Source organism: Caenorhabditis remanei, chromosome X, assembly GCF_010183535.1.
Source record: "Caenorhabditis remanei strain PX506 chromosome X, whole genome shotgun sequence".
Classification (NCBI taxonomy): domain Eukaryota; kingdom Metazoa; phylum Nematoda; class Chromadorea; order Rhabditida; family Rhabditidae; genus Caenorhabditis; species Caenorhabditis remanei.
Genome location: NC_071333.1, coordinates 14841565 through 14954824, shown reverse-complemented (window position 1 = coordinate 14954824; position 113260 = coordinate 14841565). Strand labels below are relative to the sequence as shown.

The 113260-nt window shown below is 37.9% G+C and overlaps 19 protein-coding genes across 19 annotated transcripts; 13 read left to right on the top strand and 6 right to left on the bottom strand.

Moving 5' to 3' along the window:
- Window positions 1–6995: 6995 nt before the first annotated feature.
- On the top strand, window positions 6996–14595 carry GCK72_024964 (uncharacterized protein; the record flags this gene model as incomplete). The annotated part of the gene is made up of 26 exons (XM_053736142.1): window positions 6996–7055; window positions 7255–7320; window positions 7394–7528; window positions 7840–7917; window positions 7983–8111; window positions 8317–8458; window positions 8574–8715; window positions 8761–8905; window positions 8956–9236; window positions 9281–9418; window positions 9471–9732; window positions 9782–9951; window positions 9998–10173; window positions 10220–10433; window positions 10479–10749; window positions 10795–10871; window positions 10920–11118; window positions 11442–11718; window positions 11763–11872; window positions 11915–12190; window positions 12240–12482; window positions 12678–12955; window positions 13039–13133; window positions 13295–13468; window positions 13561–13636; window positions 14424–14595. 26 exons carry the CDS (start codon window positions 6996–6998, stop codon window positions 14593–14595), a joined length of 4386 nt encoding a protein of 1461 aa, XP_053579708.1.
- A 2275-nt stretch (window positions 14596–16870) lies between these two features.
- On the top strand, window positions 16871–19788 carry GCK72_024963 (uncharacterized protein; the record flags this gene model as incomplete). The annotated part of the gene is made up of 11 exons (XM_053736141.1): window positions 16871–17035; window positions 17329–17527; window positions 17627–17726; window positions 17785–17855; window positions 17908–18053; window positions 18669–18839; window positions 18884–19043; window positions 19095–19175; window positions 19220–19368; window positions 19418–19488; window positions 19545–19788. The coding sequence occupies 11 exons, from the start codon at window positions 16871–16873 to the stop codon at window positions 19786–19788; spliced, it is 1557 nt and encodes a 518-aa protein (XP_053579707.1).
- A 126-nt stretch (window positions 19789–19914) lies between these two features.
- Window positions 19915–21007, bottom strand: GCK72_024962 (uncharacterized protein; the record flags this gene model as incomplete). The annotated part of the gene is made up of 3 exons (XM_053736140.1): window positions 19915–20174; window positions 20217–20901; window positions 20945–21007. The coding sequence occupies 3 exons, from the start codon at window positions 21005–21007 to the stop codon at window positions 19915–19917; spliced, it is 1008 nt and encodes a 335-aa protein (XP_053579706.1).
- A 686-nt stretch (window positions 21008–21693) lies between these two features.
- GCK72_024961 (uncharacterized protein) lies at window positions 21694–22486 on the bottom strand (the record flags this gene model as incomplete). The annotated part of the gene is made up of 3 exons (XM_053736139.1): window positions 21694–21996; window positions 22229–22372; window positions 22421–22486. 3 exons carry the CDS (start codon window positions 22484–22486, stop codon window positions 21694–21696), a joined length of 513 nt encoding a protein of 170 aa, XP_053579705.1.
- An 8698-nt stretch (window positions 22487–31184) lies between these two features.
- Window positions 31185–31460, top strand: GCK72_024960 (uncharacterized protein; the record flags this gene model as incomplete). Its single annotated transcript, XM_053736138.1, has 1 exon — window positions 31185–31460. One exon carries the CDS (start codon window positions 31185–31187, stop codon window positions 31458–31460), a length of 276 nt encoding a protein of 91 aa, XP_053579704.1.
- Window positions 31461–32445: 985 nt separating this feature from the next.
- Window positions 32446–39538, top strand: GCK72_024959 (uncharacterized protein; the record flags this gene model as incomplete). Its single annotated transcript, XM_053736137.1, has 5 exons — window positions 32446–32561; window positions 37769–37813; window positions 38821–38882; window positions 38940–39058; window positions 39302–39538. 5 exons carry the CDS (start codon window positions 32446–32448, stop codon window positions 39536–39538), a joined length of 579 nt encoding a protein of 192 aa, XP_053579703.1.
- Window positions 39539–41883: 2345 nt separating this feature from the next.
- Window positions 41884–46617, top strand: GCK72_024958 (uncharacterized protein; the record flags this gene model as incomplete). Its single annotated transcript, XM_053736136.1, has 15 exons — window positions 41884–41961; window positions 42009–42173; window positions 42216–42313; window positions 42357–42483; window positions 42531–42664; window positions 42715–42886; window positions 42935–43059; window positions 43108–43396; window positions 43454–44292; window positions 44343–44769; window positions 44824–45186; window positions 45236–45477; window positions 45620–46097; window positions 46147–46365; window positions 46417–46617. The coding sequence occupies 15 exons, from the start codon at window positions 41884–41886 to the stop codon at window positions 46615–46617; spliced, it is 3957 nt and encodes a 1318-aa protein (XP_053579702.1).
- A 1567-nt stretch (window positions 46618–48184) lies between these two features.
- Window positions 48185–50364, top strand: GCK72_024957 (uncharacterized protein; the record flags this gene model as incomplete). Its single annotated transcript, XM_003099728.2, has 8 exons — window positions 48185–48241; window positions 48501–48631; window positions 48719–48773; window positions 48820–48917; window positions 48965–49091; window positions 49143–49276; window positions 49325–49496; window positions 49558–50364. The coding sequence occupies 8 exons, from the start codon at window positions 48185–48187 to the stop codon at window positions 50362–50364; spliced, it is 1581 nt and encodes a 526-aa protein (XP_003099776.2).
- A 3428-nt stretch (window positions 50365–53792) lies between these two features.
- Window positions 53793–58373, bottom strand: GCK72_024956 (uncharacterized protein; the record flags this gene model as incomplete). Its single annotated transcript, XM_003099727.2, has 8 exons — window positions 53793–53993; window positions 54046–55347; window positions 55401–55824; window positions 55878–57124; window positions 57172–57343; window positions 57397–57755; window positions 58049–58258; window positions 58305–58373. The coding sequence occupies 8 exons, from the start codon at window positions 58371–58373 to the stop codon at window positions 53793–53795; spliced, it is 3984 nt and encodes a 1327-aa protein (XP_003099775.2).
- A 1583-nt stretch (window positions 58374–59956) lies between these two features.
- On the bottom strand, window positions 59957–64447 carry GCK72_024955 (uncharacterized protein; the record flags this gene model as incomplete). Its single annotated transcript, XM_053736135.1, has 11 exons — window positions 59957–60157; window positions 60208–60426; window positions 60480–60957; window positions 61001–61605; window positions 61651–62095; window positions 62158–63410; window positions 63456–63627; window positions 63678–63811; window positions 63868–63994; window positions 64044–64196; window positions 64242–64447. 11 exons carry the CDS (start codon window positions 64445–64447, stop codon window positions 59957–59959), a joined length of 3993 nt encoding a protein of 1330 aa, XP_053579701.1.
- A 4089-nt stretch (window positions 64448–68536) lies between these two features.
- GCK72_024954 (uncharacterized protein) lies at window positions 68537–70597 on the top strand (the record flags this gene model as incomplete). Its single annotated transcript, XM_003099722.1, has 9 exons — window positions 68537–68590; window positions 68640–68737; window positions 69054–69183; window positions 69233–69380; window positions 69428–69657; window positions 69710–69835; window positions 69883–70015; window positions 70285–70436; window positions 70484–70597. 9 exons carry the CDS (start codon window positions 68537–68539, stop codon window positions 70595–70597), a joined length of 1185 nt encoding a protein of 394 aa, XP_003099770.1.
- Window positions 70598–71995: 1398 nt separating this feature from the next.
- On the bottom strand, window positions 71996–74386 carry GCK72_024953 (uncharacterized protein; the record flags this gene model as incomplete). The annotated part of the gene is made up of 6 exons (XM_003099743.1): window positions 71996–72061; window positions 72108–72194; window positions 72243–72344; window positions 72398–72541; window positions 73250–73445; window positions 74304–74386. The coding sequence occupies 6 exons, from the start codon at window positions 74384–74386 to the stop codon at window positions 71996–71998; spliced, it is 678 nt and encodes a 225-aa protein (XP_003099791.1).
- An 8469-nt stretch (window positions 74387–82855) lies between these two features.
- Window positions 82856–86957, top strand: GCK72_024952 (uncharacterized protein; the record flags this gene model as incomplete). Its single annotated transcript, XM_053736134.1, has 10 exons — window positions 82856–82867; window positions 82936–83022; window positions 83074–83180; window positions 83495–83645; window positions 84292–84413; window positions 84693–84945; window positions 85085–85460; window positions 85510–86057; window positions 86104–86566; window positions 86647–86957. 10 exons carry the CDS (start codon window positions 82856–82858, stop codon window positions 86955–86957), a joined length of 2430 nt encoding a protein of 809 aa, XP_053579700.1.
- An 843-nt stretch (window positions 86958–87800) lies between these two features.
- On the top strand, window positions 87801–88946 carry GCK72_024951 (uncharacterized protein; the record flags this gene model as incomplete). Its single annotated transcript, XM_053736133.1, has 5 exons — window positions 87801–87845; window positions 87894–87978; window positions 88026–88104; window positions 88152–88290; window positions 88689–88946. 5 exons carry the CDS (start codon window positions 87801–87803, stop codon window positions 88944–88946), a joined length of 606 nt encoding a protein of 201 aa, XP_053579699.1.
- A 466-nt stretch (window positions 88947–89412) lies between these two features.
- On the top strand, window positions 89413–91209 carry GCK72_024950 (uncharacterized protein; the record flags this gene model as incomplete). Its single annotated transcript, XM_003099750.2, has 7 exons — window positions 89413–89541; window positions 90147–90231; window positions 90274–90352; window positions 90397–90531; window positions 90577–90643; window positions 90686–90892; window positions 90946–91209. The coding sequence occupies 7 exons, from the start codon at window positions 89413–89415 to the stop codon at window positions 91207–91209; spliced, it is 966 nt and encodes a 321-aa protein (XP_003099798.2).
- A 561-nt stretch (window positions 91210–91770) lies between these two features.
- Window positions 91771–92239, top strand: GCK72_024949 (uncharacterized protein; the record flags this gene model as incomplete). Its single annotated transcript, XM_003099757.2, has 2 exons — window positions 91771–91920; window positions 91991–92239. The coding sequence occupies 2 exons, from the start codon at window positions 91771–91773 to the stop codon at window positions 92237–92239; spliced, it is 399 nt and encodes a 132-aa protein (XP_003099805.2).
- A 1000-nt stretch (window positions 92240–93239) lies between these two features.
- GCK72_024948 (uncharacterized protein) lies at window positions 93240–93913 on the top strand (the record flags this gene model as incomplete). The annotated part of the gene is made up of 2 exons (XM_003099792.2): window positions 93240–93374; window positions 93428–93913. 2 exons carry the CDS (start codon window positions 93240–93242, stop codon window positions 93911–93913), a joined length of 621 nt encoding a protein of 206 aa, XP_003099840.2.
- An 828-nt stretch (window positions 93914–94741) lies between these two features.
- GCK72_024947 (uncharacterized protein) lies at window positions 94742–95647 on the top strand (the record flags this gene model as incomplete). The annotated part of the gene is made up of 2 exons (XM_053736132.1): window positions 94742–94892; window positions 95451–95647. The coding sequence occupies 2 exons, from the start codon at window positions 94742–94744 to the stop codon at window positions 95645–95647; spliced, it is 348 nt and encodes a 115-aa protein (XP_053579698.1).
- On the bottom strand, window positions 95028–111180 carry GCK72_024946 (uncharacterized protein; the record flags this gene model as incomplete). Its single annotated transcript, XM_003099733.2, has 30 exons — window positions 95028–95134; window positions 95187–95327; window positions 95373–95649; window positions 95827–95887; window positions 95936–96020; window positions 96172–96382; window positions 97313–97408; window positions 97618–97752; window positions 97969–98280; window positions 98389–98685; window positions 98922–99034; window positions 99124–99175; window positions 99443–99513; window positions 100891–100995; window positions 101249–101365; window positions 101426–101726; window positions 102014–102088; window positions 103047–103204; window positions 106336–106438; window positions 107310–107414; window positions 107554–107727; window positions 108237–108393; window positions 108637–108786; window positions 108872–108981; window positions 109029–109145; window positions 109209–109301; window positions 109346–109623; window positions 109674–109778; window positions 110201–110315; window positions 111148–111180. 30 exons carry the CDS (start codon window positions 111178–111180, stop codon window positions 95028–95030), a joined length of 4254 nt encoding a protein of 1417 aa, XP_003099781.2.
- Window positions 111181–113260: the final 2080 nt, after the last annotated feature.

The following is a 113260-nucleotide window of genomic DNA, read 5'->3' as shown; positions in this document are numbered from 1 at the left end:
TGTGGTTATTAGGGGTAAGATTAGTTCATTTTTCGATCTACTGAACCACGAAATGAGACTCTACTTAGAAACCTACGGGAAAAATGAAAAAAGGAAAAAAAAAGAAGATGGACGAAGTAAAAATGGTGAACATGGTGAAAAGAGGAAAAGAGAGAGTAGAGGAAAGAGAGATAGTCACCACACCAATATTACATTCGGACCGCACAGAGGCAAGGGGAACATAACGAGAAAAGACAGTGAAAGGTGGAAGAGACGGCAGAGAACCAACTCGCTTTGAAGAAGATGGTGCTGAGACGCAGCGACCGAAAGACGAAAACGAGGGTGCACGTCGGGAACGGATAGAAATGACGATCAATGCGTAAATAGTGTGGAAAACGAAAGAGCGAGGGTGAGTACTTGTCAAAAGGAGAAAAAGTTTTGCTACATCCTGCCAATGAGCAAAAAGGATGGCTCTTTCTATGGTTAGTTATGCTTCCGACATGAATATGTTGCCGTTTTAATGAACTACTAGTGTATACACTTCTTATACTTTTTAATAGTATACTAATTTTCATTTTGTTTCGTATATTATTGTTTACCCTCCCAATCTAAGTTTCAAAAAAACAACTATTGTAGTTTAGACAATTCTTTTGACACAAATAATTATTCTTTCTACGCTATTAGTAAGAAAAAGAAAAAATAGATAAAATAAGAACATCTGCTACAAAATATAGATGTCCTTGTCAATTTGATTCCGTCAATGAATCAAAAGACTATTGCTATCAATTTTTAACCTTGAGGTCCTGATCATCACAAAACATTTCGAAGCTGACCATAGTTCAAGTAATAATGCTTTCACACTATGTACAATTGAAATGTCAGAATTCAGAATTCAGAAAGACGGAAGTTGACGTTGCTCAAGTGTCTGCCGACAAATCTCAATGATCACTCGGTGAGTTGAAGCAAAATTTGAGTTCATCGAAAATGGGTAAACTATTAGACTTCGAATATCAGATATTGACCTTACTAGTAGTTTTGTTAGTTGTGTGAGTGTGTTGTTGACGTCACACAATAGAGGGCCGTAGAAATACGAATCGAATGAATGAATGCATGAATACAACGTTAGTTGTGTACGTTCGGCCTTTTTTCTTGTCTTGTTGCTTGTATCCGGCAATTTGTTAAGTTTAAAGAACAATAAATTATTTTCTCTGAAAAGTAACAGATGAGATTGTAAATTACTGCTTAAAAGCTTAGTAGAACGCAACTATTAAGTATTTATAAAAACGACATCTCATTATCTAATTTTTCAAATCCAGAGTCATCAAACATCAAAACAAAAAAGGAAAAGAAACCCAAGTCGGAGTAAGGGGTAAAACGGCCGCTGCTTATCTTATCGTATGAATCTGAGAAAAGGAGATACTGTGGGTTTAGGTGTCCTCGATCAGATCAAATCTATAGCCTTCAATTAAGTCTTAGGATAGTTACTGAGATAGAATTGTTATCTCAAACTTAATGTTTCAAATGTAAGCTTAGGTTCATTTCCCAGAGTGACTTGAAAGAAACTGTGAATTTTTTTCCAACCTTAGAAGAACAAGAAAGCCAGAAGAAAGCAAACTCAATAAAACCTCTGGGACTTTCCCCGACTAGGAAAAGAGGTCAAAGTGAAGAAGACTCTGAGACGTGACGTCAAAACAAGCGAACAAATGTGTTGTGCTCCACTCACACCAACTGTCGGGTTTGATCATCAGTGGTGCACTTTCTGGAAGGCTCAGAAGATCAGACAACAGGAGAAGGGAAACATTGCGTAGAAAGAGATAATATGGTGTTTTTGTTTTGGTGGTGGTGATGGGTTGGTAATTTGTTCGTCTTTGCTAAAAACACAGGAGAGACTTTGAAAAGAAAAACTGAGGCAAAAAATTATCTGAAAATATTCGGTTAGTTGATAAATGGGAACAAAATAGCGGTTGAACGAGGAATTGGTAACTCAACAGAAAATAAGAGGAAGACTTTGTGAAAACGGAAAACAAGGAAAATGTTCAAATTTATATACTATGTCTATTACTCTTCTCTTCACTAAATATGAATAACAACATCTTCCATGTGCAGACAGAGTATACGTGTGAAACAAAATCTACATGCGATTCCAGAATGCTCTGTACCACAAGGGGGTGTCTGTAGATGAATGTTTTTATGTTTTCGTTCATTCACGTGAACACGAAATGAATCGAATTGCTTGCGGAATTGAAGATTAAGAGCCTGAGCGTTGAATATGAGTAAGATTAATCGAAATATCGCAGAATGGATTATGATGATGAATATATGTGTACGCTGGCAATGGAATAGGGAAGTAAACAAAAATATGGAACCTAACTGAGAATTGCAACAAAACTATATGAAGGAATTAGTTGTGTAGACGTAGCTGCAGGAAAGTCGGAATAATTAATTGAGTGCAAAGCATGAAAAGAAAGAGAAGACGAGAAAATAAATGAGAAAGTAAAAGGCTTAGCAAGAGGAAGAGCAATGAAAAAACTCGAGCATAATGAGTGCAGAGTTGAACTGACAGATGTTGTGAATGATCATTGAGGAACAGGTGCACTCACTAATCCAGATGAATTTGTGGAGCCTATTGACTTGCTTGGAATCAAGTTCTGATTACCTCTGTATGGTGTCACCTGGCCACTTACATCAGAATTGATATCAAAGCGGGGAAAAAGCAGAATTAATAAACAATTCGAAGACTCACGAGTCAGGACTTTCTTTGTATTGAAAAATGTGGAAATGTACTTTTGACGGCATAAAATTGAATGTATCCAATGAGATTGTTTATTTTATGCTTCCATACAAAGCAGAGCACAAATACATAGTGATTCGAGCACAATATATGCTTCTGACTTTTGAATAGAATGGAAATCTAATGCACCAATCAAAATTATATTCTTCTCGCTTTTCACTCCTGACGGAATGAAATCAACAAAAAAAACAATGTTGTGATGTTAGAAAACAACCACTTACTCAAATTCAAAGACAGAACAGAATATGAAAATTCATAGAGCAAAAACAACATTGTAAAGTAGACTTGAGTTGACAGCTTTCAGCGCAAATTGCATTTCCGGGCATAATACGTTAAGTCGTCTATTTACAAGAACTTTGGTCTATGATTCGTGCGACTTCATTACGAAAAAGCGAACTAAAAAACTAAATGAGTCGCTTGGATTTAGTTCAGACAGATAGAAGTTTCAGTAATTGAGAATATAGTGTTTGAGAGAAATGAAGAGAATCGGAAAACAACAGTAAAACTAAATTTGTTAGATAAAATGCACTACATATCGAGTCTAAAAAATAATCGCATTCCAGAAAACCAGGGTTGGGAAATCCCGGCCCGGCCTGGATTCAAAAAATTTGCACAAAAATTTTAAAATTTTATAAAAAGTAGGTAAAATTTTATTGTACGCTTCAATTCTTATCGATATTCAAAAACATTTTTTCAAATATCTACAGGAGTCGGGTCGGCGAGCTGATCGGACCGAGCCAGACCGAGCTGAGTAAATTTTGTTAGTCGGTTCGGCCCGGAATTTCCCAACCCTGCTAAAAACACAAGAGTGCTTGGTTCCTCTTTCCAGGTGTAATTGTGACAACTATTGGAATCCAAACAAAGAACTACAGTCCCTGCTTTTCACTTTCCATGTTTACGATACCTCTCCCGGACGAGAATTGGACAACGGTTACAATTTCCAACAATAAAACGGAAAAAATACAACTCTTGCTTTTCCTTTCAATGCATTCTTCTACTTTTTTATTCCTTCACATCGTTTACGTGTAGACGTAGTAGTTTTGCGTCAACTGAACAAACTGTTCATCTCACGAAACATCCTTCTTTACTTTCCATGCTTTTTCTTCCTTCTTTCTGACCATTTCCTTCTAAATTTCTTTTCACATTGACTGTTCACGTCATCGGAATATCATTTGGTTATTTACATAAAGTACATTCTGTTGCTGGTATAAAATGTTTCTAACGAACAGGTTTTTGTTGGAAGCGGCAATATCAGCTAAGTTTTTCTTACTGATCATATTTGAAATTTGTTTTTGTTAGCTTTAAAGTTCTAACTAACAATTTCAAAACTCATAATCAAAATTACCATTATTTTTATGCTTTCCAGCTACATAACTTCTGGTTTTTTTTCTAAATAGATTGTACAACAACATAATCTGAACCGCAACACCATATCCTTTGATACACTGTTTTTCCCGCATTCACTATTCTAATCCACTTGTCTGTATCAAGTGAATTTTCGGCAACTAGTGAAGCCAAGCCAATAGCCATCGACATTATTCAAAAAAACTAGTAACCACGAAAGGCTCCTCGAATTGGCAGCTAGCCGGACTGGTCACCGTGTCGATCTTTTCATTGTCCAGACGGACTGTCCGGCCGGTTGAAGCAGCCAGTATTCTTTTTTCTCTCTTTTCAACCTAATCTCTTCTGCCGGCACTAGTAGACTAATACCCCATCTGACACCACATTGACACAACGAATTCAGAGAGTCAGAAAGTTGACATACAGATTGATTGAAGCTTGTTGGTTTAGTTTTTTTAATGTTAAAAAAAACCTTTTTACTATTCTTAGGCTGAAATCTCTAAAAATATGTTTCACTTTCTTGTCAACGTCCCAATTAGTGATCATTCATCTTCATTTCTTCGATGGTTTTTTTCCTGCAATGCTTTCCTTTCTATGTTCCTTTCTCCTCATATCCAAATCTACCACGCCTATCTTTTGCTAATAAACTAATCAGAATATGTTCAGTCAGATATCATTACAATTGTTACAATGTAAAAGGAAACAGAAACAGAAACAGCTAAACGTGTTCAAGTTTCAGTATAATGATCTGGCATATCGATAATATATGCCAATTCAGTCAATGTTTTCCTTTTCTCTTTTCCAATTGTGAATCATGGTTTAGAAGTGTAGAAGAGGAGAAATGAGGATTGAAAAACCGGTCGAAGGGTTTCAATTAGCAACCTAGTCTGATTTTTCACAACTAGCCAGCGATAATAATGATGTTGATATCCTATATTCAGATTGACTCGTTTTCTAAGAAGCGTTAGTTGATAGCAGAATTTTTTTTTTAAAATCATGATATTAATAATACATTTTCCTTCGAAAATAAAGATGGAGCTTTTACAATCTTTTTTCAAAAATATTTTAGTTTCACCGTATATTAGTTTTAATTCTACAAAATAGACTTTCAAAACAATTTCAAACAATTTATTGTATCCTATCTACTGAAGCTTTTCGAAAAAAAACTGTTATGTATTCTATACTGTGACGTTTTCCCTATAACCTTTGAATTCTTGATTACTCATCGCATCAGCTTCTGTCTAGAACAAGATTCTTCTAGAAACTGTCATTGTTACAACACCAAACAAAGACCTCTAGAACGGATATAATACCTTAACCCCTCTTTTCTAGCTTTCACTGTATCTCCAACTATCATTTTTTTTCCATTTGGGCTTCTCACTTTTTCCGCTCTTTTATCATATCCATATGATGATAGGGATAAAGTTGCAACTTTCTCCTTTCACCTGATTAGCAACCACCGATTATCGACCTTTTTTTGTCATTTTCCATGTCTGTGGATCCGTCCAAAAAACCAGAAAATTGTAACATTAGACACCCAGGCCGCATCTCCAACTGACCATCCAATTTATGAATGCAATCACGGGCTTGCGCAACGCTCACCGCTTCATCGCCCGGTGTTCGCTTTTCGATTTCTTTCCACACATTTTTTTGAGAAAATTCTAGGAAGCGTTCATTTTTAGATAGACAAAATAAAAGATCTTCGAGTGAATTGTTTCTGGATAATGAAAACCAGAAATTTCGTTTTTTGTTTGTTTTTGAAAAACAATTGTATTACTGTACGTGAACTGACCATACTGGTACATGAAGTTTATTACTGTATATACCAGAGAAAGACATCATGTCTTGATTCAACCAATTAGTGAGCCAATTTCATCTCACCGCTGAAAAATTGGCAATTTCGATGTTTCGATATAGTGTTGAATCTAAAAACAGTATGAAACACCAAACAAATTGTTTTTTTTGAGCTCTCACCTTATTTGCTCAATTTCTAGAATGCGTGCTCAAATCTGAATCGAACACAACGTCTCATCTTCCCCTTTTATTCATTGGTCACTTCAACGATTTCAAGAGTCAAATGTATAATAGACGAAATATAAACGGAGGGGAAAGTGAGGGCTGAATAGTGAGGGATAGAGAGAGTCGAACCGGTTAGGATGTTCGTGAGTAGTAGAGTGTATGTGTTGCTTCTTCAACTTTTTCGTTGATGATGCTGGCCGATGCCGAATTCGAGAGGCACCATGCCGTTCTGAAATCACTTTTTCATTTTTAAATCCTAAAAGATTTTGGAAAATGTTTCAGGTTACTGTAAATTTTGTGTCATGTGTATTATTTTCTTAATTACTGTATTTCTGCTTTCTCATATTTTTGTTTGTTTTTTGTTTCTCCCTGGGACATGCAATTCAGTCCCTTAGATAGGGAGGATAGGATTTTCTAATTCCTTGTTCTTTGCTTTAGAATAGAACGTCCTTCTTCTTCTCCTCATTTTTCACTTTCCTTTTTATTCATTTTCGATTATTCAACTTCCTCTCTAAATCTTTCTCAATCACACTAACAAAATCTTTTGTACAGTGTAGAAAGACGGAAAAAGGCCAAACGATTCGCGTGAAGACGGCTGACACGCGATTTGCCATTGGTTAGAAAACGAACTGGCTACGGCAAAAAGTGACCAAAGAAGAAGAGAAGAAGCTGACAAAAGAGTGGTAGAAAAGGGCATACACACAGGCAGTTAAAGACGAAGAAGCTACAAAATAGGGGATATAGAAGAAGTTGAAGAGAAGAAGAGACAGTCACTGAGGACGGAAATCGCAGCGCGGGCGGACGAATAAAAAAAGACGAAAGAAGATCACACCGCATATGAAAAGCGATTCGCGTCGAACGGCACATGCCACCGTTATTCATAGTTATCACCTTTCTCCTTTCCACTGTTTTTCGGATATCAGAGGTCAGTCGTTTTCCTTTTCCTTGCTTTTTTTCACATGTTTTGATTCTAAGACCATAAAAATCGTTTAGTTTCGAGAAATACCAAATTTGAGTCTGTTGGAACGCATTGGGTTATAAAAACTATAAAACTTATGGTAAACTTCAAAAACATTCCTTGGTTTAGTCAGCATATTGTAATTTTTTTAATTTTTTTATTTCAGAGTATACATCATCATTTGAACGAAGAAGAGCTCAAACAAGTCTTCGGAGTTTCCAACAAACATGATGTGAGTTTTATCTAATTCTCATCGTTTTTCATTTCTTCAAACTTTCTTATTTACTCATATTTTTAATTTCTAGGTTCCTGAATACAGTCTCATTGAAACAACGAGGCATCCTCTCAAAAATGGCGACATGAAAATGAAATTCGTCGCTTTCAACGACACGTACCATCTGAATCTCCGCAAAAATTCACGAATTGTCAGTCCACACATCGTAAGTGTTTGATAGTTGAATTGCAATGACCTTCAGAATAAGAGAAAGCTTATCATTTGGGAAAGGCGAAAGGGGGGGGGGATAATGCTGAACAGGCAACTTTCACTTCCATGCTATTCTTACGCAATATATCCTTCATATCACTTTTCCTTTCACTTCTCACTTTTAAAAAGAATTCGTCAGATTTGGAGAAGTCTGGTTGACTCAACTTTTGTGACGAAGAAAACAGAAGCTTTTTTGTTGTGTCTTTTACACTTTTACAACTACCATCACTTATGAGTCATATGGACGAGTTACCTCATTTCTTGTAGATCTCCGTGATTCGACATGCCGATGATTCCGTCACTACTTACAATGGTTTACGGAATTATGAACATTGTCACTACCAGGTAAATTGTTGAAAACAGGCAAAATTTGAAAACCTCTTCAAGAATGCACTTTTACAACGTTCTAGGGAGAAGTCAAGTCACATGGTAACATGAAAGCCGCAATATCCGATTGTGGCGCTCTGATGGGTTCGATTGTAATGGAGGATCATTTTCTGGTACTACAGACGCTGCCCAAACGAGTTCACCATCTTCAGGTAGGTGTCTTTCTCTTTTTCTTGCTTTTTAAGCAGCTTAGTCAGATTTTCGTTTGATTCTTCGTTTCTTTGATGTGTGGATTTGAATTGGTGAAGAAAAGAAACTTTGAGGACAGACACCTCAACGGTGAACTATAGAATGCAATTATGTTATAAAGAGGGAACTTTTGACCATGTCCTTTGATCCCAATCAAATTATTTACAGAAAGAGCGTCATCTGGTGTACAAAAGATCCGCAGGACTATTGACCGATGCAGAAAGTAAAATCCGTGAAGAAATCACCAAACTCCAGGAGGAACAAGAATCATTCTGTGATACCAGCGAACAATTGGATGACCCAGCAATGAGTAGGTTATAACTAAGTTTGTAATAAAATTAACCGTTATAATATTGAAATAACTATGTTGCAACGCTCTTCATATTTTGCTTCTGCTTAACATCTTGATTCTCTTTGCTATTCAGCAATTCCAGCCCATCTGCATTTCAACTACACAATTCCAACTTCTGCACAACTTGACTCTCCATTCATATTCCCAAATATGGACCCAATTACTCTAGAAATCGGGTTATTTCTTGATTCTAAGCTTTTTGAGCACTTTGAAAGGTTTGTGACAATGTTCAAATTCTGAAAACTCAATGAGATTTTCAGAGAATACATCCAAGACGCTGAGCAACATCTCCTAGAGTTTTCATTGGCATTGATTAATAACGTGCATGTGCTTTATCAACAAGATACACTTACACCAAATTTGGATATTGTGATTGTCCGTTACGAAATGTGGAAAACTCAACCAGTAAGTTTCCCCCTTAAAACGTTCCTATTTATTTTTATGTTTCTTTTCAGAGCGCTTTGAGCACCGGAGTTCATAAAAATGGTCAGGCTCAAAGTCTCCTAGACTCTTTCTGCCGTTATCAAGCCCATATGAACCCCGGCACGGATCTTACTGATATGAACCATTGGGATCATGGAGTTTTGTTGACTGGTTACGATATCTACCATACAACAACGTCCGTAGCAGGAGTCGCACCTGTAGCAAGAATGTGTGACCCTCTTTTTGCTTGCTCTCTCGTAGAAGGTCTCCATCTTGGACGATCTTTTGTTCTGGCCCACGAAATGGGACATAAGTGAGTTTTTGATGTTTATGCTACCAGAAAACGTTTTGTTACAGCATGGGAATGGTCCATGATGGTGTTCAAAACCAATGTAACAAAGGATGTTGTTTGATGTCTGCAGTAAACGGTGCTGGTAAAACAACATGGTCGGATTGTTCGGTTAGAGAGTTCAATGCATTCTTATTGCAACTTGAGTATGTTTTCTGTTAGAAAAATATTCAGCAGGTATTAAATTTTATATTTCAGTGAATCCGGAAGAGGAAACTGTCTGCGTGACGCTTCACCTGGTCTGATTTCCACAAATCATTTGAGTGATGTTCGTCTGCCTGGACAAAGATTCACTGCAGACCAACAATGCTCATATTTTTGGGGTCGAGACTACAAAGTTGAAATACCAAATGGAAAATCGATGGATGATATTTGTCGTATTCTTTGGTGTGGTAATAGTGGTTCAACTATATCTACTGCTCACCCGGCATTAGAAGGGAGTTGGTGTGGAGTCAATAAAGTGAGTTTTCTTTTCGAATGCTGATTTCTTTTAAAATAGAAGTTTTCAGTGGTGTCACAAAGGACACTGCACCCCTTGGCTATTTGGTCTCCCACCAGTTGCAATTGATGGTCAATGGAGTGAATGGGGAGGTGCAGAGAAGGGATGCCCTATTCAACAATGTGCGGTGTCTGGAAGTATCACAATCCAAGCTCAACACAGAGACTGCGTGGATCCAGCGTTCGTTTTATGACCGTTGGGTTATTCAATCTAATCATTATTTCAGACCAAACAACGGTGGTAAAACTTGTAGCGGCGCAAATATTCGTGGAATCGTTTGTGGTGCCACTAGCAGTAACTGCTTAGGGTTCACAAGAGAGGAGTTTGGAAATAAAATCTGCTCGTCTATAAAGTACGACCCTCATAAGCCTGATCAACAATTAACAGGAGAAGGATTTGAACGTAAGATTATTCATGTTTGTCAAATCTTCCACGATGTTACTTCCAGATTCCACTCAACCTTGTCGTGTATGGTGTCATCTTATTGGTTCAGAGCTTATCAGAAACAAGGGCCAATTTCCTGATGGAACACCTTGTGGATATGATGCTTACTGTGTTGGAGGACAGTGTTTAGCTCTGTCTTGTGACAACAAAGCACTCGTGGAGCAACCTGAAGATTGTCCAAGACTTGAAGGAAGAAGTGTACACCAGTGGGAAGATTGGTATAAAAGAATCATTCAAAAGTTCATAAACCGATAGCATTACAGGTCATCGTGGTCAGAATGTAGTGTCTCATGTGGTCCTGGTGGCAGACAAGTTCGTGAGAGAAAGTGCTCATCTGGTAGAAAATGTCAAGGAGTTTCGGAAGAAAGTCGAGCATGTGAAGGTGTACTTCGTGACTGTGAAGAGTTTGGAGAGTGGAAAGAATGGGGATCGTGTAGTGAAAAATGCGCGCTTGGAATTCAAAAACGGTTCCGCTCATGCCTAACCGATCAGTGCTCCGGAGAACACTTGCAACAACAAAGACCATGTGATAATGTAGGATTTTTTCGAGAACTGAAAATTGTGAGATTATTATTTTAGGAAGGGTGTTGGACTAATTGGGATGAGTGGTCGTCTTGTTCACAAACTTGTGGTGGTGGGAGAAGATACAGGATACGGTATGACTGCATTCCATATCAGAGCTTACAAAAATGATCCTTTTCTAGAAAATGTCTTGACGACAAATGTGACGGTGATGATTTGGAAAAAGAGTCCTGTAACACTCAAAAGTGTGTGTCTCAAACTTGGGGAGACTGGCTACCATGTTCTGTTTCCTGCGGAATCGGTTTCCAAATCCGAGAAAGATTGTGTGATGGAGAACTTTGTGCAACTGCGAACAAACAAGCCAGGACATGTAATCAACAGGTTGGTAACTGACAAAGTCGTCGTTTCGTGAAAAACTTGTCAAAATTCGGCCCGGTCCAATCGGTCCGGCATCTAGAAAAAGAACCTTTTTTATCAATTTTTTAAAATTTCTCGAAATTTTACATTAAAAAATAAAGCATTTCTAGTTTTTGACCGAATTCTGAAGTATAGTCGAAAATTCGACATTTTCGGAAAAAAAATCGAAAAATTAAAAAACTTCAAATTTCGTTCAAAATGTAGTTCAAAAACTTTTGAATCTTAAATCCCGTTCCGTGACAAGTTTGGTTTGGTGAAAAAAGTCTAACCAAAAGTAAAATTTTCAGCAATGCCCATCCACTTTTTCATTAGCTGTCTGGAGTGAATGGGGTGAATGGACCACTTGCTCTGCAACATGTGGAGAAGGACAACAGTCCCGAGAGAGGACATGTAGACGTGGGTCTTGCACTGAAACCGATTCTTCTCAAACCCGACGATGTGTCAACGGACCATGTGATCATTCTTATCTTCCATGGTCTGACTGGACTGCTTGTGAGACTTGTTCATCATTTGATAGCAGGAAGCGTATTGCGAAATGTGATGGTACTACTGAGAACTGTCAAGGTATGGGTTAGTGGGTACTGTTGATCATAAATATTTGTTTTCAGATAAAATTGACGAAGAAACATGTGATAATGCTTGCCTTCGAGAGCAACATTCCTTTGGACCAATTTCTCCAAAACGACCGAAGATTATCACAAGTAATGATTTGAGAAAGGTTTGCCAGAAATTAAAAAAACCTTGGAAAAACTAAATTTAGGCATTTGGTCGACCACTACTCCCAATTGAATCCATCACGGGCGAGAAATGGAGTGAATGGGGACCATGCAGTGTTACGTGTGGATCTGGAAGACGTATCAGAACCAGAGACTGCCAAGAAGAAAACTGTGAGGAGAGAAACATACAGAGTGAAGAATGCAGTTTAAACAGCTGTCTCGAACTGTTTATTTGGAGTGACTGGTCTTCCTGCTCGAAGTCTTGTGGGCGTGATGCAACTCAAACAAGGCAAAAACTGTGCTTGTTCAATAATGCAGAGGTTTGATTTATACTCCTTCCTACTCTAAATCATATTTCTATCTTTCCAGTGCTCAAGCTACGCAGAAAGCAGAAGGTGTAAAGATCTGCCATCTTGCTCTTCAATTTCAAGTGGCAACACCATCTCAGAAAATTCTTTTGACGCACCGCGATGGTCGGAGTGGTCCTCATGGAGCGCTTGCTCTTGCTTCTCATTAACCTCCACTCGTCGAAGATTCTGTCAAGTGGCTGATCCAACCGTTCAAGGTTTCTGCGCCGGGTCGATCCTAGAGCAGATCCCTTGCGCTCCTGGTGTAAGTCATTCAAAATATAATCTGAGAAAATGATGGGTGTTTGTGGTGATGGCGAATTGTGTGACAGGTGTGGGATACGTAATAGTGTGTGAGTGTGACATGTGGTGGCTTATCTCCGCGGTGTACATCAACAACCTTTGAAAAAAGTCTAATTGTTTCTTAATTGTTCAACGGCAGCTGCAAGATCTTTTTCAGAATTGTTCACCGTCAGCAGGTGGTTGGTCATTATGGTCGGAATGGTCATCTTGCTCGAAAGATTGCGGAGACACCGGCCATCAAATTAGAAATCGAATGTGTAGTGAACCGATACCATCGAATCGGGGTTCCTATTGTTCGGGTTACTCATTTGACCAACGACCATGCGTAATGGATAATGTGTGTGGAGATGGAAAAGTGGACGGTGGATGGACTGACTGGACATCATGGAGTGAATGTACCGATTATTGCAGAAACGGGCATAGAAGCAGAACGAGGTAGAGATGAAATGAGAAACTTTGTGAAAAGATCAAAAGATTATATTTGAAAATGACTAGATATAACAATATAAATTTTTCAGATTCTGTGCAAACCCTAAACCATCTCAAGGAGGTTCTCAATGTTCAGGTTCCGATTTTGAACTCAATCCATGTTTTGATCCTGCTAGATGTCACTGTAAGTTGGAAACAATTTGGTTTAGAATTTCATTTTGTAGCTTTCGTTTTACAACATTCCCCGTTTATCCCAAGTTGATTTTTTTTTTCTGCTTCTATTATTTTTGATCACTGCACTTTTCTCATTTCCTTAAACTCATTTCCCTTGCATGCATTTTTTAGTGAGAGATGGCGGTTGGTCCAGTTGGTCAGACTGGTCAGCTTGTTCGGCTTCCTGCGGATTTGGCGTCCAGACACGAGATCGAACGTGCAGTTCGCCGGAGCCAAGAGGCGGACAATCATGCACTGGACTAGCACACCAAACATCGCTATGTGATCTACCCGCATGTGACCACGGTATACTTTTGGTTTTGCATGATATTTCTAGTTTAAAAATTGATTTTGTTGACACCGGTTAGGAATAGTGTGAAATGTTTTTCTAATTTCAGAGAGTGACGGTGAGTGGTCAGCATGGAACGAATGGTCGGGTTGTATGGGTAACTGTGGTATTGGTACGAAAACGAGGTGAGTTAATACAAAATTGGTTTTCATCCCCTAGTTTTCAAATCCCTAGTTTTGAATTCAGCAGCCATGAGAAGTACTTTGTTACCAAATCGCAGTCCAATTACCTAAATTGAAAATGTTTTATTGTTCAAGAAAGTACTAATTTCAACTGATCTTGTTGAACTCAAGTAAATTAGACTCAGGAACAAACTCCTTTCCAATTTTCGAAAGTGCGTCTTCTTTTCTCAATTCCCTAGGTTGCAATACTCTTTCGCGTCTTTCCCCCATCTAGATAAAGATCTTGCTTTTATTATTCATTTCTTCTCCTATTCCTCTGCCTTTTCATTTATTCCACCCCGTTTCTCCTACCATTTTTGGCAGTATACTTGGCTCAATGTATTCATAAAGCTGTTCGGAAGCCCTAGGAAACGGAGGAGGCAAAAGAAAAAGTGAATTAAGTGCATTTATACACCCCTCATCAGAAATTCAATACATCCATTGGGACCAAGAGAGCCATCTCTGCTTCATTATCCGATTTTGTCGTGGACGCCTTTTTTCCGATGGAAAACAATAATGGCAATTGGACACACGTAAACACACGCATTAGGGGGAACAAAGAGCTCTTAAGTGAATGTTTTGATAATTGGAGTTGGCTGTTTAAGGGACAGACGGACCACCCCGCGAATTAACATAGCAAGCGTTTTCCAATTTTACCCAACTGGCAATTAACCATCCTCACAAACGATTCTGTGCAAAATCTAAAATTGGTGATTGAATGGCCCATGAATAAGAAAGAGTCTAATTACAGAGTACGAGCATGTGTCAGTCCACCAGCAAGTGACGGGGGCCAACCGTGTTTTGGAAGATCCTCCGAAATCACAGAGTGCCGTCAATCACCGTCAACTGCTCTGTGCTCCTCGTTCATTACTTCGTCACACTTAGCAGACGGTTATTTTATCGAATCCGACCAACGGCAGTAATCTTCGACAGCTTTCAAATGTTATGAAATCATATCCAGGCGGGCTACCTTTTTTTCAAATTTTTGTCATAACTTGTCAGTACTTTGTATACTTTTTTATGATTTAGGTTTTGTATTTATTTATTTATTATTTCTTACTCACCCTCTAATATGGAATGGGAATTTGAGATCCTTAGAAAATACTAGCTCCCCGTGTTTATATATCCATGACCGTTCAAATTTGAATCTTAATGTAGTCATTCTCTGTTGTGTATATTCAGTTGACATCCACACATCTGCTAGAAGATTGACTAAGTGACAGACTTTCACGACAGGGGGCCCCTGGGCAACATCTGCCCCATTTATTTCTTTCTTCCATTTTTCGTGACTCGTCCCGTTTTGGCGGCACTCTTATTCCAAGAATGATGATGACAACTGCTCGTTTCTCAGGCTTTGGAAGGGAAACGAAGAAAACTGGGAGACGAAAAAAATGAATAGAATACGGCAATTGGCCCATTTTTCCCAAACACTTTTTCTCAGACTATTCACATAGAAAAAGAAAAGAAGAAGAGACTCACATAAAATTGGATAGTGAATTGGATGGGAAAAAGGATTGATTGAGAAAAGTTGAGCAGTAAATTGAAGGGAAGCTTTCAACAACTTGAAATTCAATTTTCTCCGGTTTTTTTTTCTAAGCTTCATGGGAATGCATTTTTTGAGAAAAAAATATAAAAAAACTAATGTGAAAAATTCTCATGAACCATTATCCCTTCATGTCAAAGATCTGAGAAAAAAAACCTTATTATAAAAACCGAAAATTGTGTGTGTATAGGAAGAAAAATAATTACAGCAGATCCTTTAACTAATCTAATCCAATTCTCGTTCCCACTCATCCTTATCCTTTTCTATGTTGAAGATCTTCCTGCAATTTCCGGTCATCTCGTCTAATTTCCAATTTTGCACACAGGAAATTAGATGGATAATAGACGTAGCACATGAATCACGTTAGCATTGTGAAATGGATTTTCAGTTTTCCTTAGTCTGGTCCCTTGTTACTACAATAGGCTTAACTAGTTGGGCTGGGTTGGGTTTGGTGCCATATCAAATTTCTCTCATCTATCTTCCTGCTGGCTTACACAAACAGGAGAAATAGAACTCTTTAGTCATAATTTCTAATCCCCAGAGGATCGGTTTCGCTTCTCCAAGAATGACATAAAATTGGAAAGAAAGAAAGAAAGGACCTAATTTCAAATTCAAACCCATAATTCTTATGCAATGTTGCCACTACCAAAAAAGACAGTTAGTGGAGAAAAGTGAATTAGAAAACAGAAAAAGTCAGAATCTTCCGAGCAGATGTGTGTCTAATTTATTGTGTTGTCCTCCTGTGTCGTCGTTTTGTTCTTCCCTATCTCTTTCTTTTCTTTCTTTTCTTACCAACAAAGTTTCTGCCCCGTGTCTCTAGTTATTTCTTTTTCTTCTTCTCTCCCAATTCTATCAATTCCTCCAGTTGTAAACTAGCTTCTTCTTTTCTTTCATATCTAATTTATTTCCCTCCCATCTAACTCCCATGTATCATTTCGTTCTTTCTATTCAAGTCTAGCTCAAAACTTCATTTGATGTCTTTCAAGTATTCCACCAACTCCATTCTGACCCTGTTCACACAGATCTCATGCATATCAAAATATAATTTGTACCATGTAAAAACTTTTGAAGATAAAAATAAATTCCTATGTTTGAAAAAATTAAAAAAAAGTAATTATATAGGCAATTAAAGAATGTAATGCGCTGTAAATGGATAATAGCAGAAACTAGAAGAAACTAATCTAAGTTCCAATCTTCTTTGGAAAAAAGGGAAAAAGGGCAGTTTCACTTTCAAACCCTCATTACGTCTGCCCTCGAAAGTTTGTAGATAAGAGAATTTAAACTTTCAAGTTTCTTTCTTTCCTAGAACAAAAATAACGTGATGTAATCAGACAAGGCGACAGCTGTTCTATAGAAACTTAAAAATTTTTTGAATGATGCAAAAACAAAAAACGTACGGCAAGAACAAATGACCTTTGTTATCAGAATTGACCACTGATACACACAAACAGATTGTTGTAGCCCCCTACCACCATAAACTCCACTGTTTGCATCATGTTATCAGCGATATCGACCGGTCGATATGGTTTGGTCGGTCTCCACTTATTTGCATTCATTTATACTTATTCCATCGAGTGCATACGTGGTTGTGAAAAAGTAAAGTACAGAAGCCTTGGTCACCTGGAAACTCGTAATTCCCTATTCACTACTTCAATATGAGACGGGCGACCGGTGTCTTCTATTGTTTAGCATTACTTCTACATGGCTGCCTTATTGTGGATGCTGCCAAAATTCTGGTCTATTGTCCGTCTATTAGCAAGAGCCACATCCTTTTGTGTGCTAAGTATGCCGACCTTCTACACAATGCAGCACATGACACGGTTTGAATACACGCCTTCTTTTCTTTCCTTTAGTTTTACTCCCCCCACTCCTTTCATTTCACATTTTATTTCTCAATCCCATTCGACAGATGGCTGGAAAAGGCCACGCCTACTTTTTGAGAAAGGGGAGGAGTCCTCGCGTCCCCAAGCGAGAGGATCCCCAATTCGGCTCAGTCTTGTCGTCCATCCACCCCACTGGACGGCTGCCTTCTCTTCATCTCCTTCTCCCTTCCCCTTCCTCCTCCTGACACCCCTCTCTTTTCGTGTGTCAACTAGTCATCCTACAATTGTAGGTGCTATTTATCCCTTCCTACTCAACTCCATTGGACAATTTTGACGGTGCGAAACACGCGAAAGTATGGAGACTTCACAACGTCACCGATGCGTACGACCAAAAGTTCGATTCGCTGGCTAGTGTGATGGAAGACTCTCACATCGGATTCATCGACCGTTTGAGATATGATGTGGATTTCTGGATGGAAATGTGTGAAGGTTAGTTGAGGATTAGGTCAACTAATAAGAGGGACTAGACTCAGTATCTTAAAGCTTTGGTTCTTGTGTAACACCCTCTAATTCTGCTCTACATTGCAGATTATGTCAAGCAAATCCATCGGTTGCAACATTTGGCCGACTACAACTTTGATCTAGCCATGTTCAACGATATCGACCCTTGCACCCCGGCTATAGTTAGGTGGGTTAGATCCCATATCCTTCCGCGTAATGGAAATGATATGTAATCTAGCTTACAGGTACCTCAACATCTCGAAGACAGTGCTGCTTTCAAGTGAGGCCATCATGGACAAGATTGCGTGGGATCTAGGCAAGCAGTTGACGGTGTTGGCAGAAAGTTGATACAACGGATCGAATTTCAGGCCTGCCGCTACTCCCGTCGTATGTGCCCAGCATGGAGGAAAATCCGAACCACGATCGGATGAGCTTTTTTGAACGAATGTCAAATGCATATAAATATTTCCAATCCATTGTTGTCCATTATCTTCAAGAGAGACGTGTCCTTCATGTCAGTTCTAATAATCACATATACCCATTTTCCCTCTGTCAAAACACAAGCACAAGTACACCAACACATGGGGCTATGGGGATACGGGGGGTCGTAGGCTTGGGCTTGGGTTCAGGTGTCTACAATCTGGATTCCTCTTCTTGGGTTCCGGAACAGTTCCCAAATCTTGGTCCTCCGTTCCGTCTGTTGTCCTCTGTCTTGTTCGGGTCCTCCTCTACAGTCTCTCCAACAAGTTTACCCCTGCCAAGATTCCCAAGCATGAATTCAAAAGGATCATCCCAATGGCCACCTATAAATAGACGCGTGCTGGATTAGACTTGTGCGTCAAAGAAGAACTTTGAAGAAGAAAAATAGATATTCCGTAGATAATCCCACCAACGCGTTTCTGAAGTCCAAGTAGGTCACATTGACTTTAATCTCCACTTACTGGAGAAGTGCATGTGAGGGGACAAGTTAGTGTAAACTATTTGCACTTTTTTTTCCCGTATTCTTATCAGAAATTGCAGTTGGGTTGCTCTTTGCTCTAAAGTTGAGCACTCATTCTCTGCATCGGAAAATTGCTTTTACCCTCTGTTGACTCCTACGAAATCATCGAATGAAAACTTCCCTTTTCAGATTTTCCAAGAACACATTTCTCCAGATTTTCCAGCTATCAGAGAAATAATCAGAAATGTCTCGTTGGTTCTTGTCAATACAGATGAAATATTTGATATCTCAAGAGCGTTTTCTCCAAAATTTGTGTACGTGGGAATGATTGGAGCGGATAACAACGTCGCTCTACCTAAGGTAAATGTTTTACATTTTGAGTGTATCATTGTTTTTCATTTCAGCACCTCGATGAATATTTCAGCAAAGGAAAGCTAGGATCCGTATTTGTCTCTTTTGGAACAGTAACCCCATTTCAAGTGCTTCCTCACAGAATCCAGTTATCCATTTTCAACGCCATACAGAAACATCCCGACTATCATTTTGTCCTTAAAACATCATCTGGTGGGTCTTTTGGAAAAAATCTAGAGTCTATTTCATATTTGAATATCACAGATGACAACACGACTGCACAGCTTTTTTGCGATGTTCCAAATGTTGATTTCGTCAATTGGGTACCGCAGAATGCGATTTTAAGTACGTTTCTTTCTAACCTCCTCATTAGACCAGAAAACTTTCAGATCACAAGAACTTAAAATTATTTGTATCACATGGCGGGATGAACAGTGTCTTGGAAACTATGTACTATGGAGTGCCGATGGTAATCATGCCAGTGTTTACTGATCAATTCAGAAATGGGAAGAATGTTGAGAGACGAGGCGCTGGAAGGGTAAGAGATCTCATCAGTTAGTTACTAATTACATCCTTTGCTGTTTCAGATGGTTCTCAGAGAAACAGTTGGAAATGAAACGTTCTTTGATGCCATTGATGAGGTTTTGAGCGACAAACGGTAAATATTTGGAAACTATGAATGTACTTGTCCTCACTGAAATTATATCTTTTCAGATACGAAGCAAGTGCCAAACGTATATCTCAGCTCATGAAAAACCGCCCATTCACACCAGAAGAAAGGGTTGCAAAGTGGATCAATTTTGTGTTAGAACATGACACGGCCGAGCATTTCCATCTTGAGAGCAATAGTTTATCGTTTATCGAGCATAATCATTTTGATATCCTCTTCATGTTTCTCGTGCTCCCAGTAATCACTATTTTTGTTTATAGACGTTTCACATCAAAATCAAATCAATAAATGAAGGCATAATGTAAATTATCCAATGTTTTATTTGTAAACAGTGTAAGAAATATGGGAAATGTTATTTTTTCTTTTTAAATAAAAATCTAGTTACAATTTGGATTAAACTTAATTTCTGATCGATCACATCGACAAATATTCAATAACATCCTGATGAAGCTGGACTGGTTGAGCTTCTGGCTGATACACTTGGAATAGAAGAAAAAACTTCTTTATATCTTCGTGGGTTTTTGCAACTGCATGACAGACAGACAACAGCTCCGAAAACCGCAACGGTCCATTTTTTTGATTTGTCTCCTCGCAATATTGGAACAACAAAGAACCATATACTTTTTGATAAGAGTTGATGAGTGTTCTTCCATTTTCCGATAAGTCAGTAGACACTGAAAAAGAGTTCACAAGAAATGATAATAATAAGATCTAACCTGAGTTGCAAAAGATAATGGCACTGAGTAGAAGGTATTCGCTCGTCGTTATATTCAATTCAATCATTCTTGCCATCAGCTTGCATCGAATTCTATTGAGAAAATGTGGATTATAACAAGTGACGTTAGCAATGCTCTCTGGAAAAACATCAGTTCCGTCTGGGAATGACATAAAGTCTTGTTTGCATGAAAATGATGCCATCGCAGTGGAAAATAGAACATGATTGAAATGTGTTCTCTTTAAGAATATTTTGAGATCCTGCATTGAAAGGAATTTGATAAATTGGAAAGTCTTAATGAACTCCATTGAAGTGAGTTGATGCATACATCCCCAGTCGTGAGACGATAAATGAAGGTTTGGTGATTTTTTCGCAAACTTGATAGAAGTGTAGTTGAAAATTGAACTGAGATCAAAACATTCCGGTATAGTCATATTCACAGTCTTCTTTTTCCTCTCTTCATCCAAATGAGATAGTTCATGCATCAGTTTAGGCAGATCTGAATACTTTTGGGTGTTTAACATTCCAACTTGGACACATTTGTGAAATCGACAAAACTTGCACTCCGCATAAACAGCTCTATTGTATTGTTTGAAACATAACTCAGAGTTTTGACATGATCGTAATGGAGTTTTGACGGAAAGCGATCTCCGAAAAAATGAACTGCAAGCACTACAACACATTGCCTGCAAATAATATGTTTAAATAGAATATACAAATACCACAAACCCCATAATTAAATAAACTTGTGGATTGTCCGCATACCGTGCAGAATTGATTAGTAGAGTGCATAAAAATATGTTTATGGCGGGCAGATCAAAATCTAGAAGCAGAAATGAACATTTGATAGACAGGATTCCCTAAAGCTCGCGATGTGTCTCTATTTCTTCACAAATCTCTTTAGCTTTAAATCAAAAGAAGATGATTTTGGGATAAGTTTGTGATATTTTGTTCGAAATTATGTGTCACGGCTTAGTTAAAGGCTACGTCATTTATAAAAACGAAATTAGTAAATTTATTACATGGAAGCTGAAATTATTATCAGAAAGAATAATATAGTGGTCACTTTTAATGATGTTTCTTATTTGTTACATGTTCCGGAAACATATACCAAAAAAACCAAATGAGTCAGTCGAGTATATTTTGAATTGTTTGAACACCAACATAATTCGTTTTCTCCCAGTCAACATTTTAAAAGAAGATATCGTAATGGCACAATCATCATGACATAAAGTATGTTGGTAGTATTGGAACAAAATGAGATACTTTTTGACGTCCTCATAAGTTTTTGAGACTACATGGAATACAGACAGAAGTGCGTGGAAACGTGTGTGTCCGTTTGTTGGTGTGCAGTGGAGCAGTAATGGAATAGTGAGCCGTTGTAGACATTTTGATAAGAGCCAACAAGTTTCCTGCCAGTATCCGACAATTCGGGAAACGCTGAAACTCAAAGCAAAGTTATTTCAATTTGAATACTGCTAAGTCATACCAGGATTCGAAAACACAATCGCACTGAGCAACAAGTATTCTTCTTGTGTGATTTTCAATTCTTTAAACCGGTTGATCAACAGACACCGGATTTTATTCAATAGGTTAGAACTGATACATGACACGTCTTTGACACATTCCGGAAAGATATCAAGACCGTCTGGGAATGACATGAATTCTTGTTTCAGAGGATACGATCTCCAAGCAGATGATAGTATTGCGTGGGTGAAATGAACGGTTTTGAGGAACGACTTCAAATCTTGAGATGATAGAAACTTTGTAAAATCGAGTTTCTTCAAATACTCAATTATAGTCAATTGATTCATGAAGCCCCAGTCGTGGCAGTCGAAAACTATGTTTTTTGGTTTTGCAAGCATTTTCACTGAAGACTGTTTTAGAAGATCTTCTGATCGGAAACTGGTAGGTATCATCAGGTTAAGATATACGAATTCCCGCTTTGAATCTAGCAGTGTTAGTCACTGACAAGTTTGGATAGATTTGTGAATCTCGATATATTCAGCATACCCACTTCAACACATTTGTGAAATCGGTATGAATAGCTCTTTGGAAGTCTTGGAAGCAACATTCATTGTTTTCACAATCTTCAAAATATTTTGGAGTTGTCAGGGACCTTTGGAAAAACGATCCACACGCACTGCATGAATGAGCCTAGAGAATATACAATAATCAACTACGAAAATATGAAAAAAAACCTACCCCATAGTTAAATAAACTGGTTAGACGTCCACAAACTGCACATTTTTGAGAAGAGGTGCTGCTCATTGGAATTGGTGAAGAATGAATTTCTGATCTCGAAGCAAAATGAATCAAGAAGCAGTTGATTCACTAATAAGGGCAATGAAATAACCTAACTCGTGCAAATTAAATTTATAGCTTTATATATGTGAAAGATTAAAAACTTCCTCGGTATAATAGCGATGTGTCGAGAAAGAATTCTATTTGGAAAAATTTGTTTTTGCTCAGAAAATTTAGTATATGGGTGGAGATTAGAAGCAAAAATTGCCAAAGTTCATGCATTGCAAAAATATGTGATTTGTGAATCATTCGGGGAAATGAACAACTCAATTTTCTTTTCACTTTTAGAGAAAAAAACTTGAATCTTGTTAAAGCCAATATTATGATTTGATGTTTTTCAGGTTGAGTTTTATGAGACATTTTCACAACTTTCAAATATGTTTTATAAATCAGCCGGTATTCCGGCTCCGAATTTGTGTTTAGCAAGTCTATCAAATTTTCGTATCCTGATTTTAGTTCTTCCCAACAGAAAAATTATTCACTTTAGTTATAGTTCTTGAAAAAATAATGGTTATACTTGTTCTGTCAGTGTTTATGACACATTTTTGTAACATGACCAATTTTTCATTTTTGAACTACCAATGTCTCTTTAAGATTATAAACCATTCCATTTGAAACTTTGAGCCAGACATTTAGTCTGATAGAATGCCTGAATAGAATTGAAGAAAATTAGATTTTGCACTTTTGCACCTGAACACATTTCCAGATTTATTCAAATCTCATTTGTTTCTATTCTTTGTAGAATCAAAACATATCTATGGAAGAGTTCGAGTTTGGGGACATTGAAGCAAAAACGATGATGGATTACTTGAAAGGATGGAGTAAGTAACAGTTCGTAGTTCAACTCGATTTATTTGCCAGATTCAAAGAATATTTACAACAGTTTAAATCTATTTTGTTCCATTTCTTGTTGGAGTTGTTAGGGTGGCAATTATGGTAATAACCACGAAAAAGAATACATAGAATTTGGTAGTTTTCTTTAAAGATCCCGTAGTATAAATTCATATAAAAAGGATGGTGGAGAAGAAAAATGATGTGATGTGTTTGAGTCAATTATTTCTAGAGTGCCAATTTTAATTACTCACCATCTCATCTAATGCTTAAAGCAATTACATCAGCAGGTCAAGACCTAAACCTTTAAGCCTATTCAAGTTTTTTCAGTGTTTCAATAAAGCAGGAAGTGCATTTTCTGTTTTAACCGGAGATGTGAGTATTCATCACTTTTCCGACCACAGTTTTGTATAGAATATCGTAAAAGCTACATAGACTTCTAATATTAAGTCTGTTTTTCGGCTTGGCACATTCAGAAAATCTGACAATTATAATCCATTTCTTTGATGAAACAACGGAAACCATCCGATGGCTGTTATTTTCAGTTGGATATGTTTCTTTCGTTTCTCTGAGTATATGGCTCCCTCATTTTCTGTATGTGCCATCTAATCGACGTAACGGAAATTAGCTAATATTATATAAAAGCCTTCTTAACATACACATGATTTCAAATTACTGCTCTGCTATTGTAATCTGTTCAAGCTGTAAAATCATGATTGATCCAAGGCAAGTAGTCCATACAATCAGAGTGCCAACAGATGAAGAGTTGGAACAAAGAGGCAAGTCGATAATTTTTGTTACTGTTAACTTTCCCTACTACCGTTTTTTAGAATCTCTGTTGTATTTTGGCAGTTATTCGATTTCACATTGTTTTGAACAACAACTTTATCCTTTCTAAACGGTTATCATGTGTTGATCAGCTCTACTCCAATTAACTTCCCTAGAGATTCTATAATCCATTCATTCTGACCCCTTTTTTTCAATACTCGAAATCCTTCTATTCATACTTGCCCAACATTAGCTAACAATGACGCAACACTTTGCACTTTCATTTTGGTTTTCAAATTTTCAAATCAGTAAAATTGCCAATGTCACATAGCGCTTCTTTTGCTCTGCGGGAAGTCAAACACCATTCCGATGAAAATGTTGTTTGCCACGATGTACGGATGCTCGAAAATCGAGAATCCAGCTAAAAAGTTAATTTCCCATTGTCTTTTTGCAAATGAAATCAACCGAAAGTCACAAGATATTGTATAATGAAATCAAGCTGGAAAATGGAATCTCGTTAATTTTTCAATTTGAGCAGAAACCGAATGAATGAGACTTAAATGTAGGAGTGCTTTTTCTCATCTCATCTTCTTTTCCTCTTTCGTTATCCGAAGCTGCCTCTTGCAACGCAAAATTGTTGTTTTCACGTAGGGAAAATGGGAAAAAGCAGATGACGAGGGCCTTTGAAGGGAGAAAAAAAAGAGAGAGAGAAGAGGAAAAACAGGAAAGGTCCAAGGCTAATAAGCAGGAATTTATGTGGTTCTTGTTTTGTCTCAATTTATGGCTAGCTGTCTAGTCTGGTATTGGTAGAAAACAGTTTTAAAGTTTGCCACTTTTCCGACATGTCCCTTCCTTTCAATGTTTTTGGAATATGAAAAAGTTTCAATCTAGAATCTTTGCTCTCTGAACAATGAATCCAATTAGTCATGAAGTTTGATGAGAACCTAATGTTAGTACCTTTAGCACCTCCAGCAGAGAAATTTGTATCCCACTTCGCAAGTTTCATATTTCCGTGTTGCGCGAAACTTGAGATGTTTTCTCTCGTGGTACCCTCTAACAAATGTCCAAAAATGAGTCATGGGCACCGTTGGGGTTTGCATTTTAAATTAGCATATTTCTTTTCCTCCGACACCTAAGATTCTCGTGAATCCTGCAAAACATAAGACTATGTTTGTGTAAGTGAAGTTTGGTTTGCTGAAAAGAAAATGAGAGAAATAGAAAGAATGACACGTGACAACACGTGACAGATTTATACCTCATGTTTGGGATGGCATAACAATCAATGGAATCTTTAGAGTACAGAAATATAAGGATTTTATTGCTTGTATGAACAGAATATCGATGTATGTAAATCATACTAAATATCAGTTAAAAAATTCTAACAGTATTCTCCATATAGGTTCTTAGTTCTTGCTCAAATTACATGCCAAAGGAACATTTGTTCAGTTGACTCTACATTATAAGCCAAACATGATCCTTTAATGTTCACCACAGTGCTCCAGACAGTATTATCCAATAAAAACACCACTATGATCGCTTAGAAGTTCATCCGTAGGTACATACCATTCTCATATCCAATTTCATCAATGGATCACCGATCAAATTTATCCACTATTGCTATTGTCCATCAAATGTCAACACTGTCCCCCGTTTTTCATGTAATTGAAAAATCAAAACAACCGATTTTGACAATTCAAACTAACTCATTGTTTGAACTGTGAACATCCCTTCATTAGATGAATTAGTAGTTCGATTAGGTGATTTTTTTCTTCTTTTCAGCTTTAGACATTCTAAAAAGTGCAGTAGGCACTTTTGTAAATGTCGACAAAATGAATCAACCGCGTGAGCACAAGTGCATGTAAAAAGAGTGAATAGATGTTCGTAAAACGAATGTGATGGGATTGGCTTTGACAGCTCAGTTGCGATAAATTTTTATTTCATTTGGTCGAGCCATTAAGCTTTTTTTGAAGAGCGTGCTAAGCAGTCATTTGGCTTCAGTTCTTGACTTTCTATCTTTAGATAAGCTGTAGCTTTATTATCCTGTCAAGAAACAGATTTTATTCCAAATAATGTTTTGTGTGTTTTTTTCATTGAAATGTTACCAAAAGTTCAACTTCACCCTCATCATGTATTAAGAACTAATTCAAAAATGTTCTATTTTCGGGGGGTCTCATCTTTTCTTGTTGTGGAGGCCAGTACATCCATCCGTTTTGTTTCAAGTGCCCACACATGTCGGTTTTCCCACTTCGGTACTTGAAAGGTCAAAATAGTACACATATACGTGCCAGTTGGGTTACTGAGAAAGTACTTCAAACTTCAACAAATATATTAGTTTTTTTCCCGGAGAGTTTTTCCTGGGATAACGTGTTCCGTATTTTCTTGTTTCATCGGGACTCTGTGATGATTTTTGCTTTTAAAAACAACACAGTGGTTGTTTTATGCATGTCGAAGCAATATTAGTATTCCATCCAACACATTGAAACAATCGCCTTAAACGGTTTCACACATGTGATTGTGTTTTTGTGTAGACAGCAAAACCTGCTTATAGCAACAAAAAAATCTGCAAACTGAAATAGGATTATTTGGGTTTTTTCCGGTTTCCAGTTCCATGTTTCCGATTTTTGATGATTATTATGTGCCAAGATAGGATTTTATATCTTTGAAATCCAAAATCCATTTTTACTTAACACCCGAATTTCCATCAAATATATTGCAAAAACGAGAAAAGAAGAAGAAAAAAGAAGTGGTTCTAGTATTATGTATGCGTGTGTCCACTAGGCATCATCGTGGATGGATGCCGCCGTAGCCACAAGTGTCCCATCCTCTTCTTCTCTTCAAGGCTTTCTTTCAATGAGGTTCACATGCTTATTGATTTTTTTTTCTCAAAATTTTAAAACATATCCTTGTCAGATAATGGAAAAATATTTTTCAAGCTCAAGATCAATTATTCTCGGAAATTTAATGTTATCTTCAAATTATTTTTTACAGAACAAGAAAGCATGGCATGTGTGGCGAGATGTTTCGGCAGAGTCATCGTATGCGTAACACAAAATCAAACACAGAATGGAAAAACTTATACCAGGTCAGTTCAACCAGTATACCGTCTGAATATGGAAGGAAACGATTGAGAGTTCACTAAACTTCTTAGTGCTGACAGTTTATTTATAGTCCTGAATATTCCGTTTGCTTATGTCACAAAGCTTGTAAGTCCCAAATAGTAGTTTTCCTTCTAATACTCGTTTTCGCTACGTGAACTTGATGAAAAAAGTTTAGACCTTTTTTATGCTTGCTTTCCTCTCCATTCTCTGATGGTTTTTCTTCCATTGGTAATCATGCAGTTCTCATTAAATCTGATTCACTGCAAAAAAAGTGCGTATGCTCAGGCACACTTAGTAGCTCACTTGCTTTGGTCAAATACGGAAATAATGAAGTAAAGAAGAGAGAAATGGATGCAAAAAGAAAGCAGAAGTGTTGAAGAATAAAAATTAAGGGACTCAATGTTACATGGGTAACATAGAGATCTGTTGTAAAAGAATAAAAAAAGAGATACTTGGATAAGTTCTTAAGTTCGGGTTTCCTTGAATTTGATTTCTGAAAATCGGTGATCGCAAGAAAGTAAACTCAGAACAGTGTTGGTATTAAAATGATAATCGACCTCCAAAATTTGAATTATTCAATTCCTCGTTAACTGATGCACTTTGTCTTTTGACTTCCGCCTTCTGGATTACTGTAGCTCTCATTCTTATAGTATGATACCAGATCTGTTATCAAGTTCTTCTAATGTTTATCATATTTTACAACTCTGGGCGTGGGCGCTCTGGCTCCCAATTTCACAAACCGCGCCAACCTGTGATTAGGCGCCAAAAAAATTCGGTAGCGGTTGAAGTGAATTCGAGCTCTCATTCTTCATAATTGTAAGTTGAGAACTCGCAAATCGATTTCACTCACTTTTTCAATGGGTTTTTTTGCTTCTCTCTGCTGCATTCCAAAGAAGATGGACCGTTCCTCGGAAGAGCTGCTTTTCAACGCTTCCTACGAACCCACTCGTATTTCATTCTGTCATGATCTCATTTCATTTGGAATTCTCGCAATGTCTGACGAAGATTCTGAATATGAATATGAAGAAAACGAAGAGGAAGACGAAGGGTTATTTAATCTGCTCTGTGGCTGCAATCCATTGTAAGTTACTATCATCGGAAAATTTGTCACTTTTGTTCATATTGTATCCCGTGTTACACTGCAGGTCCATTTAATTTTTTCCGAACTTTACCTATTTTCGTTTTCTCCTAAAGTACTTTTATCATGGTCCAATAGAATTCCGCTCTCCTCAAAGCAAAATATGATCTCACTGGGTGTGAACTTTCCTGTTCGTTCGAATATTTTCATTTATATTATGAAGGGCTCAACAAACTGAATCGATTGTATTCACGAGCACCTGCGTCAGAGCAGTACAAATTTTTTGGAGATGTCATTTCATATAAGATGTGTAAACATCAATTATTGTATTCTGAGAATCAGAAAACATTCTTACTCAAACTTTCGAAGTCAGCGAAATTTGAGTTGTCTAATTGAGGGGTTTGGTTGGGAATTTGCCAAACATAGTTGACGTGGACTAGAAAAACTGATCGATACACTAGAATCGGATTCACGATCCCCCCACTGAATGGCATCAGGGGTCATTTCATCTTGAAACCCTCGATCTGTTGTTGATGAGACTGACCACTTGGTCATTCAAGCTCATCATTTGTTGGTCTGCAATCTTTGACAATGTTATCATTGAGAGCACTTCAAAACCTATCTAAGACAACAAACAGCACTTGCAAATAGTCAAATTTTCATCTGGAAGTGACCGACGTCAGCAAGTGAAGTACTAATGGAAAATATCTCAAATTTAGGGAGCATTGAGACAGGTGCATCTGGTCAATATAGAATACACTTATCCAAAAACTGCTGCTCGAGACATCACGCTGGCTGTTTCTGCTTTGAAAGTCATTAAAATAGATTGCTCTATTTGTTTTGTTTGATATTCATATAATTGGCTGGAATTAATAATTTTGGTTGCAATTCACGGATGATTTCAATGATCGATTCTTTGATTGACTTCTGGTAAAGTTAATTTGTTTTTTAACATGATACAATTAAAAGTTAGTTTGGTTTATTCCTTACTTATTAATTTGTGTAGTTCTTTGTTTTTTACTCAAATACTACAGCTAATTAATTGCACCATATCCAACTTCCTGAATACCGGTCCAGTTTCAATTCCAATCATCAAAAAGCTCAATCAATATAAAAACCACCCACTGAGTAATTATCAAACCATGTGATTACGAAGACTTCTGAAAAAACAAAAGGAAATTTTTCATCTGTCCGAGTAGTGTTCTTTGGCTGGTTTGTTTATCACGCCACGGCGAGCCGTTCTTGGGGCGCAATAATCTTATGACAAGAAAAAATACTTGTTATCAGAATCTCACCACGTCTGACTTCACGCTGTCTCGGTTCTGGGCTTTTCACTCTTTGTCAGACACGACACCCTTCACCCGCTGAATCCTGAATTTTGCGTATTTCTGACTTTTCTGACTCCCTCCGCCGGAAAACAGATTCACTAACTGTGTGAGCTGATTTTTTTCATTCTTTTTTCATTCCACTGTGACGCATTCTGTTCGATCATTTACTATGAGCTTCATCTCTGACGACGGTGTCTGCCAAAAATCTTCTCGCAAAGTCAATCGTCGAAGATTCAACATTTTTGAGTTGCACATCAGCATAAAGCACTTTTTCGAGGATTGCTGGTAAGCGATTATTGGTTTCCTTCATATGAATCTCTGTCTCTTAGAATCATGTAAGCATATTACATTCGTTCCAGTTTTCAAATTCTAAGATCATGTTTTTAGTTTTATGTTTATTGCTTAACACAGCGACAAAATTTCGGTTTTATCATAACTTTTGAATCAGTACCTCCTCTCATCCAAAAGTTGCTTCCGAGTTTTGAAAATTCTTTTTGTTTTGTATTCTCTCAACATGGACTTTTGTTATTGGGACGCATGTACTTTGATAAAAAGAGAAACAAAACATCTGATATTCTAGTCTACTTGACAAAGTAAAGATAGGTGATGTACATATGGAATTACTCAATTTATGATGACGCATAATTGTCAAGAGTGAATGGTCAATAAAACCACAAAGTGGACACTAAGTGATCCAACTGTCCTAAAAACTAACTAGGGAAGGCCCTCGAGTCAGTGTGGAGTTATGGGTCGTGGCCTATATCGTTGGAAAGCTGAGAAAACGCTGATTCCAAATATATTTTCAGTTTTTGCCCTCGAGGCCTGGTATTCGAGAAAAATTAGGTCAAAGTTTGAACCCTCTGACAAGTCATTCGTTTTTCTCGTTTTTCTCGAACACTCGAAATTCTCGAAATTCTCGAACAAGGCCTCGAGGGCAAAAACTGAATATATATTTGGAATCAGCCTTTTCTCAGCTTTCCAACGATATAGGTCATGACCAATAACTCCACACTGACTCGAGGGCCTTCCCTAGTAAGTATGCGTTTCATAAGGTCGCTTACATAGTAAAAACCCCAAGCATTCCATATTACATATTTCCCAAACACTTTTCGATATCCAATTATTGTGATCATCTGAAAGCACACTAGTGATTACATTTTCTTATCAGATTTGATGAAAGCCAACTGATCTCCTGTTGTCTGCTATCAGTCATACGGAACGGATTCATTCAACCGTGTTTATTTTAGAAAAACCTTCACCGTTTTTCTAACATTTTCTAGCATGAAAATTTTCTCGAATCATAGGTTCTCTCTTCTTTTTCTTTCATTGTGCATTCGGATGCACCATGCCCCGCCCCATCATCCCATTTGTGTTTGTCAACCTGACTTAAACAAGAGGAGAGAAGCGCGAGAAACGTTAGGAATTTATCTCCCGCCCTCCTGGTCATCCAAAGAATCCGTTGATTTGCAGTAAGGTGTTGTGGCGTAACTTTCACAACCTAGTATCCCCTTGAGCTGGAGGGCTCAACTTTTCTTTTCTTTTTTATTCTTTTTGTTCCAATAATGACTGCAGTGGGTCCCACAATCAATACCAACGGGTTATTTGTTCGAAATCCAAATCTACCGGAAATCGAACCCCAGGCCGCACATACTTCAATTAACCCATCTACTAGCGCATCGACTAGCACAACGGTTACCCCTGTTATCCCAATTGGTAACAATAATCCTAACAATAATAATGGTGAGAAGTCATGGCTCCGTCGATTTGTCACATTGCCCTTAAACCTGATGAAAGTCTGTGTCGGCACTAAAAAAGAAGAACCAGTGCCAGAAGAGTAAGTTTTTTTCTTCACTCGGTGGTCTTTGTCTTGACCATTGTAGTACTTTTTCCGGTTTTCCTCTACTTTCCGCTATGTTTGATGTTACCACGTTGTTATCAATGCGAAATTTTTCGAAGACAATCTTCGAAAGTCCGAAAAGCAAAAACTCGAAATCTTGTTTATCACTTTCATAGTACCGAATCACATATCCTTCTAATCTGAATACAATTTCTACACTCATTGAACCACTCACCTCATAAGATTCGTATAGTTGCATCTCGCGATCTTCATTAGCTTTATTGAATAGGGACCTTGATTAGTCGTGTTATTTCTAATTCACCAAATTCCCAGTTTTGTTTGTAATGGTGTACTTTAGTGAGGGAGCAACATACGCTCACAATAATTGTACAGTTCTTTTTGATACCAGCTGAGAGCAGAAATACTTGGTGATACATATTTCTATTCAACCATTCGTTTTCTCCAATTTTTCATACTGATTTATAAAAGCGGTCCAGTGAAACACGGAGGGGTTTTTAGTAAAGATTCAGTAAACATCTATTACTTATAGTTGCGATAACCGACAAGAATATGAAACAGGAAAGGATCACAGCTCGATTGTTACAACTATACTTATTGTGAGAACAGAAGCTCTTCTGGATTCACCTCTCTGTAGAAACTGATTATCAAAATATTGGTTGTTCTACCCAGCGGCTGAAATCTCCACGTCCATGAACCACTACATACGGTTACTCAACTCACACTCCGCTCTCGCTCTTAGTCTGATGTTTTCTTCATACTGCAAGGAGAAAATTGCCGTGATTATTCGAAAACTCCACAATCGACTTCTCGCAAATTTTCAGCTGCACCCTCCGCGCCATACGAATGCTTAATTTTTCTTCTATGTGAGAAAAAGAGAAAGTTCAGCGGAATCCACCTTCAAATTGACTTTAAAAACTTTTGTCAATTATTCCCGTCTCTTAACTTGTATTCTTCACGCGGATCCTATGAATCTGCCGTCTCTCTCCAATAGATTTGCTTGTAATCCAACGACGTTCGCAGACCTACGGGAGCCCCTCCCACCACCACCAACTCCATCGTCAAGACTGTGCGGATCTTTAATGTAAGAAAATAGAAAATCAGAAAACATGGTGCCGCGACAAACACGATTAAGCCAAAAGCAATTTCTCGTTGATTGTGACTCATTGAATTTGTTCGACTAAGAACTTGGACTAGCCTTGGCAACCGAAAAGTTCTTTCTTTGTGATATTCACTTTGATCACCTGAACAACTGGAATGAACCAACTTTCATCAAATTAGTTTTTTTTCCTGACTTCTTAGAAATACAGAAAACAACACCACCTTCTAAAAAGTTTTTCAATCTAGCTTTCCGGACCGATTTTTTTTTATTCTGAACATTTTTCTCGTATAACTTAGTACTGAGAATAGTTTTCTGTGCAGCCAACATAATAAAAACTGCTTCAACTGTTTTTTTTTCATACGAGTTGCTGTTTTTAGGCTAAAAGTTGAAACCGTTTCCGATACTATTAGGAAAATGTCTCTTTTGCCTTTCGTTTGATGTTTGCTCTAAGCTCGCGCTCAATTTCCAATACTATTGAACTGTCTGTCTCTTTATTTTCTTTTTTCTCACTTTCAATTCTCGCGCGGTTATCGAAACATTTTGGGGTCATAAGCACTTTTAAATTTTTCTGAAAATGTTACAAGGTACAGAGCGGACTACGGTACTCAGATTTCTGAATTTCAGTAAAATTTAATGGTCCTGCATTACGTGTTGTGTTGAGTAGTTTTTTGTGCAACTTCTCGGAGATAAGTTTCTGGATGTATGTCTCATGCCCGTGCCAAAGCTCCTCGGTATCGTTGGATGATATGTAATGTGATAGTCACTGAGACCTTTCTGTTGTTAGCATAGCTCTCTTGCGGTGTGCTCCCATATAACTATCCAAATACTGTGCTCAAAGCTCTCTTTTCCCTCTCTATTCAATTCAATCCACCTCTCCTCTCCACAGTTGCATATCCCCCCGCGCCACAGTCGTCGCGCCGTTTTTCGATTCCTGACTCGAAAAAAGAAAACAGTTCTTTTTTTTCGTATGACTGCCTGTGGGCTCTCTTCCTGATCCTTTTCATGTTTGCTCCAGAGAGGTGAGGAGCTTAACGAACGCAGGAAACACTGGGAGAGACGCGGAGAAAATGGTCTCGCGGAAAGGGGAATCAAAAGGGAAAGGCGGGTCTCGGGGATGGGGCGGTGTGGGAAGGAAAGGAAAGGGAGAACTAGGGAGGAAAGAAAGAGGAAAAAACGAGAGAGTCCGTCACATACTCTAGTCTCTCCCTCCTCTACACACCACAGCCATCACCACGACGTCCCTCTATTTCTTATATATTTTGCATTGATTCCAAAAGCCCTGCCCCCTTTTTTTCTTCTACTTCATCATCGTCACCAACACATACGCCATCAGCTTCTAGAGACACAAGAAAACCATTCGACTATCGGAGATAGATTCAAATCTTAAATCAGTGGTTGTTGGTGTGGGGCCAACCCTTATGCGGTTACTAGCGTGTGACTGTACCTTTATGGGCCAAAAACACAGGTGAGCCCTTCTTCTATCACATCTCGGATCGGACTATTCGAAAACAAAACTAATGCATGTATTGGCCTTCCCCGTTACTTTACTTTGCTTCCACTTCGGCAGACTCCTATTCTCAACGAACGGTTCGGTGGCTAATTAGGCTCTCTTACTTGCCTCGTGCCTCAAAACTTTGTGACGACTTTCTCACAACATTATCAAATATCTTTTTTATCCGAAAGTTCTATAACTTGGCTGATTGCTCTCGTCTGATGGGTGCTCGTACGTCTTCTATAAAGTAGGTGTTCAGAAACTGTTTTTGGTCTTGCATGGCTTTTTAAATATTGTGGTGTCCGAATATGATCTTCTGTTAAGTAGCTCGTTTAGTTAAAACCTATGCAATTGAAAATTCAAATTAACACCTGCTTGTAGTGACGCTCAGAGTCAGGTAATCTTGAAATGTCTGAAGTTTATTTTCTGACTAGTTTAGATTGTTTTGTACCTTGAAACATGTTGTCTTGGTCAATCTGAAGAACCTGCTTCAAAAAGCAGGTAGAACGGAAAAGCCAAGATAATCCTTCAAAACGTTATCCATTCTCAAAAAGAGGAGAATAAAACATTAGAAATTCATAACCCAATGTGGGGCCCCCGTTGTTTGTGAGCTATTTTTGTTCCGCCCCAACATGTTTTTGGGGATCCGCTTCCCCTATTACTCCTGAATATACTACTCAATTCGAGGAGTAGATATTCTTTAGTTTATATTTAGATTCCTTATGTCTATTTCAAGCACTCAGAGATTTAAGGTTCTTCTCCTCTTGAATCGTTGCTATTTTTGTGGGGGTTGCGTGAGAAAAAAGTTGCGGAGAGGCGTTTTATTGCTCTTTGCGACATCCCTCGTTTTGACGGATAATGACGTAGCAGAACTCGGGCGCCGGAAGACAGTTCGCGTGTGGTAAATCTCCCATTTCTGGACATGTTCCATTTTTAGAAGGGATTTCGGTTTATAAGACGTTTTACCCCTCTCTTAAACTTTCGAAAATCGAGAAAGTTGAGTAGTTGTATGAATTTTTGATAAAGTTCAAAGAAGTCCAATGTTCTCTGCTTCAATTGTTTCCGCCTCTCTAATTTAACTTCAACTTTTCCTTTTTATCCAGTTTCCAGGAATAGGGTACAGAATTGATAGTCAATGGAAAAGAAGAACAATCAATGGTGTCCGGATCTATGGTATGAGTTGGCAATAAGATTATCCTGATTATTTCTCCCATTTTGCCATTTTCTCTGAATGGATTAGATGACAATTACTTGTTTCCATTGTTAAAACCTAGAATCTCTCAAAAAAAGATAAAAAGATTAGCTTGATACTTATCGATATTCTAATATATTTCCTCTTGAAGAGAGTGTTAATTGTGAGCCGCGCCATTTCTGCGAGTGGCATTCAGTGTGTTGTCTCCTCTCGAATATCTTCGTATTCTCTCCCATCAAATATCCTTCATTTCTCGAGAAAAATAGCTAGCAAATTGCTAGGTGGGAATTTATGCTCAGGCAGTATCCCACGAGCCGCTCGTGATATATAAGACGAGCCGTCGTCCCACACTTTCTGCTTTTTTATCAGAACGAGCTTACTAGTCAGCACCTTCTGATTCTTATTCCCATTCTTATTCTCATTCCGCTCTCATTTTATTCTATTCTGTTCTACCAACTCGTTGAACGATGCCTACGCACCCTCCGAAGACTATCTGTAACTACTTGAGAACAGCACGTCTCTCACTATGCGGATGTTTCTCAAGTCGTCGAAAGTAGGTTTTCATTATTAATTATTGGTCTTGGTAACAATGTTTTTCTGACAATGATAACATATCTTCTCCTCTTGTTTTTCATTTTGTCTATGTTCCTCTCAATGTTCCCGATGGAGCCTAGTGTATCTATGTCTAATTTCCGTTAGACAGGTAGATAGGACCTCAGAAAAATATCTAACTGCTCACAATCTATCTTTTTTCTCATTCTACCCTTATCATTATGCCTCGTCGCCATAAACTCGTCTTGTGGTTGACAGCGTATACCAGATTCAGAAGGTATAGAATTTCATTCGAGTTTCCGTTAAATTCAAAACTGAAATCTCGAATAATCTCGAATCAAGCGCGCCAAGTTATAAGGGCCGCAGACTTCACCCCGCTTTCCTAGTAAATATCGAATTTCAAGATGCATTCTCCAGGAATGCGGATTTTTTTCTCCGGCATAGAGTATCAATGTTTGATCTCGAACTTGTTGAACGCTCGTCGAAATCCTTGAAAGGGTACGATGTCATAGTCTGCGACAGGTACAATGGAATATACAAAAGTTGTGTGTGAGAGCCGACGTCAGTAGTGCCAGTTCCTTCTAGAATATTCTCAGTCACAATTTCCTAAAAATCTTTGGGTTCGGTGTAGTTTCTATGTTTTCCCAGTGACGTCTCCAACCCGTGGGAATTATTCTGTGTATTTTGCAAAAAGTAATAATATAGAGGAAAGGAAAGGATAATGATGGGAAAAAGTATATCGAAGATTGACATTTAGAATTTTTATCCAAAATTCATTTTGGCATAGAAGGCCCGGTAGGAAATTTTCAAGGCCCGGCTTCAAAAAATGATCCTTTTTTCCCAATCTTTTTTTGAAATTTTTTCAATTTTTCATCAAAAATGTGGACCATTTTTGATGCTTTTTCAGAATTTCTTCTAATTCCGAGTGATAGTCGAAAATTTGACTTTTTCGCGAAAAAAAATTCAAAAATTCGAAAAAAAATTTTGAATTTTTGAATTTGGCGCCAATTTTGCGGGCCTTGACAACTATGCATTTTGGTACTTTATATCCCATACATCTCATTTTCTAATCTTGCAAATGTTAGTGCCACTGCCTGCTGCCCTTGATACTAATTTGATCCGTCTTCAATCAAGTGGGGTCGCAAAAAAAGACCGAGGCTCATTCGTCTTGCTCTCGCCAATCCCATATGCTTGGCTTCTTCTCCTTCAATATAATATCTCGAAGCATATGACCGAAACGATTAATCCTTGACTCTGTCGAAGAAAGTGAAGAGACGCTCCTAATCCAATCGCTTGTGTTTGCCGAGAAGAACCACCCTTTTATTTCTGTGCCGCCATCAGTCAACTTTTTTAAAGTCCATCCTAGCTTGCGAACCACACGCAATCCGTGAAAGTCTTCCGTCTTCTCCTCCATTTTTAAAACCCTCAAAAGTGAAGAAGACACCTATTCATTACTGGACCCTTTTGCACTAGGGTTTCTTTTTGGCTCTCGGACTCCGCCTATCCACTTCTCCTGCCGTACCACGACTTCAACTAGTTATTGACGAGACAGCAGGAAAAAAACGAGGGATAGCAAAAGAAACAAGGAAAGAAGACACCCTGCCCTCATTTTTTTCCGGAGCAAGCCTTTTCATTTTTCCCCTCAAAGCAGACCCATCAAATTCTAATCCAACAGCACCAGTGTCTTCTTTATCAATTATTCATCAACATCATCTGCGACTTCGTTGAAGTGGAATTTGGATTCTGTTTTTCCAATTCAGTTCTAGCTCGAAAAGTTATTCATTCACTTCCTCTGACAAACTGTCAAAATAGGGTTTCTGTGTAACTGTGGGGAAAAGATGGGAGCAGTTCTGCGTAACTGTTTTCGAAATAATTATGAGTGAGTTTGAATAGACTAGAAAACCAAAAACTGAGTCTTTATTCTCTGTATCATCCCAATTTTTATTTTTTCAGTGGAAGCGTATCGGTCGAGAAGAAAACTCCGGACAACGATGGCCCGTAAGTTCATTTTTTCCAGCTCACTGTTTAAACAATGGATGATCACACATTGGCGCGACAGTGATTAGAATCATACTGTGAAAAGTGTTATTTTTTATTTGATTGAACAAAAGATTTTTAGATTTTTTTCCAGAGTTGACTCACATCAAAGTGAATACATTTTGTTATTGTATCTCACTTCCTTCCAGTATTGAATCATCTCACTGGGAAAATAATGACAACAAATATTGTAGAATCGAACGTTGATTGACGCAAATCAACTATAAAATGTTCTTACTTTTCATAATAATAAAAGAGTAGGAGTGATTCACTGTCAAAAAATTCAAGGGATCAGATTTAATGCAGGTGTTTTAATTTGGACCTAACATAAGAATCATTTTATTAAAAACTGTTGACTATCAGTCTAAGTAAACTTTAGTGTTGGTTATTATGTGACGCGCTTAGTCAACACGACAACGTCAATCATATTTGATACCGCAAAGAGAGCTAATCAAATAAATTATACCACGCTACTGATTGAATTCGATTCCGAATGTTGCCAAGCGTCTATAATTATTTTTAGACATTCATGAAAAGGGGTTGAATCAAGTCTGAGACATACATAAAGAAGTGGCCCGTACTTTTCATTTGTTTTTGCTTTTTTCTCTTTTCCCAAATCAAGTCAACCTGCCAAAACAAAAGAAAAATCTGGAGATGGAGGGGGAAATCACCTGAGTGGTCGTGACGTGTGACGTCAGTAACCAAATTGGCCGCATGGACAAAACACCTGTCCTTGATAGAAATTGAGCGTTGGCACAGAACCATTTCGGGTTATTTGCTTATGTGATTGAGATAGGAACCAAGAAAAAAATTGAGATAGAAACCAAAAATAATTTAGTGATTGACTTCCGGTTTCTAAGAAAGATCCGGGTGGAAAAATCAGTATTACAGTTTATTTTTAGACTAAGAGAGCACAGAAATCAAAGACCACAAAGTCTGTAAAGCTTATCAATATCCTTTCATTTCAGACCAACTTACGAAATCGTCTACGGATGGTCTCTCTCATTCGAGAATCTTATGAAACATCGATGTAAGTTTTTCGTTCTCTGGGGACTGAATATACAATCTTTCATTTTTTTCATTCCAGCTGGACAGAAGTACTTCGCGGAGTTCTTGAAGGGGGAGTACTCCGATGAGAACATACTCTTCTGGCAAGCGTGCGAGGAACTCAAACGGGAGAAGAATGCCGAGAAAATTGAAGAAAAGGTCAGTTCGAGATGGAAAAAGTGCTTCATTATGAATCATATAATAGGGTATCGCTTAGAGCCTCATTATAGGCTAATCTTTTGTGATGAGTAACTCAAAACTGCTAAAGTACACGTAAAGTCTAGTGAAGAGCGTGAACAATTGAAGGGATTGATAAAAAGATTAATCTTATGTCTGGTGTGACTAACTATAATAATATCTCTTGGAGAATGGGAAATTGAACTTGAACCGTTACACTTTCAGGCTCGCATCATTTACGAGGACTTCATCTCAATCCTCTCACCAAAGGAAGTCTCATTGGACTCCCGTGTCCGCGAGATCGTCAACACCAACATGGGTCGCCCATCCGCTTCAACCTTCGACGATGCTCAGAACCAAATCTACACTCTCATGCAGAGAGACAGCTACCCACGATTCTTGGCCTCACCAATTTACAAGAACGCCATGGCAACCTTCGGAATCAAGGAAGAGGCTGTTTAAATTGATCTCCCTTCGCTCTCCACTCAAAAACCTTGTGGTTTCACATATCAGTTCCACTTCTGTCATCATTGAACTGTACCCAAAATCTTTATGAGTTCATCTTTTCCCCGTGACCAACATGTAATTTTCACCCGTGTTTATACATTTTCTGTCACTCTCCGCTTAATTTTTTCTCCTGAGACAATTCCTTTGCAGAATCACATTCCTATTTCATTTTTGACTCTTTTCCAAATTTCTCTCTTTTCTTTTCTTCTTGTCTGTACACAACTTCAGTTGAACACCACAACTCACATATTTTTCTCTCGCGGACCGAAATTGATTCTCTAACCAATTCTCCCGTCTCTGTACCGGCAAACCCTTGTTTCCCGTGAACCAAATTCCAGTTTCAAATCAAAACTGTCAAAATATCAAGCTCGGGATAGGTTGGACCATTTTTTCTCTCTCCCAAACGCTTTATTACTTGTGAAATGTTTTTTTTCAAAACCTTGCTAACCTGAATCGCTTCATATGCTTTTAGGGTATCTCTTTAGTCCTGTCCACTGACTCCCAAATCATTTCTTTTCGAACACATTGTGATATAAGAATTTCTCTCGCTGTTTCAACCCGCAACATGTTTTTTTTTGTTTCCCGAGTCTATAATTTGATAATTTGCATCTTAATCTGTTCCCGCTGCTTTGCCATTTCACCCGATCTCTTTTATTTTTCCCCCAGCTAATACAATATCTGTCGTTCTTGAACTTTCTCTTCTCCCCGTCCGTTTTCCAGCTCTTTTCCCACCCGCGTAATTAAACCTGATCCGGTTTTTGTTTGTCTATTTTTCTTGTCGAGTAAACTATTCTATCCTACTTTTTTCTCAGAATTCTCACGAAAAGTACAAGTCTATCGAATTTTGATTTTTGCACTCTTAAAGTAAGAACTCCGGTATTGGTGCGGCCATGGCTTGTGAGATAACAGAATCCCGTCCATTTCTTCAAAATCCGAAACTACTATAGTCCGGTTATCGAATACATCTTATTATACAAAAATGAGATTTGGTGATACAAATGTGATGTGTGAACAATGAACTCAAAGAGCCGATGCTTAGAATATGTGGATAACAACAAGGAAGAAACTTTGAGGGAAGATAGAAAAAAAACAAGGGAGAAAAAGTAACAGAGATGTGAAGAGTTTCGTGTCAAGAAAACACTCTTCTTCTGATTAGCTTCGTCAGTAAAAGCTGGAAAAGAGGAATAAATGTTTTTTTTTCCTTTTGACATGAACTCATTGAAAATTTATGAAATATGAAAGCGAAAAGGGAATGAGGACATAAAAATGGAAAACGGGAAACAGGAAAGCAAATTGAGTTCTCAATTCTGTAAACGCCCCATTAACCTATATACAAAAAAAGACAAAGATAAAAATGTAATTTTCTTAGATCTGTTTCAGAACCCGAAGTCATGAAAACATGTTATTCAATTTCCAGCGTGAGAAATTGGCCAAAATTGGCCGACTGTGGGAAAATGGACTCAGAAACTCAAGGTATGGGTTTAAGAACCCTGTTTCAGACAAAAGTCTATTACAAAAAGCGGCCGAAAGTTCCCACAACCACGCACTCGGTTTATGGTGTTGCTCCATTCTTAGATTTTTCATTTGTGCTGTAGCATCGTTAATATTTTTATACTCTAAACACTCAGCGACACTTCAAACTTGCAAACCTCGAAAAAGCAACTGAATAAGTTCAAACAGTCCAATACTTATAAAAATATTAATTGCAGTATTAAGTTCATGAAATATATATAGTTCATAAAATTTGGCAACATTTTTCTTATCGAACGAACTCTAGGTACTCCTCTTTTGAAACGTGTGAAAATGATTGTTATCATTTTTATAAAACGGCTGTAATCACCGAAACTGCTTGAATAGCACTTAGATCGCAGCCCATCATGATATCAGTCTCTGTCAATGTTGTGCAATTTTGCGCTACTGAATTCTCTTTGTTGTGTTGATCTCTCTGCTAAAAGATAAGAGAAAAGAAGAGAAGGGAAGTCTGGAGGCACGAATCACAAACTCCGTGTTTTCTAGTTATGTTTCAGATCACCCTGTTCGCACTTTTTTTGCGTGATTTCCATACATTATTCCCGAGTTTTTGGCACCCAAATTCAACTTAATTTGAATATCGTGTTTTATGTTCCAGGATGATTTTTCCCTGTTGTATATAAAACTGTTGTGACTTTCGGAAGTTTATTACTCTTTGTTATTGACGCAGCCTTTTTTCTATTTTTCGTTTCAAAAAATTGTATCACTATTTATTGATACTTTTCAGATATAACAAAGACTATCAGATATTCTTCTGAAAGAAGTGAAACATGAGGTGGCCCAAGAAGAAGAATGGGATTGAGCCATTTAATGAGATTTCTAATGCGAACGGGAAGAAGAAAGATATGGTGAGTGATTTTCAGTGCAATCTTAAAAAATAAATTTTGATTCTTAGACTGTGGATCTATCGAAAGAAGATGACGGTTCGGTTGATTCCGATGAGGAGCCGAAGATTGTGTACGAACCGTCTAGAGTGGAGAAGTTCATCAATTACATGCTATGTAGAGGTGACTTGGCATCCAGAGAGCTTTCTGTGAAGCCAGTTACTCTATTGGGATTGGTTTGTTAGCTACATGGTGTTTATACCCAAAGAATATTTCAGTTTCGATACGCCGAGAGAAAAGAAGTTGCGCTCCTTACTTTCGGTGTTTTTCTATCCATCCTATCTGGTATCGCTCAACCTGCTCTTGGAATTATTGCGTAAATATCTCATATTAATTTTTTAGATAAATTAGAATTACAGTGGCGGGATCACAAACTCTCTTCTAGTTTACAACACTACCAGTGATGAATTCTATGATAGTGCAATGGTCAATGTATGGATGTTCGGAGGGATTGGACTTATCGTGCTTGTGGTGAATTTTGTTCAGGTAAGTGTATCCAGTGTTATATATCACCAATTTTTTTCCTTATATAGTACATGTGCTTCCAATATTGTTGCATTCGTATAACCTCCAAAATGAAGCAAGAGTACATCCGATCTATCCTTCGTCAAAACGCTGGCTGGTTTGATAAAAATCATTCTGGAACCCTGACTACGAAACTACATGAGTAACAATCTTGTTATTATAAACTGTAAGAACCATTTTGGGCTATTTCAGTAATATGGAACGTATCCATGAAGGAATCGGAGATAAGCTGGGAGTCTTGATCCGTGGAATGGTGATGTTTGTGACGGGAATCATAGTTTCCATGTTCTATGAGTGGCGCCTGGCACTCATGATGCTGGGAATCGGACCTTTGTGCTGTGTCTGCATGTCGTTGATGTCAAGAGTAAAACGTCACTACTTGAAAATGTGGTTTCTAAAAAAATATTTACAGTCCATGTCATCATTCACATCGAAAGAATTAGCGGGAGTTGGAAAAGCAGGAAGTATTGCGGAAGAGTCATTAATGGGAGTTAGAACTGTGCAAGCATTCAATGGACAAGAGGAGATGGTTGAAAAGTAGGACATGGCTAGAATCAGAGTTTTCATACTGTAATTATGTTCTAGATACACTGCGGAGCTGGGAAAGGGAAAGTCATATGCCGTCCAGAAAGGATTGTGGGGTGGAGTCTTTGGAGGTATCTTCCTTCTATTCCTCTTCACTTATTTCGGCGGTGGAATTTACTACGGTGGTCAACTTCTTCGTTGGAAAATTATCGAGAGCCCTGGTGATGTTTTCATTGTTGTGATTTCCATGCTCATTGGTGCCTACTTCCTCGGTCTCATTTCCCCACACTTGATGGTTCTTTTGAACGCCAGAGTTGCCGCTGCAACGATTTATGAGATTATTGACAGGGTATGTGACGTTTTATAGGGTATTATGCAAAGTGGGCACATTTTGTTTTGTCTGCAGACTCCTGATATTGATGCCTACTCGTCGGAAGGTCAGAAGATCGCGAAAATCGTGGGAAAAGTTGTGTTTGAGAATGTACACTTCCGGTACCCAACTAGGAAGAAGGTTAAGGTTTTGAACGGATTGAACCTTACTGTTGAACCTGGAACGTCGGTTGCACTGGTTGGACACTCTGGATGTGGAAAGTCTACTTCCGTCGGATTGTTGACAAGACTATATGAGCAAGAAAGTGGAAAGGTTATGATTGATGGACATGACGTCAGAGGACTGAATATTGACTGGCTGAGAAAAGTTGTTGGAATTGTCCAGCAAGAGCCAATTCTTTTCAATGACACTATTCACAATAATCTACTGATTGGAAACCCGGAAGCCACTAGAGATGACATGGTTAGAGTAGCCAAAATGGCAAATGCTCATGATTTCATTTTAAAAATGCCAAAAGGCTACGACACAGTTATTGGTGATGGGGGAGTTCAACTATCTGGTGGACAGAAACAACGTGTTGCTATTGCGAGAACCCTTATTCGTGATCCAAAGGTGTTACTTCTGGATGAGGCGACATCAGCTTTGGATGCTCAGAGTGAAAGTGTGGTACAATCTGCTCTCAATAATGCTGCCAAGGGGAGAACTACTATTATGATTGCTCACAGACTCTCAACTATCCGTGAGGCAGACAATATTGTGTTTTTTGAGAACGGAGTCATTGTGGAAAGTGGAAATCACGAGGAATTAGTTGCTCTTGGAGGTAGATATGCAAGTCTTGTAAAAGCTCAGCAGTTCAAGGAAACAGATGAAATCTTTGACGATGATGAAATAGAAGACGACATGACAAAGATAATGTAAGTAAAACAAACGCATTTTATTTGCTATGATCTAATTATTTTTAAAGAGACAAGCAATCACTTCTATCTTCGAGACAAGTAAGCTTCCATCGATCATGTGAATCATTAGCTAGTGCCGACCATGAAATCGGATACGCCAGTACATTCAACACATTCACGCTCAAAACTGCACAAGATGCAATAGAGAATGAAGACTTTGCTGAGGAAGTTCAGCGAGTTATGGAAGAAGACGGTGTTATCACTTCTGGCTACATGGACATCTTCAAAAATGCGCAAGGAAACTACTGGTACTTATCAATCGGAACGGTTTTTGCTATTATGAGAGGATCTGAGTTAGCTCTTCTAGCTATACTGTTCGGTTACGTGTTTGAAGCATTTGAGAAACCAGATGATGAGATGACAAGTGCTCTTGGTATTGTATTTATCCTCTATGGGGCACTAGGACTGTACGTGTTCATTACACAGATCATTAGTGTAAGTTTGCTATAGTTATGTTTGTAGTGTTACATATGTACTGTCTTATTATAGGGTACCCTATTCACAATTGTCGCTGAAAACCTTGGCCTCAAGTTCCGCGTCCAATCATTTAAAAATCTCCTCTATCAAGACGCATCTTTCTTTGATAACCCTGCTCATGCTCCTGGAAAACTGATTACTAGACTTGCAACTGATGCTCCAAATGTGAAAGCTATAGTAGACACCAGAATGCTTCAAGTCATTTATTCCATGACTTCCATTACTATCAACCTGATTGTTGGTTTTACTTGCTGCTGGCAGATTGCAATTGTTGGCTCTATTATGATAGCGTTGTTCGGTGCAATGATGACTAGTTTGGCATATAGAATCGCTCGAGAGAACCTGAGGCAAATCAAGAAAGATGAAGCTGGCAAGGTTAATTTTCAGATGTGTTGGTGCATTCTCACAAGATCTCATGTTTCAGATTGCTATCGAAATAATTGAAAATGTGAAAACAATCCAGCTGCTCACCAGCACTCAACGTTTCCTGGATCATTACAAAGAATCCCAATTGGTACAGCACACCAGTGAAATGAAGAAGTCCTACGTCCAATCTGTGAACAATGCGGTTTCTCAAACTTTTATGTACTTCGCAATGTTTGTATGCTATGGGGTCGGAACTCCACTCATGTATCACAGCATTGTTGAGCCAAATGGCGCTTTTCGGTAAGCCAAAGATCAGAAAATGATGATGGCAGGAAGATATTTTGCGTCAAAACTTCTTTCTAGTTGTCTGGTTAACAGGGAAACTATAGTTTGACACACCGCAATCAGTTTTTTACACAATTTCCTAATATTAGTGTTTTAGAGCAATTAACTCAATGATGATGGGATCTGTCGCTGTCATGCACTCTTCCCACAACTTCCCAGAGTTCGTCAAGGCAAAAACCGCAGCTGGTATGCTCTTCAAATTGATCTACCGCAAACCAAAGACTGGAGATCTCATGGAAGGCAACCAGACAGAGATCCGTGGGAATGTTTTGTTCGAAGCAGTCAAGTTTTCTTATCCACAAAGACCAATGCACCCGGTGATGACTGATCTGCATTTCTCTGCTCATAGTGGACAGACAGTTGCATTGGTGGGACCGTCGGGAACTGGAAAAAGTACTTGTATTGCAATGTTGGAACGGTTTTATGATGTTTCTGGTGGTGCTTTGAGAATTGATGGACAAGATATCAGAAGTCTTTCTCTTCATCATCTCAGAACACAAATGGCTTTAGTCGGGCAGGAACCAAGATTGTTTGCAGGAACTATTAAAGATAATGTCTGCTTTGGATTGAAGGATGTGGGTTCATCAGAGTTTCAGGCCACCACAAATAATTAATAAATTCCAGGTGCCAATTGAAAAAGTGAACCAAGCTTTAGAACTAGCGAACGCTACTCGATTCTTGTCTAATCTTCCATCTGGAATTGAAACTGAAGTTGGAGAGAAAGGATCTCAATTATCTGGTGGTCAGAAACAAAGAATCGCCATTGCGAGAGCTTTAGTCAGAGATCCAAAAATTTTGCTACTTGATGAAGCCACGTCTGCTTTGGATTCTGAATCTGAAAGGGTCCGTTTTTTAAAAGAATTTTCTCAACATGACCCCAATTCTATATTCCAGGCAGTACAAGAAGCATTGGATCGTGCTCGTGAAGGACGTACCTGCATCACAATTGCTCATCGTCTGTCTTCTATTCAAAACTCGGACCTCATCGTTTACATTGACCAAGGAAAAGTTCAGGAAGCTGGAAATCATGCTCATCTAATGTCACTCAGAGGAAAATACTATGACTTGATCAAAAAGCAAGATTTGACATCATGATTTGATTCGTCTGTCTAGAATATTTTGCTTTTTGTGCGGGTCTTGTTATTTGTTCTCTGTTCTAATATAATCATAATATTGCTATCTATATTTAATCTATTTTTGAAATTCTTATAATCGAACTATTATTGCTTATTAATCAGATAAATATCTTCATATATTTATTGTATTTATTGTCAGAGCAAGAAAGCAAGACAGAAAATAACGTATTCCGTTATTTTCTCTATGAAATTATGTGAATGAGAAAACAAAACGATCGTTTGGATATGAAAAGTGTTAAGACACATTTTCTGTGAAACTCGGTTATCTACTGTGCATGAAAATGCTAAACTAGTTTTTCTATATTGATATTAAGGAATATAGAATTTATAAATATCAAATAGAGGAAACATTTTTCCGTTCTCCTGTTTCCAAGCTGGATTTTGGACGGTGGTGGGCGGTCCCTAATTAAATGTATATCATTATTTTCAGAAGGTGTTGGGTGTTCATATCACCTAACATCAATAAATAAAAACAGTTCGTTTTTTTTTCTGTACAACGCTCTGCTCGTTATCCGCAGAGAATGAATGAGTCTTACATTAAATAGCCGTTCATTAGAAGTATGGTTGAATTATTAAAAGATAGTTTGGTTGAATTATTGAAAGATAGATCCTTACATTTGCCTGGTAAAGTTTTTCAGAACAGTTTGAAATCTGATTGACAACTAAAGAAAATTAATAACCGTAAATACTGTATTATAACAACACCTGTAATAGAACGGACCTGTATTACAACGGCACCCCGTCTATACTGAGAATTCATGAGTATGATTATCCAAGTGTTTTTTCTGATTAAAAACAGCGTGCTTAGTCACTTCTGGACCCACAAATGAAAAGACCATAAAAGTTATTCCGTTTTTTTTTAAATTTTCATTCCCTTGAGTAACCAATGAAAACTTTAAAAATTTGGAAAAATTATCGGAGAAATAACCAAAGTTCACAAGATCATAACTTTTTAGGGCAGACAATTATGGTCTGTGACGCCATGCCAAGAAAGTGATGCAAATTCCAGAACAGATAGGAGACTCAACTACAAAACCCATTACGAAAACGATTGAAGTGTTTTTTCATCACTTTTGTTCCTGGCGGTGATCGTAACACGAAATCCATTAAAATTCTTCTGCGTCGATTGATGTTTGCGTAATGTTGTGAAAACTTACCTTAAAACTTAGACACCGCCCACCAAAACCGTAGTTTCTACACGATGTGAGATGGGTGAGCCTCTGCTCTTTCTCTGCGTTTCTTCACGTGAATGTTTGAACTGGTGCTCTCGCTCTACACAAAACACGCTTTTTGATGGTCTATGGCTGGAAAACACGGAAAAGAGAATAAATAGTTCGCGTACATCGTATGGGTACTTAAACAGTTGCTTTACAATGGCAAAAAGATCATTTTGTGCTTTTTTCATTCACTACTGTAGCTAAATACTGATTTTTGTTTCATTTCAGAAATCACCACTGCTGTTATCAATTAAGTATTTTATTACAACGATTACTCATACGAACTTCTGCTAAAAATTTAAGCCGGTGATGCCGCCTCAAGGAAATATGGATGATTCTGAACAGAATCCGTCTAGGGTCAGAACGGTAATTAAATGTTACTTTTTCACTCATTCTATTGAATTTTTTGAAATTTTTTGTTTGAATGTGTTTAAGAAAATGAATAAAACTAAATATCCGAGGCATTAAAAAGTATAAATATGGAGTTTCAAATGGTAAACTTTAAGTTTTCTATTTTGTGGTATATTTAGTCAATAAGATGTTCAATGATAAAACAATTAATGAAAACCTGTTAGATACTAAGTTTAAAAAGTTTGAATTATGGAAATAACCTTTTCTCTTCCAGACTATTGGCATTGACGATAAGTTACCAACATCCAGTTTTTCAAGCACAGCGCCGACCGACGACGACGATGATGAGAAATTCCAGTATTCCCTATCAGCATTCGAAAAAATTGTCAACTTTTTACTCTGTCGGTTAGTTTACATCTCATGTTACTTACAGTTCATTAATTTCTCTGATATTTTTTGCACGGTTTTCCTCTATTCTAATAATAATTTCAGATGTGATCTCTCTGACCAAGTGCTCGAATTCAAACCAGTATCTCTCCTTCAACTGGTATATTTTTTCACTGAAATCTAAATAACCTATTTGAATATTTAAGTTTCGCTTCGCCACGCCGTTCGACTACATTCTTCTATTAATTGGGTTGGTGACATCAGTCATATCAGGAGTTTCTCAACCGGTTCTTGCAATTATTTCGTAAGTACTCCAACATAGGGAAGTAGACAGTATGATTCTTGTTTTAGGGGTCGACTGACAAATGTATTGCTGGTTGTGGATCCTTTGAGTAAAGAGTTCAAGAACAAAGCGATGGAAAATGTGTACATATTTTTGGGTCTAGGAATTTTCGTATCCCTCAACGATTTTCTACAGGTAAGACAACTCCCAGCGTGTTGAATACTCATAAAGCTTATATTGTTTTAGTACATGTGCTTCCAACGAGTTTGCAGTCGAATGATGACTCAAATGAGAAACCGGTACATTTCTTCGATTCTTCGACAGAATGCAGGATGGTTTGACAAAAACTTGTCGGGAACTATTACTACTAGATTGAACGAGTAAGATCTAGAATTGCAAGATAATTGCAATAATTTTGAATGCTTCAGCAACATGGAACGAATCCAAGATGGAGTTGGAGACAAGCTTGGTGTCCTCATCAGAGGAATTTCCATGGTGCTCACATCTGTCATAATATCTTTGGTCTATGAATGGAGATTGGCTTTAATGATGATCGGACTGATTCCTGTCTCTACAATTTGTATGACACTCTTGTCTAGAGTAAGTGTTTTTCTTATCAATTTTGCATTCGACCTCAACATTGATAAGAGCATTTTTATAGTTCTTGGAGAAGAGCACTGCCAATGAATTGGAAAATGTTGGAGTCGCTGGAGCAATTGCTGAAGAGGCATTGATGGGTGTACGAACGATCCAGGCATTTAATGGACAAGAAGAGATGGTAGCCAAATATGAGGAACATTTGAATTCTGGAAAGAAACATGCTATTATCGGAGGATTTTGGAGTGGTTTCTTTGGTGGTCTGTTTTTCTTCTGGCTCATGGCATTTATGGGTTGTGGAATTCTTTACGGTGGTTACCTTCTTAAAGTTGGAATCATTAAATCACCAGGAGATGTTTTTATCATTGTCATGGCAATGCTTCTCGGAGCATATTTCCTCGGTCTCATTTCCCCACATCTTATGGTTCTCCTCAATGCAAGAGTAGCCGCCGCCTCGATTTACAAAACCATTGACAGAGTTCCAAAGATTGATCCATATGCTAGCGGAGGAAAGAAATTGGACAAAGTTGTAGGTAGAGTCACATTCCGAAATGTTCACTTCCGGTACCCAACCAGAAAAGAAGCAAAAGTATTGAATGGATTGGATTTGACTGTGGAGCCAGGAACTTCTGTTGCATTGGTTGGTCATTCGGGATGTGGAAAATCGACTTCAGTTGGATTGCTGACAAGACTTTATGAGCCAGAAGATGGAACTGTTCAAGTTGATGGAGTTGATGTTCGAGACTTGAATTTGGAATGGCTTCGTAATATTGTAGGAATTGTCCAACAAGAACCAATTTTGTTCAATGACACTATTCACAACAATCTTCTAATTGGAAATACTGGTGCTTCCCGCGAAAAAAATGATTGAAGTCTGCAAAATGGCTAATGCTCACGACTTCATCAAGAAAATGCCAAATGGTTACGATACGCTAATTGGCGATGGAGGAGTTCAACTATCCGGAGGACAGAAACAACGTGTTGCCATTGCCAGGACATTGATTCGCGACCCAAGAGTTCTTCTTCTCGACGAAGCGACATCGGCTTTGGATGCTCAGAGTGAAAGTGTGGTACAATCTGCTCTAAACAATGCAGCTAAGGGAAGAACCACCATCATGATTGCACACAGACTCTCCACTATCCGTGAGGCTGATAAGATTGTCTTCTTTGAAAAGGGAGTTATTGTGGAGGCCGGAAATCATGAGGAGTTAGTACGTCTGGGAGGAAGATACTATGATCTAGTAAAAGCCCAAGCTTTCAAACAAGATCCAGATGAGATTGCACTAGAAGAAGAGCAGGAAGATCAGTTTGATGAGTAAGAAATATTTAAACTGTTCATACATGTCGAATAATTATTTTTCAGATTCGAGAGGCCAACAGTGTTCAATCGTCAAGTCTCTAGAACAAGTTCAAGAAGTTCAGGCCGCTCTGGATCGGAAGAATTCCGTCGTGGAACTCTTGCCAACCATTCATTTGACCGATTCCGTAAAACATCACATGTACCTACTGCTGAAGATGAGGCGTTTGCATTAAAAGTGAAAGAGACGATGGAGAAAGATGGAGAAGTTACAGCTGGTTATCTGGATATTTTCAAAAATGCACAAGGAAACTATACTTACATGTTCATTGGTGTAGTGGCTGCATTGATTAGAGGTCTCGATTTGCCTACATTTGCACTTCTTTTCTCCTGGGTTTTTGAAGGATTTGAATTTGTTCCGTATGGTGGAAAAATGATGCATCGATTCGCTATGTCTGTCATTGCTCATTGCGCAGCAGGCCTTGGAATTTGGTTCTTCCAAACATTGAGTGTATGTTCAAGTTAGACAACACATAATTAATATCATATTTTCCTTTTTAGACAGTAATGTTTGCTATCGTATCTGAAAACCTCGGTGTTCGTTTCCGTGTGGCCGCTTTTCGAAATCTCCTCTACCAGGATGCCGCATACTTTGACAATCCGAACCATGCTCCAGGAAGTCTCATCACAAGACTAGCTGCAGATCCCCCAAGTGTGAAAGCTGTTGTTGATGGAAGAATGATGCAAGTCATTTATGCGTTTGCCTCCATCGTTGCCTGTGTGACAATCGGTTTTATCTATTGCTGGCAGGTTGCAATTCTAGGAACATCTCTTATATTTTTCCTCGCATTTATGATGGTTGGATTAGCTTTCAAAATCACTCTCCTCACCGGTGAATATATGGAAAATGATGATGCTGGAAAGGTTGGGAATAGAACAATCATCACTTTCTTTTCAAACTCTGATTTTTTCAGGTTGCAATTGAAATCATTGAAAATGTGAAAACTATTCAACTTCTCACAAGAACAAGAAGATTCCTTGATAGTTATCAAAACGAGTCAAAGAAACGAAAAACGACCGAACTAAAGAAATCTGTTTTTGAAGCGATCAATTACAGCATCACTCAAAATTTCATGTTTTACATGTCTTGCTTCTGTTTTGCTTTGGCTCTCAGAGTTATCAATCAAGGTGACCAATCAGTCGACAAAGTATTCAGGTTAGTAGTGGTGTAAACTCCATCCTGAATTATTCAAAAAACTATTTCAGATGTCTCATGGCAATGATGTTGTGCTGCGAAGGAATTATTCTCTCCGCACAGTTTTTCCCACAATTCGTTGGAGCCAAGACAGCAGCTGGACAGATGTTCAATTTGATCCACCGGAAACCACAAACTGGAGACCTGAAAACTGGATCTGAACCCGAAATCCGTGGAAACATTCTCTTCGAGGATGTGAAATTCTCTTATCCACAAAGACCCCACCAACCAGTTATGAAAAGTTTGCAATGGACAGCTCTTCGAGGGCAGACAGTCGCAATTGTTGGACCGTCTGGATCTGGAAAAAGTACATGCATTTCAATGCTAGAAAGATTCTACGATGTAACTGGAGGAGCACTTCGCATCGATGGACAAGACATCCGTACAATGTCTCTGTATCATCTCAGAACTCAAATGGCATTGGTCGGTCAGGAGCCTAGACTGTTTGTTGGAACTATTCGTGAGAATGTGTGTCTTGGCCTGAAAGATGTTCCACTAGAGAAAATCAATCAAGCTCTGGAACTGGCGAATGCAAACCGATTCCTCGGCAATTTGCCAGCTGGAATTGACACAGAAGTTGGAGAACGAGGAGGACAGTTGTCGGGTGGTCAGAAACAAAGAATTGCTATTGCTAGAGCTCTGGTGAGAGACCCGAAGATTCTGCTTCTTGACGAAGCAACGTCTGCATTGGATTCTGAATCTGAGAAAGTGAGTTACCTTGAAATCAGTTATAGTTTTAGATTATTTAAAAAAATTCCAGGCGGTACAAGAAGCATTGGATCGTGCCCGAGAAGGTCGTACCTGCATCACAATTGCCCACCGCTTGTCCTCTATCCAGAATTCTGATCTAATTGTTTATATTGATGATGGTCGTGTTCAAGAAGCAGGAAATCACAACGAGCTGATGCAAATGAAAGGAAAATACTTTGAACTCATCAAGAAACAAGATCTAGCCATTTGATTTTTGTTCTCAATAATTAGTTTGACACGTGTCATTTTCTGTACTTTTGAGATTTGTCATGTTTTAGCGGGTGTATACTGAAACTGAGATTACCGTCAATACGCCAATAAATAATTTGGTTTCATGATAACTGTTGTAAATTGTCTTCGTTTCGTTTTCTCCGAGCATCAGTACAATCGTTTTCCTGATATTTTATCTGTCGAATCTTGATGTTAGGTTGGCAATGGCACAATCAGAAAACGATCTAGGCATTTATTGTTTATAGTAGTAGTAATCTCAACGGGTGACGTATAGGTACATATAACCAGACATGAAACATCTGATTTCGAATCTTTTTTTTATCAGATAATATACTAACTGACAATTTGCTAATAATAGAACTTCAACATTTCCATTAACAATATGTGACAAAAATTACGTATAGTGTTTGCTCCTTTGCTACTGTTTGACAACACTTTTAGTTTCCCGAACTTCAATTTTTATGCCGTACAGGTGTTTGCCCTCTGATGTCATAATACAATATTCTCAAAAAATACATTGAAAAATGATTTTATTAAAATTCAAAAAGCGACTATTCAATGATTACCTAGTGAAAACGTGAATAAATGAACGGAACCCGGTTAATCGAAAAAATGTGTTCAACATTTTTTTGAAAACGGAAACGGAACAAAGCAATGACAAGTACATGGAAATGACGAGAAAACTCGTAAGGAGTTTTTTTGAAACGTAATGCTGGAGGGAGTGACAAAATTTACAGGATACATTGGATTTATGACACGAAGGTGTTTAGACAGCAAGATCTTGTTTTTTGATAAGCTTGTAGTATCTGCCCTTCTTCTGCATCAATTGCGAGTGGTTACCAGCTTCTTGCACTTTACCCTTATCGATATAAACGATGAGGTCAGAGTTCTGGATGGAGGATAAGCGATGGGCAATTGTGATGCAGGTACGACCTTCTCGGGCACGATCCAATGCTTCTTGTACTGCCTGAAATAATAATTAATGATTAAAAACTATGATTAATTTTTAGGTAACTCACTCTTTCAGATTCAGAATCCAACGCAGAAGTGGCTTCGTCAAGTAGCAGAATCTTGGGGTCTCTGACCAATGCTCTGGCAATTGCAATTCTCTGCTTTTGACCTCCAGATAGCTGCCCTCCTTTTTCTCCAACATCAGTATCAATTCCAGCTGGCAAGTTGGCAAGGAATCTATTAGCATTGGCAAGTTCTAAGGCCTGGTTGATTTTTTCGAGTGGCACATCTTTCAGGCCAAGACACACGTTTTCTCGAATTGTTCCTGCGAAAAGACGAGGTTCTTGACCGACAAGTGCCATTTGGGTTCTGAGATGGTACAACGAAAGATTTCGAATATCTTGTCCATCGATTCGGAGTACTCCATCAGTAACATCGTAGAATCGTTCGAGCATTCCAATGTTTGTACTCTTTCCGGATCCAGATGGTCCCACAAGAGCAACGGTTTGTCCGCGGAGAGCAGTCCATTGAAGTCCCTTCATAATTGGTTGCAATGGTCGTTGTGGATAAGAGAACTTGACATTTTCAAATAGAATATTGCCTCGAATTTCTGGACGGTCTCCTTCCATCAAGTCTCCGGTTCTTGGTTTACGGTAGATGATGTTGAAAAGCATACCAGCTGCGGTCTTAGCCTTGACAAATTCTGGGAAGTACTGGGCAGAGTTCATCACAGCAACAGCTCCCAACATCATTGAGATGATTCCCTTGAAAGTGTCATCTGGCGACTTATCACCTTGGTAGATGATACGGATACCGACGGCGTAAGTGAAACACATCATGAAGTACATGAAAGATTGGGAGAGACTGTAGTTGACAGCTTCAATCATTCCCTTTTTCAATTCCGATCTTTTCTGTTGTTTGGACGCCGTTTGGTAATGATCGAAGAATAGTTCACTTCTTGTAAGTAGCTGGATAGTCTTCACGTTTTCAATGATCTCAATAGCAATTCTTCCTGCTTCATCGTTTTTGATTTGTTCGATGTTCATGAGAGAAATCTTGTAAGCAAGCCCGATCATCACAAAAGCAAGAAGAATGATGAGAGATGTTCCCAGAATTCCAATTTGCCAGCAATAGATAAAAGCGATTACGATGTTTCCAATGATGGCAGCGAGAGCGTAGATAACTTGAAGCATTCGAGCATCAACAACTGCTTTGATATTTGGAGCATCTGATGCAAGACGGGTGATGAGTTTTCCAGGAGCATGAGCTGGGTTATCGAAGTAGGAGGCATCTTGGTACAAGAGGTTGCGGAATGATTGGACACGGAATCTCATTGACAAGTTTTCAGATACAACAGCAAAAAGAACAGACTGAAAGTAAATAGATAAAGATTTTTGTTTCAAATTTTAATGAGATTACTTACACTAATAACTTGAGAAATCCAGACACCAACACCAACAGAAGCAAAGGCGATAACAGCCATAGCCATTCTGTGCATCATTCTTCCTCCATAAGGAACAAAAGTGAATCCTTCAAATACCCAACCAAAGATCAACGCCAACGCAGGCAGTTCAAGACCTCTGATCAGGGCAAACACCGTACCAAAGAACATGTACAAGTAGTTTCCTTTGGCGTTTCTGAAGATGTCTAAGTAGCCAGCTGTGATTTCACCGTCGTGAGCCATAATTTCTGCTTCGTGCGCGGCGAAAGCATCGTTTTCAGCGTCGGCTCGAGCTGAGCGCTTGCTTCCGGAGAACGAGTCGTTTAGAGAGTTTCCTCTTTGGAATGCATCTGAACCAGATCTTGCACTAGTCATGGAAGATCGTCGAGAACTTCTACTGGTGTCACTGAAAAAATGAAATAAGTATGAGAAAAATGATCACATTTTTAAATAACTCACTCTAAGCTAATTTCTTCTTCCTCAAAATCTTCAGTAGCTTCTGGATCCGCTTTGAATTGTTGAGCCTTTACCAAATCGAAGTATCTTCCACCAAGATGCACTAGTTCCTCGTGGTTACCAGCTTCCACAATAACTCCTTTCTCAAAGAAAACAATCTTGTCAGCCTCACGGATAGTCGAGAGTCTGTGAGCAATCATGATGGTAGTTCTTCCCTTGGCGGCGTTGTTGAGTGCAGACTGTACAACACTTTCACTCTGAGCATCTAAAGCCGAAGTTGCTTCGTCGAGAAGAAGGATTTTTGGATCACGGATGAGTGTTCTGGCAATGGCAACACGTTGTTTCTGCCCTCCGGATAGTTGAACTCCACCATCTCCAATCAGTGTATCGTAACCTTTTGGCATTTTCTCAATAAAGTCGTGGGCATTAGCCATTTTGCATACTTCAATCATCTTCTCACGAGTAGCTCCTGGACTTCCAATTAACAAGTTGTTATGAATGGTGTCATTGAAGAGAATTGGTTCTTGTTGCACAATTCCTACAATATTTCTCAACCAGTCGATGTTAAGCTCCCGGACGTCAGTTCCATCGATAGTGACATTTCCAGCTTCTGGCTCGTACAGTCTAGTCAACAATCCAACTGAAGTCGATTTTCCACATCCCGAATGACCAACCAACGCAACAGATGTTCCTGGTTCGACAGTCAAATTGAGTCCGTTAAGAATCTTGGCTTCCTTTCTACTTGGATAACGGAAGTGAACGTTCTCAAACTTGACTCTACCAATAACATTTGGTAGTCGTTTTCCTGCCTTGGAGTATGGATCGATCTTCGGAACACGGTCGATTGTTTGATAGATGGTGGCAGCTGACACTCTTGCGTTCAACAATACCATCATATGTGGAGAGATGAGACCAAGGAAATAGGCACCGAGCAACATAGACATTACAACAATGAACACATCTCCTGGTGTTGTGATGATACCAACTCGGAGGAGGTAAGCTCCGTAGAGCATACCACATCCCAAGAAAGAGAAGAGACACAGGAAGAAGAGGCCTCCAAAAAATCCACTCCAGAATCCTTTCCACACTGCGAATTTCCTTCCTTTCTCAAGTTCTGCCTCGTATCTTCCGACCATTTCTTCTTGTCCATTGAACGCTTGAACAGTCCTGACACCCATCAATGATTCTTCTGCGATGGAACCAGCCTTTCCAACACCAATCAACTCTTTAATTGTTGTGGAGGTCATTTGCTGAAAAACGAATAGTTGGATATAAAATTCACGTCGTGTGAACTCACTCTGGCTAAAAGAGACATACAAATACAGCAAGTTGGGGCAACACCTAACATCATAGATGCAAGTCTCCACTCATAGATGTAAGCGACAACGATAGCAGCGATAAGCATAGCGAATCCTCTCAGGAGGACTCCGAGCTTATCTCCGATACCTTCACGGATTCTTTCCATACTGCTGAAAATTCAAAATAGAGTTAATAACAGTTCAGATGAATGTTGGTTACTCACTCGTTCAGCTTGGTCGTAATTGTTCCTGAGTGATTCTTATCGAACCATCCAGCATTCTGTCTAAGAACGGAGTACACGAATCTATGTCTCATTTGAGCCATGACTCTAGTACAGCAGTGTTGGAAGCACATGTATTGGATGAAATTGGTGATAGAGATGAAGATACCAATTCCAAGGAAAATGTATACATTTTCATTTGCTTTGTTTCGGAACTGCTTGCTGGTTGGTGGATAGACAAGGAGTGCATTGGTGACTCGACCACTGACAAGAGCCAGAATCGGTTGGGAGACTCCAGAGATGATTGCACAGATGGTACCAATGAACAAGAGCAACCAATCAAACTTTTTACCATATCGGAACTGCAAATAAACAATAGTTTGACGTTTCAATTTTAACAAGCCATCGTTTTCAGTTTTCAGCAAATTCTTTTGATCTCTAGCTCAACTATTTGTGCTCTCCCTCTCTTAAACAAACTAAGAAGCACAAAACTACTGTGTCTTAGAAGTATTTGTGTTTCGCGCACTTCTGGGGAACTCTACGAAAAGTTTCGTCTTGATACTTGTCCAAATAGTGCCATTGACAGAGGTAAAATAACAGAACATGGTGCGCAAACATGTCAAATTGAGAAAGAACAATAAAATCAAAATCTTACCAATCCGGGAATGGACACTGGTTGAGCTTCAAGTTGTTGATTAGCAATATCTCCTCTGCATAGAGCATAATTGAGTACTTTTTCGAAAAGCGATGGAGTGTATAATTGTGGTCCATCTTCATCATCGTCTATATAATTTGAGGGTAAATCACTTGCAATTTTCGGATCGACTTTTGGATCGTTCACAGCTAGTGCAGGTATCGCTAGCACCTGTAACAAAAAATTTATTTCAAAGAAAATATAATGATCTACTAACCGTACTCCTCTGTGAGGGTCGACGCTGATCGTCGAAACCTCGATTATCAGGGTCGTCTTTTGGGGCCATGTTTAATTATTCGTACATCGAAGTTCTAGAAAACGTTGTTATCATAATAATGTGATATGAAAAAATAAAAAACGAATGGGAGCGAAAAGTTGGGAAAATGTGATTTGTGGGTGTGTATTCTGAGAGAAACGCTTTTGTTTCAATGATTCTTATAGTGTTCAGTCACAAAATATACTAGTTGGGTATTGAATTACTAATAAGTAGTACGAGTACTATGAGTACTAACCAGTAGTCTAAGGAAACGTAAATGTTGAAACAATTTCAGAAAACGAATATCGAAAAGTATGAAAAAAAACTGAAATGAGAGAAAAGGTTCTCAGTGGGAAACAATGGTCTTGTCGTTTGGCACCGATTCCTTAAGTATCATTCTAGAGGTAGAGGATTCGTAGTGGGTGGAGCCGCACACGAAGTTTATTTGTCAAAAAGGTGCTGGGCGTACGTACCAAAATTTTACTTGTGAAATGAGCACACGACATAGCCATGTTTCTTGGCAGTCATACTGTAGATTGATCGCTGAGACAGTGCTGAACTTCCGAAGAGACGCAGCTACGTGTGGTTTGTGGGCAAACGAATCGGAGGGGGATTCCGCTGGCAGACATAGCAGAGACAAGGGAAATGAGGTAGACCAGTTCGGAAACGTAGACTAATTGTCATCACACTTCTAAAGATGTGCTAATTTGCGGCAAACCAAAAGATTAGGCAGCTCCGACGGAATCAGAAAAATCAGATTTTTTTCAGATCGGGAAGAGAGGCCACCCATGTAGTGTGTACTTAGAGTTAACGTAGTTGCCTTACACGGAATACTTATTTTTATTGGTTTGGCTACGGTATACATAATTTTATGAGTTTTTTTTCTAATAACTTTGTTTTTTCACATTTCCTATTTCACAAACATTTTGGTTTTTGATAAAATCAAGATTATAATTCCAAGTTCTCACAAATGTTTGCTCACTTCTTACAAGATGTTGTGCAATTTTAGCCAACTGCTTCCATTTTTCCCTTCATATTCATCTCACCTCTTGCTTCATAATGATGTTTAAGAATTTCAAATATTTCAGACTTTTTTGACACTTCTTTCAGTTCTGTAAATACGAGCTCCATGAACTTCACTTCCAAAAACGTTCGCGCAAAGATTAAGACTTTTTTGTGTATCAACAAGTGCTCATTTCCTTCAAGTACAAACGGACTACGCCAACTACATTTGCTACATCTTGCCGATCTGTGCCACTGTGCAAATGTCAATAATGAAAAGTAAGAAAAACTGCGAAAATAGTGTTGTAATGTTGATTTACAAGAAGAATGGAAGAACAACGGTTTGGCACCTTGCTCTCTGTTAATTGGAATTTCAACGAAAATCACTGATCTGGTTGGTTGCCAAGAGTAGTTCTCCGCTATTCGCGAAGACCAATCGCAGTACAGGTCACAGAATATTGTGGCTACTCACTGATGTCAGTCTATCAGTTTATCTTTGATGTTACTCTACTAGACTCTTTTTATTTCCAGTAATCATTCGTTCATCTTTATTTCAAAAATACTACTCAATAACAAGGTAAATATCTAAAATCCAAGTATATGTACATAGATCAAATCCCCAAATCTTGTTTTTGAATCAGTTCATAGTATTTTCCTTTCTTGCTCATCAACTGTTTATGATTTCCTGCTTCCTGCACCCGTCCATTTTCAATATATACAATGACGTCAGAGTTTTGAATAGAAGATAACCGATGAGCAATTGTGATGCACGTCCTGCCTTCTCGAGCACGATCCAATGCTTCTTGTACTGCCTGGAAAATAAAATATCATATGATCATGTTTTCTGTCACAAGCGATATACCCTCTCTGATTCTGAATCCAATGCAGACGTTGCTTCATCTAGAAGTAATATCTTTGGATTTCTAACCAATGCTCTTGCAATCGCAATTCTCTGTTTTTGACCTCCAGATAACTTTGATCCTTTTTCTCCAACATCTGTCTCAATTCCAGCCGGAAGGTTAGCCAAAAACCGATTTGCATTCGCAAGTTCCAACGCGTGATTGATCTTTTCCATTGGCACCTGAAGTTTGTAACATAAATATTTTTATTTGACTTGTGTATTAGGTTTCTCACGTTTTCTAATCCCAAGCAAATGTTTTCTTTGATGGTGCCAGCAAACAGTCTGGGCTCCTGACCGACAAGCGCCATCTGTGTTCTGAGATGGAACAATGAGAAACCTCTGATGTCTTGTCCATCGATCCGAAGTACTCCACCAGTGACGTCATAGAATCTTTCGAGCATTCCAATACATGTACTCTTTCCTGAGCCAGATGGTCCAACGAGAGCAACAGTTTGTCCACGTAGAGCAGTCCATTGCAATCCTTTCATGATTGGCTGATGAGGTCGTTGAGGGTAAGAGAACTTAACGTCTTCAAATAGAATATTTCCTCGAACTTCTGGTCGACTTCCTTCTAATAAATCTCCAGTACGTGGTTTTCGATAGATGACATTGAAGAGAAGACCTGCTGCTGTTTTTGCTTTCACAAATTCAGGAAAGTACTGAGCAGAGTTCATGACACCCATTGCGGTCAATAACATTGCTATGTTGGCTCTGAAATTTTTATTTGAACCTTGACAGGAAATTTGAAACTTACTGAAAAACATCTTGAGAAGGCTTGTTGCCCTGGTAGATTAGTCTGATACCAAGAGCAAAACAGAAACACATCATGTAGTACATGAATGATTGAGTGATGGTGTAGTTGATAGCTTCAATCAATCCTTTCTTCAGTTCACTCCGTTTTTGTGATTTGGAAGATTTCTCATAATGATCGTAGAAGTGTTCACATCTAGTGAGAAGTTGGATAGTCTTCACATTCTCAATAATTTCTATGGCGATTCTTCCAGCTTCATCGCATTGGATTTGCTTGATATTAAGAAGAGAAATCTTGTACGCTAATCCACACATTGTTACCCCAAGCAAAATGATCAACGCGGTTCCGAGGATAGCAAGATGCCAGCAGTAGATAAAAGCAATCACAATATTGGCAATAATTGCAGAGGCAGCATATAAAACTTGAAGCATTCGAGAGTCCACAACAGTTTTACAGTTGGGAGCATCTGTGGCAAGACGAGTGATGAGTTTTCCTGGTGCGTGCGCTGGGTTGTCAAAAAATGAAGCATCCTGGTAGAGTAGGTTTCGAAACGACATAACTCGGAAACGGAGTGCTAAGTTTTCCGAGACAAGAGCGAAGAATACTGACTAAAAGGAGCATTATTAAAAACTATAGCAAGCAATATTACTTACACTCAAGAACTGAGAAACAAAACATCCGAACCCACTGCATCCATATGCAATAACTGCCATTGCCATTCGATGCATCATTTTCCCATTGTCTACGTTCAAAAACTGAAATCCTTCGAAAACCCATCCAAACAACAACGCAAAAGCGGTCAATTCCAATCCACGTATCAATCCGGTCACAAATCCCAGAAACATAACCGTATAGTTTCCATGAGCATTCTTGAAAATATCCATGTACCCAGCTCTGATTTTTCCATCTTGAGCCATGACTCGAGCTTCTTCCTCAGCAAACGCTGCATTCTCCGCGTCAGCTCTCGCTGAAGATCTTCCACCACCAAATGAATCAGCTCCGAGTGTTCCTCTCCTGAAAGCTTCCGCTCCAGACATTTTGCTTCTGATAGAACTGGTGAATGATGACTGACGAGAGTGGAGTCCACTTGGAGATGGTCTGAACATTATTTCTGGTTTGGTTATGTCACTCTTATTTCAGTTTTCCTAGGTTTTACTCACCCCAAGTCAATTTCCTCATCAATCTCATCGTTAGACGGACTCGGATCGCTATCAGGTTTGAACGCTTGAGCCTTCACCAGGTCATAGTATCTTCCTCCCAGACGTACCAGCTCCTCATGATTCCCGGACTCCACAATAACTCCTTTCTCAAAGAAGACAATCTTGTCAGCTTCCCGAATAGTTGAGAGCCTGTGAGCAATCATGATAGTAGTTCTTCCCTTAGACGCGTTGTTTAGAGCAGATTGTACCACACTTTCACTCTGAGCATCAAGAGCAGATGTAGCTTCGTCAAGAAGAAGGATTTTTGGATCACGGATCAGTGTTCTGGCAATGGCAACACGTTGTTTCTGCCCTCCGGATAGTTGAACTCCACCATCTCCAATCAGTGTATCGTAACCTTTTGGCATTTTCTCAATAAAGTCGTGGGCATTAGCCATTTTGCATACTTCAATCATCTTTTCTCTAGTTGCACTTGGATTTCCAAGGAGTAGGTTATTATGAATGGTGTCATTGAAAAGAATTGGTTCTTGTTGAACGATTCCAATCACATTTCTAAGATAGTCAATGTTCAACTCTCGAACGTCAATACCGTCGATCATCACATTGCCAGCTTCCGGTTCATAGAGCCTCGTCAGCAATCCGACGGATGTTGACTTTCCGCAACCAGAGTGTCCGACTAGAGCAACGGATGTTCCTGGTTCGATGGTAAGGTTGAGACCGTTTAGAATCTTTGCCTCCTTTCTGGTTGGATACCGGAAATGAACATTTTCAAACTTTACTCTACCAATTATTCTGTCCAAAAATTTTCCTTTCTTGGAGTAGGGATCAATCTTGGGCACTCTGTCAATAGTCTCATATATGGATGCAGCAGCTACTCTTGCATTTAGTAGAACCATAAGATGTGGGGAGATCAGACCCAGAAAATATGAGCCCAGGAGCATCGCCATGACAATGATGAAAACATCTCCTGGTGAACTAATAATTCCAACTTTGAGCAGATAAGCTCCATAAAGGAAACCACATCCCTGGAAAGCGAAGAGCCAGAAGAAGAATAGTCCTCCATAGAGTCCACTCCAGAATCCTTTCCAAATCGCATATTTCCTTCCTTTGTTCAACTCGACTCGGTATCTCTCAACCATTTCTTCTTGCCCATTGAATGCTTGAACAGTTCGGACACCCATCAAAGATTCTTCAGCGATAGATCCTGCTTTCTCAACGCCACTCAACTCCTTCACAGTTGTTGCTGTCATTTGCTGAAAATAAATTTTACTAATTGAATTCAATTTCAGTGTACTCACTCTAGCCATCAGGGACATACACCCCACACATGTCGGAGCTACTCCTAACATCATACAAGCAAGTCTCCATTCATAAATGTATGCAACAACAATTGATGCAATTAGCATAGCAACTCCACGAAGGAGGACTCCAAGCTTGTCACCGATACCTTCACGAATTCTTTCCATACTGCTGTAAAACAAGAATGGTTCAGTGATCTTTTGTTTATTTGTAACACATACTCGTTCAGTTTTGTCGCTATCGTTCCAGAGTGGTTCTTATCAAACCATCCTGCATTTTGTCGGAGCACTGAGTACACATATCGGTGCCTCATCTGCGCCATAATCCTTGAGCAACAATGTTGGAAGCACATATACTGAAAAAAAGTAACTAACTAGTTCTGCTTGATTGTTAAGTCGTGTTCTAAATTACCTGAATGTAGTTTGTGATTGTCACAAAAATACCAATGCCAAGGAAAATGTAAACATTCTCGGTCGCCTTGTTCCGAAACTGTTTTGTATGCGGAGCGTAAATAAGTAGAGCATTGGTGACGCGACCACTGTAATAAAAATAGGTTTGGATTTATGAGGGACTTTTCAAAAACTTACGCAAGAATTGTGAGAACTGGCTGAGAAACTCCAGATATGATTGCGCAGATAACACCGATGAACAGAAGAAAATGATCAAATGCTTTTGCATATTTGAACAGACCGAAAATGGAAACTGGTCGAGTTTCGTAGGTTCGCTTTGCAACATCGCCTCTGAAAATATACAAAATTTATTAAAATTTTAGATACGGCTCATACCGGCAGAGAATATAGTCAACAAACTTATCAAAACATGACGGCTGATATTCTTTTCTTATTTCATCGTCATCTGAAAAATCTATCGGCGCTGCCGTTGTTTTCGGGTTAGATACAACAAGTGCAGGTACAGCTCGAATAGTACTCCGCCTAGAATCTTGTCCAGTGTCTTCGGATCCCGCACGGGGAGGATCAGCAACTGGGAACATGTCAGATCATTCGTGAAGGGAATCTGGAAATTTTTTAAAGATTGAACCAATAACACAAGATAGCTGAAAATTTTAATGAAGATAGAAAAAATCTTGAAACAGTTACAGTTCTCAGCATTTGCAACCGAAGACTTTAGACTGCCATGAATGAATGCCGACACGAGTCCTTAAATATTGTCATCCTGGTATTTCCTCCGATGGCTCCGATTGCTCTGAAAGATTACATAAATTTGTGCGAATTCTGTATCTTGTAGATACTTGCACAGTTTTCATTGGTCTTGCTCAAAGAACGGGTGCATGTCTATCCACGCGTTGACTATAGACAACGGTAGACAGAGAAACGCAGAGAATGTCGGTGATCATTGTAACAGTTGGAAATGTTTTCAGTAAAGAGGTGTAGATCCTTTCACCAGTGTCCCAGGCAAACCTTGTCATCTAAAAGTTAACTTAATTTTTGAATGAGAATAGGTTATATTAAATGTCAAATGAAATTTTTTTTCATGTTTCATTGTACTGCTTCAAAACATTGACTGCTTAAATCTTGTGCGTCAATGTTTTTTTTTAATCCCAATTTTTGATCTGTTTTTACACAACAACTTAATAATGTGTAAGTTTGATATATCATCCAAATATATTCACCATTTTTATTTTCCGTAATAACAGTTGGCAATTATAATTTTCTCATTACTTTCAGTGACTTCGTCTTCAAATTCACTATGTGTTCAGTTAATTAGCATTTACAGTATTCATGCTTAAACATTCCAGAAGTAAGTTTTAGTAAATCATTTTGAAAACTATTTTTTATTTGGTTACGTGGAAATTATGGAATTCACTTTTTACTTCATACTTTGATAACAAATTCTGATTTAATTTATTGAACTCTGTGTCTTTTTCCGGTTTCCGAGACTCTAAGTTTTGACACTTTGACTCCCACCGATTTACAATATTGACACATTCAAAAGTACAACAACTTGTTCACGCGCGCTAAATGTGTATTTATCAAGTGTGCGAATTGACCTGAAATAGACTTTCTGTGCTCGAAGATGAGCATCCGACTACAACCTATTGCTGTAGTTTACATAGAAACGCGTTAACTGATTTTTCTAGTCGTTAGACCGGCGACAAAAAACATTTGCCAATAATGCGTTGTTTGTTTACTCGGGTTTTTGAGAAAATGAAACCAAAAGACTGTTTTTTTCAGGGATCGAGGTACACTGGGTAGGAGGAGTTGATACGTCAGCACTTTGCTTAACTCTTATCAGCAGAATAGTGTAAAGATCATTGGAACAGCTGTCCATCACTGAAAAATGACGGAAACAACAAAGACAACACATGTTCTACCGGTAAAAGGAGGATATCAGGTAATAATCTTAAAAATAATTTAAAAAACCAATAAAGTAACACATGTATGCCCTTTGGACACTCACAAAAATGAAAAATGCGCATGTTTCCAAGGTTTTTTTGTTTTGGTAAATCACCCCGACATCAACTCAAAAACCACTTGAATTCGACAAAAAATCGAAGAGACATTAAAAAAAAACAAAGTCACATGTTGGCCCGTCTGAGTTTCGTTTTCCTTCCCATAATAATTTTTATTTCTCTTTCAAACCTTATTTTGCCCAACATGATGCTCTTTGAGAGAAAACACGAATGACGTTTCCGGAATATGAGAGGTCCGTATCAAATATTCATAGTAAGAAGTCACACTTTAGTATCAAATTTTTGATTGCGTCATTAGATGTTTTTGTTTTCATCAGGATTTGTGTAGTTTACAGGATAATTGGTGATCTTTTGACATATTTGTTTCTATACATACTGATGAATACTAGGAAGTTGTTTCAGTACTTTCAATTGGTGCTAATTAGAATCGAGTCGGTAGAAAAACATCATGTTTTTCTAATCAAAACAAATTTCTCAAGTTTTAAAACCATTGAGTTTTCAATATTCACCAGTGTATGCGTCACCACATTTTCCGGAGGAACATTCTGACAGAATTTTCTCGAATGTTTTTTTTTTCGAAATTCATTCCTATGATGTTTATCGATGTTTGTTACATTTCGGATTGTTTGTTTGAATATCGATTCAGTTAAAAAAAACTAGTTTTCACTTTTCTCAAACGATTCTAGAAGACGTCTCCCACGTGTAGTGTTTTACGTTCTTTTCTCCTTTTGCAGTTTGCCTCGATGTACTTCTATCACGCCATTGTATGGCATGAATGTATGTGTGTACTTCTCTATTTCTCTATCTGTTCAACGTTTCTCTAATTCTTCCGACTCATCATTGTCAATTGACCTACGTAAAAGTGCTGCAGAATTTTATTAGTTCTAATCACTTCTTTCTTCATTCTTTTTTCCTCTCTCTATCTATCACTGACTATTTTCGTGTGTAGTATCAAAAAAGAAAGGGGAAAGTCGAAAAAGGGCAAAAGTGGTTAATCAAGAAGAGTGGTACTGAACTAACTCTAAAACCATAAAATTCTAGTACTGAAGCTTTTTTGAAAAGTTTTCTTCGGCGTATTCCAAATTGAAAGTAGAATTTCTGGTACTTTGAACTACGGAAGCATTTCATTCTTAGTCCTGAATTGGGGCCACTCATCCGTAAGGCATACGTGTTTTGTTAAGTGTCTTACTACCAAAAAAACAACAATATTTTTCTTACAAACATTTTTCTCTTTGAAAAAACGACTTATTGCATTTTCAGGAAATGCGATTTCCGTTCACGATTCTTCTTTCTTTCCTCTTTTCCCTCTTCTCACAAATTTCCCCTTTTTTGCATTTCCTCTTTTCATCTTCATTGGGGTCTCTTTCCAAAGCATCTCATCGTTTTCTTTTATTTCGTTTTTGTGTTGTTGTGCTGTTGTTTTAAAGACTCACTTCTAGATTGATTCTCCTATTTTTTCGAGGAGACAATTTTGATTTTCGACTGTATTTCAACTTTTTTCGAAAAAATTTCAGTCTAAATCATATCGGATGGATTGAGATGCTTTTCCACCACTTCATTTTTTTGTACATCACAATTTTCTGTTCACATCATTGACAGTCGAAAAAACTGTCAGTGAAGGAGAATAAACTCTCACATTGAATCGTATAGATTGGAGTGAGCGATAAAACATCAAAACTTGGCGCCTGGGAATCGCGTAGACGAAGATTGAATCTTTGTCAAAACTAAATTGTAAAAATTAATTGTTCGAATTATCGGAACGCTTCAAATATTCAAATAATGAATCATTTTCATCTTTCATATTCCATAAGTTTTGCGTCCATATCATGTTACCATCATAACGGCATGTGTCCGCCGATGAAATCAAAAAATCACATGTGTTTTGTAGCAGTCATAGGTCAGTGTAGCACACGCCGAACTTTTGATTAATTGTCTCAATTTTCCTTTCCTCATCTCTCATCACATTGGCACTTTACTCATTCCTCTCTCACGCCACTTTTCATTCCTCATGAGAGAGGGAAAAAGAGGGACAGAGAAAAAATAGTGCAGTTGATCCGAAGGAAAAGAACGAAAAAGAGGCGAAAAAACCAAACAAACTTTGGTTTGTGATTGAGTCACAGAAATATATTTGTAACCTGTTCCTTTCATGTCCCACATAGTTTCTGTGATTGGAACGTCTACATTTCATCTTGTTTCAACAATCTACTGTTTCATTGAAACGTTAATGCCTCTCCACGTGACCGCCATTTATCTAATTCATTTGATATCAGTTTTCTCTTTTTCGACCTTTTTTGTACGAATTTTGTCCGAATTCCGACCAAACTTGTGGAAACCAAGCGCTTGTCTAAATAATAGATTGATATGCTAGACAAATAGACACCTTATTGTCATGTTGCTATCTGCTTCTCGTGTCTCTTACACTTCCCCCACGTGGGATGGCAAGAAATTTTGATTTTATGTGTATGTACCGAATAATAGGTCTTGAAATCATCATGCTGTTGAATTAGTGCACTACTCATGTGTTCTCTTAGATATTTATGCATAACTAATATCTCAAATCAAGACAGTATTAAAACACTTCTTGTCTAACCTTCATACTCATCTCACTTTCTTAGTATCAATGTATCATTTTTCATTTCAGTTCAAACCATGACGTGCCGGTTATCCGCGAAAGCGTGCGGATTCGGTCAAAAATATATTGAAGTAAGTCATTGCTCATTATTAAAATCGAAATTTACTCTGTTTTTTTTAGTCGGATTGCCTGTTGACAGACCAGGAATTGAAAAAATTGAGAGAGCACAAGTACTCTGCAGTGGACAACAGTTGGTTGGACGAGTTATGTATGAAGAAGTATGTCACGTTCAAACTACAAACTAGTTTTGAAACAATCTTTATTCTGTGTTCCTTAACTATTTCAGACAGACTTCCAACGGGCCGGGAAGGTTCGGGTGTCAGTAAAAAATTTGAAAATTTGAATTGTCTCGAAATTTTTATATTTTTTCGCAGAAATATCAAATTTTCGAGTATATTTTTAAATATTGCTAAAACGTCAAGCAAACATGGAGATTTTGCAAGTTTGATTTATGAGACTCCTCCAAAGTTAGGATATTCTTAGTTTGAGACTTATTAGCTTCTTATAAGAAGGTAATCATGAGAAAATTTTCAGATGGTGGGAATTTGTGATCACCTTATGCCCAATGTGGATCGCACCAAACCTTATTACATTGATTGGACTCGTCATCAACCTTATCACAGTCCTCATCCTATCCTCATTCAGTTATTCCGCTACTGAACCGGTAAAACATCTCTGATCATCGCTAATTGTTGCTAATTAGCAATTTGCAGGCTCCGTCATGGGCTTATTTGCAAGCTGCCTTGGGACTTTTCTTCTATCAAACATTAGATGCAATTGATGGGAAGCAGGCAAGACGGACGGGTTCCAGTTCTCCACTCGGGGAACTTTTCGATCATGGATGTGATAGTATGACTCAAGGCGAGAGATAGAAAGATATAAATAAAAATTATATTCAACTTTTTTAGTGTTCGTTACTCTAAACATTTGCTACGCAATGGCTCTTGGCACTGTTCCTTACGGAGTCCTCATTGTGTCCGTCGTCTCGGTTGTCATGTTCTACTGTGCTCACTGGTCAACATATTGCACAGGACAGTTGAGATTCTCCAAGTTTGACGTGACTGAAGCTCAAATGTCGGTCATTAGTGTTCTGTTGTTCACAGCTTTGTTTGGAAATGGTGTCTGGGAGACTCATATTGTAGGTTATGACTCCCTCGACTTTCAGAGTAGTTCAGCAAGAGAAATTTCAGATTTTCGGGTACACATTGAAGTATTTTGTTATCGCCTCTTCATTCTTTGTCTCACTCTACCAAATTTGGGGATATGTTCATGTTATCTTCAGCGGCGGTGTTGGCAAAAATGGTTCTACGATTGCGGTAATTATTTACACCCGTTCTTTAAAAAAAACAAAATACGTTTTCAGGGTACATCTGTTCTTTCTCCTCTCTTCCCACTTCTAATGGTTATCGTTCCATTTATCATGATCTACAATAAAACCGAGTCCACCATCTTTGACGATCACATTACCCTCTTCTCATTGTGTTTTGGAGCTGTCGGTGAGTCAACGAATATCTGTTTTTCATGGGACCCCTTGTTTTTTTGACATGTTTGTATTCTCGATAAGTCTTCGTAAGCAACCTGTGTTTCCGGTAGTATGGCGTTACGTAGGTGGCTACTTGACACAATAATTATTGTTAAGTTCCTGGAAAACCGCTACGTATACGGAAAGGGAAACGAGTTTAGTGGAATTGGGTATGAAAGTTCATAGGTTAAATAGTGGTCAATGAAATACCGTGATATGATTTATTTTATGATTTATTTTTAGGTGCCAAGGCGACAAACCGATTGGTGATTGCACACATGTCAAAAAGTGAATTGAGACTCTGGGATTGGATTTACGTCGGACCGTTGGCTTTGATGCTCAACCAATACTACAACTTTGTCGTTGATGAGTACGTATTGTTGTGGATTGCTACTGTAAGAATTTGAAGACATTTTACAATTTAATAATTTCAATTTTCCAGGTTTATTGCTACACATCTCTTTTCATATATTGCACAGTGGTCTGTCGTCAGTTCTGTGATTTCCTTAACATCTACATTTTCGTTCTGGGACCAAGAACACCAAAGACTAATTGACTAGTCCTAGAAGACGTAGGTCATATTAATTATAGTATGCTCTTCACTAATTTATCAAGTTTTAGGTCGAACCTAACAAATTTCTGAACGGTAGAATGTTGCTAGGAACATACGACGAGGAGGACCTAATTATTGTCTAGCTCTTTTTTCTTTTTAATATTTTTCCCACCAATGTCATCTTCGCCATAGAAATGTATTCTGAAATTCCCCTCTCCCCTTTTTCATAAAAATTACAACCCCATGTCACCTTTCCCCCCTGCCCGTGAGTCTTGACCCAACTTCCCCTTCTAATACTATATAATAGTAATATAATATTTTTGAATCTTTGAAAATTATGTTTTGGCGTTTTTTATGTGTACATAAGAGGTTTTTCTTTATATTATCCTATTCTGATTAAGACTATGCAGATCAAAACTTCATTTATTTTTTTGTTGAAAAAACAAAAAAACCAGCCCATTTTTAGTTAATCAGTTGTGTTTTAGGGAAGTTTGGTGGCGGATGATGACCAACATTATCTCTATCATTTTCAGATTTATATCTGAGATCAAAAAATATTTTTTGTTTATCAGGCGGACGCATATAACTCTTATCGGATTTATCAATTTAAATGTCAACGAGTCATACTGTTTTGTCATCCAAAAACAAAAACTTCAATCCTTTTTTGTTCACTTGCTTCTTGTTTCTCGTAAACATCAAGAATCATATTTCAATTCAAATATTTATTAATAATATTATTTCATTGAGTGAAGAAAATTTATCACCCGTTATACAGTTTTGGACAGAATCAGGAAATGAGATTTCGATTTGTGGGAGGAATGAGGAACAACAGAGATCATGGATAGCACTTTTTCTAAGAGTTCGAAATTTTGCACGTTTGGAACAGAGGATTGAGGATCGGAGTATGGAAAACAAGTTTTTGGGTAACTATGGACAAAATAATACAAATATGATATACCCTCACCCATTTTTTTGAAAGACAGTGGTCCCTCTAAATTAATACTTGTCTATCTTTCCAGAAAAGTTGTTACTCACATGAACGTGACACTGCTTTTCAGAAAAAGTGGTGAATGAATATATTTTGAATATTAAGCGACCGTTGAAAAAAAGACACATCATAAGCGTCGTGATAGTGTGTGTAAGGCAGATGTGTTAGGAGGCAAAAAGGAAGTGAACTAGGCTTTTGGAACCGAGGAAAAATGACGACACTACCTAATGGGAGGTACAAAAAAAGGCGGAAGTAGGTCTAAAACAATGCTATCACAAACAAATAGAGCATTCAACAATACCACATGAGGAAAAAAAGACCGAGAGGTCTGCAGAAACCAGTTGATTTGAATCCAGTTTTGAGGTTAGGGCGAACAAATATGTAAGAGAGGATAAAGAAGAAGCCTAAGATGATTAAATGGGAATTTCTGCTTTAATTGTGTAGACAAAGTCCTCGTCACCATCAGCATTAGCGTTAGCCTGAAAGTTGGAATATACTACGAATAATGAGCAAAAAATGACCAACCTGAATAACTGGAATGCATGCTAAGGCGATTGTTTCCACGTGCTCCCGAAATGTGTTACAACTATCATCCCACATCAAAACGCGGACCTGTAAAGCTTAATTGTTGAGAACTGATACCGTATCACAAGTGATTACCTGATATCGTAGATGCTCACATTCAAAGATACGCTTCCCCACTAACTTTGGATTTGGTCGAGGACAACTACATTTCACTTCTGTTAACGCAGCTGGTAACCTCTGAAGATTAAAAAATAATTAATTTTTATAAGAATTTTCGGTTACTGTTCTACCTTTGGGTTATAGTTCAGCACATATTCAAACTTGCACAACGCTCTGTCTCTAAGTGGTGTCTCCGCACTGATCGTGTCCATCTTTCTACTATTGCATTTTGACGAGCTCTTCGTAATCTGCTCACCGTGTTTCAGCCCCTTCATCTGCAAAGTACATCATACATCAGTGTATAATCTCCCGTAGATTTATTGACACATCCAGAAAAGTGAATGAACAAAGTTGCAAGTTATCCTTCTTTATACGGTGCTCAGAGATCGTCATCACAACAATGACATCACTCGTTCAAGTGGATTGAATATGAATGGTTGGAACTTTCAGAGACGAATACTACGTCATCAACAGACTTGAGATGGGTTAAGTACGCTAGAATCTAGAATATGCTGGTGTTTTGACAAATGTTTGTTATTCTTTGTCGGGTGGGCGTTTGTTCCTATTCATATCAAAACTGTAATTCTGATCACAATTTTTTTGAAATACTGTTGAACAGAATTTCTGATAGAACTATATCCCTTCTTATACACCACATTTGTTTGGTATTTAGTATATCTCATGCTCTGCTCACAAGTAAGTCAGTCAGTAATAAAAAATTAGAAAAAATTATTTGCTCTTCCACCCTCATCGTGATGTCCGAAACAACCATGTTCATAATCTGCTCATTAATAACAAATTGGCCCCAACATGGCTAACAACATTTTTGGATAATTAAAAATGGCTGGTTGGTATTGAAATGTTCTTTCATTGGTCAATTGGAAATGTCACTTGCACATCCATCTACTCATCTTCCACCTACGCTTGAATAGGGATGTGAATATTGAAACAGACGTCCACCCTCACTCGGAAAGAACACGTACCTGCATACTAAGAAGGGCTTGTTGATAGGATGGTGCAATCGGAGAGTAATGTGAGGAATTCTTTCGATTCAGAAAATTTGAAAACACTTTGAAATGATTCTCTTCACTGTATTTATGATAACATTCTTCTGTTGGTATCATATCTGCTTCAGGTCCTTCTCCTTCACCGTCTAACTCTCTTCGTATCCTCCAAGATCTGTAACAATAATGATGATGTGAGAAAAAAAAGTTTTTGTATTGACCTATACTAAGAAAACATCTTATAGTTTTTGATGTTCATTCTATTGAGCAGCGTTCTTTTATTATGACCTAGGACGGAACTGAAAAACACTCCAGCCGTCTACATTGCCACATTGACATATTCGTTCCGACACAAACAACTGATCAAGAAACCCTTTTGACCTATGCATCTCATGTTTTACACGTTTTCCTAGAAGCAACCTAATGACGTTGTTCTTTGCCCAAATTTAAAACAGAGATGTGACGAAAGCATATAATACTATAAAAACATTATGGAATTTATTTAACTTTATATTAGGTTTTCAGTTCCTTATTAGACCTCTCGACGGGGCAGAAAGTAGCACCGATCAAATTTCGTTAGGAGACAATTTAAAATAATTCATCATTCGATTCTCGCAATAATCGGAATCAAAACATACAAAATTTTGTGGCAGATTAATACAAAAAAACCAAGTCAAATTCAAGTCAAACCGAGTCTGACTGCCGAATAATTCTGAAATCATAATAAAACACGTGTTTATATAAAATGTGGATCTGATCATTGTCCGAATTCCGAAATTTTTTAGGTAAATTAAAATTTCGTTCTATCAGTTTTATGTTCACTTATTTGCAAAGCTCATCGGCTTACAAATGTGTCATCTCAGCTATTTTTGAAAGTCGGGTATTAACAAAAAATGGCTTTGGAAAAAAACAGCGACTCAGAGCTAATATGATCATTAGCTCGTTTTAGAAAGAGCTGAAAAATGAAACTAGCTTTAGAATATTTTGAACACAGCAACAAATACAGTCGCAAAACCTTCTGAAAAAAACTTACTGTGCTTCCAATGCAAGGTGTGTCAATAAAATTATAACAGGGTAGAGTGACTGAAAATTTGTCCTGTGTGGTGACTTTGGCATCCCTGTAATGAATTGGTGAGATGAAAAATTGAGAATATATGATCATATCGAACACAAAAAGAGAATAACGATGATGCCAACTTTGAAAAAAAAATTGTGAAATTGAGCGATCAAAAAGAGAAAAAAATACAAAGAAAGTCATTTGAATGAGGAGTGATTACAGGGTCGGGATTAAACAAAAGTTTGCGACGTAATCTCCTACTCCAGAATTTTGGAGTACACACTATTATCAGCATCACTCTTTTTTTCTTTCCCATTCATTCATTCATTTCACGCAAACGTGACATTGGTCCCGAACGTGAGACCATGGCGGCGACTCCGCCCCTTTTATGAGCTCAACTCTTTCAATTTTCACAATTCGTTCAAAGAGGGTTGAAAGATTGAAAGATAGTCAAAGTCAAGAGTGGTTTCTCCCTCCTCTCGATTTCTTTTTTGCTCTTCCATCATGGTAAACGTCAAAAAAAGGCACAACACTAAAAAAAATAGAAAAAAGGTGGGGGAGAGAGAAAAAAGAGAGATGAATTGTGCTGTCTGTTGCTACCCTCGCAAAAAAATACTAGAAGGAGTGGAGTGGGATAAGGTTGGGTCCCCAGGACAAATCATGACGAGCAACATATAAGTAGAGAATGTTATATTTCAGGACTGCGTGAAAAAGTCTAGGATAGAAATAGATTCAGGATTTTTGAAAGTGTTTGAAGGGTTTCAAACTTGGTTCAAATTTTCTTTTTGAAAAAAAAATAATTAGGAAATGAAAAATTGTGAAGACATATTACTGTACTTTCCAAACTTTTGAAGTGGGTGTTCCAAAACTGAAGAGCTTCCAATTTTGAGGATTAGTATCTACTAAGATCACTCGAACCTCAGTTCAAGAAGTTAAAAAAATACAACGCTTGATTGTTGGTTCAGTAACACAAAATGATTTCAAAATAATGTAAAGTCTAACAAAGAGATATTCAAATAATTCTCATGAGTCAAGGAAAAATGCATACTGAGAAAACTACAAATACCGTTTTCACTATTAGCTCCCGATTAACGAAAAGCTATAGATCAAAAAGTTACACAAAAACATATTACGACACTATCAACAGTTGGCAACTTCTGACTAACGCTGACTACTTCTGATTCAATTTGATTTGACTAATCAATTTATTCACCGCAACACTATATTAGGATATTATTATTACACATGTTGCAATAATGTTCAGATGACTGATAGCCGATGACTGAAAAAGAATAAAGTTGAAACGAACATTGGGTCATGAAAGTTATGACATTTGGTGGGTTATATAATAAATTGAGTATTATGATTTGTTTTTCGATTTTCTGAGAACACTTGTTTGGTATGCTCTAAAATATCTTGGAATAACTGAAAACGAAAATAAACGACGCGAACGGTTAATGAAAGAAGTTAGAGGACAAGTCACGTAACAGCACTTCCGAGGAACTCCGTTTCGTCATTCTTACATTTCTCCTTGCTCCGCTTTCACCTGTTCCCATCATTTCGGAACGTTTGGAACGGAACAGCAAGGAAATGGTAGGAATGAACGTGACATAGAGTTCATTGTAAGTTATTCAGAATAACATGGGTGCAGAACGTCAGAATAAGAAAACATATGTTTATACAGTTCGCAATGAGGGGAACAAAACGACGACATCAAAAAAGTCAAATATTTATGATAGCCCAAGAATAAAAAAAAACTCATAGAGAACTTTGAGTTGTAATGAATATTCATAAATTGACGATATGAATCAACGTTTAGCTTAGCCCCCTTGTGATTGAACTTTAAATATGAAGAGAAATGAGGGGGCACCTAATTAACTATTCCGCTTGTGTGTTTTTTCTTGTTGCATCTTTTGAATGAATGAATGAACTTAGGTTGGTGTTTCGAGAAAGTGTCTTTGATGTTTCGACACTGCGAATTCAACCTGGGCTACATCAGAAACAGCTGGTTTTACTCAACTGTTTCAAGTATTTCATGAATTCTTAGAATGTATTCTAAATGTATTCTAAGCCCTTGATTGTAGTGTGGGAGGCATTTGAACAGAGAAAATTGTGGCTTCCCAAAGTTTGACATTTTGGGAAGTTGGTTGGTATTCTACTTGTCATTTATTATTAGGAAGTTGTAAGATATTTTATTTTGATAAAAGTTCAGGTGCTGAATGCTGAACACCCAAAAATCAGTTTGAAAGTTTACTGGAAACCGTTAGATATGACAATTCTGTATTAGCATTTCAATATTCCTTGATTCTTATAAGTTCTGGATTCCTGTTACTACTGCTTAAATCACTCGCATTCCGTACAAATACTATGTCACCATACAACGTCAAACTTACTAACTTTCAAACATACTTAAAATTTGTTGTGTCAAAGAACATAAATTAATAATTTGAAAAGACTGATGACGACTAATTTCTAAACATTTCCGCTTGCGAACCTATCAAAATAGACTAAACTCGCATTCAAAAAGAAACACAAAAGTTATGACGACCTTTTCATTTTCCTTCCTCCCACCCAATTTTTCATTCATATTAGGATGACACTCCACACGCGGCGGTTGCGGCACTGAGAAAAGCCCTCAGTTATTGAGATAAAAATAGAACACACACAACCACACACGGGGATGAAAGAATGTTACCGAATTTGTCTGGATTAGACATTTCGAATATATATATGTCTCACACTCATTGATCAAACGGCAAAAACGGGGGATAAAATAAAAGAAAAAAGACAATGGGATGAAAATTGACGTGATGCAAAAAAAGAATTTTTCAAACAAGGTCAAGCGTGTTCGAGATTTTGTAGGCGGGGAATTTCCATAGACCATGTAAGAACATCAAAAAAATTATTTGACAAATTTCAGAATGACTGTTATTTTTTGATACAACATCAATGTAATTAACATGTCGTTTCAAAAAAAGCAAAAATATAGAAAACACCGTAAATGAATGGTTTGTTGACACGTGGGCTCGCCTAATGCTAATTTTCTATTTTGTGAGGATACAAGCAGGACTAAATGAAAAAACATGTCATGGCACACAAAAGATGAGCAATAGGTAGACTCAGGAATGACGGTAACACGTTGAATTATTCAAAATTAATAAGGCACAAAATGAGGGGAACTAGGGAACTCACCACGGAATGAAAAGCGTTAGATCACTGCACCGAACGAAGCCAATGGGAGGGAAGAATAAACTGTTTATCTTGTTTTGAAATGTTTTATCACTTTAGTTTAATCCTTCCCTCCCCTTCAGCTCCCACGTTACGACGTTTGAAAAATTCAAGGGCTTCTGTGACACCGGTTTTTGAAATTCGAATTTAGCTCATATTCGGGTGGATGGTGTGGGTGTATAGTAGAGGATTATGACCCGCGAAATGAGCTGTTTTAGTACATTTTTGTGTTTATCCAGCAGACATCCTGCAGAAATTTGAATAAAATAACATCATATCGAAAATTTTGAAATTTGCTTTTTACAAAAGCTATTCAACATAAAAGTTTGTAAAATCAGATTGTGTTCTCTACAACTCTGACTAATTAACACTTATTTCTGATCAGTGCGATGCTTTAAACTTTGATTCTTGTCAGATCGACCAAACGTGATTTATTTAAAAAAACAGAGGCTAAAATTAGCACGGGCTCCAGAAAAAATGAAGAAAACAGATGGTTTTGAGTTCAAGAAACTGTGAGAACCTTGAATGTATTTTAACAGCTGTACAAAAACGGAAAGTTTCAAAAAGTGATTGACCAGTCTAGGCAAGGGGTTTACTCAACATTTGATATTGCACAGATCAGTTCAACAAGGTCTACGTAAACATAGTCTGGTCAAAATTTTATTCCTGATGATTTGCCCTCCATTTTTAGTAAACTGCTTCTACTAAGCACCTGCAAACCTAGATTCAGATTTTCGTGTTTTCTAGTTTCAACATGTGGTGTTACTTTGACCTGCGTCATTCCATCCGCAGAGTCTGTATCAGTTTTCTCATCGGACGATCCAAATTTGAGATTGACAACTAAAAACTTGCTTGATTGAAAACAGTTTTTTTATTCTAGGAAATGATTGCCAAACTTTCTGAAAAATGAAAAAATGAAAATAAGCTTTCTGAAAAATCAGAGAAAATCTATAGACGAGTTACTGTTACATATGTTTTTTGAGTTAGTTCTTGGTCAGCGTCCAAATTGTTCCAAACAAAATTTTTGGGGTAGAGGGTTGTCAAAAACAGCAGAAAAGACCCCCCGAGTGATTAGTCGACCACATTTTTGGTCCCTTCAACTGCTGACAATTAAAGGAGATGAACAAAATAAAACCATAAAACAAAACGACAAAAAATAAGGGAGGAGAATCGACTTCCTAATAAAAAACGGCTGTCTGAAAAAAAAATTGTTTTCAATTGGCTAGACTGTAAAAACTGAAGAATTCTTTATATGAGTCATTTGTGACCAATGGCACTAAAAACACCTGCTTAGGGTTACAAATCGAGCTACGTTCATTGTAGAGAGGCGCAGCTAGTCTATGATCTACATACATTGAAGAAATAATGATAAGAGTTGGTAGGATCAGAATAAACCAGAGTTGCAACGGGCCGGGCCGGGCCGAAATCAGAATTTCTTCGGCCCGGATTTTCAGTACTAAAAAAACTCAATTTTTTTTTTCGAAAATTTTCCAATTTTTTTGGCAAAAAAATTTAAAGGGGGACACAACTAGTTCTAAATTGAGGGTTTTTGATATGAATCGATTCAGAAAGCCAGGAAAAATATACATTTCTTTTGGTTTCATGTCTGAAAATACGTCTAAAGCGAATTATGAGACCTCAAAATGTCAAAAATCGATGCTAGTCGTGCACTTTTACAGTACATTTCAATAGAATTTCTCTTCGTCCTACACGTGAAAGCAATATTTTTAAAAATTTTCAAGAAAAAATTCGAAAAATGAAAATTTATGAATGCATTTCACGTTCAGACGAGGAGCATTTCTATTGAAATGTACTGAAAATATAACGACGGGGAGCGATTTTTGGAATTTTGAGGTCTCATAACTCGCTTAAAACTGATTTTTTGATATTCTTGAGAAAAAATTTGGAAAATTTTCAGACAAAAAAATTATTGAAAAAAAAAGTTCTAGTGAAAAAAAAATTCAAAAATTCAAATCCGGGACCGGGCCGGGCTGAAACCGGGCCGGGCCGGCCCGGCGGGCCAGCCCGGAATTTTGCAAGTATGGAATAAACAACCATGTCCTAAAAAGGAAACTGATTTTAACCAGGTGTTGGCTTATGACGGATTTTCTCGGATGATCGGATTTTTGCCATTATTCATTCTGAGATTATCGGAAACTGTGGTGTCCAAGGAGCGAGTTTTGGATTCAAGAGAACATAATCAGAATTGAATGAAATTTGTCATAGAACATCTCTCCGCTGATTTTTAAATCTGATTAGACGGCATTTCGATTCATCACACCGGAAGTCATAGTTCATCTTATCATCCAGAGTTTCCATTCAATTTGAAATGTCGCTTAATTCCAAAGTTTTAATCTAATTCAATGCTGAACATTTTTAAGATCCCTAAATCGAATCATCAGTTCTAGTCTGAAGAAGTTCTCAGAGATCACATGGTTAGACTAGATAATTATGTGGATTAAACTTAAAAGCAGATGCAAATCCACAAATTCAAAGCTCAATGCAATTTGAATGCACCAGGTTTTAACAAAATCGTGCTCAATGCATATGGCGTTTCACTGACATCATAGCACACACTACATAAACTGAAAAAATTCATCACGTTTCAGTCCGACTAATCTGCTTACATGTTAGGATAAGAGACCACACATGGAATTTTAGTTCGAAACTTTCGAAAAATCAGTTTATGATCTACAAAAAGCAGAATAATGAAATAAGTAAATTGCAAAGAATGAGGAATTTTAATAAAAAGTAAGAGAAAAAATAACGAAATGGATAAAAATAATGAGAATATTTTCATCGTTCAACTTTCATCTCCTATTTTTTAATTCTAACACGCGTGGGTAATCCCTACATGCTTTAAAGGCAGACAGTTTTCATTAAGTGAAGTAGAAGGAGTAAACATATTTCCGACATGAAGAAAACTCCTAGTTATAGGTAGACACGGAATAAAAATAGATACGTGACTTTTGACCTGCGTTGAAAGAATAAAAACGATGTTCGAAGGACCCGGTAGTTGCCCTTCTCAGAACCACCTAATTCCTATTCTGGAGTTAGAAAAAAGAAACAACTTCTAAATAAAAACGTCACTTTCATTTTCATTCGAATCAACAAGAAGAAAAAAGAAGAAAATAAGATAAATTAGTTGATCCAAAAAAGAATGGAAGACATGAGCTGCTACGACTTGTGTAAACACGAACTGGTCCCAAAAAAAGAAGTGAAATTCAGTATGTGATCGGAATTCTCAAAAAAGGCGGTGTCAATGCTAACTGTGCTTCGTGTTCTGATTAGTATGGGTGGCCTGGATTCTCCGTGTGATTAATTGTGTTCAACACTTCAGGTGGAATAAATCTGTTCAAAAAATGTCATATGACTCAAAGTCTGATCAACCTGTTCGAACCAACAAAAAATCAAAAAATTGTTTTATACTCAAAAACCTGCAAAATTATCAAAATTGCGGTCATAAAAAGTTAACAGTACTTTGTGTCCCTCCCCATTTCTGATCCCTTCATTCAAAGAATTCACCTGCTTGGTGACGTTTTCCTATTTTCAAAATTCAAGTTATGAGCGCCCTTTGGAGTTTGAATGAAATCACAATCTTAAATGTAATATGATTATTTGGTCGTCGGGTTTGATATTCATAGTGCGAGAAAAATAGAGTGACCGAAAGAAAGTATTCTCGCTATAGTCGCTGATAACGAGAGCACGGAAAACGGTCAAAACGTGTAGCATTGAATGGAAAGGAGGAAGTATTCTCAATATGTTTAACTAGGAAGGGTACCGATTCATCACGAGATTCAGACCCCACCTCGTGTTGGCATTATGCCAGAAATCATGAATTTTTCTCGTAAAATACTCCTACCATCAGGTGTCTTTGACAGACTACAGGTACCTAATTAATTGCAAAAACACCCTCAAAACCAGATGAATGAATAAGACAGCAGTGTGGATTGAATCAAGTAGTTATCTGAAAATTCGGTTTCAAAATAATACTAAAAAGGAAAGAAACTTCAAATGAGATCTTTGAATGTCGGAAGCTCCGTTCTGACTGAAATCCTAAAATCGCAATATTTCTTCATTTATTTCAAATTTAGTGTTTACGTGCCATTTGTTGAGGCTAACTTCCACTTCTCATCTCTTATTTCCGAGCTTTGATATCGCGCTTGGCTTCAAATTGAATTTCAATCGAAGCCTTATTTGGCCCAATTTCAAAGTTTACAATTCCAAGATCCATCCATTTTTGTTCTTGTTATCTTTTACCCCTGTTTTTTCCACAATACAAATTGTCAAAAAACAATAATTGACAGATGAACCGATAAGATTAGACAGTGAAAATGGAGGGACGACTCAACGTGATCGAGTGGGCGGAGTCGACAACAGTGAGCTCGCGTGTTATCTTATCAAAAAGGGCGAGTTGTGGTCGTCCGGGGGTAAACCATCTCTCATTCGTCCACTACAGTCATATGCTATTGACCAGCGTTAGACGAATTTTGAATTTACCTTGTTTTTCATACATTTTTTTACTCTTTCACCTTTTGACAGCCTTTAAAAAATCTTTGTCAAATATATAATGGTATGTCTATAAGGAAGATATCCAGGAACTAAAAAAATCCAGTTCTCTAGATGTTACGCTGATATAAAATTGAAACCCGTTGTAAGATGCGTGCAAAATGAATAAGATTTTCATATTGTCACGTTTTAGATGTAGAAACCAATCTTAACCATTCTCATGATCGGCTCCAAAGGTATATGGTGTCTTATCACTTCTCCAGCTCTCCCATTTTGCTTTTTGTACCTAATTGGCACTCATTTCTTGAACTTTGACTGTCACGTGAATACCATACCATCCCACCCCAATCCAATACAACCCATAGTTCTTTGATCAGAAGCAATTAAAACAAAAAAACTACTCAAAAAATTTGGCAACATAGTCAGTCCACTAGGAAAGGATAGGTCTGGTGATTTTGTGATTATCAATTGCAAGTTGAACGGGTGAAAATAAAATACATAAGGAAAAGGGGGGTGAGATGACAACGGACTGCGGAACCGGATTGATGCGTGGAGGAAGAAAGATATACGGTTGACTAGGCGGACTAGGAGTGAACTGACAACGTTGATTTCGATTTCCCTTCTTTTCGCCCTTCTGATTTGTTACAAAAACCGTCTTTTGTTTCCAAATATGGTGCAATACAGTATAACAGTTACAGCCCTAATGTTTAGCTATAAAACTGAAAAACAGTACGTATGTTTTCATACTGAATTTTGTTTATTTACTGAAATTCTTATTCCAAAACTTGAAAATGTTCACCAAGGTAACTTTGAACGTCTTCTACACTCTTGCAGTACTACAAATCTAGATCTCCAAATGTTCATTTTTCAGATCTTGTCCACCAAAATGTTCCGTGCGACACGATGTTTACGAGTTCCACTCAGAAACTCCCACATCAATATTCTCCGTCCAACACAGGTAGACACATTGCTTCCAGAAATCACTTCCAAATTTCTACTTGTTTTGCAGACAGAGCTGATTAAAACGAGATCATCTGCTTTGGCACCATATGAGAAAGTTAGCCCGATTACTGCTGTCGGAGCCACTCCAGTCAGAGATGCAAATGGCAATTTCTGGTGAGTCAAGTTCAGAGGAGTATAACTAAAACATGTGGGAATTTGGGATCGACACTTATTATTGCTTTGGGTATTTAAATAAAGAATCTGGATCTGCTAGAAATCATATACTCCTTGTCCCAACATCTTTTTGAACTGTTCTTAACACGTAAGTGATTAGGACGAAAACAGAGGACAAGGTATAAACAATCGACTTATATTTGCGTATTTACGGTTATCATAGATGATTATCAATGAGGGTCAAAAATGATAAGAATTGTCCACATAAGACGACGAAAGTGCACCAAACAACGAATTCCGATTAATAGTTACAGCACGAAGACGAGACAAAAGCATCCACTCATCAGCACAAGAAATGACTTGAAAAAAGCACAACGAGTTGTGGTGAAACTTGGAAGCGCAGTGATCACACGTGAAGACGAGTGTGGTCTAGCACTCGGACGATTGGCTTCAATTGTGGAACAGGTTAGTTTAAAGTTCCGGAAAACTTGATGGGTGCGAATGAAAGAAGAAGAAAAAAAGAGAGGTGGCCCCAATTATATAATGTTATTTCGGGATGTTGCGTTTTTTTTCCTGCTGCCTTATTCTATATTTTATTCCAAGCCGGAACGAAACAAAAAGTGCAGAATTTAATTTTCCCAAAAAAGAATACTACCAACAAGTACACGGGATAAACATAGCTATGAGAGCTAAAAAAACATCGGCGTCATATTTTGCTCTTCAAAAAACAAAACAAGGTTAAAAGACACGTTTAGTCTGCTCAATATAACTACAGTGTCCACTAGTCAAAAAAAAAGAAAAACAAAACCACCGAGACTAAAACAATTGTTAAGCACCTGGAAACGTCTTCCACCTACCAGAGCTGAATTTTCAATTAGCAATGTTTTTGATGACGATGTTTGTAATTTGGTGTCTAGGTTTATACAGAAAATAATGCACATACAACACCTGATTTTAAATGCCAACTTCAGGATTCAGGAAATAGGGTTGTTATCTGGGGGAGAAGAAAAGAGTAAACTAGAAAACAATTAATGTGATTCATCACACAATGAATTTTAACATGAAATCAATTATCAACAAAACGTATATAAACTGTATCAAACATTTTCAGGTTTCTGAACTCCAACAATCCGGACGTCAGATGCTGATTGTGTCATCTGGAGCCGTCGCTTTCGGAAGACAAAAACTCCGTCAGGAATTGGTTATGAGCATGAGCATGCGTCAAACTCTCAGGTAATTGAACCGTGACTGAAGTTCGGTGTTCGTTTGGAATACTGTTTATATAACATGTTATACTGAAATCTGATAAGCGGATGAAGTAATTCACGGAGGCGATGAATGATACGCGGATGTGAAAAATTATCTGCAAATTTCAAAAATCAGATAGGGATTAGTAACACGAAGTTGTAAATCTTGTAGTATCTGAAATAATCTTCCCACTCGAGATTTCGGACAATAGTGGATTTTTTCATAATATGCTATGTATAAGTTTTCAGTTATTTTTATTTTCAGAGGACCATCTGGAATGGCTGCTGATAAGAGAGCCTGCGCTGCATCTGGAATGCCGGGACTCATGTCTCTCTATGAGCAACTCTTCCAGCAGTACGGAATCACTGTTGCTCAAGTTCTCCTCACCAAGCCAGATATCGACGACGACCAACGACGAAAGAACCTTCAGGCAACTATTGAAAGCCTTCTTTCTTTGAACATCATTCCAATTGTCAATGCCAACGACGCAGTTGCTCCAGACCCAAAATTGAATATGGTGAGTAGTGTCCTTTTGACCAGGAAGAAAGTTGACCAATTTGAATGTTGCATTGTTGTCGGTAATTGTTTTGTGACATCATCATCCATTAAATTCCTTTACACACCAAAACATAATAAAAATGGAGAAAAATTTGCAGCACATCTCTGACAATGATTCATTGGCTGCAAGACTCTCTGCGGAAATTGAAGCAGAGCTTTTGATTATTCTGTCAAATGTCAATGGAGTTTACACAGGACCACCAGATCTTGAGGGTTCTAGACTACTTCACACTTATGTTCCATCTGAGAATTCCGGTGTCACTTTCGGAGCCAACAGCAAATTCGGAACCGGAGGAATGGAAAGCAAGGTCACTGCGTGTGTGACTGCTCTTCAGAACGGAGTCACCACAGTCATTACCAATGGACTTGCTCAGGACGCTATCACTGATGCAGTTGCCGGAAAGAAAATCGGAACCATGTTCTGTAATACCAAGGGATACGAAGGACCACCAATTGAGGAAGTTGCTGAGAAGTGTAAGTGGTGCGACTCAAGTGAGACTGATGTTATTAATAATCATTTCAGGCCGTGATGCTGGACGCCAACTCGCTGCTCTCTCAAACAAAGAACGTGGAGCTATGGTTCGCCACTTGGCAGCCTTATTGGTAGACAAGGAGAAATACATCATCGAGGCTAATAAGACAGATCTTGCCAACGCAAAATCGTCCGGTCTCGATCCACAACTTTTGAACAGATTGAAGATGACTCCAGAGAAAATTCAAGATTTGCATGCTGGTCTTAACACTATTGCTGACTCCGCAGAGACACTTGTTGGAAGAGTTCTGAAGAAAGTAAAAGTTGCGGAAGGACTGTTCTTGGAACAAGTCACTGTTCCAATCGGAAGTCTAATGGTCATTTTCGAGTCCCGTCCAGATTGTCTCCCTCAAGTTGCTTCTCTTGCAATGGCTTCCGGAAATGCACTTTTGCTCAAGGGAGGAAAAGAAGCCGAGGAAAGTAACAAGGCGTTGCACGCTCTCGTTCAAGAAGCACTCGGAACTCATGGATTTGAAATGAGAGATGCTGTTACATTGGTCAGATCAAGAGAAGATGTGGCAGATTTGCTTCAGCTCAAGGTAAGTTGGTCTGTTTACAGCGACACTAAATCATGGTAATTTGCAGGATCTCATCGACTTGGTCATTCCAAGAGGGTCTTCTGATTTGGTGCGTTCTATGCAAGAGAAGAGTAAGGGAATTCCGGTATTGGGACATGCCGAGGGAGTCTGCCACGTCTACATTGACAAAGATTGTGATGAACAAAAAGCAATTCAAATCGTTCGCGACTCTAAATGCGACTACCCATCGGCTTGCAATGCTGCTGAGACTATTTTGATTCACAAGGACTTGGCAACTGCGCCATTCTTTGATGCATTGTGCAGCATGTTCAAATCAGAGGGAGTCAAACTTCATGCGGGACCAAAACTTGCGTCTCTCCTGAAATTTGCTCCACCACCAGCGGAGAGCATGTCATTCGAGTACGGCTCATTGGAATGCACACTGGAGGTTGTTGACAATGTCGAAGAAGCCGTCGCTCACATCATTCGCTATGGATCAGGACATACCGAGTCTATTATCACAGAGAATAGTGAGTTTTGAGATTTTAGCTATAAGTAATTCTGTATCACACATCGTTTTTTGTTTAAAAACTGACGAATTTTATTTCAGCCAACACTGCTGAGCACTTCTTGAAGCACGTAGACAGTGCCTGTGCATTCCACAACGCCTCAACCAGATTCGCAGATGGATACCGATTTGGACTTGGGGCAGAGGTCGGTATCTCAACTGGAAGAATCCATGCACGTGGACCAGTCGGAGTGGAGGGACTATTGACCACTAAATGGTTGTTGAGAGGAGAAGGACACATGGTTGAAGACTTCAAGAACGGAAAGTACACGTACCTCCATGAGAACCTCAACCCAACCGAAGTGTTCAGAGCTTTGGAAGCCACAGGAGAATTGAAAAAGGCTACTGCTTAATTTTATCAAATTCCAAAATTCCCAAATAATTTTTTCGATAACTTATTAATAATTGGTTCTGGGTTTTATTTTGTTTGTATGTACGTCTACTATGATGATAGAGGAGGAAGAAAATATTCTTATGCAATAAAATAGATTTATCTGATTAACTTTTCATCCCCGCAAAACTTGCTCATCCTGACATTTCATCTCGCCGTCACAGAATAATATTTTCTGAGCACAATATTCATTGAAGTTTGTTATCCTGTTTGTGATGTTAGATGCCATTTTGGAAAAACAGACAACCATCAGGGACAAAACCTGTTTTTGAAATTTTGATGAGGATCTTTAGAACAGGATGGAAGTGAATGAAAACAGGAAATCAACTAGATTCATGAGAAAAAAGGACGATGCTGCACAATATAAAAATTAAAGGGATACTGCGAAATTTTGAAAATAGATAAAAAATATGGTTCCAACAATTTTTCCGTTTATTTTTCCGTTGAACAGAAAGAATAGTTTGATTTGGTTTATTGGTGAATCAATTCAATTAAGATTTATTGAGATATTTCAAACAAAATGCAGAATACAATGGAGACTGGCAAAAACAAAGTTTCGAAAAACATGTTGAATAAAATTTGATTGTTATCGTTGACACTAATCTTCATTTAAATAGAAATTCAGATTGCTCCCAGACAACAAATCCTGAACTCGCATCAAATGGATGTGGAAAAAATTATTCAAATAATTCAGTACGCTGCTTTTGTTTCTGCTCAATTAATAAATGTGGTACTCCTCTATCTACTCTTCTTCCGGGCTAGTAGCAGTTTTGGCAGATACCGTGTTCTTATGATTGTATTTTCTATGTTCGCTATGGTCTACTCCTTGATTGAAGTATTAACGTTTCCAGTGAGTCAATGATATTTAAATACGCTTCCTATACCTATAACGTTTTAGGTGATGTTCTGCAAGGGAAGATCTCTTTGTATCGCCTCTGATGGTCCTTTCTCCTCGTATAGACCTATTGGGGTTCCACTTGTTTGTAAGTTCTTGGATGCACTCATTAAAAAAAATTTATTTTCCTTTCAGCTCTCTACTGTGGCTCGTTTGGAATGTGCATTTCATTACTTGCATTACATTTTTTTTATAGATACATTGCCGTTTGCAAGTGAGTTTTTATATTGGTGTTCATACCTAAATATTATATTATTTCAGGCCCGACAAGTTGTACTATTTTGAAGGAAAACGAATCATCTACACGTTGATTCCATGTTATACCATATTAGTCATTTGGACATCGAATGTATATTTTTTAATGTCAATAGATGCAGAGAAAGAAGCAATTTATCAGTATGTGACTTATAATATCAGTAATCATTGGATATTTTAGCGATGTCTTACTTGAAAATTATAATATTGACTCCTACAAAGCCTCGTTTATCTCAATGCTGTACAAAGTTAGTTTCTGTGGATTATATCTGAAAACTAGAAATATTTCAGTCCCCTGCATCAGACTTAACGCCAGAACATTGGAACTTTTCCCAACTTGTCCCTTTTTTCATTTGCTGTGTTATTTTGAATTCATGTCTCTTTGCAATATTTTATTATGGCTCTAAAGCATTGAAACAGATGAATAATTGCGGTGCTCACATGAGTAAGAAAACAAAAGAGCTCAACCGACAATTATGTCTGACACTTGGAATGCAGGTTCTCTTTCAATTCTTCTTCAAATGCCATTGACTAAATTTTCAGACTTTACTTCCACTTTTTACAATGTATCTACCAGCGGGATGTTTCATTATCCTTCCTATTTTTGGAATTGAGCTTGGCGCCGAAGCAAATAAAACTGGAGCCTTCATCGGAGTCTACCCTGCATTGGACCCATTAATAGCAATTCTGTTAATTAAAGAGTTCCGAAGTTTCATTTTCTGTCAGAAGAAATCTTTGGCAAAGGTTTCAACAACAACTGGACGTGTTGACAAACCTGCATCGACTTTTCAAGCAACTTGAACCGTTTTCTACCATAACTTTTGTCTGATGTTTGTATTTCATTGTACAATAATAATTTTTGATTCTGAAAAACCGGAAGCAAATATTCTCTGATAATGGAAATAAAAATGATCATGAGTCTGTTTTCAATAATCCGAGCGCTCAATAATGTGCTAATTAGTTCCCTTGAAAGTTATGCATTCTAACATCACCACGTAACTTGTTAGTCTCAACGAATCCGAAATATTAATACGAATCCAACCGGGAATTCAAAAAGTCACATCATTGTCGTAAGCAGAATGTCTGTGTTATCATAAACAACGTCTGGCATAACAACTTGAATAACCACTAATTTTTACTTCTTTCATTTTATAAATACAGACTTTTCAATCAAAAAATTTCGAAAATCGAAAAAAAAATTCCAAAAAAAAATATGGAAAAACTTGTCGAATATCTGCAATACACAGGATTTGTAGGATCTCTACTAATGAATTCTGTACTACTATTTCTTCTATATTATCGGGCTAACCCTAAGTTTGGCCGATATCGGATTCTGATGATTGTGTTCTCACTTTCTGCACTTTGGTATTCCATCATCGAAGTGCTGACATTACCGGTAATTTTCTTGAGTTTTAAAAATTGTTGTGTTTTATTGCATGCAACTAAAAAGAGGACGGGCTGAGAAATTTCTTTGAGTGGGTGTTCCGAAATTCGAAGAATTGGAATAAAAACAAAATTGTTCTGACTAAATAAAACAGTGACACACGATTTTGTCATATAATTTGTTGGATTACTCAATTTTATTAAATCCATGTTTCAATTATCGCACGTTTCATACAACCACTCACCCAATTTGGCCATTTTAGTATAAGAGACCCTATGTCTTCCTCTCCCCCATCTCCTCCTCTTTTCCCCCGTCTTCTCCTTTCTTCCCCCTTCGTTCCCTCTATTTATACAATCTCAATGGTCCCCACTCTCAACAGCTGCGTGGTTGAGTGGTAGTGGTGCGGTACTTCGGTCCTCGTACTCTATGGTTCAATCCTCGCCGCGGTCAGAATGATGACGCTTCGGCCCATCCTCTTCTCCCCGTGATTGTTAGGTGTGCTTCGGCCCCGAAAACCCCCTGGTGTGCCTCGGCCCCACTAAAAACGTACGATTCGTCATACGTTTTGCATTTTTCTTCGATGTTTTCAATTATCTTTCAATATTTCTTTAATTCAGGTAATGTTCTCAAAAGGAAGATCTCTTTGTGTATGTTCCAATGGGCCATTGCGGCTTTACCGACCTATTGGAGTACCCTTGACCGGTATGTTTTTCACAATTAATTTTTTTTAAAATCACATTTCAGGTATTTACTGTGGTTCATTTGGTCTATGTATCTCTTTGCTAGCTCTTCATTTCTTTTACAGATACATCGCAGTTTGCAAGTTAGTATGAAAGTTACTTAACTCACACAATACAAGAGTTTCAGATCTGAAAAAATGTACTATTTTGATGGAAACCGTATATACATCACATTCTTACCGTGCGTTGTTGTCTTCATAGCTTGGTCACTAACAACTTATTACCCAATGGCGCCAGATGAAATGAGAGAAAGACATTATCAGTGAGGATAGCTATCGGAGTGTCATAATTGTCATGTCATTTTCAGTGACGTCTTGATGGAACATTTCAACACAAATTCACACGAATCCTCATTTTTAGCCATGATGTTCAAAGTACGTCTTCCTCCACCTCCAAGAAAAAACATTTATTTTCAGGCACCTGCAACACACACTCAGCCAGAACACTGGATACCAACTCAATTACTAGCCTGTGCATTTATGAGTTCTATTATGGGCACATGCTTCTCGGTTATAGTATATTGTGGTTTGAAGTCATTTCAACAAATGAAAAACTGTGCATCTCATATGAGTACAAGGACAAGAGAGCTGAACAGACAGCTTTTCACAACACTTGCAGTTCAGGTTTGAGCATAATGTATTGAGAAAAAAATTTATAAACGGAGCAAATATTTCAGACTGTGTTACCTGTTGTTACAATGTATCTACCGGTTGGTCTAATTATGATTCTTCCAATTTTTGGAGTCGAGCTTGGTGTGGCGGCTAACAAAACTGCAGCATTTCTTGGATTATACCCTGCTCTTGACCCACTAATTGCAATACTGATGATTAAAGATTTCCGAAATTTCATATTTTGTAAATCTACATTGGGTGCCTCTATTGCCTCTCATTCCGCTCCACCTTCTAAACTTGTTCAAGCTACACAGAACCAGAATCAATAATTTCATTTTATTTAATTTTGTAAATAGATTTTTGTAAATAAAGAAATTTTCAAAATAAATGTGCCAAAAACCAAATCACGGAAATTGTGTCGTAAAAGCACACAAAAGTTTAAAAGTAGTTAAAATATATAGTTTTCAGGTGCATTGTCTGACTATTTTGTAACTTTTCATATAGTAACTAAAATCACAATAGTGACTCATGTCACAAAATCTCAGATATACTGTAATCTCTATAATTTCGCAACTCTTCTCTCTTATTTTCAAGTTAACGCGCGACGGCTGATTAAACAGAAAACTTTTTAGCGGTGACTGCGAGTAATTTGAAAGCCAAATGATCAGATTTTAGTGACAAAATAATGATTTGTGCCGAGGCAAAAGAATAATAGGGAAGTGAGCAAAGAGATGAGTCAAAATGAAGTGAGTGCCACTGTCTCCGTTAAATCCCTAGGTCAAATTGAATCTGTGAACACTTTCGGTTACTATTTACCTTTAGACATTGAGTGTGCTATATAACTGCTCGAAATGAGAGAGAAATAATAATTGACCGATCTGATAATCACCATGAACTACTATCATATTGCCTTAGCAACTGCCATTCTCTTCATTATCCCTGAAAACTCTGAAAGTGTTTGCGTTACAAAACGAACAGATTGGGGACAGTTTGGGTCATTCTTCACTGATCCTCTTTGTGATGTTTGGTGCCGAATGAGAGTGAGTTTTCTGTCAACTTTTGTATTTTCACCGATTCATCTTCTTTGATAACCTTTTATTGCCTTTGCAGAGATGCGGTAAGGGCGTGTGCAGAGAAGACCCAGCGACAACGAACACAGCTAATTGCGTTTGTGAGAAGTGTTATAGAGATGACAACGGAAATGTTATCTTCCCTGAGGATGATGGTTTCCAACAATCGCGTCTGAACTTTGATGGACCCAGATCGTCGACGTCGTCTTCATCGTCGTGGGCAATGAATCAACGGAATGAGAACGATTTATATCCCAGTCAAAACAGCTATGATTACGATCGAAACTGATACACTCCATGTACACTCCATGTACACTTTGAACAAAATACAAGAATGATTGATTTATTACTATTAATGAAACGTTTTATTAGTACCTGTTTCCGGTTCTCTGCGAAAATAATGGTTTCTGTGTTTTCTATTTTGAAACTGAAATAAAATTGATAGAAACAAGATGTCTTATGACAGGAAACCTGCAAAGTGTTAAACACATTCATGTTTATTAAAACTTCAAAAATAACCTGACGTCTTTTGTATCAAAAATAGATACACGAAGTGAATAGTTTGCAGACAATTAGAACAGTGAAAACATGTAAATATTCGGTCAAGCTAATATTGTTTATAAAATTATAAGTATTCAGTTTTTATTTATTACAACCTAGTCTAACTCATTGCAAGAATATTATAGTCACAAGTCTCTATTTTAAAGTTGAACATTAAAAATGTTGTGATAGCTTATCCCTTCTGTATCGAAAACGTTCAGACTTCAAAACATTCCATTCCTGATTTATTTTATTTATCAAATGGTATAAACCACTTATACCTTCTAGAGACAAACTGATCATATTTCGAACGATACCATTTTCACTTTTTCTCCCAATCAATCTCATGTTTACATCCATCACCCTTGTGACAAGAAAAACTGTTTTCTTGAACGTCATTAGATAAATAAAACCAATTTCTTGGCGTCTATGAACTTTGTCCGAGATGTGATTGAATAAAGAAGGAAACAAAACCAAAGTGCCGAAAAGAGCTGGCAAATAAAATTAGTCTCTCGAGCGGTCGAGTAAATATTAGTAACGCCGTGAAATCGTCAACAAATTTTTCTTTGTTTGACTCACAATTTCAAAGCAATGAGTCAAAAAAGAAGGAGGTATGTATTTGAGAGTTTTTACTTCTTTACCCTAAGAGTCTCAAATTACTTTTAGTATTTTGGAGTTGAACTCATGTCTCCTAAAGTATATATAACTCGGAAGAAACAGACTCGAAAAGTTCTCAAAAGTTGTAAAGAATGACTCGAGCTATTCTTATTACTTTGGTATTACTAAATTTGTCAGTACTGGTATCGTCTGTTACAATTTGTTCCTCAAGTAGTATTTTGTCAACTTTCACCGACCCGCTATGTACTTCCTGGTGCAAAGTTAGAGTGAGTAAATTAACTTTTTTTGAGTTTCAGATAAAAAATTCTAATTATTCCAGCTCTGCTCATCAGGATCCTGCCGTAGTGTCCTTAGCGGTGACGATCCAACATGTCAATGCGAATCTTGCACATTTGGGAATTGGTTCGGATCTTCCAGTGATTCCAATAGCAACCAGCCAGTGACCGGGCAGTATTATTCAGCAGGCTCTGGAGGTATGCAATCCACACAAAACTATCAGGACTCTCAATATGGATATAATAACAATGGATACAACAATGGGATTAACAACATGAGATATAACGACAATGGATACAATAATAACCAGGGATACAATAACAACAACAATGGATACCGTACCCCTGTCACTGCTGGATATGGGAATGCAAACGGAAACTTCAACTCGAATCAACAGTATGCCGATCAACAGAACTACAACAACGGATACAGAAATAACCAGTATGGAAATTCGGTTCCAAGTGGTTACGGTGGCGCTGGTCAAACGAATTATGCATCTGGCTATCAAAATTTGAAGAAACGCCGTTAATTTTAGATTTGTAATTGCAATTTTGTAACTTTTCTGATGAATGAACGATTTGTCCTTGAATTGAGATATTAATTTTTGAAATCTTTATTAAAATGAGTTTCATTCGAATGCAAATGGAGTGAGAAGGAAATTTTATGTGCACACACAGAAAAGCAACCGCTGACTGATTGAGAATCAGGACAAGAAGCATGAAAAACGGGAAATAATCGAAAAAATATAAGAGAAGCTAGCTGGAATTCTAAGAATGAGTTGATTGTTTTGGGAAAATGGGGAAAATTGAAAAAATAAATATAAATATTGAGAAAAAATGTTCCTGAAAATTGGTGGGTGGAAGGAATAAGGAATACGCATACAATTCCAATTTAAAATAGCTAAAATGTTAGAGATGGCTTGGGTGGGAAAAAAATCAATTGCAAAATGGAAGGGGTGAGAAATACTGTATTGTCAAAACGTGTGTTGGTAGGAAGGAATTATGGCATTGTTACCAAATGTTTAATATTACATGCTCATTTAAAATTATACAGAAAAAAGTATTGGATTGAGGCTACCATTGAACCAAAATACATGAAAACGGGGAAAAATTGTGACACAGGGGGAAATTGGGGGTAAAAGCAACTTTCTAGATCACAGCAGAATTTGGGAAATTGTCACTAGGTGGGAGAAAATGGTGCACAGATGAAAAAAAAAGGAAAATTTTGATTGAACTGTGATCAAAGGTGTTAAGATTGCAAAATTTGATGCCTCTGAGGCTCTGACAAAATAAAATATTGGTAAAGAAAAAGGATGGGGTGCATGGGAAAAAGATGGAATTCAATATATGCATAAAATATGGAGTATGAAGATTTGATGACAAGAAACAAAAAAAAACGACCGGGGAAGAAGAGGAACAACTACGTTGGATTGGAGCACAGGGCTAGACTAGAGAAAATGGCTACAAGCGGCAAAATGAAGGCAAGTGACTCAATTGTGTCCTGCATAAGTGAGAAGAAGATGAATATGCACACAAAGTGGATAGGAGCTGGTGGGAAACAGTTTAAATGAAAAGAGGGTAAAGCTAGAAACAAAAATATTTTCTTTAAAAGTGCCCCAGTGGTGTTATTTGAAAGTTTTGGAATCAAACAGTGATATCGATCAGTTCAGTGGATGGCGGGAAGCTCGGGGTTGGGAGTTTGTGTTCAATTGGATATTTATCGTATATGGCAGAGAAGATGTTGTCAAGAGCTGAAAAAATATATTTGTCTCTATTGGCAAGAGGTGGGAGAATCCGACTTACTAGGTTTGTAGCTTGGCTCAATCATGGTTTCATTGCTATTAGACATCCTTCGTTGGCGGACTTCACGGATCTTAAGGATGAGAGACGTGCGAGTTGGGAACACTTCACTGTGGAGTTCTTGGAACTTGCTGATGGAATGATCTGAAAATGTTTAGTTTTATAACTGTGTAAAATGACTCGTATTACTATTTGGAAAGAGTCCTTGTTGCTTCAAAAATTCGGCCACCAATCTTCTACGCTCTTCCAACAACTTCTTGATTGAAGATCTCTCTCCATACAATGGAGTTGACTGTCCGGATGTCAAGGGAGTGATCGGAGTGCATGCAGACTTTGGCGTCACACTGTCTCCGGTGAAGAACTGTTGGTCTGGATTGAAGTTCGCACCGAAGAAAATCGAGGTATCTTGCCCCGGTGTCTTGAATGGCGTTGGCAAATTTGGTGACGCAGGAATCTCGTTGTAGATCTGAAGAAGAGAATACAGTAAAAGGGAAAGGGGAGAACTTTGATAAGAGAAGACCAAAAAAAACATAAAATGTTCTTCCTCTCGATTTTCGACCAATTTATCTATCACAACGTCACCCGACGGGTTCTTTCAGTTTCTCTCTCATCTCTTCTCTCTTTTTTCTCTTTTTTCTCTTACCTTGGGCGTAAATTCCGGAAGCTGCGCGAATTTCTCGGTGAACCCAACTTTGGCGAGAAGTCTAAAATGATAAGGATTGATGTCAAACGTAATGGTCTTTGCAACATACTTGTCCATCCGTTCATCGTTGCGCTTGAACAACTTCGCCGAAACGGTGGGATCGGTGTCAATCTCTCTGAGAGGACGCTTGTTGCCTGAATAAGGAATAGATATAGATACCAGATTATCAAGAAACGAAGTCAAGAAGATATATCACAAAAAAGATTTTTCTGTCACATCCGCCGTCTCATGATGGATCGAATTCATATCCTATTTTGATTCATTTGCGATAACTTAATCACTTACGTCTCATTCCGAGTTGAGCAGGCGTTGGTTGAAGAACGAATTGCTGTGTTGGCGCCAAAAATTGAGCGGTTGGAATCGGAGTCGGACGCACCACAGCTGGAACTGGTGCTGGTGTCTCAACTGGCTCAAGCTTGACTTGGTCAATGAAACTGACACTCTCCAACTTTTCTTGTAGTTGAGGGAGAAGGTTGGCAGTCTCGGGGAACGACATCTAGAAGAAATGAAAATTGTTTGGGAATCTAGCGTGATTAGGTGATCAAGAGACATCACAAGAATAGAATGGGCTGGCTTAGACTGGGACCCCTCATGATTTATCGCCGATCGCCACAATGTGTTTTGATGTTTTTTAACAGCGACAGAGATCATGCTGAGCCTTTCACTATATCTCTCGTTTTCTACATTGATGTTCACTCAAAACACTCTACGATTTGAGAGATCAGCGAGAAATAGAGAATCATTGGAGCATCTGATCTGCTCAATTTCATAGTTGAGCTTTGGAACAGCTCCGCAAGAAAGAAGTGAGCTAGCCGCAAAGAGACGGCACACACTAGCACAATGTTTGTTGGATGATGCCATCAAGAACTTTTCTTCTCACGGGAAAAAAATGAAAAGAAAATGGCGGAAACCGAAATGAAGAAAAAACGGAAATGGGAGACTAATGATGAAAGGATATTTCTTTTCTTTTTATTCATCAGAGGCAGATAGGGGGTCTCAGAAGATTGAGTACGAATAAATCGAGAGAGAGAGAAAAGTTCTTCTCTCTGCAAAAAAGTATGAGGGGGTGGGTCAAAAACAATCCATTTTGGCGCGGCCAACTACTGCACTTATCTTCTATCTTTTCTTCTTCTCAAAATTGTCCCCTATTACGGTAGACGGAAGTGGGCGTGGCTATATATCAGTCTAATGATACTGGCATACATGTACATCAATTCTCGTTGCAGTCATGAAAAGGGAGGGAAAAGAAAATTGGGTGGAGTGAAAAGACAAAAATGAAATCAAAATCAAATAAAATTGAATGGTTGGTAATAATTCACCCCAGGTTTCGGAATGTAAATGGGGGAGATTGACGAGAGAAATGATAAGAAATAATTGGCTTTTCGAGTGATGGTTTGGGTGGGAGAGATAGAAAGGTTTACTGTACCTTCATCGTCATTGTTGGTGTGACAGCCGAAATAGGGGACGATGTGACAGATTCAACGGCAGGAAGACTGCCAATGAATGAAGTGATGGCTGGGTTCTGAAAATAAACAATATTGTCTGCCCCGTCGTCTATCGTGGTTCAGTTCAGTTGCCAATTAATATCAAGGCCTCCCACTAATTCGATGCAACATGTTTCTAATCAAGTCTCTACTCTTTCCTATTCCTTTCTTCCTTCTCTTTTTTTTCGAATCCGGCCACGTCCTCTTTTATCACCATCTGCATTATCAAAACACTCGTCAAACTAACCAGAACGCGGAATGCGGACGCAGTTGGCGAGTAGAATGAGGATGTGTTGGTAGTGTACATGGGCAGTAGTGGTCGACATGGTGTTGACGAGTTGACAAGTGTACTTATCATTGCTGGGTTGAAGGTAGGGTACACCTGGAAAAGGGGTACTGTAGATTGTTATGGTATAGAATTAGAAAGTGGATGTCACGTAGTCATTGGTTTGGTGTTTAGTCATTATGTTGTCAATTCCGTTTCAAATAAAAAAAACTCCTGCTGTCTATTGAACAAAAAAGAAATACCGGTTTTGAAAAAAAAGTGAAAAGACCGATCGGGACCAAATCAATAAATAAATTTAGAATTATCACCTACCCCGTTAGTTCCTTGTTTGAAACAGTCAAAATCAAAGTGGAAAGTCGAAGACGCAGAGCTTGGCGCAGGGGACCCTTTGATGCTTGGTGTGTTAACCGACATCGCCGAAAGGCATGGACTCAGCATTGGTAGAGTTGTGAAGTCAAAGGAAGACGATGATGAAGGAATTGACATCGAGTCCATTGATGACGACAAATTTCTGTACACTGATGCTCCTGGTGTCATTGGAGTCATTGGGCTCAGTAGAGCAGTACCATCTACAAAAGACTTTGCAAGATCGTCAGCCGCGCTACGGAAATCGAAGTCGAACACCTGAAAATGAGAAAATTTCTAGAATTGCTAAAATTAGAAAAAACAAGAAACTGAGAAAATCCGAAAACCACAAAAATCACAAAAACAACAACTTTCACCAAAACACACCTTGTTTTTGAGAGGAGTCATTGCCACCGGCGTTGTATTCAATGACTCAGACTTGATCTTCTTCTCTTTATTACTCCATTTCCAATCAGGATGAGCCTTGAAATGTGCTTCTTTCACTTGTGCAGCAAGCTTGTGGTATTCCGCTTTTTGATCAGCCGCCAAGGCGTACCACCACTCCCCGAGCACTTTGGATACAGTTCGGTTATCACTGTTCGGGTGAGTTTTGTGGACAAGCGGGCGATGACGTTTCGAAAAGATCATGAATGCATTCATGGGCCGGCGAACGTGAGGTTCAGTCTGAAACTCTGTAGGTTACGGTATCTAACATTTCGATCATTTAGACGATGATGCCAGTTTGTCTCACCAGTCCAACGGAAATGTGTCCAGACAGGACATACCCGGCTAGTCAATTACCTGACGCAAAAGCATAAGTACGCCTAATGCTATAATAAGTTTTGGCACATATCAATGTCAACATAAAAAAACTACTTCCGCATTGTGAAAAGTTCAAATTTCCGAGACTATCAACATACCGCTGATGTTTTCGAACGTCGTCTCTCCTTGGCTAAGCGAAAAACCTCTGGCTTGATGTCGATCATTTCTTTCACTTGTGGCTGTTCGTAATCATCCTTAGGCTCGATTTTCACTGAAAAGAAATGTATGGTCTCTTTTTGATCTCAAATGGTCTTCAATTGAGTGAAGATAGGGTGATAGACTGATATTGAATCAACAAACCTGGTGATCGGAACGCTGAGTTGACACTGCTGCCGATGGATGCGGAGGATGGCTGTAATGGAAGAAAACGATGATTAAATAAGTGAGAAATAATATTTGTATTAGTTTTGAAGTTTGGCCAAATCTAAGCTTTATAAATGAAATTGTGACTCTGACAGTACCATCAATGTTATGTGACTCTGACAGTACCATCAATGTTATTAGTACCATCAATGTTATTCATCATTATACTCATTACGCATGTGTTCTAGACTTTGTTCTTGGTAGAGAATAGTCATTAGAAACAAAACAAGTGCGTAGGAGACAACAAATAACAAACCTGTGACGGAAGTGACGGCGGACCAGCATCACTGGTCTCCACTGATAGCTCGTGGGACATATCGTAGCCAGCTGAAAAAGATGGAATGTTTTTTGGTTTGAAATAGGAGCCCTCTGGATGAAATGAGGCTGTGAAGATGTTTTATGACATGAGTTCTTTTGAATTGTGAAAATCTACACTGGTGGGTCAGACTACTCCATTCAAAAGAGAGAAGGGTTTGATCTCAATTTACGAAATACTAACATGACGTTATAAGGAATTCATTCTTAAGAATCTACACAACTCGACCCAACACCTCCTTTTCTGAATTACGGATAAGACTTGATCCGATATTGAAAAGCTTGTTGAGTTGATTGGTATTTCATGTCGCGATTCAAGATTAGAATTTTAGAATGAGCTTCTGATGATATCATTCAAAATCATTCAGCGGTTTGAAGAAAAAGAAATAGTGGCGAGAGGTGCGATTAAGAAAAAAGGATAACGTGACCAGAGTGGGTGGAAAATAGGAAAGGAAATGGTGGGTGGACGCCGGGACGTTTGTTTAGAAAAGGATGGACAACGGACGTCATGAAAAGGTCAGATGAGCATTGAGAAAGAAAGAACCCGTTGGATTTGAGAAAATGTTGAAGACGAACATAGACAAACAAACGCAAAACTTTTGTGCTGTGTTGTCCTGTGTTGGAGGTATCTAGATCACAATGAATGTCTCAAAATAGTCCAGAAATCATATCAGAAATTTAAATGATTTAAGACTTCATTAATTTATTTCGGTCGTATTCTATTTCAATATCAGAAATTCCATTCAATATTTTTTCCCATGTTTCCACCAGCGATCAAATAAAAATCTGTGAGAACTCAGAGCACAAACAGATCTAATTTTCAAAGAAATCCCACATCCCACCATTGAAAACCAAAGGTGTTCATTCTCAAAGGATTAGGAAATCAAATTTGTCGTAGCACCTTTGCAACATTCTAAAGATTGACGAATAATCTGAGACAAGATTAAGAGCAGATCAAAAAGAATGAAAAAGTATGTATGATCTTGTTATCATTAATCAGGAACGTGTGAAAACGTCTGTGAGCTTTTTAATGTTCTTGAGGTACCGCAGACTAGACAAGCGAGATCTCAAAATATTTTGACAGAATTGAAACGTGTTATATTGGAAAATAAAAGAAAGAAAATTCAGAATGTGAAAAAACTCAAAACAAAAGAGACTTCTGACTTCCGATATATGTATACTTGGTTTAAAGTTCCTAAAACCTCTCTGAGAAGATGAGCAATGAAAAAAAGGGATTGGTAGAAAAATAAATAGAGAATGAATTGAATGAAATTGCAACATCTATGAACGGAAAACAAACACCCAGTGGCACACTTTTCTAATAAACCGTTAATGAGTTGGAAGTGAGAAAGAGATAGAAAATTGAAAAATGAGAAATGGATCACTTACTTAGTTCTGCACTCGAGTTTCTGGAATTGCTCTGTTGGTTCTGATTTTGATCAGTTGGAGGTGTTACCGTTGATTCTCCACTGCGTGTTGAGTTAATTGGAAAAGCTGGAAAATGTTTGTTGTGAATAAACATAATAACTTTTCTGGATAAGGGACACATTTATAAAGTAACATATCATATCTAGAAAAAAACATGGCAAAACTAATATCACTAATGAAAAATTTGAATGTTGAGGTGTTACATTTTTAATATCAGTTCCTTACCTACTTCTTATATATGGAAAAATTAAACTGTTGAAAGAACGTATATAAGGTGATAATCTTGGGCTTTCTAAAATAAGCTCGGCTTACAACGCACTTGAACTAGACCCGTTTGGATTTGAGGATCCTGTTGACGCGAGGCCGCCGCCTCCTCCAGAGCTGTCATCATCATCATCGTCGGAACGTTCCTCGGTTTTCTGACAAATACTGACGTCTGAAAAAGATAAGTTGGATGAAGTTGGTGAGAAGGCTGGTTTTCTGAAAAGTTACTAACTGTCACTTCCGCCATCATCGTCGTCTTCATCTTGCTCGTCATCTTCTTTTTCGATTTTCACATTGTTATTATTTGCCTGATTGTTGTTCTGTGCATTCAACTGTTGCTGGAGAAGTGCCTGAGCTTGCTGTTGTAACAATGGAGCGGTAAGTTGGGACAATAAAGTTGGATTGATGTTGAATAGTCCTGATGCCGCATTAGTCAGTCCTAACGGTGGGCAGAAAACCGAATTTGCCTGGGTGATGGCTGGGAGGTCGGGTCTCCGACCTGCTGGCACTTGCTGCATAAGGAGTTGTTGGAGCTGAAAAAGCTCGGAGTAATGGAACAGAATTAATAAAATAGAAACAACTTCGAATGAAAACAAAACTCCTATCAAAGATATAAAAATAGTTTGAACTTTTGAACATCCTTATCTAATCCCAAATGGTCATGTCCAGGAATATTTTTAAACGCCATCCGCATCACAAACTAATTTCCTGTGATATGAATGAGTTATTATTAAAATGACCTCCCCCACGCGTGGTCGTCTATCATAAAACGCACAAACAAATTTTCTGACAAATTTTCCTGAAATTATCGAATAATCACCTGCTGAAACTGATTCTCAAATCTGACGTTTCCAATTTGCATCAACTGTTGCTGAATTTGTTGAGCACGTTCAACCTGAAACACATTCCTATTGTTATTTTTATTCAATAAGAGAGAAAAATTGACTAAAACGAGTTTTCAATACTTCTTTTTCAATTATTCTCCAAAAAATGGGGAGAGAAATTGCAAAGAGTATGACGGATCAAATTCAGGAGGAGAGAGGGCATTTTGAAGAGCGGTGCCCCCATTTTGAATATCAGATTTCTGGAAGGAGGTCTTCAGAGCAGTTCAGTTTTCGGCCCTTCGACGTTTTTTTCACACGATTTTTGAGAGAGGAGAAGAAAGGCCAGTCAAAAAATGGGTCCCGAGTGAGCGGCGACCAGATCAGCTACCAATCCGGCGACGTAGTCGAAATGGCTACGTCACACTTTTCGAATCGAATGGAGCGTATGAGTATGACTGACGGTTTGGTTCATTGAAACAGAAAATGAGGGGTTGAAATGAAAACGACCAGAAATAGAGAGAACAAAACGAAAATAGAGAATTAACTAAACTTTTTGCATGGATTGATCTCTATATGATCAATGAATACAAAACACGGTACATATGGTACTACTTGTTTAGAAAGAGTGAATGGACTGTCGGTTAACCTAGACACCATTGATCAGATCATTTCTAATGATGTGATATATAGTAAAAACTGTTTTCCTTAACTTTAAATGTATTGAAAACCCGCAGTATACCACATAATTTTTTTGATCTAACATATTTTTGTGTTAGTTTTAAGAGATAGACAGATAGGCGTGACGTTTAAATGTCATGTAGCGCTTATATCAGACATACAAAATATTGTCTGTTTGATACTCAGATTATACGGAATAATAACCAACTTTATTATATTTTATGTATGCTTGGAAATGGAGATCTCAGTGACTTCAAAACCCTCAAATCCGATTCTGTCCAAAAACAGATCTACCTCTCTAGTCTCTAATGAAGTTCACGTACCCTACCCACACAATCTCACTGGACTCACCGAAAATTGTGGTGGTAGACTCTTATCCGATAACAGAGAAGATGGAGCTGATAACGGATTGATTTTCCCGGCGGAAAAGACAGAGGTGTTGACTGTGGTTGGAACACGTGTGGATGTTGAGTTGGGTAGGAAAACTGTTGGTTCGGGATGGAATAACTCTGAAAATTTATCATAGTAATATCAAACAATATCTAGCAAAGTATAGGTTAGGACATAAAGTGTCAGGCATACTGTAGTTTTATAACTTTCACTGTCCCTAGGTAATTAAAATTAAAGCTAATTATGTATTTGATGATGTATTTGTTTCAATACACAACTTTCAATATTCCAAACTCTAGACCATAAGTGTTTCTCCATATTCTCAGAAACTTTTTAATTGCCTCAAACAAAAAATTGCAATTCATTACTGAATGGATCATTGTTAAATAATGAACAGAGCGAAAGGATGAATTGAAAGTTAACATTAAACTAGAATGCAAAAAAAGTGATGTGGGTGGATGAGGAAAAGAACTTGAGAGATGAGAAAAAAGACTTGCGTCAAAGAATGCTTCATGATTCCGACAAAAATGCAAATCGAGCTGAACTTTATACGGAGTCGGGGGTGTGAGCAAAGAAAGATTATCATAAAACTAGGAGTTTTCTAACAAGATGGTTTTGAAAAAGAAGCTTAAACGAGCCTATGGATGGAGTGGATCAACAAGAATCGTGGTTTGCAGCAGAATGGATTCTGACCATAATCTCGTTTCAGTTATGATTTGAATCCTAACAAATACTCAAAACACACTCGCCGGGCTTATCTAGAGAGACCTAAACATCTGAAAAAGATCTGAGGGAAATCCTACCATATTCCATTTATATATCCGAACAAAATCACTTTTTTCATTTTCCACCTGTCTAACCAAATGAGTGGGTTGACTGAGTGTGACTTTTGATGTGAAAAAGCAAGAAATGTAAATACATAAGCGAAAACAATTATTTTTGGAAAGAAAAAAGAAAACTTCGGGTCTTATTATTATTGTTATTATTATTATTTTGTTCCACTCTTTTTTTTTCAGTTGTGTTGGTTTTAGATGAAATGGACACTAAACTCGTATAGCACTAGTGCAAAAAAAGAAGGAATGTTGCGTCGTGTAATTCGAGAAGCCGCTTTTACATCATTCAAACTGTAGCTTGAAAGAATTTTCAAAAAAAATTGAAGCCGAGGATTTTTGATGAGAATTTGAATCTGGAGAATTCAAAAAACGGAAACAAATAGTGAAACATCCGAAGGACGGATATCATGTCACACCTCCAAAAACCGATACTGCCTCTATACGTACCCATCGGCAAATGGGCGGTTTCACTGCAAACAGACTGTACTACTACTCGTCCTGACCACGGATGATTGTTGTCTGCCTGCCCTATTCAAGCGATGCCCATCTCTGAGCATGACTAACATACTAGAATTTTTGGAGAACAATTTTTAAAAGAAAGAAAACATGTACAACTATTCAGGAACGTAATATATGATAAAGAAGAATAAGAGAATAGTAGGCGATGGATGGGAAGGGGCGACAAAAAGTACTCTTATTAGAAAAATTGTATGGCACGCGGACAGTCAAGAAAATGAAATAAATGAAAATCGTACTGTGGCAAACTGATGTCCCAAATTAGGGGCGGTTCCGAATAATAAAGAAACAATGGATAGTAGAAAAATTGAACTTTTGATTCAAAATTCGAGTCCAAATATGAGAAAATCCATTCTAATCTAAAACTTATCCGGACTACACCCTAAACCACTCAGAAAAATATAAGGACTACAATATTTGTCACAATCGGCTAAAATGTTATGTTTATAGGATTACGGTAGGTTTATGCTATCCCTTCTTAGAAAAATAAACTGAACTGGCCATTCTCAGTTTCAAAGTCTCAATTTTATATCGAAGTTCTAAATTTTTCAAAAATGACTGGAAGTTCGCCAAACAAGGAATGAAAGAGTAAGACATTCTTTTCTCTAAATCGAACAACCTCAACCCATTCACTTATTTTTTCGCCCTGAAAGGTGAATAGACAAAATTGCCGTCCTCTCTGGAATAAAGGTGAAAAAAGCTGGGAAGGAAAAAAGGGAAAAAGGAAACGTTTCGTTGTTGCATTGAATAGACTGAAGTGCACATTGACTCGAGGTCGAAAAGACGTTTTGTTAGAAGAATGGGTTGTTCTTTTGGGAAGAAAAAAGTTCAAAAAGCTAAAGAAGAACGCTAAAAGCTCAGAGCTAGTCGTTAGCCAAACGATTTTTTGAATGTAAAAAATTCAGCTGAATTACTTTTAAAACTACTTTCAAAGCTAGCAAAAAAGCAATAAAATGTCTATCGGCTCAGACGGAAGGCTTTTTCCTCAATGGAAATGTCAGGGATAGTTCATTAGCAAGTTATTAATACCAGCGGCTCCTTTTGTTCATTGAAGTGATTGTCTTGAGTCTCATGCACAAACATAACATTCAGCTGTGCAGAGAATACAATGCAATAAAACCATCTGTTAGATTAACCATCCTATAAAATCAACAGTTCTCTAATCAGTTTGTGATTCTTCATAAATTTCAATAGTTCACCACTTTCCAGCCAAAATTCATTCACAAAACGTCATGTCTTATCAAAAAATGTACGCCGTTTTTTTTCTTTTAATTATACCCATTTAAGCCCCTCACAGTCTTGTTTGTTTAGAAAAGAATCAACAGTTTCTTGCGTACGGAACCTTGAGTCACAAACCATAAATAATGGGTGGTTTTGGCAGCGGCGGGAGGGAAAAACATAATTTTTGTTGATTAGTTATTACGATTGATTCAAAAACAAACGCTTCCAGAAAGAAGAGCAACAAATTCGTTTTTATGATTTATAGTTATGCCGTTCAGCAGTTAGTTTTTATTTGCATTCAAATAAAAACCCAGCCAAATAACACGTTAATTCCCCACTCAGACTGATATGGATTACGGTAGTCTGCTGAGAAAGGATTGGTAGGAGTATCCCATTCTAATTCAGTATTTTGTGTGATAACAGTATTTTCAAGTTCTATCAAATAGGTTCCAATTCTACTTGTTCTAAAGTCTAAAGTACTTAACATATATAAAGTATTAGAGTAAAAGTTAGGACAAGATTAAGCTAATACCTTTCATTAGATGTCTCAAAATTGATGTTTGATGTAACAGTCATCTTGTTGCCAAGTTTTGGCAATATAAAAATTGGATATGATAATACTTCCAGAAACTACCCCAGCTAAACGTTTCTACAGCCATGGAACTTCCTACAACACTCACCAGGCTTGCTATTTCCAGGTGGGCTTCTTTCCATATGATGACCGTGCGGTGGTTTACTTTTGAGAGACAGATGGCGTGAGCAGTAACCACGTCGTTGGGACTCCTGCAATCTTTATTTTTAGCTCGTCACTCCAAATTATTTGTTGTCATTATTGGCCAGAAAGTGATGATGTGACCGAAATGAAACAAAAACTCTCTCTCTCATTCGAGAAAAAAAGGTGCGCGGCGAATGAACAAGACGCGCCCGACTAACTGCTGGTTGACAACAGATGGATGACTTTTCCCTTCGTCACCTGATTAGGTATCCATTTCATTTCACCCCGCTAGGTTCCTTCAAGAATATTTGAACAAAGTCTCCATTCAAGAGATGATAAAAAATGTAAGAAGAGGGGAAGAAAGGGGGAGAAATGACCAACTGTCAGGTCGTAATTCATTGTGAGACGTGTGACTGACCTGCGCTTTGATTTTGATTCTTCTAATGTTATTTTTGATTCTGATTTCGTTTTCGTTTGCCATACTCCCTCTGATTTTTGTATTAAGTGATCAGAGTGGCATGGGGGACTTACAAATGACAAAATACAGTAACTAAAGAAACACTTATGGAGTAATATGAAAATTATGGCTATTCTCAAAATAGGCCTAAAAACGAAACATGGATAGAGCACTACTATAAAACTTCAGTTAAAATTGAGCCACTATATCGAAATGACATTGTTTTGAAGATTTCTCTAACTGGCGCCAAAGACATCATCTCTGTCTGCATTACTGTATCTTATTGAAAAGAATTCCAACATAAGAAAACAATAAAATACTGATTAAGGCTGTCTTCTAAAACAGTACTGTACTTTGGATTCTTCTCATTCTTGGATCTTGTGACTATGATTACTGGTAATTTTATATCAACGAGAAACAACAAAATCGAGGGAAAGTCAAGGGGTCGGGACATGATAAGATAAACTTTTTTCTAGTCATACCTTATTACAACCTTCTTTTGAACACAGCCGTCGCCACTGTTTCCCATTGAACTTTTTTCGAATACCACACTGCGTCGTCACGATTTCGCCTTTTTTGAAACGTTGCTGGAAGATTGTAATCGGTTTATCACATTGAGGGTAGTCGGTAAAAGTGAATATAATTACTGATAAGAACGGTAGTACAACAACCAGTTCCGGAAAAAAAAGTGTGGTGGGGAATGAAATTGTGAGAAAAATAACACACCTGGTCTAACATGGCTTTTGTTGCACATACTGGCGCTGTGATATTCTGGAACATATTAGCCTGCTGGCCCTCCGAATCTCCTTCAAATATTCCAGAATCTTGTGAAGGATTGACAAATAGTGATCGTGGAGCAGCGTTGGATACTGTGGTTGGCGAAGGTTCACTCGACTGATCCTGGGAAATGAACAAGAAATTGAAGGTGGGAGGAGATACGAGAACGGATTACCGTATTAGGTGCCCAGACAATAGCTAAAGCTAATAGACGTAGCAATATTTTTCGTTTTTTAGAGGGGATAAAGAGTAAACGAAGGCGACTGGATTCTTTGTTGTTACTCTAACACTATTAGTGGTTTTTGTCGAATCGAGATTACTAGTGATTGATGAATAGGTGGGTGCTAAGAAAATGAGGATTTGACTTGGACAATTGTTAACGCAAATTTCTTATTTTCAAAAGCTTACTTACTCATATAAGCAATGACGTGATTTATCAAAGAACGTTGGTGGGAGACTTGTCCTTTTCATTTTTGAGTTTCTTAGATGGATTAGGTTCTATAAGTCCATATTTCTAATTTTTATGTACTCAGGTTCAAGAAAACTTGAAGAGATCATCTCTACGATTTTCCGTATACTATAATTGTCTTCATAAAAACTTATACGTGAGAATTCACAAAATTATTTCCTACCTGGTTTGACGAGTCTGGATGTTCTTCGTCAGAATCCACGGACACCGTTTTAGAGCTTGATTCCTGATTTGACGTGAATGGGTGTGTCGCCGGATATGTAACAGTTCCAGTTGGTGACACCGGAGCCCCGGTTTGACTGGATGTGATTGGTGTTGATCTGAAATAGTTTACAAACAAAGTAACGAACAAACTAACAATTTCTTCATTTTTTGATAATATTTGCTTGTTCTTTTTGATTTTCCGAGGCTTCTAACAAGAGGACAAACTTATACTATGGAATGTTATTGATATATAATGTTGTGTTCAAAAATAATTACAAGTTTTGTCCGAAAGTGACATAAGGTTATTAGAATGGATTAAAATGGCAAAATGAAACATTTCGAAATTTGTGTGGACTTACACAGAAGGCGTAGTGACAACATGTTGAAAACTTTGTGAACGCCGTTGTTGATGTTGCAGAGCCATCAGCAAAGAAACATTTCCTGTATTTGTTACACTTCCGCCATTTTCTGTTGTACTCGGCAACGAGGGTACTGGTGTTGTTGCAAGACTGGAAAATATCATGGATAAGAACACAACCGAAAGAACATAATTTTTCAACAGGAAGTAATATAATTTGGTAATAAAGGGAATACCTTTGCGATGTTTGTGTATTTTGCATCAAATCCTCAAACCAAGGAGGCCTCAGCAATCTCAAGTTTGCTCGAGACACCAGACTTGAGTAATTAGCGTTAGTTACTTTCACCTGCAAAGTTCAATTTGTCTAACATAGTCGTTGTTTCCTTGTCATACCAAAAATCTAGGAGCAGTTTCTTTACTCGGTAATAGTTCAGCCGTACGGTATACCGCTTCTGACCTCTCCAATGGTAATCGTACTGCCAGAATCGAATTTGACCCAATTGTTATTAACTGGAATGAATTGGGAAAATGAATTAATGTAAGTTGAAGAGTTAAAATCCAAATTTTACTAACTTCAGAATGACTAGGAGCCTGATCGGCGATTACCAACGACAGATTGAACGCGTGTGTCACATTATTATATTTAGCTTCTCTACCATCATCCAACTGAAAATGTTTTTTTTTTCCACTCACAGCTTCATCTGTCTTACCTGTACAGTAATATCTCTATTATTTGTTGCGTTTTTTACGTAACCCGATTGATAAACACCTGGAGGTACTCGTGCCAGTACACGATGTCCCAACCAGTCTAGCAGTACAACGGTTGAGTTTGGATTTGGTGTTGCTGGTGAATCAGGGTTGATTTGTAAAGGGAGGGGATGGGCAATTTGAATGACAGGTGGTTGTGATGATGTAGGTGGTGGTTCTGCAGGGGTATCCGATGATGATTGCGATGCTTGTGGAGGTAATACGTCTTCCGTAGGTAGTTCTGAAACTGGAGCGGTTTTCAAAAAAAGTGAGTGAGTTACTGAGTCTCACTTGGTGGAGAGGACTTCTGAATATTTAGATTACGTAAAATATCAGGGTTAAAAAATGCGGATGAGAAGCGGAACGCGCTGATCGGCCCAGCCGGTGTTGGCGCCTCTGGAACACTTATAAGTTTTAGTGTACGCCAAACAAAATGAAAAGGCGGGAAAATATTATAGAAGCAACAAAAAACATTTTTACTATGTACAACAGAGAGAAATAAAAACTACACGGAAAAAAGAGGCGCCCATCGCACACCTATCCAAGCGAAAGTCCGGATGCGAAAAAAAGAGAATACATGCGGTTTTCGAGGTTGCAGAGCTCAAAAAGAGAACAAAATAAATGGAACACAAGAAAAGGAAAGTTGTACTACATAAGGAATTTTGGTATGTTAGAGAATATGAGGAAAGCGTGCCGTTCTAGATTTAGACATTAGAGCTAGCCAGTGTTCAATCATCATTCAAGTGGGAAATATAATTTCGGGGTTTAGGGAGAATACGGAGAACGCACTATCTGTAGACAGGAATGAATGAACATACGCGATGAATTCGTGGGGGACAGCTCATCTTGACTCTCTGATGTGTGATCTCGAAACGCTGTTGAAGCTGCCGAAGGCAGCGATTGTTGGGTGAGCAATGACGGAATGGCCGCAATCTGTAAGATCGAAAAAGAAATAGACGTAGTTTTATTTTTGGATAGGAGGTCTCAATATTTGTGTTTTTTCCTGGTAAACCTTTGATCAGATTTGTGAGAAAAGTTTCATGAAGTCATGTTACAAAACAAACGTCATTTAGAATTTATCAATATACATACGTCAAAAGCTAATCATGTCATTTTTCAGTGTAAGATAATAAGATCCTCGTAAGCTACTATACTCAAATAAAAAGTGAAGAAATTTCTGATATTGGAAGACCCCTCACTATGAATCATTCCGAGCCTGGACAAAAATCAGATAAAGTTTTCTACAAATCGGCTCACTTATAATTTTTCGTTCACTTCCAAAAATCCTGTTTGCTTAAGCTTAATGGATTAAGGTGGAGATACAACACTCTTACAAATTAGAATTCGGAGACAAAGAATACGGTATCTATGAAAAATGAACAACATTTCTACTGATCAACCAAAATTCTAGAATAGTAGTAATCAACAGACAACTCTGAACTAACAAGGCATTAGTCTGGAAATTTTTAATTATTAGTACGACAGAGGCAATTGATAGAAGTCAAGAAGACAACTTTCTGTGAATAAGTTCACAAGGTTATAATTAAAAATTGAAAAGGTTCTTAGCATCAAAACTCATCCGTTACCTTATAATTTCCAAGAATTAACATTTTGGAATACGATCGAATAGTGAGATAGAATAATGATCAAATGAAAATTAACATTCAGATCACACATCTAAACTATTACTGTTTGTTTTTTGATTAGTTCATTTGGCAGATTTGTATCTGATAAAAAACAATGATCTACGACAGAGTGTACTTACCTGTTTTGGAGATCCGCCTTCTTGATTTTCCATCGAGATGATTTTAGGAATGATATGCAAACTTCCTGGAAACGGCACTTGTATTGAAAACCTGCAGCTATATTTTTAGATCCAAAAACAATGCACTTTCCAATAGGATTTGATCTGCAGGGAGTTCACAAACCAACTGGTATTTTATTTTTCAATAAAGTGCTCATGAAGCCGGAGTTTTTTGGAACTTTTTGGAATTTTTGTACCACTAGAATTTCATTTCATTTCTGACTGATTTTTGTTCAGATCATTTTCTACTAAGACTAATCTATCAACTGATACAGAGAATTGTTCATGAACTCACTTTTCATTGCGATTTGTAAAAATGTGATCAAAAATACCTGACGCGTGTACTGCATGGGAAGCTGCCGACCACTGCTTGCTAGTAGATGCACATATCACAGATTGGGAAGTCAGTCCTCCTAAACAGGACCTGAAATCAGGCTGCTCAATGAACGATGTGAGGTTTCCGGGCTCGGAAAGGTCTAGAAGACAAAAAGTTTGAAAATATTTTAATTATTCAAATTATGAGAGTAATGAAAAAAAGAAATATTGAAAGAAAAAAAGAAGAAGCATCGAAAAATGAAGCCTAGAAGATTAATGAAAAGTGTAAAGAATAATAGGAGCATAAGATCAAGGAAATTCAAAATGACCACTTGTCGGAAACAGTGAACAATATTATGATTCGAAAAAGGGGTGGGCGTTTGAGCTGAAAGTGACTTGAAATGATCTAATACAACCTCATGATGAGTCTATGATTTGGTTTAAACTAAATATCAAACGGATTTCAAAAAAACGAGGAAAAACACAATAAATGGCTTCATGATGTCAAAATGGGAAGACACTTCCGGGAATTAATAAATTCAACGTTCAATTAGAAACACGGAGGTCTGATACTTTGAAAAGGAACACTGGGAAACAAATATTATGACAAGATATATCGTTTTCAAGAGGGAAACATGATCAAGCCAAATCTACAGTACTACTTCCAGATGAATTGAATAAAAAAGGATCACAAACAAATGCAAACATTTTGTGACGTGTGCAATGTTTACGGTGCTGGAAGATCTACGTAACAGTTCACTCAATTCGCCATCTGAATCCTGACCCATACAGACAACACTTGTTGATTCTTCATTTTTAGGTTAACTTTATACAATCGCGTCATCAAGGCTAATTGTATGTTTTGTCGGGCAATAAAATCAGTTCATGCAGTCATTGTTGGTTGGCGAACGAGGATCCCGACGGAGAAACGTTTGCATGGCAACTTTCTATCTCAATTTGTCAGTTGGTTTTTTTCTTTGTTGTTTTCTGGGTTGACTTCGGGTTGGCTAAATTTCTGCCTCATACCACACCCATTGACTTGATCGTTGTAAGTCACACAAAAAAATGTTCTGGGTTGAAAGGCGTCAAATCCGTAAATTAGGAGAGGAAGAGAGTGTGGAAGAAAAAGCGGAAACTTTCTTAATGAAGACGGTAGAGATAAAGTGAATCATCCTAGAATAGGAAGAACCTTGAACCGAGAAAAAACAACATCATACAAACAGGGGTGGATAGTTTCCGTGATGAAAACGGATAGACATAAACGCACAGAAAAAGGCAAAATTTTGAGAACCGGTTTCGTTTCATCTCAAGGAAATGAATGAACGATTGAAATCAAGAAAATCAAAATCTAGACATGGAGGGGAAAGGTCGGATTCAGATCAAGTTGATTTGCGATGTGCAGACATAGTAAGTTGAGAAAATGGATGTACGTGAGATGTTGAAAAAATTAAGAAAATTTTTTCCTATATCTGCAGAAATCTGATCAAATAAAAAGTAGTGTGCGGATAAGAAGGGTTCTGCAAGATTTGGGTCAGAATGCTTCTTCAGACAAAGCTTGTTTTCGGAATATGTACGAAAAATGTTATTCGAGCCCGGATATCGAGCAAGAATATTTGAAAGTAAGTTCACAGTGCAACAATTTCCAAGAACATGAAATACGGTGGCTCTGAAACGATTGGATAAAAATTTGAGACAGAAGAGAACAATGGTATGTGAGAGAAAAGGATAGGCGGGTGGTTTTTTTTTTCCGCCTATCTTT